This window comes from Alosa pseudoharengus, unplaced genomic scaffold (assembly GCF_046254945.1).
Source record: "Alosa pseudoharengus isolate Yale_2024_CS ecotype anadromous, Long Island Sound unplaced genomic scaffold, YU_APseudo_1.1 YU_APseudo_1.1_scf_13, whole genome shotgun sequence".
NCBI classification, from domain to species: Eukaryota; Metazoa; Chordata; class Actinopteri; order Clupeiformes; family Clupeidae; genus Alosa; species Alosa pseudoharengus.
This window is the reverse complement of record NW_027468598.1, coordinates 6,416,455-6,538,350: the sequence shown is the minus strand read 5'-3', so window position 1 is coordinate 6,538,350 and position 121,896 is coordinate 6,416,455. Positions and strand designations below refer to the sequence as shown.

General features: G+C 41.8%; 1 protein-coding gene across 1 annotated transcript; it reads right to left on the bottom strand.

Moving 5' to 3' along the window:
• Positions 1-3,786: 3,786 nt before the first annotated feature.
• LOC143121066 (nitric oxide synthase, inducible-like) lies at positions 3,787-67,616 on the bottom strand. Its single transcript, XM_076281462.1, has 26 exons — positions 67,578-67,616; positions 67,368-67,432; positions 67,092-67,199; positions 66,864-67,003; positions 66,458-66,620; positions 50,010-50,101; positions 39,103-39,244; positions 38,801-38,940; positions 23,073-23,247; positions 22,858-22,959; positions 22,516-22,710; positions 17,350-17,432; positions 16,892-17,036; positions 14,426-14,530; positions 14,273-14,322; positions 13,988-14,162; positions 11,941-12,061; positions 11,656-11,734; positions 11,241-11,431; positions 10,569-10,735; positions 10,175-10,385; positions 6,534-6,621; positions 5,814-5,932; positions 5,505-5,653; positions 5,012-5,206; positions 3,787-4,767 (listed from the first exon to the last, which is right to left on the bottom strand). Exons 2-26 carry the CDS (start codon positions 67,413-67,415, stop codon positions 4,693-4,695), a joined length of 3,258 nt encoding a protein of 1,085 aa, XP_076137577.1. The 5' UTR covers positions 67,416-67,432; positions 67,578-67,616; the 3' UTR covers positions 3,787-4,692.
• Between the last annotated feature and the right edge of the window lie 54,280 nt (positions 67,617-121,896).

Sequence of the window (121,896 nt, the reverse complement as noted above, 5' to 3'; positions counted from 1 at the left end):
AACTTATATAGTGCGGTTATAGCCGATAGAGGGCCGCGAAGCAAATGCAGAAGTGCCGTTCACCCTGTTACAAGTTGATGAACGACTGAAACGATTTTGGAAACATTATTTTAAGGTATAAAAAACTCTTTGGTGTTGCTTTAAATTTCACTACTTTTTAATTTTGTGTTTTTCCTTTTCAGATATGTTCAATATTGTTCCCATCACAAACACGACTTTAAACCAACAACCAATTGTCTATTTTTTGTTCCCCCCAACCTCACCATTATTAGAAACAAAATTATACTTAACATAACAATTGTTCATTCAATGCAATAAAGGAGTGATGTGCAATAAAGAGCATTTTTTGTGGCTATGTTATTTGGGGACAGGGTCATGGGAACTACTTTGAATAATTGAAAGGCCGTTATTTGATTAATTCTCATGATGCCAAGCATATCTGCTTTCGCTTTCGCCAAAACAGGCCACACCAATTCAGCACAGATATCCATACTGCAAAGTTGGCTCTAACTTGCCTATTATGTAGTTTGTCATGTTAGGCCTATTTGTTTGGGTAGCCTAAAAAACTATCCCATGTATTCACTTAGCTGTCATTTTAAATGTGTCTGCCACGCATTTTTTCATCTGTTTTATATTATTTTATCGTTCATTTTGCCTGACCAACCGTACTGTAGGATAGGTGCTTAATTAAATAGATGAGTTCAGGAGCTGATAAGACTCGGTAGTGTAGTAGATAAAGCTCCCGTCTGTGAAGTAGATACACTTCTGGGTGGCAGGTTTGAATCCCGCTTAGGAAGAAACTTTTTCTCAGTGATTTTTTTTTTAATTTGCCTACATGCACTGATATTGATGTGTAACCCGTTAAAACTGTGTGTTTGCACTCCCTTTTATGTAGTCTGGAAAAATATGTCTACCCCTATGTAGGCCAGCAAAGTTGATTAGACTAACTTACAAAAGAACCCCTTGAGCGTTTCAGTTAACACAACCAAAGTTTAAAGGTTGTTAGGCTACAAATTTGCAGTGTTTATCATATGAAGAAAACACTGTCTTTGATGGCACTTTGTGCACACAAAGACGGCATAAAGAGCGCATCAAATGGCGTATTACACTGTTCTTGAATAGCTTCAGTGCACGTGTCACAGATTTTACGGAGCATTTCACGGCGTCGCCTCTAATCGTGGCGTAAACGCTGCAAAAACGCCGCTTGTCTTAAAACGTGCAAGAACAAGACATAAAATAGTGGCATCGTTGGCTTGTCATACATTGGTGTCATGACCCGGATCGGGAGTGAGCTTTATGCCACCTTCATACTGGCAACATCCGATATTCACAATGCTCCCCCAGTGGACGTCGTACTACACTGTTGAAAATGTTGGAAGCATTTCGAGTCGGGGAGGTATGTACAATAGTAATTTTATTTTTAAGTAATTGTTAACTGCCCTAATAACGTTAGGAAACCATTTAAGACATGACAAAAACTTTGTTTGGAAATAATTATTTATTTTACACTAGCCGTTAAAGCTGCAGTTGGCAAGATTTTTTTTATCATATTCACTGAAACCGACACTATGCTCCGACAGAACAACATAAATCAACCGGTTTTAGAAAAAAACCAGCACTTCTACCTCCACCTAGAGCCTGTTATTTGTTTTGCAAAAATCCACAGCTCCCGGTTCTTCTGGTCCAATCAGAGCAGGGCTATGTGAGATCGGACTGTCAATCACAGTCTGGTGCGCACTGACGAGCATGAACTCGATGAGAGGGTGCTCGGTGGTAGTGGGGGAGGGGCATAAGAGTTGTAAACATTAAACATTTTGGCTGAGTCCCCTCAATCTGTCAGACTTGCCAACTGCAGCTTTAACTTTTAACTTTATTTTTCACAATATGGGCTTGTGCACCACTATGGATCATGCACAGCCCTTTTTGATGACTTCTGTTATAAACTTTATCATTTAAAAGCATGTAATCCGGATGACCAACGGACCCGCACGGCACCACACTCGTTCACATTGGTTCGGACCATGGGGGCAGGCGAATTCCCGGAAGTTGAAACACCAATGTAGGCTGGAGTACCCATCTCTTTGCTAACCTCCATAAAAGCCCATTCTTTTAGGATTTTTTTGAAATCCCATAACTTCATTTAACATTTATCCTGTGCCGACATTGTAGCTTCTGTATTATCTACATAAACAATACAAGGCAAAACAGGCTCAACTATCTCGCACGTAATATTGGGTTCCCGTAAGAAGAATATTTAATGTCCGGTTGTAGGGAAGCTAACTTTGACGTAGTTATGCCCGTAGGGAGATAACCGTATTGTTTGGATAAAAACGTAGCCAGCTGGTACTAGCTGCAGTATGTGGGTCATGCCAAATGGGTGATATAATATGCTTGTAACTTACACACAGACACACAAGAAACAAAAAACATATCTGTTTATTCACTTTGTCTATGTACTCCTACCTCTTAATGACCAACTTCCTACCGTTTCTATTGAGTACATTTTAAGGTAAGAGTTTTCCGTTTTCATCGGATCGCCACACATCGCTTCTGACTGCCTGGCATCCATCTTCAGCAAGAAGCCACGTTAGTAAGGCGGGAGTTATCTTGCGTTCCGTTTGTCCATTGTGACAACCCGTAACTTGTGAAATGACATCACTTCCTCATAAGAAGCATTCCGGTTTGCGTTTACTGTACGTTCATCTTAACACATGGGTCAGATGGTGCATTCATGGCACCTGGGAATGACAAGGACCGCCCCCGTGATTACTTTGTTTTTCCCACAGCAAGTTTTCATGTGCTTTGCTGTCGGAATGTGTGACAAACACAGATGCCACAACAAAGGTTAAAACATACGCTCACTAATCCTAAATAAACAACTGTAAAATATAGTGTAAGACGCTTGTGAAAGAAAGATATACAGCTTTCAAGTGGCAAAAACGGCAAATTCCCAAGTTCACATTAAAACTGTTGGCGACATGAAAGGCCGCATGGACTACAAACACACTACAACGTGACAACAAAAGTGATGACAAGCCCCTAACTGGGCAACTCTGTTAGCAAAATCTAGCCCCAGTTTCCGACCTCTGACTCACACATTACGTGACATGAATGATGCAGAATGATGACGTTTTCATTGGGAAAAAAGTTTTTTCCGATGCCCATGAACGCTGCACACCCACATTTTTCCTACTCGGGGATGCAACCCTTCGGTTACAAGCCCGAAGCCCTAACCAGTAGGCCATGGCTGCCCCGTGTTGTGGCATCCATGTTTGTTACACATTCCGACGGCAAAGCACTGAACACTTGCTGTGGGGAAAACAAAGGGGCGATCCTTGTCATTCCCAGGTGCCATTACTACTGGTAAGATGACAACGGGAACATAGGATCCATGCATAAACATCTCTATGGCAACAGTGATCTCTACAAATCAAAGGCTCTGCTTTTATCGACTTTTACACGTTATGATTTTAGGTAGTGTAGTACTTTTCTGTTAAATCGCAAGTATTTTTTTTCTTTAAACAAGGTTGATGCCCCGTTAACTTTTGCCGTATGAGCATATACAATCGCTTAGTCATGTCGTAGCTGGTTTTAAGTCTACCATGGACGGTTACTATTTTATGGCATATACTCCAATTGTCAATGGAGAAATTGTATTGAATTCTTACTTCCAGAATCGGCTGTGGGTGGGACTGTTGAGGTCTATTGCTGAGAAAGAGAGAGAGAATTAGAATTTTGAAAAACGCTTTATTGTAAGTCTTAACAACTCAAAAAGGTCATGCCAGTCACAGAACCAAACAAAGTAAAAAAACAAAAATCTAAAATCTCTCTGTGATTAATGAGGAAAAATAAGCCAGACTTTACCAAATCTTGAGAAGATCTAGATTGGTGGCCATTTTGTTTCTTCTGCTTATATAAATGGCCACTTTTGCTTGATCCAAAAGGAAATTAATCAGCTGACATTTTACTCCTGTGTGACTGAGTATACTAAAAACCAAAAATAAATATGGGTTAAGAAAAAGTTTCAGTGAAATATTGAAAAAGGGCTTGTAAGATATTAAACAAAAGTGACAGCCTCAAACATAGCATGAAGCAGTGAAACACTGCTGCATCCGAATACCCATACTAGTGTGCTATATAGTAGGCGAGACTCAGTATGTGACCATGTCTTGCTTTGAGAGCATTCACGCTTTTAGAAGATTGTGTTTGACTATTTGGGGAATAACTAGTGTCATTTTAGGCCTACTTTTACTTCTCTTCATTGTGTTAATGTCCCATAGACAAATAAGATATTCAAAGACAAACATTTACCATAGCATTACTAAAGTGTAGTATTCAAAGTATGAAAATATACATTGATATCACATAGGTTGCATATAGATTTTCATATGAAAAAGAAAAGTATCATGTGAGACATGGGGTGGTGGCAACAGCATAGTGAGTATGGAGTTGGTATAGGGATAAATTAATGTTAAATAAATTAATGATATTTATAACAGTAGTGATGTGTAGTTGTGCACAAAGTGTAGGAAGGTAGTGTACAGTAGTGCTAATGAGAGGTGGTTCCCAAAGCAGGAAAATGCTATGCATGTGACTGCATTAGCCCCATTAGTGTTTTTAAAGTCTAGGCACAGGAATAGGTCAGGGAATAACCACTGAGCATTATCAAGTTGGCTGATATTTCTGCGTGGATCAAGATGAGAGAGCAGGTTTATGTAATTTCCATGTTTTGTCCCCAAAGATGTCTTCATGGTACCGCTTTTCACTCTGCAGATAGACACAAGAGAACACTGTAAGTAGCCTTGTCTTTGATCAACTTTAAGTTGTCTTGAAACATCTACTTTTAAAAGTAAATTGTACCTCCCCTAAATATCCAAAACATTACAGTACTTTCATTCATTACATATTCCAATATATTTTATACAAGTTAAATCATTAGTATTAAGAATATAACTCTCTGTGATCCATTGACCATTCCTCATAAAATCTAAATGTGAGGAAAGCTGTTCACCTTGATTTGGGCCAGCTGTTGGGAAGCCTGAAGAGCACTGATGCCAAGCCTGTGTGCTAGGATGCCTTCTATGGTGTGAGCCACATCCCTCGACATGCTTATGCTTCCACAGACATAAATGTGTCCAGCCTGCTGGTGAAGAACCTGTACGACCTCCTCAGCCAAAGAATCCCTCAGGTTGTCCTGGACATACGTCTAGATGGAGCAGGCCATAGTTTTAAACATAATGCATCCTCTATGGTGGCTGAAGGTCCTCACTTTGACTGGCAGAACAAGGTGTTGGGTTTGCTACCCTCGTTCATATTTACAAATAAAACATATTGTATGCATGCATGCTTTTAATGTAGATGAAATGAATACCAAATGGATTCCACCAATATACTTCCCAAAGACTCAACAAGGCTAAAACAAATTCAGTTGGAGCAAATGATCGGGATATCATACATTAAATATTCAACAGGAGTAAGGCAACAATAGTCCAGGGAGAGCTCACCTTGTCCTGACTAGGCTCACGTGAGTATGCCGTCATGACAGTTCTGAACACTCCCTTGCGTTTCATCTCCAGCACTTCCTCTCTGTACAGGTGGTCTGTGTCTGCACTCCGACAGCCAAACACCAACGTCATGGGCACACCTGCCAAGCCTGGGCAGAACACAGGTCGCTTACAAGTGTCCCATCTGAGAATTCCACCTCAGAATTCCACCACAGCCTATCAGTCTCCACCATCTAATGGGGACTTTCCACTAAGTATTTCAATCTGATCGTTGGCTTTGATTTTTTCTTGACAATGTGCTCTGAGTACCTTTCTTTTCTTGATCGTATATCCGCTGTTGCCAGAAGCTTCGGAATGGGGCAATGCCACTCCCTACACCAACTAAGATGACAGGTACGCTGGGGTCTGTAAGGTGAAAGCCTTCGGAACTACAAACAACGGAAGGGGAGTTATCACAGTGCAAGAATATGAAGACATTAAATTACATTAACATTAAATTACAAGTTCTGCAGTCTTTTATTACAAACTTATGCATATCAGTTGGCAAGCAAAAATGACAGGAATTACAAGAATCACACCAATTCGTTATTAACAAGCACATAAGCTACAGATCTGATTTCTTTTAATAATAAAAAAACAGAGAAAATGCTGACGGAGACAGCTATGTTCACATTGATTAATTTCATTATTAGCATCCAGCTGCAACACTGCATACTGACTAGATTAGTGCAAAGCACAAGCTAATTTGCCTCATTACATGTGTGGCCTACTTGACTAACTGAATAATGTAACCTTGTGACAGAGTACCGTCACTACAGTTGAGTATGCGCTCTGACGGCCATACCAACGGGCCTGGCTCTTTGCCGTTGCAGTTAAGCTGCAGGTTTAGTGCCCTGGAGACCCGGGTTCAAGACCAGGTACAGTAGGGTCACTGCTCTCTCCCTTCGCTACAAACCTCCTCTACTCGTTTTTCTGAGATGTGCTGGTCTGTCACAAACAGAAAATGGCCTTGCATGCTTTATTACATACCTGTGAAGGAAGCAAGGCACCAAGTCTCCTTCTTTGATTGTGTTCAGCCAAGTGCTACACACACCATGATGGAGTGGACCATCTCCATCTTTGAAGAACAACAAATTGTTTAATTACTTTAATTGGCTTTCGGGTGAAATTTTAGGTTGAACCTAAACTCCACTATAACCTTAACAGGTGAACTTAATGTGACCTTCTCTAAACTATTTCCCTAACTTTTTGTGGGAAGTGTAACTCAAATAATGAAATGATACTGAGGCAAGTGTATCAATTTAGCATTTTCAACATGTAAGGGACTGTTCGTTATTTATAAACGGGGCCACCGGAGGTAAATAGGGGAGGGTCATGTCTTTTTATTCTTTGTTGAGGGGAGGGTCACCTAACTTTTTTTTGTCTGGGGGGGGGGGGGGGGGCGGGTCACCCATCTTTTGTATTAATGAAAACAGCAAAAAATCAAAGTGGCTTGTTTGATTGTTGATTTCTGTCGCCATATAACGTTCTCTTTCGCTCCATAGCTCTGTCAACATTGAACAATGAAAATAAGGGAGATTTCCCGGGTTTCTCACGCAAAATACGGAAAATGTCAACATTTGTCCCCATTAACGTTGGAAGGGTTGGAGCAACAAAGTAGCCTACTTCATTCATGCCTAACAGTCTATATCCATTTGGTCAACTTTATCCAGCCCTAAAAAAGCTAAATTTAACTTTGGTTTACTTGTAGTTTACCGTGTAGCCTAACTTTAAACAGTGTGCATGCTTAACATAAAGCATACTTGTGCTTCATTCAACGTTTTGACAAGCATTTCTACCAAGTAACCTTGTTCCTGCCCATCTCTAGCTTTGCTGTCTCCATCCTTTCTGTTTTTGGTGTTTGCAAAAAAATATATAGTAGGCCCTATTTATTGGTAACCAGCAACAAGTGCAATTTCACTGTCATTCTCTCTCCTGCCAACAAAAATGTGTTACGTTCCAAGTAGCAGTGCGTAATTCTGCTTCATAAAGTTGAACAAATACATTGATCATATAAATAGCCAGTTTATGGTCTACAGTTTAGAGTTGGTAAGTTATAGTAGGCCAACTTGGAGTGAATATACAGGGGGAATTCTTTGTCTACTCGTAGCTGAGTAGCCTGGCAGGTGCGCACGTAGACATAGCCTACGGCCGAACACTGCAAGCGCCAATGAATCGTGCGCTCACGACAACCACGTCGTTAACTTAAATGGGCCTAGGTTAACATCACTCTGAGTTCGGATTCAAGCAAGCAAATGAAGATTTGAATACATCTGTTTCACTGGAAGAGCAAGGGGTAACAACAGGACAACACAGAGACAGGCCAGAATGCAGGACTAATGTTATGAGAGTATTACAGTAATATGGGATATTCTACGGGAAAATATTAAAACGGCAAGACAGCGGGGAAAAGTTAAAATGATAAACCCGGAAAAAGTTGGCATGTTAGGTATTTTTCGGTCCCTGTGATTATTTGTGAAATTGTGCAAACGGCCTTTTCAAGTCATTTGAGAAGGAAGGAGTGTAGCAAGCTCCCAAATTGACGCTCGTCTGAGAAATTGAGTTTTGGATAATGTTCAGCTTCGGCAGCTTTACAATGACTGAGGAAGCCTAGAGATGAGTCCATAGCAACAAGTTCATGTGTTGAATTTGTTATTACCCAGTGTGCTTTGTTGAATGGTCTCAATGTTTTATTGTTTTATTTCATGTGAATACTTACTAGAGGAGTAACTTATTTCAAGTAGGCTAATGCAGTTGCAGGAAGTGTGCATTTAGTTTCCATGCTTATTGTGTTTCCACAACAATGTTAGTGAGTAAATCTACTGAAATGGCCACCATCTTGGTGAAGTGTGATGTGTAAGATCAGAAAGCAGAGGTTGATTTTAGAACGGTAGCCTAAATCGATGTGTTTTCATAGCACTTAAAAGCGTGGGCGGAAGGTATCGACAATTGGCCGGGGGGGTCATGTCTTTTTTGTAAATACTGCTGGAGGATCGTTGAAAATGTTCTTGCAGGCAGGGGAGGGTCATGCAACTTTTGATTGAAGCACTCAAAATCCCTCCGGTGGCCCCGTTTATAAATAATGAACAGTCCCTAAGAAGTTATAAAAAAATTTGTAAGGGTGTGTTGAAATTTTTGGCTCACAGAGAATGAGAAGACATGCTTTGGAGGACATAATGTAATGATTCACTAAGCAGGTCTCACTAGTCACAGTGATCAGCACATTGCACTTGCACGTTGGACTGTGATTTGCATATTTGTACACAAGAGACCTTCTCCAACAGTCCACCAGTGGATTTTCACCAGTTCTAGAGCCATGATGTCTAAAGAACATGAATAGGCAAGTGGTTAACACCTAGACTGGAAAGTGGTGTTAAATCACACTAAACCATTATAATCACAATTAGAATACTAATTAGAAGCAAACTACTGTATGAGGTGCAGCCCAACTGTGGATCTATTTTTAAAAGTGGATCTATTTTACTTTTCAATATGAGTGACTTTGAGTATGAAAAGCAGCTTAAGACCCCTTCACACTGGCTTCTAGCATGTCTCTTTTGATGGACTGGATGTCCAGTGGCCTCATGGTCACTTAGACCTGTGTGTATGACACTTCTGAAGTCCTGTGACTAAATTGTACTACTACACTTAATATTTAACATTTAATGTAGATGAAAACATGAAATTGTACTGATTGCATTTTTTTTAAGTTTGCTGACTTGCCAGGCATGGCTTTGTGCCTTTGACCGAAATAACTGAACGGTTTCCCTATGGATTAAGTCTTCCTAGAATAAAAGAGAATGTATGTGATGTTTTAAAAAGATGCTTTAAGTAATGGATAATGGACGACACTCCATTAGATTATCCGAAAATAAACGCACGTTCGAGGTTGTAATGTGGCCACGCAGCGGGGGAACACTAACCAGCGGGTCTACCACCTAGGCTACAGATAGCCTAAAACAGTCAAAACATTGATGGAATCAAAATAAGGCCTTTTTATTTTTGTAAATTGAACTACACGCTCCCATTGATGGTAAAGTTTGATCTGCCGGCTCTCCAGTCCAGCCTCGGACTGCAGCTGAACGGCGGTAGCGAAGAGTGGTTGGTGAAGCGCTTCTCAAGTCCAACTGATGCGCGGCAGCAGGTGTTTATTGAAAGTAATTTCTGGTAGGCCGTAATCAGACATATTCAGCGCAGTGGTGTTTCTTTGCTGTTTTTCCTTGATACAATGTTTCAAATTAACGGTAATTTTCACTGAACGTTCTAAAGAACTCGGGCGAATTGATACAAAATAGCCTATGTAGGCCTAAAGAAGGTCAAAAAAATGGAACTACTTCATAGCCGTGCAAATAACCGATTTTTAATTGCACGTTCTAAAGAACCTTCACAATGGGAAACTGAATCAAGCAGTAGAATAAAAAGTGAAAACAACTGCAGCATAGCAAGTTCTTACACTTGCAATTTAGCTTTATGTTCATTGAATATTGGGGGTTAGTTCTAGTTAGTAGTCAGGTAATTCCAGGCTTGAATATGCCCTTATGACAGGGTGCTATGGGTTAGTGTATTTCAAAGATAAACAGCAGTACCTTTTTCAGCTATTGTGAAAGAGCTTTATAAAATGTTGCTGTTACCTTGGGTGTGGTAGTTCACCACTGTCACTGTGAGGTGCAGCTCATCAGGGCATAGCTCTGGGGAGGAGCTAACAGAGTAGAGGCGTGGCTTTAGCAGAGGTAGCTGACTAAGGAGGAAGGTCGCTGTGAGCTCCACAGATGGGAATTGTTGCAAAACCTCTAGGAAAGTAGGCCTGAAGCAGTTTGTCCACTTCATATACTCCTGGTAGTCCTGTGAAGCGTAGCATGGTTTGAGATGTGCAGTTCACAACAACTTGAGAGTATGCTGTGATGTGTAACATTTGTTAGGCACTAACATTCAATTTAATTTACTACTACATTATATTACTATTATATTACAGAAAACATCATTCTATTAGCCAGGCCTTGAATTAGATGCAGCATTACACATTACCGTAGCTAGCATTAGCAGGTGCCGCTTTTGATCCTCTTGTGTGGCAATCTGTGAGAGTTTTTGGAGGAGGTTCTGGGAGGGAGGACTGGAGATGTCCAGCAGGTAGGTGAGGGCATGTGCCAGAGGGCATGCTGGGATGCGCCTGTCTGTCTCCCAGCACGTGGTCCCTTCAGGAGATACAGTGATACAGTTGTTCACAAGTTATTATCCATTTGCCTTTGCACAAAAAATATTGGAGGGAAACTCTGAGGTTGTTCAATTCCCCAGACAACAGAATCGTAAGCTGTCACAGTTTCAGCACTACAGGATATCAATAGCTGGGTTTCCTTTCAACTTTTAAATGCAGATTTTGACCATTGGAATAGGAAATCCTGAATGGAAATGAATGAGTCAGATGGAAACCCATGTATCACATGTCTGAGTGTAACCTGCGTTGTGTCGAACCTGCGCCATTCAGCCCTGCACACACCCGGACTCGAACCCGCGAACAGCAGCACCTCGGATCGGGAGGCAAGCGCGCTAACAATTGAGCCAATAGCCCAGGCTACTGGCTCGCATGCCAGCAGCACTCTTGAGGCGCCGGGGAGTGAGGTTTACCAACGTTCCACAAGCACAGCTAAGCTAGCTGGCATCAGTTACATGAGGCATGAATTCAATAGAGAAGGAACCCACCTGAGCCAGAGGTGTAGAGAGACTCGAGACGCACGCTTTGGTTGATAGGGGTGGCATCAGGGAGGTGCTTTAGAACACCAGCCACAAGTTCTGCTGGGTTCCCTGGGTAAACTCCCACATGATCACCTGGGGCATATCGCAAGGGCTCTCCTCCACTGTCTTTCTCAAGTTCCACCAAGATTGTAGAGCGACTGAAAAGCAAATGCAAAGAGATGAAATCCAACAGCCTTGTCAGGACATTTGGTATGATAGCCACCTTCAAAAGCTATGTACAATGAATGGGTGTGACTCAACAGACTTATATCAAATAATGTTATTGGGTCCTTAAGAGAATGAAGAATGATGACAGTTTTATGACTTTATTAGTATTTCATGAGTATGTATAAAATTAATTAATATATTAAAATGTGCCCACCTGGACTGAGTGCTTTGTAAGTGTACCTTACTCTTCAGTTTCATGGAGATTAGGGCTTTAGAGTGAGTCTCTGACAATGCTGTGTTAGAAAGAAAAAAAAGAAGTTCAGTGAATGGCACATACTATACAGATTGCCCATGACTGAAAAGAGAAAGAGAAAGACTGTTACCATTGCACTGCAGTGACTACATGCTGCGCAAGCGTGGACACATTTAGAGAACTCCATGACAAAATATGTGTGTAAATGGCACTTTGTGTGTCTGGGTGATGCTGTCTGTACTGTACCTCTCATGCGGTCTAGTGGGCAGTTCTCATTCTGCACCTTGTATCTGTGAGGTACCCAGATGTCAGATGTTGGCTTGAGGACAGAGAGCTGTCCATGGATTTTGAACTCCTTGCAGGCTTCCTTAAACCATTAGTACACGGACCATTAATAGCCATAATGTACAAGCTTCTCTCTCTCTCTCTCTTCAATACAGTTTATCTTTAGTGTTGCCAAATCACAAGGTATTATAAATTAATTCATGAGCTGACTTGCTGAGCCAGGGAAGTCTTTTATTGCTTGTCTCTTGATCCATCAGGGCAGGGCTCGAATTATCTTTGTCTTTAATGGGGTCTCTCTATCTCATAAAAAGTTACCACACCCCACGCATTGCCTAACAAGGCGATACAATGAAATAGCCTAGGCGCAAGTGGCGCTTTTGCGCAGTACAGTATATGCGCACGGTAGGCCTAGGCTTTACCTTGACACACGCACACGACATAGATTTTTCATAGAAATTGATTACTATGAATTTGAATTATTGATTGTAATAGTCCATCTCCCATTTCAATTTCACAATACAAAGAAATAGACTAAACGATTTAGTCTGTGCCATTCTTAATTTCACAACGTAACTCATTTAAACCAGACCACCGTCTCAGATAGGCTATCCTCAGTGTCAAACACAATAATCCATGTAGTGTAACTTATACACAGGGGAAAAAGCACTAACTGGCAGAAAAGAATAAAGCCAGCCAAACTATGTTCTAGTAGGCTAATGTGTTGAACCGTGGAAAATTAATAGACGAACAATTTTGGAGTTTGCACTGAGATATTGTCGGGTAGCCATTGAATATTCCGACATCAGAGATTGCTAACAGGTTTTTCAAAATAGCTGGGAACTTTCCAGAGCTCTGAATGGCAGAGGATAGCTAGATCATCAGATAAACACAATCATTGTAGGCTGCATTATGGGCCATAATTTATGGCTTTGTCAATCAACATAGAATAGGTGAAGCGCAAGTTCAACAGCAAACAGGACTTTTCAGCACGTATCAAACCACGTAGGGTAGCCCAATGAACGCCTATGCAAATAGACAAAACACTCACATCAAAGCAGGGTGACTTCTTCAAATTTGCGAGTGCTGTCAAATCGATACGGTTTGCTCATATAGTCTAGTGGTGTGGTGGTGAAGTGTCATGCTGCGTTCAAGAGCGTAGTGTAGGTCTACGTCCCGTAGTAGCCTATATTTTAATTTAACGTCTTTAAAGGGACACCAGGCAACGTTTTCACGTTAATTACTCATCTTCGTAAGTCGGTATATGGTTAAATGACTCATTACAGGGCGAATGAAGACTCTCTCGCCCGCCTGCCTGTAGGAAGAATATCCCGCTTGAAAGCAAGTTCAGTGTATCGTACCCGCTGACCGAAGCAGGATCAGTTTACATCCTGCATCCACAGCACAGAGGCAGGCTAACGAAACGCGATTGTTGCAAACGTGTGTATAATGGCAGAGCCGGCGAAGAAGCAGCGAAAACCCTTGACGGAAGATGCAAACAAAAAAGAAAAGAGCTTCAGACCAAGCGTGGGGGAGTTTCGTAGAGAAAAAGCATCAGGCTTGCCTGGTGTCCCTTTAATGGTAAGAGATCGCACAGGGATGGATAATGGGCGGTTGTTTAAGATTAAATTACAATGCCAGACACCTTCAGATTTGAGAGACCCCCTCAGGTTTTTGACTTTGTTGCTTTCATGGGAGCCAGTCCTCACTCTATGGGAGCTCGGCTCCCTCTGGCTCCCACGTAATTCGAGCCCTGCATCAGGGCTTTAGAACAATTAAAGCGGGGGGCACTTTTTGAAATTGACCAACAGCTCTGGATGCATTGATGTATTTCTATGTCTAGTGAATACTATCAAAGAACTATGAAGGCAGAGTTCTTTAGTTCTTTCTTTACTTGATCTCTTCCTTTCTTACTCTTTCTGTGTGTCCAACATACCTACATACACACCCAAAGGTCATTGTGCACATGCACATACATAATGAAGATTCATTTCTGCTTTGTTCAACTAACCTGAAAAGCAGCCTGTGCCCAAGCAGTGAACGATTCTTCTTGGGCATTCAGCTCGTCTCCCTCCCCAACTGGAAGCAAACTCCTGGCCCCCAGCTGTGCCAGTCTGGTGTCCAGGGTGTGGGCGAAGGCACAGAACTGTGGGTACATACGGGAGCCCAGGCCAAACACACAGTACCTGTGTGTGTGTGTGAGAGAGAGAGAGAGAAGTGATGTTTAGTTGTTATTAAACTGTTTAGATTGACTATATTTAATATAACATTCTACTAAATACTGTCAAAAGAATACCTGAATTTGTTTTTGAGGGATTCTAAAGTGAGGAGCCCCTTTTTGAAACTCTGTGGAATCATATACCATTCCAGTCATTGGATTATATTCAGAGTGATTATTGCAAGGTAATATCTTGAGTATCTCCAAAGCAACCAGAAAGTCTCTCTATACCTCTCCATTCCCTGGGGGGTCTCCGTTCCCAAAGGTGCTGGTCACCACAATAAGCAGACACTCAGTTTCAAGGTCACTGAGGACATACTCTTCCATGCAAAGGAACTGGAAAGAATCATAAAGGCAGTTTAAAATGGAGTTCAATGGAGGAGCCTTGTATGATATACAGTACCCTCCATAATTATTGGCACCTCTGGTAAAGTTGACTAAAAACAGGTATAAAAAATAATCTGTCGGTGATTTAATGTAATCTTGCAATGAAAACAATGAGGAAAAAATCGAACCTTGAAGGGAAGGACATGTATTCTGAGAAAAAGGAAAATCTAATAAAGAAATACATATTTTTTTAACAAAAACAGGCCGCCCACAATTATTGCCCCCCCTGCTTGTAATAGCTTCTTATACCTCCCTTTGCCAATAAAATAGCTTAGAATATTCTCCAACACCCCATATAGTTGGAGAATACAAAGCAAAGGATTTAAGACCATTCATCTTTACAAAATCTCCCCAGATGGTCCAGATTCCTAGGTCCACACTTGGGCATTCTGCTCTTTGACTCACCCCACTTTTTTCTATTATGTTATGTTTATGTTTAGATCAGGGGACTGAGATGGCAATGGCAGAAGCTTGATTTTGTGTTCAGTAAGCCATTTTTGTTTTGATCTTGATGTTTACTTTGGTTCATTGACCTGATGAATGATCCAATCATGACCCACTTATAGGGCTCCATCATGATAGTCTAAGGCAGGAATTCCCAAACTGTGGTACGCGTACCCCCGGTGGTACGCAAGCTGCTTCTAGGGGGTACGCGAGATGAAAAGGGCTATGGCCGACAGGTGTAAAATGAAAATTTTAAATCTTTTGTAATTAATTCATGAATAAATACATAATTTCGAATCAGGTCATAATGATATGGAAACATGAAATTAAAGGATATCATTTATAAACTCTGTATGTGTTCATCAACAAAAAGGGCAGCTTATTAAACTGCCCTTAGAATGCATTACTTTTGAATGCGTTGGATGGTCCGTGGTCCGTGGGGGGAGATGCGTTACGTTTTTATGTGTTTATGTGTCGGATGGTGGGGGTACACGAGCCGAGTCGGAATGTAGCCGGTGGTACGCGGGGGAAAAGTTTGGGAACCGCTGGTCTAAGGCACAGTGCAAAACGTATAATCAGCACGACGCAAAGAGTATTCCTATCGTACACTCGAGTTTTTGCCATGCCCGTCTCTTATTGAGCAGTGCGCCAAGGGGTGTGGCAATTAACGACCTAAGGAGGGGTCTAGCGCATTATCTAAAAATCACTAGCGTACACTACCTAAAACGCATTACGCCACTGACCAAGAGAAACCTGGTCAGAAATCCATGCGAGTTGTTTATGTTATTTTAAGAGCGCATTATCAACAGTGATATAGGTGGGTGCCCAACGCATCCTGCTTCTCTCATCCACAGGAACGTGCACCAGCGCACATCCATGCAAAACATTACAAATTACACCATTACAATGGGAAACATAATTATAATAAAGATATTACGAAATACATCTCACAATGAGTACAGTAGTTATTCACAATCATTTGCAAATTGGTAATGATGGATAAAAGTGATCAGGCGAGAGGCACATATGAAGCACAGCTAAAGATGCACAAGATGTAAGCAGCAACTCCTCTACAGGATAAATGTCCTTAGGTTTTTTATTCAGTCATTCGAATATTATTGGGGTAAGTGTTACATTTATAATTAAATGACAGAAAAAGCTTTTACCTGGTATGGCCTATAAATAAACTATTAGCAGTGAGGTCACTTTTGAAGATTTTTTGGGGGGACTTGGTGACCCCAAGATGATACTTTTTCTGTAACTTTCCAGAAGTTCTTATGGAATGTTTTGCCTTTCTTACAATCATCCACACTGTGTGTGGGGGCAAGATAAATATGGGCATTTTCAACAAAGTACCTAGTTTTTATAGCCATTCCCTGACTTACAAATGTCAGACACACGTTCCTTTTATTTAAATTTAGTGTATTCTCTTGTCTTTCCCACGCTGAAAGATGATTAGGGGGATTTAGCCTCTGTGTCACTTTATTTTCATACCATAGTGAAAAAGAAAGTCATGAACTACTTCTGAAAGTTCAGACACTTTGATCAACTTAAAGAAGTTGAATATACTGTCAATAGGAAAATGTTTCTGTTTTTTTATATATAATATTTTCTAGGGGTGCCAATAATTGTGGGTGACATATTTTTGCTAATAAATATTATTTCTTTATGCGATTGTCCTTTTTCTAAGAATAAACTGTCTTCCCTTCAAGGTTGGATTTTTTCTCATTGTTTTCATTGTGGGACTACAATAAATCAAACGATTATTTTTTATACCTGTTTTTAGTCACATTTACCAAGACTGCCAATAATTATAGAGGGCACCGTATGCTATGTGTTGTCTTGAAATGTAATGTTCCTTCTTACCCTGGAGTTGAATGCACAGTTGAGCATGGAGTTGAGCTTTCTGGCTAGAGTGAGGGATTTGCCTGTTTCTGTGGCGTACAGCACAGTGCAGCGCACACGCAAGGCCATCGCAGGACGCATCAGAGACACAGTGAAGAGCACAGCCCTGCAGAAGAGTGTCATGCCACATTGGTAATCACAATCATAATTCAATGTGATCTATATCTACTGACTGCTGTATACAAAATATGTTTTATGGTCAATGTCAACAACCAAATTATACGTGGGTTAGGCTATATTATGTGAAATTATATTCCCAATATTTATATATATATTTTGTGACTCAACAAATATCACCTAATGTACTGAATGCAAATGCCTTTTCAACTATTAATATGTCATATGCTACTGCCTTTTAGTCAACATTGTATCTCAAGATATAAGACAAAACAAACCAAGCAAACTATTAATGTCAGAACCTGGCAGCTGCCTTGAAATGTATTTTTCTTTTTTTCAGTTTTTTCTTATCATCTCTCCATACGTGAGTTTCCCAGGCCTCAGGCTTTAAACAACAGAAATAAAAACAGAAGTTCAATGTCTACTAACTTTTAAAAGACAGGACATCACAGTGAAGATATCTAGCCCCATCGGTACCTTTACATGCACAGTTTAGCCGAGCTACGGGGTTAGGGATGCCGAGCTATGGGCTACCATCCAGCCTGTAAACGCAGTAGTCCAGTCCAATCATCTAGCCGAGCTAAAACTGTATGGGGTGCCGTTTATAAAATTGGGCATATTATTTTATCCAGCACAGTTTTAGTATATTTAGCGTCACATGTAAACAAGAGCGCTACAATTTTAAACTTTTTCACAGACATTTACAGACAAATTGGTGTAAAAATGGCAATATCTTTTTCTAGGATAACATTTTGTAGGGGAACATATGAAGGGAAATGCTAAATATAAATGTTAAATAAAAATGCTAAAGTGGAGGGAATTATTACCGAAGTATGCATGTTTTACTCCACTACGCTAGATGGTGTAGATCATAGATGCTCCCCTCCGTGTTCATAAACACCGTAGCAGTCCTTATGCACTCTCAAATCGCGTACTTCTGCACTTACAATACCTAATTTGAGTGTGTGAGGGCGTTTACACTGAAAATTCCAACGACACAAAGTGCACTGCAAGTCTCCGGATGGAGGACTCATAACGCATGATGGTGTTTTAAGCCCCCAACGTCGTCTTCCAGGCATTGCTGCATGGAAGGCACTAGGGCAGGGGTCTCAAACTCAAATGAGCTGGGGGCCACTTCTGCCAACGTCATCTGATTGGAGGGCCACGTCAGTGTTAAAGAATAATACAAAAAAGAACGGCAAATACTACACAAAACTGCAAACAGAAAGTATTTTTTTCTAAAAAAAGAAAACAAAAAAAAGCATAAAAACATGTATGTGTGTGTTTCACACCAGATAAAAATATTTTCCTCTCATAACTTATTTAAACAAACTTTAGGTGGCAGGGTTAAGAAAACAACACCATTGGATTTTGACATCAAAATTTCAAAAGGCTTGAAAGTGGTCAGAGATAAAGTCCTACTGTAAACGTAAAAATCTGAGTATAAACAAAAGTTTATGAAGGGGGTAAATTTACCCATCTAATTTGCCACTGGATGGCAAGCACCTCAAATTATGCACCTTTCAGTATACTGGATGTTGCACATATTTGAGCAGGCTTACTTTCTTTTTTGTCATATTAGGTACCCACATAGGCCCAAGATGTAAACCAACAATAGTAAACTATCACTAGCCTATAACCACAAACCATTATTATAGGCCTACAATAAAGTAGCCTGGTCAAATCAGTTCCTATCGTGGGTGACTTTGTAGTTCTTCAGAGCCCTATTTTTACTACCCCTGCTGTACCACGTCCATTACGGACACTATCATCATGATTACCACTGCCACCTCCAGGTATATTGGGCAGAGGGTGGAAATAAGCATGGTATGCCTGGACACCGTCGTATACACGCAAAGACACCGTGACTATCACTCAATAGACAATCGATCATAATCTCCAAAATGCAGATATTCTCCTTCAGAATCAGAATAGGTGAATAACATAGCCTACCCAAGACTTTATCACACGTGAACGTTTTTTCAACATTTGGTGTAGGCCTATTTCTGCTTCAATTTATGCAAAACTATGGCCTTGCAATCATTACAAACAAATGCACGTCTTCGTGTTAAGTGTTTCCTGAAAACTTTGTTGAGCGAATTTGGGCTTGAATCGAAGCTCTGTGATGTGGGAATTCGCCTCAGAGGTTTTCGATGGATTGACAGTAGGTTGGGAAAGTGGAAAGAAGATTATAACTTTTTTACCATTGACTGTGTTTGAAGATGATCATGTCTGGTACATAAACACGACTTGATATCAATTGTGATGATGATGTTAATAATAATAATTGAAGGTGAAGGAAGTGTGAGAAGATTTTCTGTGTGAACCATCTATCAGACGAATTACAAGATTCAGTTCGATGGCTAACGTCACAAAGTTAAGTTCAAGTCTGCAGAGTACGATGAGAGGCCAACTGAAAAACGAATTTGTGTCAGTGCCCTCCCATTGTCAGTGCCCTGCCACTGAGACTGAATGACTCAAATGCAGAGCAGACGAAGTAAACTTAACTGTTTATTTCAGGCAAAACACACAAGATTAAAAATTTACAAAAGAGTTGAATCCAAAAACATCAAACAAACAAACAAACAAATCCAATATAAAATTCCAGAAGAGATACCTTAACCTGTTTACATGCAAGTAGAATGTCACATTTGGAGCATATTCCTGTTTACATACATTGAGGGGAGTGTTAATTTATTTTCATTGTGTCCCCTAGGTTATATCTGTGGCCTGAAATGCCTTGTATGTGAAAAAAAAACCTTCTTCCCGAAGCACTGTTGAATTTATTTCCTCAGCATATTAGGTCATATCATAGATTATTATAACAGTGAAAATAATAATAAAAGAGTTTTTTAACTTTAATGTCACTAATGCTGATTATTCAATGATTCATTTGAATTTAAATAGTTAAAATACTTTCGCAGCAAAAATTATATATGCGATTAATTTAGATTAATTAATCACAGAGTATGTAATTAATTAGATTAATTTTTTTAATCGATTGACAGCCCTAAAAAAATGCATTGACCATGGCGACAAGAAGTCCTCCCGGAGTTGTGCCTTTTATCATTACTTTCGGTTACAATAACTTCGTGCACAGAGGAAATAAGCGAACAGCTACATGCAAGATGTGTGGCCCCAGCATGGGCGTATATTTAGGGTGGGACGCTAAGGACTAGTCCTAATCAATATTTTAAGATGACAAAATTGTCCCCACCAATATTTTAGCGAACTTATTTGTGCTGCTGGTCATTCCGACAGCCAGCAAAACCAGTGCTCGAATTACGTGGGAGCCAGAGGGAGCCGAGCTCCCATAGAGTGATGACTGGCTCCCATGAAAGCAACAATATCTGAAGGTGTCTGGCATTGCAACTTAATCTTAAACAACCGCTCATTAGCACTCGCAAGTCTGAAGAAGTCACCCTGCTTTGATGCGTGTTTTGTCTATAGCCGTTCATTGGGCTAGCCTACGTACATGGTTTGATACGTGCTGAAGTCCAATTTGCTGTTGAACTTGCTCTTCACCTCTTCTATGTTGATTGACAAATCCATAAATTATGGCCCATAATGCAGCCTACTTCAATGATTGTGTGAACTGATATGTAGCTATCCCCTGCATTCAGAGCTCCGGAAAGTTCCACTTCCTAGATATTTTGAACATTGAGCGTGAGACACACGCATTTCAATGACTTCACAAGCTCACACATGGCATTTTTCACTCTGAGAAATTATTAACTTGCCCGCACAGAAATTTCTAAGGGCTATATTTTACAAACGTGTCACACAACGTTGCTGTCTGTGCGCTCATTCAGCTCAGAGAGCTGCTGTTCAGTTACTAACCTATCGGCCAATCAGAAAATTGGATTTCTCAACCAATCAGGAAATAGTTTTGTTTTGTTGCCGGGCGAACTCTGAGTTTCAGTTTTGTGAGCAGTCTCGGCCTTCTGTGAATGCATAGCGGAGGTGGTAAACGAGGTGGAGTTGGAAGAGAACAGGATAATCAGGTAATAACTTCATTCATTTCAATCTCTCATTAGTTACTATAGTTTTCGTTACTATAGTTACTCGTTTAAGAACAATATAATTTAAGAATGGCACTCAGACTAAATCGTTTAGTCTATTTCTTTGTATTGTGAATTTGAAAGGAAATATGGACTGTTACAATAAATAATATGTTGAAATTAATTAAAAGGAAGTAATTTCTATAAAAAAAACTCTGTTGTGTGCGTGGGGCAAGGTAAAGCCCTAGGCCTACCGTACGCATACTGCGCAAAAGCGCCACTTGCCCCTAGGCTATTTAATTGTATCGCCTTGTTAGGCTATGCGCAGGGTGTGCCAACTTTTTATGAGATAAGAGAGACCCCCTTAAAGACAAAAAGATAATTCGAGCCCTGATTTATAGTTTATATGAATTCCAAAATATGAAAAAGAAACCTATGACAACCATCGCTTTCTATGTGTGTGTGTGTGGAGGGTCAATCAAATTATATGATTGCCACTGATGTGAATGATCTCACAAACCAAATAAAAAATTTTAAAAATCGCAATAGTATCGAAATCGAGATTCTTCACTTGCTATTGGTATTGAAACAATAATGTTGGTATCGTGACAACAGGAGTTGTGGATGTGTCCCCACCAAAGCTGTTCCCAATATTCCCAATAAACTGATTTGAAACCGTTTATTGGCTGCATGGAACCAAGCTCAATGAAGAAACAGGTTAATTGGATAACAAGAGGATTGGGTAACAAGTGACTAGCTAGAAACAGAACTCTTAATTTTTGGCGACATTTAGTGGCCAAAACAGTTAATCCGTGACAGTTAGCTTGCCAACCGAGTTAAAAAGTCAAATCAAGTCACTTGACACTACCACAAGTGGTACGCATGTGAGTATCAATTTCAGGGATAGCCGCCCGCATAATATATAGACTACATGCTTCAGTAACTCAAGCTAATTTGGAATTAACAGAGCTGGTTCACTCCCTATTATCTCCATTGTACCTGCAATATGTTGCAGTTCCGCTAGGGGCGATCATGAGTAAGTGCAAAAACAATGGGGGTCTATGGAGCTAGATGGCTAAATTTGTCTCTTTCACTTTATTGTCGTTGAAAAATTAAAGGTTGAAAGTTGAATGAACGAGTACTTATGTCGTTTTGATTTCTTACAGGTTGCGTCGTTGTTGCCCATAACTCGCTAGCATTCTGCTAATGAATGACGTCATTGAAACGTTTGAAAGGCGTTTTAGAACAAATAAGTGTTTCCCGAGAGTGAAGGTTCTCCCCTTATTAAACATTCTCTGGAATTATCGAAGCATGTTAGTCGGACCAAAAGAGCTTTGATTTCCTCCGATTTCAGACGGACTTACATGTTTACATGCATTTCAAAACTTTGGTTTGGGACGAAAATTTGTTTTGTGTCATGTAAACGTACATTAGGTCTACTCAATCTGATCCACAATGTTTCCCTACCTGGTAGTAGTAGAAGGGGGAGAGGATGTAGCTGGCCATTTCCTGGTGGAACACAGCTGTGAGAGAACCTGACATGGGTGGAACCAACCAGATCCAGTCTGCTGGACAACCTCCACGGAGACGAACCTCATTCTCCATGTGCTTCATGAAGGATTCTGAGGCCGAGTGGTGATCTATGATGGTTACTTTATTTTTCTGTGACAGCAGAGAAGTAGACTCAGAACCATGAATGATCCCCAGAGAACATGCTACATGCACACTTTTTACACCTCATTAGAGTAATGCAAGGGAATAACACAACATTGCGGTGAAATGTGTTATATAATAATCATGTGACCCAACCTGGAAGCTGTAAATAACAGCTACATTAACAGCCAGAAGAGCCTCGTCTCTCCAAAGGGAGGACAATGTCTGTGTCTCTAATCCCATTTTACGACCAACTTGCTGCAATGCAAAATACAACGTATATATTCAAAGAATATTTTTGAAACTGAATAAAATGCTCACAAAGATGGACGTTATTCCTTGTTAATCTCTGCTGTAAATCCATCCCATACCTCCAGTACATTGTACCGCTGGGGGTCACAGAAATCCCTAACCCCGATCTCTGTGCCCATAAACCAGCCATTGAAGGGGCAAGCTGTGAACTGAAGTCCTCCGACCTCTAACATCATGTTGGACACTGCGGGTAGGGCATACCACCTGAGCTGCAGGTCCTTGAACCAGTCAAACCTGTGGAAGTCAATGCCACGTGAGGACAGTGTGAACGGTATCATTTCTGTGGTACTGTTATACATGCTGAATGAAATTTGATAAGCTGTGGACTGACATGGAGTAAGTCCTCTAAACTCTGGGAGCATCTGTTTCTGTGACAGGAATGTGAAACATGACTCATTGGACTGATTTACACCAAATTACAAATAAATGAATCCTTTTATTAAACTGCTGATTAATAAAAGGATTAATTTATTTGTAATTCAAAAGAGCAGTTAAAGGGACACCAGGCAACGTTTTCGTGTTAATTAATCATCTTCGTAAGTCGGTATATGGTTAAATGACTCATTACAGGGCGAATGAAGACTCTCTCGCATGAGTACATCTCACACGTCTCACATGTACAAACATAACCAAAACCCTTGATGGGAGCACCAACAATTACCAGCAAATTCTTTGGTCATTCCTCTTTGTTGCTGTGGTTGTTCATGATCTGATCAGCAACATAACCCTACAAACCGCAAGCCCTTGTTGCGGGCCCCCAAAAATACCAACAATTACCTACAAGTTTGTCAGTGATTACTTTCCGTTCCTCTGGCCATTTATGATCCAATCAGCAGCATATTAACATACTAAGCAATATCCTAAATACACAATTCCGATGTGCAGCGTTAATGTGTAAACAGGGAAAAAAAACACATGGATTCTGATATTTTCAGATCGGTTTCAGGCCTCATTCATATGTGGAAATAATGCTATGAATCGGATATGTGCCAATGCAGTCTAAACATACAGAGCGGATATTCCCTGTCATTTTCAACTTCCACATCATTGAAAATGCCACAGGGCGCTATCTTAACGATCTGAAACGCAAGTATTAAATGCAAAGCGCAAGTAGCTTTGTGGGCGGATCTTGGGCGCTGTTGCTATTTTATCGGGATAAATGACTGTTGCGCCCGACACAAATCTAAAATGGGGTGGTCTGAAGTAGCTACATTACTCATGGGTGTGGTTTGGGCATAACATGCAATAAACCAATCAGATCTCACATTCCCTTTAACAACAGGTGCACTTGTTCCATAGCGGATTGCTATTATTATGGCGGATTTGCCAGGCGCAGCCAGGAGTGGTTCACAGGACTTCAGTTGGGAACAGTTTGCTATTGATTTTTCTTCTTGACAAAATGTAATACAGAAATGTCACAAAGACAGAGTTACTGATGTTTTGGGATCACTCTCACTGAATCACAAGGTTATGAATGCATGGTAATATTTTTGCAGTGTAATCTAACATTACCTCACTATAGACGATGCAGCTCTTCTGTCAGATAAGCTCTCTTCTCCTGTGCTGCTGCTGGGGCATTTGGGTTAAATGGCATTGGCATGTAGCCTAGAAATCTAGACGCGCCCCTAGCGGCAGCAAATTACATTTGCTGCCAGGGCTAGTCTAGCAACTCTCCGTTGGCTTGTGAGCTCCAGAAATCGAAACTTAATCAGGACATTGAAATCGTGTAGAGTCATTTGGTGGGCTTAACATAATGATTGATGGCAGAGTTGCAACGGTTTGGCTTGAATTCCCTGCTACTTCAAAACAAATATCCTATTGCGTCCTATTGCGTGCAGAGGGAATTTGAAAGACAACTGATTATCCCGCCCCTCGGACTGAGCACTGCGAACGGTGAGTGCCCAGACCCTACATTTTAATGTGGGTCTGGCTCGCCAGGCTAATTGGCATGCAGTTCAACATCACGTCTCCTTAAGTCCTCTAATATTTCCTAATTTATGTCAACACATCCATGATTTGTAGAAATGTGTACGCTAGACTTATGCCTATTTTTTCACATCTTAATGGACACCACAATGATTTCCCTCGTGTGGTAATATTTTCCTTGTAATACAAGGATACAAGGAAGTTTATTGTCACATGCATATAGTTACTGGAAGTAAGAAATGCAGTGAAATTATGTCTGGTGTCAGCCTATTTGTGCATTTATGGGGGGGGGGGGGGGGGGGTAAAAAGTGCAGTAGAAGAGGGGTTTAGTAGATTAAGTGGCAAGGGCTGCATAAGAAAGGTGGGGGAGAATTGGGATTGGGGGGGCACCAACAAGGAGCACCCAAGAGCAACAGGGGCAAGGAAAAGCTCCCTTACCAAGGAAGAAACCTTGGGCAGATCCACGGCTCAAGGGGCTAACCCAACTGCCAGGGGTCTTGGTGTGTGTGTTGGGGGGATGACAGGGGAGATGGGATAGTGTGCTGTGTATGTGGGGAGAGGGCAGTGTGCAATATGTGTGTAGGAGAAGCTTCCTCATGAGACAATGTGCTGTGTATTGGGGGGGGGCAGTGTGCTGTAAGTATGTTGGGGATGTGTGTTGGAGAAGCTTCCTGATGAAATAATGTGCTGTGTATGTAGGGGAGAGGGGCAGTGTACTGCAAGTATGGTGAAGGGACTTACTATTGCAAGCAGAGTACTGTATGTATGATGTATGTGAGTGATGACAGTGAAGATGTGTGTGTGGGCGGGAGGGGAGTGAGGCAGTGACTGTGTGTGTGTGTGTGTAGTGTGTGTGTGGGTAGGTGGGGGCAGTGTGCTGTAAGTATGTAGAGGATGTGTGTTGGAGAAGATCCTGAAGACAATGTGCTGTGTATGTAGGGGGGGGGGCAGTGTGCAGCAAGTATGTAGAGGAGGCTTACTGTAGCAAGCAGTGTGCTGTATGTATGTGAGGTGATGACAGTGATGATGTAAGTGTGTGTGTTTTGTGTGTGTGTGTTGGGGATGGGGGGGGGGGCAGAAAGGCTAGGCAATCAAGGACATGGGTAGATAGATGGAGGAGAAATCAAAAATAACTAGAAAAGCATTTCCTGAAGGAAATACAGTGCATGAAAATGCAAAAAATATGATGTAAAATATCATACAGAGTAAAAACAAACTATACTGGTTGCTAAGTAGATGAGGTTTAATATAGTTGGAATGACTGAACAGTTAAATAGGTGGATAGTTTAAATGGTTAAATTATTTAGGTAGATAGTTGACGATAACTGATAGTTGGAATGGCTCTAATGTTTGCTAGCAATTATGCTAACTATGTTATCAAAGATAATAATGTTAACCAAGTTACTATGCTAACTAGCATGTTAACAATGTTAAAATGTTAATTATGCTAACCATGTGACTTAGCTAACCTAGCTAATAATTTTTAGTAGTTATGCTAACTATGCTAACTAGCATGTTAGCATGCTAACTATGCTAACCATGTTACTTAGCTAACTTAGCTAATCATTTTTAGTAGTTTTGCTAAAAATGCTAGCTAGCATGCTAACATGTTAGCATGCTAACTATGCTAACCATGTTACTTAGCTAACTTAGCTAATCATTTTTAACAGTTTTGGTAAAAATGTTAACTAGCATGGTAGCATGCTAACTATGCTAACCATGTTACTTAGCTAACTTAGCTAATCATTTTTAATAAGCTTTATAATAATATAATAATAATAATAATAATAATAATAATAATAATAATAATTTATAATTATTTATATTATAATAATAATAATAATAATAATAATAATAATAATAAACACCACAACTTAGCTAATCATTTTTAGTAGTTTTGCTAAAAATGCTAACTAGCATGCTAACATGTTAGCATGCTAACTATGTTAACCATGTTACTTAGCTAATAATTTTTAACAGTTTTGCTAAAAATGCTAACTAGCATGCTAACATGCTAGCATGCTAACTATGCTAACCATGTTACTTAGCTAACTTAGCTAATCATTTTTAACAGTTTTGCTAAAAATGCTAACTAGCATGCTAACATGCTAGCATGCTAACCATGCTAATTAGCTACAGTGGGTAGGAGTGATAGTTGATGACGAGTAACAGTTACAATGGCTGAACAGTTAAAAAGTTCAGTAGTTTAAAGGGTTAAATTGTTTAACAGTGAAATATTGTAGTGAGGACTTTTATTTTGAAACAGTTTTTGGCAGAGGAAGCAGTTAACCAGGATGTGTAGTCTTAATATGGCCAGTTTGTATGCTTAACCCTTAAAGGAGTACCGTCACCAGGATGTGTAGTCTTAATATGGCCAGTTTGTATGCTTAACCCTTAAAGGAGTACCGTCACACCAGTGTGACGGGAATGTTGAGAAATGAACGTTCTAAAGAATATCTGGGTTCATTGAATTCAACATAGAATTTTAGAACCTTCAATTGTTGCGGAACTTAGAACGTTCAAAAACCTACACCTTTAAGGGTAGTTGATCCAGGTGGCCCGAACACCTGCCATAGGATTCTAATTGCTTAACGGCTCTATTGTGATGTCATCAGCCCATGTTAAGTCTATGGGGAAATTTTGAACAGTTTTTAATTAATAGTTTAAAAAGTATAAAAGTTACAAACCTGAAAAATACATAGCACCCATGTCCTAAGTAAGACCTACGTAACATAGTTTGAATGAAGTTTCTACGTTAAACGGTTGAAGCTGCATTAAACGCGTTAGAAGAAGAAGAAGAAGAAGCCTAGGAAGAACAGTACAGTGCATTTTCATGCACTGTAATAAATAAAAAGTTCTATGGAGATGTGCAAAAGTTGGAGAAAGTCAGATATGTGTGTGTGTGTGTGTGTGTGTGTGTTTTGACGTGTGATGAAATAAGAAAATAAAGGTCTTTAGCATAGGGAGAGGGATGTAAAAGTGCTAAAAGTCATGTAGGTGTGTGGGGGGGGGGGTCATGAGTGCTGAGGAGTGAATGAGTGCAAAGTCAGTATAGTGTGAGTTCAGAGTTGGGAAATGTTTGAGAGTGCTGAGGAGTGAATGTGTGCAAAGTCAGTATAGTGCGAGTTCAGAGTTCGGATGGCCTGGGGATAAAAACTTCTGAGTCTCTCAGTTCTAGCTTTGTGACTACATAGGCGTCTTCTTGATTTCACCATGCAGTTGCAATATCTGTTAAATGTTAGTTCTGACAGGAGATAACATTCTACAATTTACACTGATTTTTTCTCCTCTGTTGATCTCGCGACGTTGGTGAATTTGTATGCTTATCAAAAACAAAATACGACTTAATTTCGGGTTAAAATGCATTTTTTGTAATGCCTTACATTAGCCTACCATGTTACAGCAAATTAGGCCCATTTAGGCCTACATTATGCCACTTTTATAACGTGTTACTCCCAACACTGTATAGGCACAACAAAACACTAAGAGGGGAATTAACCCAAGTGCGTGCGTAAAGTCAAAAAAACGCTTATTACGCATATTTCACCCTGCCAGAATTCTCCCCTGTGTCATTCACGCGCGATAGAGGGAGAGTTACGCGTTTTGGCACCCCCAAACTCTGGGTAAAGGTGTTTGAGTCGTGACTCACTCGGATCTTTCACCCGTGTCTTTAAATTAACCCATGAGTCGCGAGTCTCTAGTATCATTAACTCGGATCAGTTGAGTCCTACTATAATTCAATCTAAAACGATAAACAGCGCCACACACAAACCTCTTGCAACATTAGCTAGCCTACAGTCCTAGCCATCGTAGCCGCCAAAAATGTAACAATTTCGTAGGCAACCACAACTCCACAAATCAACTCAAGCGACTGAGTGAGCAGGCAGTCCGAGGTAAGAGACTGCAGAGCCGGAAACATTGCAGACTCGCAGACCATGGGACTCAGGAACTGCTACAAATACACCTGTGACAGTGAGCATCTGCAGCATGCTAAGATTCGCTACTAGAATCATGTGAAGCAGGCAGGACTCGGTGTCTTCAGAAAAGACGCGGTAGACCATCTTCTGAACCTGAGCAACACCTGCAACTGCATCAAGTCCATTTAGAGGGACACTTGTTCAGCAGCAGCTGCTGCCAGCAAAGATAAGTGCTTCTTCTGTCAGAAGCAGACAAAAAAGCGTCTTCATGAGGTGTCCTCTTTCAATGCAGGCAACCAACCAAGAACTATAAGTAATATTTTGAAGTCAATGACTTTTAACAGGCAGCCAGTGTAAAGATGCTAGGATGGGAGACAGGTATTATTTCAGCCAGCATAATAGCATTGCAATAGCATTGCAATAGTCTATCCTTGAGATGACAAAACATTAATTTCTCGGCATCTGGGAAGGATAAAGACTTCCTTATCTTTGAAATGTTCCTTAAATGGTAAAATTAAGTTTTTGTGATCTGTTTTATGTGATTACTTAGTGCTACAGTAGGTCCTGGTCAATTATAACTCCTAGGTTTTTAACACTTGTGGATGAGGTCAGTGGAAGATCACTATATGTAGCCTGTAATGTGGATAGGATATCCCTCATCTTTTTAGAACCTAAAACCATGAATTCTGTTTTATCTGAGTTCAAAAGCAGAAAATTATTCGTCATCCATGTCTTTATATCTCTTATATATGTGTCAAGTTTGGCTAACAGTGTTAATTCATCAGGTTTTATGGAGAGGTATAGTTATGCATCATCTGCTAAACAACAGGGGCCTCAGTACTGAGCCTTGAGGCACTCCACATTTTACCATAATCTGCGTAGATGGTTTATTATCGACCTGTACAAATTGTTGACGGTTAGGAAGGTATGATCTAAACCAGTGTTTTTCGACCTTTTTTGTGCCAAGGCACACTTTTGACACTTAAAATGTCCCACGGCACACTAACACACTAATCCTGTGTGAAGAAAAAAATAAACATACCATAGCCTAAAATTTCAAATAATTCACAGATATGGCCTTATTATGGCTTCTATGCAAGACCTGCTCAATATAACAAGCGCCCTCTGTTTCATTTGTAGGTGACTATATCTAATTTAATTGTTGTTTTGAACTGGATATGTGATGAATCTGTGAATACTGGATATGGGGCCCCCGTTGTACAATGCCTGCATACCACAAATAGTGCAATCATACAATCAATGAGAGCATGTGGTTATAAATTCTTTGATGCAACAGTTGCTTTTCTGGACCAGTGAGTGACATTTGGGTAATTTTCTGCGGCACACCTGATGATCTCACGGCACTAGTGTGCCCCGGCACAGTGGTTGAAAAACACTGATCTAAACCAAGCGAGTGCTGAGTCTTTGATGCCTATCAAATTTTCAAGCCTAAGTAGTATGTCATTGTCTATGGTGTCAAAGGCAGCGCTGAGGTCCAGGAAGACCAGTATCGATACAAGGCTAGGTTTTTTGAGGGAGGGCTTATTAACAGATGTCTTAAACGACTGCCCTGATAGCATTGAATTTAGAGCAAAACATTATCCAGGCGGGGAGAGCAGTCTTAAGAAGGTGAGTAGGAATAAGTTTTAGTAGACTAGTTGTAGATTTTGATGAGGAAATTGTGGAGATGAGATCTAATATGTTGTGTATATGTAAATGAATTAAATGTTGTTTGAGGTCTCATCTGTGATTCTGTGATTTTGCTATCTTTCAGCAATGGAGTATGTGTATTTGGTGAAACTGATTGGTTATTGATCTTATCTCTAATTGTTTGACATACAATCATAATACTGACATACAATCATACTGTTAAAAATAAGAAAATAACTGTTTTGTGAACTTTATTCAGCATAACCAGTGATTTAGGCGAAATGTATGGTGTTAATTATAGTGAAATATACAAATTCACAAAAATAGGGTTAAAACAGGTAAAAAAAATACATAAAAAAGACATAATTTTTCTCCATGTTCAATGACCTCTAAAGACAGTCCAACCACTCTCCACTAAATTAACATTTCAATCCCACAGAAACCACATAGGCCCCCTGACTAAGAATCCAATGAAAATGACAATGAAGCACTAAACATATGCTGAAAACAGCACTGGTATTTCGCACGGCAAAAGTGGGGGGGTCCAAACTAACAATTTTAAAAAGTCTCGTATAATGGCTCCGACGCCCATGCTTCACTAGACGCTTACGAGGGGGGTTGTGGGAGATTCAGGTAGGGTTGCGACTTTTTGGACTCGCCCACTCTGTCAAAGAGACGTGAATCATGTTTTGGCCTACAAACCTTTTAAAATATCGAAAACGGATCATTGATAAGGGAAAAAAAATATCATGGATCAGGAAAAAAATAATTTTCCTCGGCCCTCCCCCCAGGCCAAAAAAATTCTCCTGGGCCTTCCCCTGAGGCTTAAATTTTTTTATTAGGCCCTCCCCCCACTGACGACCGGCCCTCCCCCCCGGTAAATATCGTACAGTCCCTTACCATCAGAGAAACAATTTCCTCTGTGTGTAAGTTGACCTAACTTTCCAACTCTGCACAGTATCCCATTAACTGCATGACAGTGGGCTATTTGCGTTAGTCTATTATGACCACTTTTTTCGGTAACGAGTAATCTAACGCGCTACTATTTACAAACCAGTAATCAGATTAAAGTTACTTATCTAAGTTACTGTGCATTACTATTTTTGTAATTTCCCTTAGTAAAAAGATATATTCTTTGCTTTCTTCTTGTCTTGGGGATTAATGTCATGTAGGACAATTCACGTGTAAAACCACACAGCGACACAAACGTAAACAACAATGGAGGGAGAGAGAGATGTACATTTCATCAGTCATTACTTTGAGTTTGTGTCAGCTAAACCTGACAACATTAAGGTACATTGTACATACTGTGCTGGCGACAAAGTGCTGTCTAGCTAGCGTCATGGCAGCGTCAGTGCCCCTCAAAAAGGAAGATTTAAGACCCATTTCACATCAGACACAAAAGTATACCCAATTGTCTCATAAGATTAAAATATAATGATAGTCTTGCACACTGCACTGTTTGTAACAGCGACTTAAGCATTGCTCACGGCGGGTTAAATGATTGCAAAAGACTTGTTGAGGTGAGTTTAACAAGTGTAATTTCATTTGCATACTACTCAGGCCTATACATGATGGCTAGTTGCCAAGGCTACATGAAAAAAAAAAATCTACAAACAAATCTACATATTTTACTATAACAATTTCTATCAATAGGCCTTCCTTATTTGGTGTACTTAGACATTATTTAACAAACATCTGAATTTCAGTATCTAAGCATTACATTAATACACAGGATTAGATGTTAAAATCCCTTGTGCCAAAATCCAAGGTAAAAACACATTCAGAAGCCCCTGCTCAAGTTTAACTTTAAAAAGCACACTACCCACAAATCCGCCAACAAATGGTCACAAACACAATACAAATGGCCCATCCAACAGCAGTGTATATAGCATGCGGCATGTCATTGGGGTTATCAAGTGGGCGCCCTCATTCACCGATGTTTCGTTAAGTTAGGCCCACGACACCTCATGAAGGCTTAACAGTGAAACCAGCGTCCTGGAGACACTCCCCTCCATGCTGCCACCATATTACCACATTGAAATATCCAATACCCAAAATACTCTTTAACCAGCCCAGGCATGGTCAAAGTTGGCTAGGTTGGTCCGTCCCGTTGATGTGGACTGAACCATAGCCAAAAAAACCCTGGCCAACCAAACATCAACCTAGGCACAGCCCATCACAAACACAAAACAAATTAGCCAGTTAGCTTAGCCAGTTAGCTTAGGCCCCATCACAAACACAAAACAAATTAGCCAGTTAGCTTACGCCCCATGCTGCCACCATATTACAACAACAAACATCCAAATACCCTTAACCAACCTAGGCATGGTCTAAGTTGGCCCGTCCCGTTGATGCGGACAAACCATAAACCATAAAAAACAAAGCCAAGTACCATCAACCTAGGCACCGTCCATCACAAAATAAATGAGCCAGTTAGCTTACCTTAGCTTGCGCCCCAGGAAGGGTAACTTCTCACCCACAACCATTCGCTTGCCCGTTCTGCTGCTAAAAACATGTTACTAACCACCTGCCTTAGACTTCGACCACAAATGCCCAATTCAGACAGCAAGCCAATAGCAGATCTGGCCACAAACCCACGTGCACCGATTTCAATAGGCCTTAATCGTGCACTCCAACCTCGCTTAGCTGCCTCCTCTGCTATTTCAGTGTATTTAGCTCTCTTCAGCTCATTGGCCACTTCCACTCTGTCTTCCCAAGGAACAGTGAGTTCAATGAAGTAAACTACTCCACAAGGGTTTACTTACACCCACCCCTACACCCCCCCCCCCCCGTGCTGCACATGGCCCATTATATCCCTATGCTTCAATGCTGATTGAGCTTGCTTAACTAGTTTATTTACCGTGACGTTTCGGGCCAACTCAAGCCCTTCATCAGACGTGAGTCAACAATCCAAAGACACCCATATATGTACAATTAAGTGATCACATGATCACACAGTGGTGTTACACAGGCAAGTAATTACCCAATCACAGCAATAGCCAACACAGGTTCAGTAATGCAGTGCATACATACATCCATACACATATCTACATTTTCCAGAAACCCCTACATACACTATATACAAAATTTACAGGAATCCAACAACTACAAAAACATGACCTCATTCTCTGTCCACAGGATACACAACGGTCAGATGTCAAAACGGACTGTGCAAAATAGTGCAAAATGTGCAGATTGGCATCTCTCATCAGGACTTCTCATGTTCACTTACAGTACATATCCATAAAAATGTGCAAAATGGCGACTTATCACATTGTGCAAGTTAGCGTCTATTGTCAGGACTCATCTCATGTTCACTGATAGTACATATCCATAGAACAAGCATGTCTCCACATCTCATATGTCAAACAACAGCCAGCGGTAAGCATACATAAGCTAGATATCAAAAAACAGTCTGTGCAAAGTTGTGCAGCATGGCATATATTATCACATTGTGCAAATTCGCATCTCTTGTCAGGACTGTGCAACAGGGGGCCCAAGCTACAGGAAAGGCCTAAGATCGAAGTCCTCATTGAGGCCGCGTGGTGACAGTGTGTCTAATGTATATATCCAATATGCTTCCCTCTTAAGAAGTAATGCATTAACATCCCATCCCCGACTGGGTGGTTTGATCAGTTCAATTCCTGTATATCTTAAGGACGAGACATTGTGCGAGGCCTGTGTGAAATGAAGTGCTACTGGACTTCTAATGTCATGGAGGCGGATATTGGATCTATGTTCAGAAATCCTCGTTTTTCAGAGGTCTAGTGGTTTTTCCTATATAAGCCAATCCGCATGGGCATCGGAGCATATAGACGACATTGATGGATGTACACGTTATAGTGCCTTTTATGTGGTAGATCTTCCCGGTGTGAGGATGGTTGAAGGTTTTTTCTCTTGTGAGTGAAATTACATTGACTACAATTGCCACACCTGTAGTTACCAGTGGGTATTTTGCGTAAGAAATGTTCTTGTTGTGGTGGGAGATGTGCTCTGGCCAGCATGTTCCTCAAGTTGGGTGGTTTTTTAAAAACCACCCTAGGGGGTGAGGTAAAGGCAACCAGTGGGGGATCAGACTCAACAATGTGCCAGTGTTTTTGTATGACTGCTTGGAACGCACGTCCTAGTGGCGAGTACTGTATGACACAATTTATTCTAGGTTCTGGTTGGTTTCTATTCTTTGTCTGTAAAACTTCTGCTTGTGTAGTCCCCTTGAAACGCTGACCGGCTCGAATCACCCACTCACGCTTGTATTGTCTTTGATGAAACCTCTGCTCTAAATCTCTGGCCTGCAACTCATAATCAGTGTCTTTGCTACAGATGCGGCGAATCCGATTGAACTGTGATATGGGAAGACTCTGTTTTTTGATATCTAGCTTATGTATGCTTACCGCTGGCTGTTGTTTGACATATGTGATGTGGAGACATGCTTGTTCTATGGATATGTACTATCAGTGACATGAGTTCTGATAACAGACGCTAACTTGCACAATGTGATAAAGAGTCGCCATTTTGCACATTTTTATGGATATGTACTGTAAGTGAACATGAGATGAGTCCTGATGAGAGATGCTAATTTGCACAATGTGGTGATAGACGCCAATTTGCACAATTTTGCACAGACTGTTTGTGTGACATCTAGCTGGTGATTTGTGATATGTGGTTTGTGTATACTTGCTTATTCTATAGACAGCTACTATAAGTGAACATGAGTTTAATGCCAACATGCTAATTTGCACATTTTGACAATGGATGCCAATCTGCACATTTTGCACTATTTTGCACTATTTTGCACAGTCTGTTTTGACATCTGACCGTTGTGTATCCTGTGGACAGAGAATGAGGTCATGTTTTTGTAGTTGTTGGATTCCTGTAAATTTTGTATATAGTGTATGTAGGGGTTTCTGGAAAATGTAGATATGTGTATGGATGTATGTATGCACTGCATTACTGAACATGTGTTGGCTATTGCTGTGATTGGGTAATTACTTGCCTGTGTAACACCACTGTGTGATCATGTGATTACTTAATTGTACATATATGGGTGTCTTTGGATTGTTGACTCACGTCTGATGAAGGGCTTGAGTTGGCCCGAAACGTCACGGTAAATAAACTATAACTTGGGAGCATATACTGGTGTTGCGGACTTTTTTCCCCTCTCTCTCATCGTAAGTGTTTTGTCCAGCACCCAGGATTAGATTGGGGGCGTTTTTTCCTCTTTATACTGAGCTTGCTTAACTGCCTGCTCTGGGTTCCATTTCCTCCCTGCATTAACTGTGGGTGCAACTTTCCTCACCACTGGGTCCTTGGACTGAGTAAGAGTCATTTCCAATCTAGCCTTAGCACACTTAAATTCCTCTGTCAGACTAGATATTGGCAACTCTACAATACCCTTCCCATACAAGGCTACACTGCTTAAGCAGCGTGGGACTCCGAGCCATTTTCTGACAAAGGAGTTGATCATTTTTTCCAACCTCTCTACCTTTGACAGAGGAACTTCATAAACTGTCAATGACCACATTAGCCGAGGCAACAAACCAAACTGCAAACACCACAGCTTGAGCTTACCTGGCAGCCCTGACTTGTCCATTTTTCCAATACCTTGCCTAGTGACCTGTCTCAAGTCTTCAACCTGTGATTTATCACTAAGGCTTGAATCATACCACCTTCCCAGACTCTTCACTGGTTTCTCCAGAACTGTGGGAATCACCTCCTTATTTATAGCAAACTTCTTATCGATTACCTTCCCTTTAACAATTGAGAGACTCCTAGACTTACTTGGCTTCACCTTCATTCTGGCCCATTGCAGATTACTATTTAACTTATCCAGCAACCTGTTGGTGCATGGAACGGTTGACGTCAAGGTTGTCATGTCGTCCATGAAAGCCCTAATCGGGGGGAGGCGTGGCCCTCCCTGCAACTTCTCCCCACCCACTACCCATTTTGAGGACCTAATGATGACCGCCATTGCCATTGTAAAAGCAAGTGGGGAGATGGTACATCCGGCCATGATTCCCATCTCAAGTTGTTGCCACCCTGTGGTGTAATCAGCTGTAGTAAAACATAATTGAATATCCAGAAAGTATGCTTTTACTAGGCTTTTAATGCTACCTGGGATTCTGAAATAATCAAAGGCCTCCCACAACAGACTATGCGGCACAGACCCAAAAGCATTAGCCAAATCCAAGAACACAACGTGCAGGTCTCTCTTCTCACGCTTTGCTAATTGAATTTGGTGCCAAATCATGCTGGTATGCTCTAAGCACCCGGAGAAGCCAGGAATTCCAGCTTTTTGCACCGTGGTATCAATTAGTTTATTCCTTTCAAGGTAATTTGTCAGTCTCCGTGCCACCACACTGAAGAAAACCTTCCCTTCAACATTCAGTAGACTAATTGGCCTAAATTGATTAATCTCCACTGCGTCCTTTTCTTTGGGAATAAATATTCCCCCAGCCCTCCGCCAAGCCTTGGGAATACTCTGCTTTTTCCAAACTATCTTCATTAATTGCCATAGAAATCTTAAAACATCTGATGCACTCTTATACAACCGGTAGGGCACTCCATTAGGCCCCGGGGCTGAAGAGGCCCTTGCACGTTTTATTACTTCTTGCACCTCTTTCCACCTTGGTGGACTATCGTCGCATTGGCTACTTAATTCACCAATAGGTGGGATATCAGCAGGAAGTACCATCTCCCTGAACCTCTCCCTATCTTTGTGCACTCCCTCTAAATACTCCTCAAGCTTCTGCTTAGGTTCCAAAAGACTACCACTCTTACGAATAAAGACTTAACAAACTTAAATGGGTCTTTATAGAATGCTAGTCGAGCTCGTGATTTCTTCTTCCTATTTTTCCTAATATTTTCAGCTCTTCTTAACACTACCAACAGCTCCCTCACATCTGCCTGTAGACAGTCAATACCTTCCTTCTCATCATCTGTAGCTTTTCTCCACTGCTTCTTAAGCTGCCTCCTCTCCTTGATAAGTTTATCTATCTCTTGCTGGCGCCTAGATTTGACTACCTCATGTTGCCGTTTTGTCCTTATCTCAATAGTCCCAAATCTTTCCTTACCATAGCTATAAATAATGTCTCCCATTTTCTCTAATTTGCTTTCAGCTGTCCCCTTGAGCTGACCGAGGATACTGACCAAATCACTATTAACATCTTCCCACATTCTACATTCTGCTGCGCCTGGCCATCTAACCCCAGCCCTATGACCATTAATCTTCTCCCTCCTTGGCTGACTGGCCTCTCTTTCTGAACTTCAACCGACTGACTTGATGCACTTCTTAAGAAATAGCTATCAATGCGGGGACCCTGTGTTCCCTCTACCAAGCACTTCTTTTTCCCTTGATGAATTTTCAGGCCTGCTCTCGCTGACTCTAGGGGTATTTTTTCGTACTGTAGGTTATGGGATGTCTGCTATACATTGCTGACATTACTGTTAAAATGCACTTTCAGTATAGTGAGTATTGGCAAAACCGGTTATAATTTTTAGGTTGAGGCGGTGGGGGTGTTGTTGGCAGCTGCTGAAAGTAACTAATAAAGTAACTTGTAATCTAAATTAGTTACTTTTAAAATCAAGTAATCAGTAAAGTAACTAAGTTACTTTTTAAAGGAGTAATCAGTAATCCGTAATCAGATTGCTTTTTCAAGGTAACTGTGGCAACACTGTGTATAACTGGCAGAATGGTGTAATTAAAATGAAAATGATAGCCTATTTTGCGGATTTCTTTAGAAACAAAAGTAAACAACTAGCCACCGAAATATCCTAATGCAAGCTTATTTTGTGCATTTGCTGTGTTTGTTTGCTTTCATTTCGGTGGCCAAAATGTGCATGCGGATTGTCTCAAGTTGTGTTACAAATTAGTGAACCATGTAAACATAGCTATCTGATATGGAACACTCTGAAACATAGATGTAAACAGGCAGTCCAAAAAAATTGCATAAAGACAGAAAATCAGAACTGCATCAAGGTCTGCCAGTGTAAACCTTAGACAATGTGGCGCCCCAATCCATTTTCTAACTACATTGTTAACAATTCTCTCGAATTTCTCCTCTGAAACAGCAATTTCATACACAGACAAAGGCATCTGATGGGTGGCAAGAGCCCAAACTAAGCACCATGTCTTAAGCTTGCCAGGTTTTATCAATGGAATGGGTAGCCTCAATAATAAATTGTTTAAGCTCCACAACCTACTGTAGTAATACAATGTTGCAATATTAAACCATGTCATCAAAATCAACATAAAGACATGATAACCATAAGGAAATAAACACAGTGGAACCTACTGTGGATGCTCCATGGAAACCTCCAAAATTAACTCTGGAGGAATCTCAAAGACCTCTGGGTCTTCACCATTGGCCTGCAAGACCAGTGGCAGCACATCAAAGGTACCATATTTTGGAGTCCACCCAAGATGAATACAAATCTGTAAAACACTTGGTTACTTATTTGATTACTGAAGACTATTAGCCTACTATTTTTTGGCTGACAAAGTGAGGCAAAATATCCGTTCAGTGTCTGTACACTGACATTGGCACAACTAAATTCACACGTCTCTAAAATTGTGTATTTCTGTGCACATATTCACCTCTGTAAAGTCCAGACTGCCAGGGTCTCCTCTTATGGTTCCATCAGGCATCTGATACCCAGCATATTTTATAAGCTGCGTATTCCACACACGAAAGTCATGCTTCCCATCAGTTCTCTGCGGGAAAATTGTGATTGCAGACCTACAACGAGAGCATGGAACATATTGAGTGCATGTCAAGACAAAAATCTTTTATGAAGTTGCCTGCCCTAGCCTACTAACTCTTAACCATAAAAATCATAATCATAACCCTAAAAACATAACATCCTAAACATAAGATCTAAAACTCTTATCTAATAACTAAGTCAATGCAGGTCATGACTTCAGTGCACATCAATAGTTTCAGTAGGTAGCCTACATCTTACTTTTTCATGACAGTATGCAATTTATGGACACACGTCTTTACATGTTCAAAAACAATTAAAGGAACCGTATGTAAGAAATGTATTTCAATTAATCATAAAATGGCCCTGATATGTCACTAGACATTAAGAAATCATATTCATTTCAAATACTTATATCTCTGACAACAGTCCAGCCAGGATATTGTCATTTAAAAAGTGAAGTTGCAGCCCTCAACTGATGTTGATGTTGTCATGTTGTGTTTTGGCCTGATGCGCCACCCTCCACCTATCTACTAATCACAAAGTCAGTAGTGTTTCGGCATCTGGGTTGCCAGCTCTGCCAGTCAGAGGGGAGGGGGAGGGGATACACCGCTCTATAGTAGTTTGAAAGTGATTGTAGTACCAGTTTTGGCCACAATCTTACATACGGTTCCTTTAAATACATTATGGCCAGGCCCCAGTGAATATTAACCTGACCCTAGCCAGATGAATTTCGTTCCGCTTAGCTCCGCCTAGCTTCACTCACATCCATCTGGGACCTCTTCCATTGAGAGTGATTTCTGCAACAGACTTTATGGTTCAGCCAGTCAGGACGCAGGGCGGGAGTTTCATAGATGTGACATAGCGTAGAAGCGACTGTGACACTGTTATTAGAGTCACGGGTTGGCTTCGATGTGAGTGGTTGAAGTAGCACGTCAATAGATGACGGACAAGTGGCTTATTCAATCATATGCAAGCATTTTTTGATTAGGCCCAGCCTTCTGAAGCAACACTTCAATGGATCGGTTCCAGATGGATGAGTGGCTAGGCGGAGCGAAATTCATCTGGCTAGGGTCAGGTTAAGTGAATATCACTTTAGGCTACAAATGTCACATTTAACTGCGATAATCTATGATCACTCAAAAGGAAACGAAACCAGCTTTACTGTCTAAATAAAAAGTTGATACCTATCCATAAATTACAGTAACATCTGTCTGTTTATTTGTTTGTCTGTTTGTCTGTCTGTTATTCGCATATTTCTCGAACCGTTCCTCCAATTGATTTCAAACGTGGCAGCTGTCTTGCTACGGGCATGAGTAAGTACAGTGCCAAGTTTGACGTTGTTTGGATAAGTAATGCAAAAGATGTCATTCATTATACAACAATTGGGTTCTATGGAACTATTTATTTGTTTCTGATTGGCCGAGAGACGTTCCATGAGTTGGAATATCCCTGGACATTTCAACTCAGACTTTGCACAGCTAATAATAAATCACTCCGCGATACAATGCGAAGATTCGACACAATGTTCTCATATCCCAGCTCCCCACTATTTTAAGCAATGGGTTACTCCTTAGCAAACCATAACTAAGGATTAAGCCACACAGTCAACTCAATGTAAGTAAGATAAACGAGGATGCTAATTGTTCTCATCATTGCCAGCATTGTGTATAATATGATTGTCACTTGGAGGAGACTTGTAGATAACTAACGTTAGCCTAGTTAGCTAACCGCTAACGTACTAGCATCGTCACGTCAGAAAAGCATAGGGGCTGTGCACAGTAGTGTAACGCAGTGGTTCTTAACTGGTCTGGCTTTGGGACCCACAATTTCCCATGTTCATATCCCATATTTTTTTTTTTAGTGTTCAAGCCAACAGATAAGGTGAGCTACATGGTAAGACACGCAAAGTTTAGAACTACTACTTGTTTAGAACATGCTGATGTTTGGCATTACATTTGTGAAGTCTTCAGGATATTAAGATAGTACTGTAGATCTGACAAAGTAGCACTTAAAATTGGTGATTTATTTATTTTTTTACCCACAAGGTCCACGACCCACCCAGAATGGTTCCGCGACCCACTTTTGGGTCCCGACCCACCAGTTAAGAAACACTGGTGTAACGGTACCGATCCACTTGCACGACACGACATACGCATGGGGTCACGCTGCCTCCCCTCGTTCAGTCGTGTGTGGGCGTTTTGTTTAAAATGTCAATTACCAGCTCATATTCAGTTCGTTTTAACATATCTTAAGTGTTTTTCCACAAATGGACCACAATTTTAGGCATGTACTTAACAGTATACAACACATTAATAGCCTAAACAAACTATGCAAGCCATTTTGAAATCTTATTTTATTTAAACTACTCAATGCAATCTCAAATCCTCACCAGAAACACCAACAGTCAATATATTCATCCAAATCCTAGTTTCGTTTGTTTTATGGACTACTAGGTGGTCGTGGAAGAGATCGTTAAAACATTATTTTTCTTGTAAGCAGAACCAAAGTTTCACAGGCACCGTTGTGGTAGAACAAAGGACCTACAACCTTGTCCTTTCATTGGAGAGTCGCCTCGCTTTCAACGGATTCATTTGCATAAAGATGGGCTTCGCCCAGCTTTTTGACACGCAACATATTTTCAAATGCAGCGCTGCCTTCCTGGAATGCTTTGCGGGCGCGTTAAAGTCGCTTGACGTCACCCATATGACTAGAATGGAATGTGACACGACAAAATGAAGTGAAGTGCTAGTGGATCTGTACCGTAACATTTATTCACCATAAATTAATAAAGTTGAGTGGTTCTGTACGGAGCCCTAGAGGTGTCATCGCAAAATGCTTTGCATGTTGAGAGAATGTGCGCTCGTTTTACTACATTGTGCGCTCGTTTTACTAAATTGTGCTCTCGTTTTACTATATTGTTCACTCGTTTTACTAAATCGTACGCTTGTTTTACTAAATTGTGCGCTCGGTTTACTAAATCGTGTGCACAATTTACTATACTGTGCTCTCGTTTTACTATAGTGTGCGCTCATTTTACTAAATTGAGCTCTCATTTTAAGCATAGTAAAACGAGGGCACAATTTATTAAACGAGTGCACTATTTACTAAAATGAGCGCACGATTTACTAAAACGAAGGCACCATTTATTAAAACCAGAGCACAATTTAGTGAACATGGTTATAGAACATTGTGTACACAATCTACTTAAACGTGGCCACAATTTGTAAAACGTGCACTCAATATTGTCTTGACACTTTATACGTATATTCGAGATCTCGATCTACTAAAACGCACCCACGAATAATTAAAACGTGTGCTCGAAGAAATTAAATTGTGTGCACAAAAACGTAGGCTTTAGTCAACAATCCAGGAGGTAGTGGAAACCGGTCATTACAACAGAGCCCGAGTAGCCTATGTAGCCTAGTTACATTTCCCCATTATGGGTCTCCATAGCTGGCGGTTGACACCGCAGGTGACCCTGCTAAGAGTAGAAGCCCGCTAACCATCCTGACCACCTAATGGTGAAAACTAAAAAGACTTTAGTTAACTGCCTACGGTTATCATCACATTACCAATATGAACTGTAATGTTACAGACAGCCTGATAGTAGGCCTAGTCCATGCCAATAGCTTGATAGGTAACACAAAGTTGCCACCACAGCACAGCGAGCGGTGAGAAAATGTCGGATGTTTTTTGCAGTACCATGTCCCTTACATGACATGGCCCAGCGTCCTTGTAACATGCATGCAGCAAAGCTAGATATGAATGTGATTTCAGCCTGACTTTCAACATTTCTTTTCAACGAAGACACGAAAAACCACAAAGACCCGTAACGAGGGATCTGGAATGTTGGTTACCTAGTAACCAAGACGCTGTCTTTTGAAAAGGGAACTATTTTTTGATGCGTAAGAACAATGTCGAAATTAAAAAAATTAAACAATAATGGGGTGTTTTCAGATTATTTAGTTTGTGGTAGAATTGTTGTATAAAAGCAATATAGCACGAGTGAGAGTGGGACCACGGGTGTTGTTCGGCCGTAGCCACGAGGCCGGAGGCCGAGTGGCGCAGGCAACAGCCGTGGGAATATCCATGACCAATCCCACGATCACGTTGCTTAAATATATCTGGAAAATAAGCACATGTTGGGTTTCTCGCCTCTAGCCTTTCACATAGCACCGCGCAGGATCAGAAACTTTGGGCCCTATTTCGACGATCTAAAATGCATGGTCAGTGGCGAAAAGCTGAAATACATTTTGTATGTGTCCAGTTCAATATTCTGCATGGTTTTGTTATCAAACATTGGGCGCATTGTTCAAAAAGGTTGTTCTTCTGTTTCTTAATCAGTCATGGGTGTGTTTTGAGCGTAACATCATTTCAACCAATGAGAGTGACATCTGTCATTCCCATTAACCGCAAGCAGCACAACTTCAAACAGCGCATAGGTATCAGCCGCGCATTTAAAGGAATCTGCTTGCATGCGAGACCATGTATAGAACACAGGGATTCCACTAACAGGGTTCCCACTCTAAGTCAAATGTAAAATTCCATGACTTTCCCCTGACTTTCCCTGACAAAAAACCTGAATTTCCATGACTTACTATATAATGAATAGTACAATATACCGACCAATGAGTTCAGAGAACCTGCGAAGCGTTCAATAATCTTTTACTTTTTTAGAGGGGGAGATGAATTAATAGGTATTGAATAACAACAACAACACGTTACATTTATATAGCGCTTTTCTCAACACTCACATTATGCGCCAGAACGCTCACCACACACCAGCTTGAGGTGGAGAGTGAGGGAGTGAATGAGCCAATTACAGTGGGGGATGATTATGGGGCCAGATTGAATGAACCAGGATGGTAAATTTAGCCCGGACACCAGTGAATCCCCTACTCTTTGCAATAAGTGGGATCTTTAACTAGATGTACCGCAGAGCGGTACAAAATATGACCGCCGATCAGTCCAGCACATTGTTTCCACAAAAATAAGTCACACTGAAAGGCATATATGATTCTAACTGTCTGACTGAATTGCATTATGCACACTCAATTCTCACTGGTATCTGCTAGACAACAAGTACCAAAACATGATTAGTTCATAGATTTCACATGTAAAATACATTTTATACAACCCCACCCCCATCTTGCCTGTTCATAATTCTGAGAAATTCTTGAATTGTGTGCATGTGTGTGTGTACATGTTTATGTTTATGTGTGGGTGGGTGGGTGGGTGGTTGTGTGTGTGTGTGTGTGCGTGCATGTGCTTGTGTGTGTGCCTGTGTGTGTGCATGTGCATGCATGCATACATATGTCTACTGTGTGAGTATGTGTCATACGTATGATTACTGTGAATGTATGTGTGTGCGTGTGTACAGTATCTGTTTATGCACATGTGTGCATATGGAATGGGTTAACATGTCCACGAAACTTGGCATGCATTCGGAGGGTGTCATAATGATCCTACACTTTCAATTTCGTGCAGTTTTGACCATGTCAGCCAGAGATAAATAGAAGTATATATACTCTTTTGATCCCGTGAGGAAAATTTGGTCTCTGCATTTATCCCAATCTGTGAATTAGTGAAACACATTGCACACAGTGAACACACAGTGAGGTGAAGCACACACTAATCCCGGCGCAGTGAGCTGCCTGCAACAACAGCGGCGCTCGTGGAGCAGTGGGGGGTTAGGTGCCTTGCTCAAGGGCACTTCAGCCATGGCCTACTGGTCGGGGTTCTGGTCGGCAACTCTCCGGTTACAAGTCCGAAGTGCTAACCAGTAGGCCATAGTGTTGCACGGTGTATCGATACTAAAAAGGTATCGCGATGCCTTCACGCAAAAAACGATACGATTTCAGACGTTTTTAGAATCGATACTTTATTAAAATAATAACGTTCTGTGTCTGTGTCAACTGCTGCTCCCACTGCTCCTTGCACGCATCTAGGCAAGTGGGCGTGTCAAGCAGGCAGCTCTGAGTGAGTGAGTGCGCAGCCAACGTCAACATAGTTCTTTGCCGACAGTTCTAGGCCTTGTGGATAAAACAAAAGGTGTGCTATTTCTATTTCGGATACATCGCATGAAGGCAAGCCATCAGGTACACAAAGTCATTTAAAAGCAGTAGGCTACGCATGGAACTTGGCTAAACACCTCGCAGATATATCCCAACATTTTTAAAGAGTTCAAAGAACGACAGGTTAACGAATATGCTATAGAAAACACTACATGGTTAGTGCCAAGTTCTTCTCTTATGTTTTAGTCTAGCCTAAGTGAAACGAGTATGGTTCTCTGGGATAAAGCGAACCTTCCTTCATCAATTAATTTTGACGAGACAGAGCTGTAATCATTTTGACGAGACATAACGAGCTGTAATCAAGGGTGCTAACGCGATGAAAGCGCAATGTTCACGCCAGAATAACATTACCATAACTTGTAAACGATCTATTTCATGTTCGGTCAGTAGCAGCCTACTACTGGTAATATTTGTCATGGCATGTAGACTGCAATTTGTTCAATAATTATTGCCCAGATGTAGGATAGGCTACCCGAAATGCGCTAATTAAAGCCCACAGCATAACACCACCAAAGCGTGTTGAGTCCTAATAATAATAGCGGCTTATTGTTACAGTACGTGGTAGCAAATCATTTTATCAAAGAAATAGATGTAAAGTAGGAATGCACACAGATATATTGCAACAGGTAATGGTGTAGGCCTATCTGACGAAGACCTGAGTGGTTGGAACGTCGTACTTGTACACTGGGCACAAAGAAGACTATCCTCACATTTTCCCCTTTGCAACTGTCAAAGAAATCCCATGAACACGGGAAGGCCTAGGGTAGCCTATACTGTACATCAGATGGCCTGAAGATTAGGCCCCTCTGCATAGCATTCAGTGATTTGCATGCAGTAATTTTAACACTGACCTTGATCTAGCCTAGTTTGGCTATTTAAAGCTACTTTATTGCCACAACACAATGTAAATGAACTATAACAAACAATAAAGGACTTAATCACACAAAGTAGGCCTACTATTTTACTGACTATAAAAAAATAATAATTATGTAGGAAGTTTAGAACCCAGAATTGACCTACACACTACAAAAGTGCACCAAATTCAACACAAATGACTCAATACACTTGGAGGAGGTATGAGTCCTTTCTTCTCCAGATATCTTAGGATTTCGCCGTAGTATCGTTTTAGTATCGAGCATCGTGATATTTATGGCAGGTATCGTATCGAAGTCATAATTTTGGTATCGTGACAACACTAGTAGGCCATGGCTGCCCTCATATTGTGAATAAAACACCTAATTTTTTGCTTTTTAATTTTTAACTAGGTGGCGCTATACATGAAATAAGAGGTAATGGGATGGGTTGACATGGCCCCTTAAGACCAACATACAAAAAAAAGGTGGTCCTCCTAGGCCATACGGTTCTCGAGATATTTACAGAAAACTGTGTCCGGCCACCTACAGGCCAGTTGGTGTACAGGTTGGTGTACAGTAACATAAATTAATTTATTGTGTGGCCCCCCCATGAACGGAATTCCACAAAACTTGGCCTGCATTCAGAGGGTGTCATAATGATCCTACACTTCCAATTTCATGCAGTTTTGACCATGTTAGGTCACAGATACCTGTGATTACAACACCTCATTTTTACTTTTTTGTTTTTAACTCATTGAATGCCAAGCTGTTTTCAGGAGCTTTGTCCTAGAGTGCCAGCAATCTAGACCATTGTTGATGAACACATACAATAGCTTGATTAAAAGGTGAGACTTTAAGCTCTCAGTGGGTGCAAACCGTGTATTTCTACACGCCTCTGTTCCTGAGAAATCCCAAGCTAAACAGTCGCTAGTTTTCATCAAAATCGCTGTTTTTTTTCTAGAAATGGACATATAACGTCTTTCACGAAATATGAAATGTTGCCTGTTACTTACTTGTGTGAACTTTCCGGGAAGTGATCAGCGAGACCTGGCGAGACTGCCACCTAGTGATAGACCCACGAAAATGGCCTGGTTTTGACCTGACGTGCATGCGTCACTGATTCGACCCAAAGCGGCAACCGCGAGTTATGATAAAATGTCCAGATTGTGCGTTTTCATGAGTTTCACGATCGTCATATATTTCATTTCCATTCATCACAGAGTTCCCAAAATTACATATAAGGTGGGTTAGAGTGTCTAGTTTCGTAATTTAAAAAAAAAGCTAAAAACGTAATATTACGTTTTTGGCACTCAACGCATTTTGGCACTCAATGAGTTAACTGGGTGGCGCTATACATGAAATGAGTGGTTATGGAATGGGTTGACATGGCCCCTTAAGATCAACATACAAAAAAAAAGGTGGTCCTCCTAAACCCTACGATTCTCGAGATATTCACAGAAAACTGTGTCTGCCCTACCCTCCTTTCGGGGGGTCCAGTCCAGCGGGGGGGCTACAGATCAAAACCAAAAATGATGGTTCCATGGTATCCATGTGGGGCTACGGGGGATGGAAAATTGGCCATGCGAAAAAAAATCTGACTAAACCTATAGGACCGCCGCTTCGCTGCGCAGCGGTCATAATAACCAGTGAGTCAGGACCTCGGTTCAATGTCTCATCTGAAGGACGACATCTCCTACAGTACAGTGTCCCCGTCGCTGCACTGGGGCATTGGGATTGATCTTTTTGGTCAGAGGGAAGAGTGCCACCTACTGACCACACACCAACACCACCAGTGAATAAACACAGTTGGGCTACTCAAGCAAGCAGTAAAACTAATAACCAGATATACACACACACTTTCCATGTCTTTCTAAAATTCCATGATATTCCAGAAATTCCATGACCCGTGGGAACCCTGCACTAAACTAAGCAACCCTTACCCCAATAATGTTTGAATGACTGAATAAAAATCCTAAGGCTATTTATCCTGTGAGGATAAATTTCACTTTACCTTTGAGTTCAAATAATAGGCGAGTGCAGAATGTGTGTAGTCATAAACAGATGTCAGTACACACCCTTGACTGATTAAGAAACCGGAGAACAACCTTTTCGAACAATGTACCCAGTGTTTGATAACAAAACCACTCCGAATGTGAACTCTCCCCCGAAAAAAATTGAGATTCTGATTGCTAAAAACACCATTTTAATGCAGTTTGGGAGGGACAGAAGAAGCAGCGCCTATGCGTGGCTCATGTGACATGTAGGCCTACATGATCTACCTGCTATCACTTCACTATTTGACACTACCCTACATGGAGACATATCTCATGTTATAAATCAAGAAATAATTTCAGAAATAATTTTTTGTGCATATGGGTTAGCAGGCTACAATAAATTGCCTAACAGACAACAGCCTAATTTCGAGGTATCACTAATACCTATTAAATAAATGTAAAGGACACAGAATAGTGACAGAACTCTAAGCTCAAATTCAAAAACGTTTGAAGTCTACCCAATCATATGTAAAGGGGATATAAATAAATTGTGTTGCATATAGCCAGCTTAATTAATGTCAATTTAAAGATTATGATTAGCAGTTTCTATGTTTTTTCCATTGATAGTTACAGGAAGCCACATTGTTGTTTAAGCTATTGTTGCTTCTAGCCCACATAACCTCCAGTTTCACTTGCTGCAGGGACGCACACATTGCATGAGCGCTCATAAGCGTTCTATTTGAGTTCATGCTGGAAATATTACTTCTCAGATGTAGAACTCAAAATTTGTGTCTTGACGGCGCCGTATAAGATCAAAATAAGATGTTCTAAATGGAATGCGATCTCCAGTAGATGTAGCACTACACACATTGACAGTGAAATGCCGCCTACGTTTGTAAAGATCAGGTCAAATAAGACGTTCTAAATGGCGATGTAATTAAGCTGTTCAGATCTTTTCCAAGCGTCTTGGAGACGTATGTGTGCTGACTGGGCTATGTCTATATAGTTGATGACACCAAATTAATAAGTATTTCTGATTGGGGAAACTTAGCCTAGTTTATTTTTTTTTCAGTCTGCGCGGTTCCATACAATCTTGCTGTAAATGATCAGACTTTAAGCACCGGGCATAACTTAATTTCGCGGCTTCGTGGACCAGTAGGTTAATTGTTGTGAAGGCCCATAGTTTGAGAAAGGCTGCAGATCATAGACAGAGAAAGCATAATGCTCTGAGAACAGTAGCCAAGGTCTTTCTGCAGAAAAAACAAGTGCCTTGGTGCGCGCACCCCCGCTTTCACTTTGACTCCCTGCATTTCTACATTGTGACAAAAACTGTCAGTCAGTGAATTTTGGTTTACTAAACTAGCATAATGTGGTAACAATTATCATTTCAATTCTACCTGAAATCTGCTCACTGCAGACGTTATAATGCAGACCCAAGCAGCAGCACAGCCTTGAAAGACGCACACTTTGAATTTGATCAGAGCGGCTCTGGTTCTTCACTGGCTAACTTGATGTGATTGCCTGGATGACCGTTCAATCAAATCAACAGACCTATTTGTGTCTGTGTGTGCGTTATAGATACGGTTCCAACTCTTTACGGGAGCGTTTATTTCCATATTTTACTTTCATTTTAATCTGACAAAATGTGTGGGGGATAGAATCGTGTTCCAGCAATAGTGTGTACGTTATAACACCCACATCCCCCACGCTTGCTACGCGCCTGCCTGCAGGCATGTAATTGGGCTACGGGTTTTCTACAGGAATATGGCATGTTTTAACGGGCACTGCACTAGTAGGATAAACAAACAATTTAAACAAGCAGCAACAGCATTTTGATAAGGTGGAATTAAGGATATGATTACAGGGCTGGTGATGTACCTCAGATTGCCTCCATTTGAGGCATAGTGAAGATGCTCACAAAGGTGATGAAACATGTCCTTAGCGGTGCTACATCTTCGGGCATCAAACACCTGCAAAATGAACATTCAGGGTTCATACATATTTCCACCAGAGAATTTCCATGGCTTTTCGACAAATTTCCATGACCTCATATTCCCTAAAACATAACATCAAAACAGAAATTCATTCTTTCGAAACATAATACACAAAATGTAGGCCAACGCTTACACACCAGCAGGCACATTAGGCTATATTTCAGCGCTACATTAAGCAAAGTTGTGTATTTACCTTTATGTGATGGCCTACTGTAGACAAATACCCTCCACACATTTAAATCCTGATTAATCTATTAGCCTGATCAATTACTAATCAGCTCTTCTTCAACTCTGTCGCTTCATTATGACCACGTAATTGGGTGTTTAATTCCAGTGTTGTATAAAGTATTAGAAAGCAATACTTGAGTAAAAGTACAAGTATCGTACTAGAAAAAGACTTTGGTAGAAGTGAAAGTTACCTTTCTTAATTACTAAGTAAAAGTCTTAAAGTATCTGATATATACTGTACTTAAGTATCAAAAGTAATTTTCTGATATTTAATGTACTTAAGTATTTTAAGTAAAAGTAAAAAGTAAAAAGCAAGCGGTATTATTTTGAACTTTTGTGAACTTTATTTTGGCTTTCTTATAGTAAAGCATAAAGCATATTCAGGGTTCCCATATATTTCTAATTTCACTCATCAAATCAAAATCACATTCTTTTCTAGGACTTTTCAGGCACAATTCTCAAGTTCAAAGAACAAACAGCATATTTTTAGAGCTGACATCAAAGAAAAAAACAGAAACAGAAATGCCACTTTTGTATGAACTTCAGGTAAAAATGAAAAATAAATAACTTATTTCTTTCAAAACAAAATGTCCTGCTGGTAGGGAGAACATTTTGGTCATGTGGTATGAGCATTTCTAGGGCTTACTCCCCAGGTCACCATCTCACTCTCACACACCCACACACACACAGGCCACCTATGTCCAGCAGCTACTAATATGCCAGTCATAGTTGAAACTGAAAAGGTGTCTGTTCATCTTCAAAAGAAGCTGGTTTTCAAAGTTGACAGAATTCAGTGCCCGGGAGTTTCAGGCCCAAGACCGGCCAACGTTTTCCATAGTGGTGGAAATTGGATAAATGAAGCAACATTTCAGCTCTTACTATCCTGTAGTTTGTATTAGTAGGCCTACCATGGTTCAACAAATGTGTACAGTAAAGGTTATATAATAATTCACTTCAACTGAGAAGTAAACAAAAAATATTACACTATTCCACAAGTTAACAAAAACAGAAAGAAAGAAAGAAAGAAAGAAAGAAAGAAAGCCTTTGTAATGTAGCCTATCCCACGCTTCCACAAAGAGGCATATTAAATTAATATTTAGGCTACATGTTTTTAGGCTATATTGTTGTTTGGTGATTTAGCCTAGCCTACTCGGCCTAGCCTGAGAATATATGGACCCAACCAACTATTTTTTGGGAGGGGAGAACTCCCTCACGTAGGCTACAACCCATGCAGAGGCATTTCATTGGTGTCATGCACAGAATGCGGAGCGTGTCCTACTGAAAAGATAGACTAACGTGACAAATGTCAATATTTTTTTCCTCGACCGGCCCAAAAGTGAAGCGGCTACCGGGAATTCTCCCGATTACCCACCCCGGGCCTGATTCAGTCTTACTCTTCTTGGACTGAAGACATATCCTGCAATGCTAAATAGCCTTTCACAGGCCATAGGCCTTAGAGATGCGCGGTTCATGGTTACAGCCGCGGACTCCGCGGTTAAACCGCGGATCGGGCGGATGACGTGAAGAAATATAATATTTTAATTAAATTCGGGCGGGTGGCGGTTGAACCAATCAAACGCATCACCCATATACATTAAAACAACCAGCGGATGGCGGGCGGGTGCGGTTTTGAAAATTGGTCAAAAAACGTTGCGGATGGATGGCGGATGGATGATAAGTTTTGCTATGCCGGTTGAAATAATAGCCCATCCGCGCATCTCTAATAGGCCTACAGAAACATTTCTTGCAAATACGGCCACGGGTGTATGACGTTATCTTCACCACTACCCTGTTCACCGAGTTCACCACTATCGTCGGGGTGGTCGTCTATGATAACGGGAGGTCCTCCAGTAGGTGCTTGTGCTTCCATAGCGGTTTCAGTTGTGCCTCCTCCTCCTTTAGCAACAAACAAGCGCTGAAATAGAGCGTGCAGCGTGCGGAGCGTGCGTAATGCAATCTAGGAGCAGTGATTCGCCAAACCTCCCTTATTGGAGTCGCACGCATTTCTTCTAATTTTATGTTTTAGTAACGAGTAACGAAGATGCTTAGTGGAAATATAACGGAGTAAAAGTATACATTTTATCTAGGAAATGTAGTGGAGTAAAAGCAAAAGTTGACATAAATTTAAATAGCGAAGTAAAGTACAGATACGTGAAATTTCTACTTAAGTACAGTAACGAAGTATTTGTACTCCGTTACATTACAACACTGTTTAATTCACGCAGCTTTGTAGCGCCGCACACACTGGAGTGTTTCCCGTACAACTACGGAGGTTAGCTTTTTACTAACGTGGTAGCCTACGATGCATCGCTCAATTAACCAACATGTAAGTTACGACTGTTTCCCAAACCTGTCATACTTTCATAGTACTTTGTAAGTTTGGACCATGATAGTTTCCAAACTTCAGTAGTCTGGACTAAGGTGGTGACGTTTAGTAGCAAGTGAATGGGCACACCTGCACATAACAAAGACCTAATGATGGACTACCTTAGTTTAATCCGTGGAATCATCTGTTTTTCTTTATTCAGGGTCATCAAGTTAATTCATTGGTTCATATAAGCAATGTAAATTAACGACTGCTTTGAATTAACATTTAACAACTGTCATTTAAATGTGCTGGTGAAACAGTTGTGTACTCTATTGTTATTTACCCCCTTATCACGCAAACGCGCCGTCAACACTGTGGCGCAGTGCGTTAAGGCCGGTGTTCCAGTTTAGATGGTGAGCAGGTTAACTTGTGATATTTGCATAAAATCTGTGAATATTCAACAAGACCCTGCCTACTTGTTAACAACGCTTTGCTCTGCCTCCGCCCTTCCAGTGCTGGAGATTCACATTTTCACAAGCCTACATGCGTGACAGAATATGAAGCAAGATCTTGCCGAAAACATGCGGGAATCGCTATGTATAATGCATGTCTGCTTAAGCATCCACACAAAATGTTGTGCAAACAGGAAATGTGTCAAAGTAAATCAGCGAAGGTTTTGTTGGGTTTCGAACATGAGTCTCACTGAGGCAAAATGTTCCAAGCAGTAAGCACTATCACCACTACACCACAGAGAGCCACGCTTATCATTAGTCTATTAGACTAGTCTACTAGCTTACTAGCTATCCTGATGTCCATGTTAACTGGTGATAGCCTATAACATGAGCAAACACAGCGAATGCATGCCTTGAATAATGCAGATTAATTTTGCCTCAGTAATTTTGCATCACAAACAGTAACAAATGACCCCATCAGACGTTGCTCGTTTTTTGTGCAGAAACACACATCGTGATTATAATGCGCAAAAATTATGAAGATCACTTGGGCCTCGAACTGCTCACTAAAATAGCAAGCTAGCAGTAATAGTCCACCCTGCTAACCAATTGCACCACTGGTTATTTTGTATCTATGCAATAGCATGGTGTTCCTATTAAATGAATGTAGGTCTATGTTGTCTTGTGACAGCTTATTTGTCAATCGATCAAGATATTCATTATAGCAAACATCTAGGCTAAGTGAATGTTTTGCAACAGGCTGCTGAACGAGCAGTAGGGCCTAAGTAGGCTAAACTATTTTCTAATTTAGGCTACGTGGGAATCTGAAACAGCAACATCTGTCATCAAACTCTCTAGCTACATCAAAGTTTTGTAATATATGCCATGATAACCATTTTGTGTTGTCAAATTAGGACCAACAAATTAAATAATATTTAACTTGGAGAAAATAAGTTTCATGTGTTCACTTCAAATCATTAGACAGCTCACTGCATAACTTCACCGAGACATGACACTAAGTTATGATAATTTTTGCACATGACTGACGTATTTCATATTATTAACCCCCAAAACGGAATAAAGTGTTAGTGGGACATGCCAGTTTGTTGTACATCAGTTAAGTTTTGGTATGTGAGGCAAAGATGAACCTATTTTGTTGTTTTGAGGCTTGCATATGCCCATGTTAAATTGTGATGGCACCAGTTAACATGGGCGTATATTTCTCACTTATGTTAACCTGTGTTAACTTTGACTAACAGTTCAATATATACATAGAAATCTGGCATTGATTACAGCGGCTCGTACTGTAGTGGTATAGACGATGTAGAAGCTAATCCAATCAACTTTCTTGTCCATGTGTGGTTCGAATCCCAGCTAGATCGCTAGTTTTATTTTTTTCCATTCATTCAGTATGTGTCATATTTGTGGATAATGCTTAAACGGACATGTATTAGACATACACTGGTGATGTTTTCAGCGATATCCGTTATATTGTCTCACTTGCAAACACTTCGTGAAAATGTAGCCTAATATAAACCTGCACTATCGGAGGCAGAGCAGATTAAGAAGTAGGCAGGGTCTTGTTGAATATTCACTGATTTTATGGAAATATCACCAGTTAAACTGCTCACCATCTAAACTGGAACACCGGCTGACAGCCGCCGTTGCGCAGTAATTATCAGTCATCTATCCAAGAATTCGAATCTGGGTTGAGGTTTAGACAACAATATTAACATCGTTGTTTACCTAAGTTTATCTTCTGTGCAGATCATATTATCAGAATCAGAATCAGTGTTTTTGGCCTGGTTTGCGTAAACTAACAAGGAATCTCCCCACTCCATAAAAATCAAAGGCTACTTCTAAACTGGGGGTCGTTTCTAGAAAAGTTAGCAACGACGTTGCTCAACCACCATGGTACGACGCAACTTGCGACCAAACAACAACACTGTTACACCTGTTTCCAGAAAGCATCGTACCTGTGTCGCAATTCGCTACCTCCGTTGTTCGAACACCGTAGTTCCAACAACGTTGTTGATGATGCAGCGATACATATCATTGGTGGAAACAGTGGCAACGTGTAATACCCCACCCCCTAGAAATGTTCTGTCACGGCCTATGTCAACATTTGTCTAATCTAAACCGAGTGATTAATGCTGGCATTGTCATTATCATCTGCAAAAATCTAAACCTATTAAATGCAAGTATATAAAACATTTTACTGAAGCCGACCAATATGTGCCATTATTTGTGTTAAATATCTATGTTGGAAAAAATATATAGCCTGGACGAATGTCTGGGTATCCCAGATTATTAACTCAGACATCCCAACCTGCAAAAAGTCATTTCAGGGAGGTATCACGACCCCCCCCCCCCCCCCCCCCCCACACACACACACAAAAAAAAAAAACTTTAGCCTACTTAAGATTAATATACTGTATAATGTAAGATTTTGGTAGTTTGGTCTTTGGTCATCTAGTAGGCTATTGGCCTGAAATATAGGCCTATGCACATGAATTGACACTTGTTAAACTCACCTCAACATGTCTTTTGCAATCATTTAACCCGCCATGGGCAATGCTAAAGTCACTGTTACAAACAGTGCAGCGTGCAAGACTAGGCCTATCATTCTTTTTTACTCTTATGATAGAAGGGTAGCCTATACTTTGAAATGGGTCTTACATTTCACTTTTTTTGATGCACTGACTCTGCTATGACGCTCCTGTTCCTATACACTGAACTGATTCATTAAGTTCCGGAGAAAAGAAATAAAAGCCCGCCTACACTGAAAACTGATTGGTTGATTTAGCGAAACAGGCCAATCAGGAGGCTCTCTGTCTTGGATGCGCTCAGGCACACACGCACCACCCCTCTCTATCTCCCGTTGTGCGCACGCTACACTCAGATGCACATGCGGTCTCGCATGCGTGCTCTTGATCGCTAACTCTAGATTCCGGGAGATTTTATCTAATTTGCGGGCGTCAGGGAGCCGCTATCAATATGCGGGAGACTCCCGGAACTTCCGGGAGACTTGGGATGTCTGTTAAAGGAACACGCCACCCAATGTCAGTAGTAATATATGTTCTTACCTTAACTTTCACGAGTTGAGTCATACCTCTCCCGTGTCCGTACGTGCACTCAAACGCTCTGGTGCGTGGCTGGACTGTGTTAGCATGTTGCTATGCTAGCGGGCTTTGACGGCAACTAAGCGTAGAAGTAATCAAAAACATCCACGTTTTACCGACTTAAATACAGTTGCACGAGTAGTTGATAGAAATGCTACGGCCACGCAACATGAAACGTGGCGATTTTCCAAGCGAATAAACCGGAGAACTACAATGTGTGGCGCAATAGCACTTGGGAGTACTTCGACCTAGCGTAGTAGTATTGTTAACACCTAATTGTAGATCCTATCCACCACAGAGTTTAGAATCCATGCTGGATCGACCCTCAGCCTCTCCCTCCCCTCTGGGGGTCGTTTCTAGAAAGCATCGTTTGCTAACTTGCGTCGCAACCTTGGTAGTACGCTCCATCGTTCTTGGATTTGGTGTTTCTAGAAAAGGTAGTTCGAACTCTCAATCGCAAAAAAGGACGCAAAGTTTGGTCGTTTGAACTACTGCCCCTAGGCAGTCGCACTTGTGTCGTTCCTTGGTAGTTCCTGTTGGTGTCCGGAGCGCCTAACCAAAAATCACAACCGCCTAACCAAAATTTGCGAAGTGGATGTTTATCTCGTGACTCAATGATTGATCTATCCTGTAGCTTAATTTTGATTAAGACACTGACTCCCCTACTTGGCTCATTCTTGCTATTTATGTTAATTCGAGTATTGCGTTGCTTTTAGTATTATAATCTTCACAGACTCTTACAACAGCAGTGATAAATGGTGTAGTGGCTAGAGCAGAAGACTTGTTATCCCAACGTTGTAGGTTCAATTTTCTTATGATGTGAGATTGTCCTTGCTTCTCGCTACCTGCAGGTGAACTAGTGTGACACGTAGATTCAATTGTTTTTGACTGATGTATTGCCTACCTATGGTCTATGGTCGAGAGAGTAACTATATACATAAATATGTATGGTCAAAACCGTTTGTTGTGTCTCGTAGGCCTACTCTTACTCAGAGATGAAAAGAAGAGATAGGATGCGAACTCCGGCCGAGCGCGCAGTGCACCAACGCGCTGCCGTTAAGCCACGAGACAGTTGATAACCTATGGGATACCCAGATATTTGTCCAGGCTATATATTTTTTCCAACTCATAGATATTTAACACAAATAATGACTCATATTGGTCTGCTTAAGTTAACTGTTTTATATGCTTGCAATAGGTTTAGGTTTTGGCTGATGGCAATGACAATACCAGCATTAATCACTCGGTTTAGATTAGAAACATGTCGACATAGGCCGTGACAGAACATTTCTAGGGGGTGGGGTATTACAGGTTGCCACTGTTTCCACCAATGATATGTATCGCTGCATCATCAACAACGTTGTTGGAACTATGGTGTTCGAACGTCGGAGGTAGCGAATTGCGACACAGGTACGATGCTTTCTGGAAACAGGTGTAACAGTGTCGTTGTTTGGTCGCAAGTTGCGTCGTACCATGGTGGTTGAGCAACTTCGTTGCTAACTTTTCTAGAAACGACCCCCTGAGCGAGAGAGAGGCACACACACTAGAGATGCGCTGATGGGCTATTATTTCAACCATAACTGCATAGCAAAACTTATCATCCATCAGCCATCCATCAACACCAAAGTTTTTTGACCAATCTTCGAAACGGCACCCGCCCACCATCCGCTGGTTGTTTTAATGTAGGGGGTGATGCAGCGCTGCTGACGTGAGGCTAGAAAGCCCTTGCCTGTTCTAGGAAGACTGATCCAATGCAGCAAATATATTAAAAGGCTAAAGTCGTACATTGGCTATGTTGTAGCCTATCCCCAGAATATCAGCAGCAAACTCAGTCTCTGTCTCGCAAAACAGTCTCCAAATAAAACGCACATCAGCCTGTTGCCTATACTGCCAGCTTGTGACAATATATTGTCCAAAATGCTTGATTGCATTGCATTCTCCACATTTTTAGCTACATTTTCATGTACCACATCAGCATTTTTGTTCAGTGAATCTTTTGTAAATTGCTTTAAAATGAATTGCGCTGTCTGTCTGAAAAAGACGCGCTCGTGCAGTCAAAATGAATGTGAGTCTTCAGAACAGGCTTTCAGTCACCCTGACATAACAGTGTGTAAAGTAGCCTATAATGTGAATGACTTGTTATTTTATCAAGGATTTCTTTCTTTTTGCAAAAAATAAAGTACAATAGGCATTAATTAGTAGGCCAGGAGCATGTTGAAATTATGTGGCAAATTGCGTTTTTTATTACAATGATAAAATTGTAAAAAGACGTGACCGAAGCTGAGGCAAGCCAGGCAATAGGCCTATAGGCCCGACGGTAATTGTAAAGCAATTTACAAAAGATTCACTGAACAAAAATGCTGATGTGGTACATGAAAATGTAGCTAAAAATGTGGAGAATGCAATGCAATCAAGCATTTTGGACGATATATTTTCACAAGCTGGCAGAAAAGGCAACAGGCCGATGTGCGTTTTATTTGGAGACTGTTTTGCGAGACAGACTGAGTTTGCTGCTGATATTCTGGGGATAGGCTACAACATAGCCAATGTACGACTTTAGCCTTTTAATATATTTGCTGCATTGGATCAGTCTTCCTAGAACAGGCAAGGGCTTTCTAGCCTCACGTCAGCAGCGCTGCATCACCCATATAGCCTAGGGGAGAACCGGCACAATTGTAACACTTTTTTATTTTTCCAATTCAAACTCGATTTACACAAAGACGATAGACTTGAGAGTTGTGAAATTTGACTAGAACAGAGTCGTACATGTCTACTCCATGAAAGTTGAAACAGAATTTAAAAAAGATGTTATAGTTTGTCAATAATTTAACTTAACAGCCATAAAAAAGTGCGGTACAGTTGTAACAGTAGCGTCATGAATGTAACAGTGCTAAAATCGTGAATCCTATAACATATTTTAACACAAAACAGTGCTGGGTTAAACAAAGAGCATCTGTTTTCATATAAAATCAAGAAAAAAAGTCCAAATGTATGACTGTTAAAGCTAATTTATTGCATTATTGATTAGCCATTGCAGACCATATTACGGTGTTATGCTAGCTCACAATAACCTTTAAATATGCTTATTTTGGCCATATCCACTTGATAAAACCAGTAAATATAGTTGATAAACTGCTTATTTCTTACATGTCTGAAGCATTTGGTCCAACAGTGATATTTCAAGTTGCTGTGTTAACTTTAATTGGGTGATGGCGATAAAATCAGTTCATTTTGCCATAGAGACTGGTGTTACAACTGACCCGCACAGGTCATGTTTTTATTTTCATTTAATTGCATGTGCTGTGACTAGGCTACATAAATCAAATAGGACTCATGTTAACTTGAAACAGAGGGACTGAAGATATGAATGACATGTGATTGAAGTCCACACGCTCAAATTTCACAAAGCAAACTTAAACAAACAGTTGCGGTTAAAAATAAATAAAAAATCGCGATGCTTGAATTTTGCACCTTTTTGCTTAATATCTCTGGTCGTATTTATAGTAGACCATTCATATTTGGATGGCTGTAAGATTATACATAATTACATGATATGTGTCTGTTTACGTTTCCGTAGCTACACCATATCTTGAGAATAAAACACTGTTACATTTGTACCGCTGTTACAATTGTACCAGTTCTCCCCTACATTAAAACAACCAGCGGATGGTGGGCGGGTGCCGTTTCGAAAATTGGTCAAAAAACTTTGGTGTTGATGGATGGCTGATGGATGATAAGTTTTGCTATGCAGTTATGGTTGAAATAATAGCCCATCAGCGCATCTCTAGTGTGTGTGCCTCTCTCTCGCTCAGAGGGGAGGGAGAGGCTGAGGGTCGATCCAGCATGGATTCTAAACTCTGTGGTGGATAGGATCTACAATTAGGTGTTAACAATACTACTACGCTAGGTCGAAGTACTCCCAAGTGCTATTGCGCCACACATTGTAGTTCTCCGGTTTATTCGCTTGGAAAATTGCCACGTTTCACGTTGCGTGGCCGTAGCATTTCTATCAACTACTCGTGCAACTGTATTTAAGTCGGTAAAACGTGGATGTTTTTGATTACTTCTACGCTTAGTTGCCGTCAAAGCCCGCTAGCATAGCAACATGCTAACACAGTCCAGCCGCGCACCAGAGCATTTGAGTGCACGTACGGACACGGGAGAGGTATGACTCAACTCGTGAAAGTTAAGGTAAGAACATATATTACTACTGACATTGGGTGGCGTGTTCCTTTAAGGGGAGCTGTCCACGTTAATAGTTCTGAAATATCCTCTGATTTGACGGTGATGTCAGGTGACTGCACGTCACAGCTATAGGCCTACCATTTAAACTTCGGATCTACCTTCACATCAATACGAAAATAGAAACACTTTGACATCTGCATGTAAGCATCCCAAGTAGGTTATATACCACACAGAGACATAAATAATTGTAATTATTTTAAGATTAGATTGTTGCACCATGCAATAATTTTTCGCGGTGCCACTTAAGAACACGTTTGAAGATAAGAAAGAAGTCGAGTAAGAAAGAGAGGAAATGTGAAGGCTTAGATTTTGATGCAGTAGGCTACAGACTAAACCACATGTTGCTTTCTCTGCTTTTTACCTCATAGGCCTAATAAAATATTCACTTAGCAAAGATAATGTCAAACTATTCTGGCAACGTCTCGTTTCATAACTTGATTGCATTTTTGTCCGCTTTTCATCACATTATTATGACCATTAAATGTAGGCTATTTTGCACGCTAAAATCTGATTCATCACAGGTAAACACAATAAAGAATGGGAACGTAAATTGGATTATGTATTCTAAGTTGTAATTCCTCTGTATGTCCTGTTGGTGACCTCAGTGAGAAGTACTGTTAAGACGCTCTTAGCCGGTAACGAGTACTCTGGAGCACTCATAGATCTACGAGTGTTTTCACAATACTCTTAAGCTACGATGGTTTCGGGAAACAGTCGGCAAATCTTAAGACGTTCGTAAGAGGGACTTTACGACGCTCTTAGGCTTAAGATGCTTTCGGGGAAGTGGGCCCAGGGGTATTGGCCAGGGCCCACTTCCCCGAAAGCATCTTAAGCCTAAGAGCGTTGTAAAGTCCCTCTTACGAACGTCTTAAGATTTGCCGACTGTTTCCCGAAACCATCGTAGCTTAAGAGTATTGTGAAAACACTCGTAGATCTACGAGTGCTCCAGAGTAAGGCTAAGAGCGTCTTAACAGTACTTCTCAATAATTACAATTATTTATGTCTCTGTGTGGTATATAACCTACTTGGGATGCTTACATGCAGATGTCAAAGTGTTTCTATTTTCGTATTGATGTGAATTAATGTGTAGATCCGAAGTTTAAATGGTAGGCCTATAGCTGTGACGTGCAGTCACCTGACATCACCGTCAAATCAGAGGATATTTCAGAACTATTAACGTGGACAGCTCCCCTTAAGAGCATCTTAAAGGAACACGCCACCCAAAATCAGTAGTAATATATGTTTTTACCTTAACTTTCACGAGTTGAGTCATACCTCTCCAGCGCCGGTAGGTGCACTCAAACGCGGTGTCGCGCGGTGCGAATGTGTTAGCATGTTGCTATGCTAGCGGGCTCTGCCGTGGCCGTAGAGAGAGGAACATAGCAGTTATCAAACACCTCCATTTTTTCCCTACTTAAATACAGTTGCACGAGTAGTTGATCAAAATGTGTACGTCACACAACATGAAACGTGGCGATTTTCCAAGCGAATAAACAGGAGAACTACAATGTAACACCTAATTGTAGATCCTATCCACCACAGAGTTTAGAATCCATGCTGGATCGACCCTCAGCCTCTCCCTCCCCTCTGAGTGAGAGAGAGGCACACACACTAGAGATGCGCTGATGGGCTATTATTTCAACCATAACTGCATAGCAAAACTTATCATCCATCAGCCATCCATCAGCACCAAAGTTTGTTGACCAATTTTCAAAACTGCACCCGCCCACCATCCGTTGGTTGTTTTAATGTAGGCTATATGGGTGATGCAGCGCTGACGTGAGGCTAGAAAGCCCTTGCCTGTTCTAGAAAGACTGATCTAATGCAGCAAATATATTAAAAGGCTGAAGTCGTACATTGGCTAGGCCTATCCCCAGAATATCAGCAGCAAACTCAGTCTCTGTCGCGCAAAACAGTCTCCAAATAAAACGCACATCGGCCTGTTGCCTATTCTGCCATGCAGCTTGTGACAATATATCGTCCACAATGCTTGATTGCATTGCATTCTCCACATTTTTAGCTAAATTTTCATGTACCACATCAGCATTTTTGTTCAGTGAATCTTTTGTAAATTGCTTTACAATTACCGTCGGGCCTATAGGCCTATTGCCTGGCTTGCCTCAGCTTCGGTCACGTCCTTTTACAATTTTATCATTGTAGGCCTAATAAAAAACGCAATTTGCCACATAATTTCAGCATTCTCCTGGCCTACTAATTAATGCCTATTGTACTTTATTTTTTGCAAAAAGAAAGAAATCCTTGATAAAATAACAAGTCATTCACATTATAGGCTACTTTACACATATGTCAGGTTGACTGACAAGCCTGTTCTGAAGACTGCACGAGCGCGTCTTTTTCAGACAGACATCGCAATTCATTTTATAGCAGGCCATCGGACAAATATGACGCCTCGATATTAAAGAAACTCCGACTCCATTCATTCTGAAAGTCCACCGCACAACAGTGCAACGTGCATGTTCACATTTTTAGTAACAACCGCCAAACTTGCTTGCTTGCCTTACACATCTAAGTTTTCCGACTATTTTTCTTGCCTTCTTTTTCCGCTGTGGATGTTATGGAGTTTGTAGAAGTTTTAGCTCTTACGTTCTGAACATCTCGCACTGCCATCGCCCGATGTCATTTCTGAGTCATATCACTCTCTCTCTTTTAAATGCCTATTCCCTGAATGGTAGAATACAATTATGTGTTTTATATATAGGCTAATATCTAAACAAAATAACCCAGGCAGTCTCATCTAGGATATAACACAGGTTGACGTCAACGTCAAGTTGGTTCTATTTAGGGAGGTGAATCGGGTGAATGTCTGTAAACATCTGTAGATGACTCAGAAATGACATTGGAAGACAAGGAGTATAGTGGCAAGAGGCAAGCCGAAGTCTGCTGACAAGGGCCCGACGGTAATTGTAAAGTAATTTACAAAAGATTCACTGAACAAAAATGCTGATGTGGTACATGAAAATTTTGCTAAAAATGTGGAGAATGCAATGCAAGCAAGCATTTTGGACGATATATTGTCACAAGCTGGCAGAACAGGCAACAGGCCGATGTGCGTTTTATTTGGAGACTGTTTTGCGCGACAGAGACTGAGTTTGCTGCTGATATTCTGGGGATAGGCCTAGCCAATGTACGACTTCAGCCTTTTAATATATTTGCTGCATTAGATCAGTCTTTCTAGAACAGGCAAGGGCTTTCTAGCCTAACGTCAGCAGCGCTGCATCACCCATATAGCCTACATTAAAACAACCAACGGATGGTGGGCGGGTGCAGTTTTGAAAATTGGTCAAAAAACTTTGGTGTTGATGGATGGCTGATGGATGATAAGTTTTGCTATGCAGTTATGGTTGAAATAATAGCCCATCAGCGCATCTCTAGTGTGTGTGCCTCTCTCTCGCTCAGAGGGGAGGGAGAGGCTGAGGGTTGATCCAGCATGGATTCTAAACTCTGTGGTGGATAGGATCTACAATTAGGTGTTAATAATATTACCACGCTATGTCGAAGTACTCCCAAGTGCTATTGCGCCACACATTGTAGTTCTCCTGTTTATTCGCTTGGAAAATCGCCACGTTTCATGTTGTGTGACGTACACATTTTGATCAACTACTCGTGCAACTGTATTTAAGTAGGGAAAAAATGGAGGTGTTTGATTACTGCTATGTTCCTCTCTCTACGGCCACGGCAGAGCCCGCTAGCATAGCAACATGCTAACACATTTGCGCCGCGCGACAGAGCGTTTGAGTGCACCTACCGGCGCAGGAGAGGTATGACTCAACTCGTGAAAGTTAAGGTAAGAACATATATTACTACTGATTTTGGGTGGCGTGTTCCTTTAAGAGCAGTGCACGCGCGTTCACGCTACGAGCATGTTCGGGAAACAGTCGGAAAAACCAAACGAACGATCGTAAGATGAATTGTAGAAAACCCTCTTAAGAGCGTGTCTCCGTCGTTATCGGGGAAGTGGGCCCTGAAGTCGCTTCCATGTACCGTAAAACTCCAAATAATAGCCCGAGCTTTTATTTTCCCAAATCGCCAAACTGCACAGGCTAGTATTAGAGACAGGCGTCTATATGAGACAGGCCTTTAATTCCCTTTACACAAAACTTTTCCTCTGCAAAGATGGAAAATATTATCGAATTAATTATTTCATCTTATGTCTACCTATATGACTAGGCTATCTGATGACAATTACGGATCATCATTCATTTAGTGTTGAGATTTTGTTCATTGTGAGATACAGTAAGATCCAAATAGCGGGATAGCCAGAACAGATGAAACACGTTTTAATTAAATGTAATCTACAAAGAGATCGTATCACACTGAAAGCTCATATTTTGTCACTAGCAAATAGCCTATATCGTTCCTTTGTCAAATACAGTTGCATTATCAGCCCTGACCAAAACTGTTCAGGAATTATTTATGCAAAAGTGGAACGTGCTTAATGTTTCATTCTCCCTCCTTTTCAGCACGAATGAAACAGCATGAGAGAGCATGAACCATATTGTTTTGTCCCGTTTTGTATTTGCCAAATTTGACAACAGTCTACATTCAAATCATAGCCTAGCCTACTTCCAGGCTCGCAGGAACATATTTTTGACCAGGGGTGCTGAATAACAAAATAATCATGGATGTCCGACGATTTCTCCCCCAGATTCGAATTTAGACAGCTAAATACGCCATTTCACCGCCGTGTATGAGTAGGTCTAAGAGTGAGAAGTTTTATAATGCCCTGGACAGCCACATTCCACTGCAACTATGCGCAGCACTTGCCACTCCGACTCAATAAAAACTGCGCGCACACTTAACCTATTTCAGTAGGTTATATAGCCAGAGAATGTCCGTAGACGGGCTCTGATATAGCCTAGTCTAAGGTAAATTCCTTTTCTGACTTCTTTCTCTTTATCGCCATGGCATTTAGAATAAAGAATAATGTTCGCGAACCGTTCTGGTTTTGTTGCCAGCATAAAAACAAGCTTACCATCGGCCTATCCGCAAATTTTAAACACAAGGGATGAATTGAACGATGACGAAGTCGGACATATAGTTCATATTGGAAAAAAAGTTATACAATTTGGAACTCTAGCTTTTCCCCACTGCAGTCTTTTAATGCCATCTAATCATAACGTGCGCAGTCTGCGCCATACTTGAGCCCAAATCACACCTAAGATTCGCAACGAGATGAGCAGCAACTTCATGCAACATTCTAAAACCTTGCAACTGTGACCAGACATGTGAATACTTTGCGACGGCTTGTAACGACGTGCAACATATAATTCACACTGCTGTAACCTCCTTTCTGTAACAGTTTCGTGTCATTGCGAATCTTTAAACAGACGATCTGACGGGAAGAATATTTAGAAGATTAAATACAACCCGAAACTAAAAAACAGACCAGGCCTCTACTGGAGACCGGCCTTTAACCCAAACCTGTAGCCACGCCAGGCGTTTAAAAGAGACAGGCGTCTCTTAGGGACTCGGCGATTATTTGAAGTTTTACGGTATGTTGGCTTTTGATCGTTCCCACTACCCAAAGCAGATCCCGCTATCTGTTTTTTTACCCCGGCTTCCCTGTATGTTGGCTTTTGATCGTTCCCACTACCCAAAGCAGATCCCGCTATCTGTTTTTTTACCCCGGCTTCCCTGTATGTTGGCTTTTGTGTGCTGTCTGGGTGTAGGCTACTACTACTACTACTACTACTAATAATAATAATAATAATAATAATAATAATAATAATAATAAAACTAATACATTATATTTATAAAGCGCCTTTCAAGACACTAAGGTCATATCACAAATGTTTTTTTAAGAACTCCCAAAACATTCACAAAACACACAAATAATAAATAAATTAGAGACTTTAAATCAGATATAGGCCTAGTATACATATGCATAATAATTCATTAATAAAGTTGTACAGATAGGCTATGTCCATTGCGTGCTGGCCATAAGTGTGCATCCCACCTGTAAGTTGGACCACTGAATCCTGCCAATGCATCTCGGTGCATTTCTCCACGCCTGTTTGGCACCAAAAGCCAGTTCTTCTGAGGTCAGCTGGTAAGTCCCAGTAGCATCGATTTCTAAACTGACTTGCTCAAGTCGGGCCAGGTAATCTTCTATTCTAGAGCTGTGGACCATAATGGATTTTTTGTTGTTAAATGTTAACTCGTGTTGCTCTGTATCAGCTATAATCGGCAGTCTCTCTGGAAACAGATGTCACCTTTATCCATGATGTGCATATTAACAATTGGTACCTTGTTGCTATAAGAAATTATTCTAAAGCAATAGCCTACATGGAGTCATGATATGTATGAAATACAGAATGTTGTGTTTCTATGTGTGTTTGTTAAAATTGGCATAAAACATGCACATTTTAAATGGTTTATAAAACTGGTTGATGAAGTCAAGAGCCTGAACCAGACGGTCACTGGCATCTGGGGTAGGAGAGCACATCAGGGCTTTTGGAAACATGATGGATCCATTACACACTGATGACCTGCAAGACAGATTCTGAAACACAGCAAAGCTGTTGAATATTCATGCATCAACAACGTTGACAGAATGTTCTACAATTTTGGAGTTGGGCAACACCATCTACCTTAACAGCCTTATGATGCAGAGTGTCCTGAAAAGTATGGTCATCGCTTACATTACGCAGCCACATTGAAGTGAATGAACACTTGCCGACCACTTTTGGCTCCAGAGACTATAGGCACGGAAGAAAGGATTTTAATATTTATGACAAGTTAAATTTAGAGAGATGGAGATGGTGGTCCAACGGCGGACCACAAGTGGCACGCCACCGGCGGCATGCCAACAGCAGTCCGCTATCTGCCTATCTGACTTTACTATCTGGGCAAATGGCTCGTCTTACCTTCATCTCTATATTGGGACGATTCTTGTCGTCCTTTGACACACTCATCCCTCTAAAAAACAGTACTTAAACAAAACAAACAAAAACCAGTGACTGTAAATTCGAAGTTGCCAAGTGACAGAAAGTATGATGTTGACAGGGAAACATAAAATATTCCATCGTATGGAATGCAGGCTACTTCAGAACGCAGTTGGGTGAAATGTTTCTTACCGAAAGTTTTCTTTGTCGATCCAAATGAAAGGTAGGCTACTCTGCTCTTGACACACAAGTGATGAGTCTTAATGACTGGCGGGCATTTATAGGAGGCAATAGGCTCAGCCTCTGGGATGGCTAGACTTGTTTTCCCGGCCACATTAACTAACACATACATAATGCATTCATATGCTAGTAGTAATGTCAGAAATGAACCTGTTTATACGCCTCTTAGAAACATGTCGATCCCTCAAGGGACTCTCTCCAGCGCCTCCGGCCCTAGAATGGCTACAACCATCTTCTCCTCAGCAGTGAGGGGAGGCAGACTGGTCTAGAGTTCTCAACGGGTCGGGTCGGCCCGACAAACCCGACAGGACCCGCAGGTTCGGGCCGGGTTCGGGTCGAAAATATAAGCAAATGACTCGGGTCGGACCTCGGGCTTAACCTTTTCTGCTCAGTGAATTTTTTTTTTTATTAATCATCGCAGCTGTTCACCGTAAAGAAAGTCTGCTGCTGCGTGCAACGTGCATCATGGAGAGGGGCAGGGGCAGACGCTGCGTGCACGCCTTTAGCCTGGAGAAGAAGATGGAGTTGGTGAAAAGTAGGCTAAACTTGCCGCAGGTGAATTCACCGTCGCTACTACAGGAATGGGGAAATCAGAGGTCTGGAAAGTGTTTGGAGTGGTGCTGGATTCTGATGAATTCTACAGGTTATTTGCAATGCTCAAAATGCAAGGTGCTGATGAAATATGTGACCCTGCAAGACGAAACCAGTCGCTTTGGTAAAATGTACAAAATTAAGTTATTGTGCTCACATGAACGGCAATAAACTAAGCTTTCCAACAATATGTATATCGAGGGTAGGCCTATTGTAAAAAGTATCGCTAAGATAACCGCATCCAAAGTTGGCATGGTTCATCCGTCACGATACGCCAGAAGAGGAGAAAATCACCGTTTTAAGTAAATTGTCACGCTAATGTGTTGAATCTTCACCTAAATAAAGTCAGGGTTTAACAGTCAAAACGTAGCCTATGTTTTACGTCGGGCCGGGTTCGGGCAGATAATTCATGTTGATGTGTCGGGTTACATCGGGTCCGGGCTTAAAGCCACGGGCCGGGTCGGGTCGGGTTGTAATTTTCAGGCCCGTTGAGAACTCTAGACTGGTCCTTCCACCACCAGTCCGCTCCCTCTCTCTTCTGAGGGTTGCAGCCTTTCTTTTGGTGACGCTGGAGTAGTCCCTCAATTTCGCCCTGATGTCCTCCACTGTGCGCCGATAACCAAGTCCCCAACACAGACAGTTCTTGTGGCGTGAAGTTTGGCTTTCTTGCCATGATGCGTTTCAAAGGATCTCCGCTCACTGCACAAGGATTTAAATAGGCTACGTATGGTGTAGAGCATCTACAACCAGCAGGTGTTTGCTGAAATATATTTCACCTGTTTCACACAGCTAATTTGAGGGAATGGGAGAGCATAAGTGTGCGACTGTAAGTGTTGGCCTATAAGGAGGAATAATTGATAGCCTATTGATTTCAAATAGTGTGTTGTGGGCCTATGTGATGCCAGTTTTGATAGAACATAATATACAATTTTGGTTTAGCCTAAGCCATTGATAATGTCTCTGCGCATTTTCAGACAAATAACACAAAAAAGCAGTAGGGGTTCGAAACCATCGCAAATTCCAGTGAATATCAGACCATGTTCAGCCAAGAGCTGATCTCATTGAGCTACAGCGTCTATAGGTACAATCAAGCAAGAAGATATTCATTATCAGAGTTTATTTGCCTTATTATTGTTTATTTATCAGAGTTTATTTGCCTTATTCATTGAGACAGTAATGCATGACCTCTGTTCAATTTGCGTAGCCTAGAGAACTATTAATCTGGTATCGTATTGGAAGAGCGCACATGACAAAAAACCCTAACGAGGGGATATTTCTATTGACTGAATTTTTTAGGGAAAGTGGCAGATGAATTCCCGAAGTCTATCCTAGCATGGCTAACAGACGAGTTACTGTGTTTAAGTACGTTGCTTAACGTCACACGTTTCTCACTCGCCTGGACTGAGGATGCGCGAGAACCAAAGTCGACCAACAGGAAATGGGTTAAAATTGCTTCACTCATCTCGTTCGAAGTCTACGGGATGGCTGTGTCCATATCTTTTACAGGAACTAACAACTTACATATTTGACTTTAAATCTTTGTCTTCTTTGCACTCATAAAGGAAAAACTATATTATTTAAATATTGAAATAATTAAAAATATAAAAGGTATATAATTTGGCCCCTGTGATACCAAATAGCATTGGATGTAAGTTCATATAGTGTGATGAGAATGTGTGTAGTCAGAATTAAGAATCATTCAAGAATGTACATTTAGTCATTTAGCTGACTTTTATCCCAAGCTTTCAGTTAATCACATTATAATCAATAGGCCATAATAGTATGTGTTTTTTTACAATATCTGTGCCCAAGTTTCCTAATTCAAATCCAGTGCAGAACTGAACTAGAGAATCATAAGGTTATGTATCTTGAATATCCAGCAGTGTTGCAGTCGAATCATTAAACCTCGAGTCCAAGTCCAGTCTCGAGTCCCTAATGTTTAAGTCTGAAGGCTTGCTTGAGACTCACTGTTTTAGGTGGGAAAAGTTGTGCATAGTGCATAAGGTTGTGTGGATGCAATTAATTGTATTCTATGTCATTAATTAAAAAAAATGTTCAAAAACCCGAAGAAAATCTTTCTTGGATCATAGAAGAGATAAGTGTCTTACAATGTTCATTTCTATGATTTTGGTGGCACTAAACAAATCACAGTTGCAGACAACATAGGCTAACTGGATAGTCAGCTAGAAGGAGGTTCTCCAGATGTAAATGTTTGCCAAGAGGCTGCATGAAATGTCAACCCAATTGTAGGCCTTAATTTCACAGACTTGGTAGGTTAGCAATGCAGACTTGAGTGATGCAAGACAGCAGATAAACTTAATGTTAGCCTACTTTTATTTGTTGATACCAAACCTGGAAAGGAACAAACAGGTTTACCCGACTGCTGTTCCTGAAGTTCACTTTCGTGGAATGTTTCATTTGTCTTTCATTATAGGCTATTACTCATCATGTCAAGATTGTGCGGTGTTGCTCCTCATAATGGGTATCAAAGCCACAACAATGTTGTTTGGGCTGTTTTTAATTATTGGCTACTACATCAAACAACCTTTCACATGACACACTCAGTCCGGCGTCTTCGAGGAATTTGTAGGCTTCTTTAAAAACAAAGTAACTTCTATGAGGATGGCCATTGGTAACACAGGTAATACGTTTTATAGTGCACCCAAAAGCAGCCCCCCCAAAATTCAGATTTTATAACAATAAAAGGCAATCTGAAAATCCACAAATAAGTTTCACCAGGAGTGCTGTTGGGTGTAGACAAATTAGTACTCCTCTAGTGCTCATCAGCTTAGAGATCCAACACGATTTCAAATTTAGTAGTGAGTCTGAAGCACTCAAGAGGATATTTGTAAATAAAAAGCCTTTATTTTTTAAACTTAAAGCTTAAGCTTTTAAAACCGCTGTCGTGAAACAAGTCAAATTTTGACCATACTATCAAACCTACCAGGCCAATATCAAACCTAACTTTCCTGAGCAAAGTACTTGAAAAAGTTGTCTGTAATCAATTTAATACCTTCCTTAATGAAAACAGTATTCTCAAAAATTCCAATCAGGTTTTAGCAAAGTACTTTTAGGCAAGTCCCGCCACTCCACGGCCATATTGTAACGCTTTTTGGGCACTTATCGGGCATCTATTTCGGGCAGAACTGCGTGTGCGCAAGGCTTCAAGAATCACAACACACCAATCTCGCTCCAGCTGTGACATCACCAGACTCCTGTTTTCACCGCAGGAATCCTTGAGCTGTCTTGGCCTCTTGCCAGCTGTGCATGTATCAAGTGACTTTCTGCTGTCAGTTCCAGAACATTGGCCTCATAACAGACAACATTATCTGTTTGCAGATCTTAACACAAGGAGCGGCAATATCAAAGCTTTTGTCCGAGTTCCGAACACTGTTGTTTTGTTTTTACTGAAGTTTGACCTACGATTCCCCTCGGCATCCACTTGCATGTTCCAAGCCTTGCGGAGTTGGCCCATCAGCTGTGATCGTATTGGCTGATCAGACATTAGACAGAGTATATAATAAACAGACAGAGTTTATTATTTTCGTTTATTTACTGTATATTTGCCGTTGGGTTAATGCGCACACGGGAGATTCTAACTACCGTGTCATTGTCCATTTTATTCTGTCTAAAGTCATCTGTGTGTTGAGGGCTAACAGCCACTAGGAGTATACAGTAGGTTGTGAAATGAATGAATGTGTGTTTTTCCTATCATAAGTTGTCTCCCTAGTGTAAGTGTACTGTATACACTATGTATTGTGTGCATTAGAATTAGTGGCTCATTCATTGATCTCTCCATCTCTTGCTGGACAGGAGCTGCAGGCCGATTGGGTGGCGTCCCTTCACTTTTCCTACTGTGGTGAATCTGATAATTTGGTGTTGACATGTTCATATGTGGTGTGTCTTTAGACTCTCTCTTCTGATATACTCTCCATCCCTGGGTAAGCTCCAGCCCTGTTCCTGGCTCTTCCTATCCTCCATCAGCTGTTAGTTTACTGTAGCACACTCTGGTGTGTGTTTGTTTGTGTGTGCGACTGTGTATAAATGTGTCCAGGCCTTGTAGGCCATTTATGTCAGGTTCTGACTGTTTGGAGAGAATTCACTCCCTGTATGTTTTTAGTGATTGTTTATAAAGACAGTTTATTTTTGGAAACACACCTCTGGTTTTCTGTGACCATGAACACTTCACGTAACATATTAAATAGAATATTCTTGATTGATTGAATATTCTGAGGGGCAGGGCCTCAGATGGCATAGTCCAGCGGTCCCCAACCGGGCCGTAGCCTACGACATGAGTTTTAAAAAAAAAATGCATGCAAACTAAACTAAATTTAATTCGCAATAATGTCACGTTTTTACATGGCATAGGCCTATATGCAGTTGTTTGATTGCACGCATGTTTGCATTTTGCAAGGTCTATTTTCTTACGTCTGTCTGTCCCGCCTTCAACACTTTTACATATTGCCTTCAGCGCTGCGCAGCCTCAGGTCAGCTCACTTCACCTTCTTGGCGAACGGTAGTGTCACACGAAGTTAGCTAAACTGCTAGAATGAGCAACAAAAAACAAGCATCTTTAGCAGGTCACTGGCCAGAGTGTTTGAGTTGTGAGAGCCGCTGCAGAGATTTCTTACAGGAAAAAAGTCACCGTTAGCTGCACATTTTGGTGATGAGGACTGGGTGTCAACTCGCTTACCTGTGTGACATATTCGGGTTGTTTAATGACCTCAACCTGTCACTCCAGGGGAGAATGACGACTGTCTTTAAACTGGCAGATAAAGTCGCTGCATTTAAAGCCAAGCTTGATTTGTGGGGACGACGAGTGGACCGGGGTGTATTTGATATGTTCCAAACATGGGGGTTTTGGGAGAGACTGAGGCAGGGCCCTTTCTCTCGCAGCTGGTGCGCGATCACCTTGTTGCGCTTTCAAATGAGTTTGAGCGTTACTTCCCACCCTCCAAAGATCCACGGCAAACCAATGATAGATACTTTATTGATCCCCAGGGGAATGAGTGGGTCCGCAACCCATTTGTCAATATCCCGAATAGTCCTAACTTGTCAGTGCAGGAGGAAGAGCAGTCGAAATTGCAAATGACGGTGGTCTTAAGAGTGTGTATAAGGAAACCTCTCTGGCGGGTTTTTGGATCAAAACCAAAGCAGAATATCCCGAGATAGCCGTAAAAGCGCTGAAAACGTTGCTACCATTTCCCACCACGTATCTATGCGAGGCCGGGTTTTCGGCAATGACTGCAACTAAGACCAAATTGCAATCGACTGGACATTTCAAACACACTGAGGGTGTCACTCTTCCATCACCCCCAGATGGAACCTTCTTGTTGCAGGGAAACAAGCACAGGGCTCCCACTGATTATATTCGTAATGCACGTTTAGTTCACATGTTTTGTTCCCATATTTTGTTAAGCATGTTCACACTTATAGATGTAGCTTCAAGTTGTCCAATATTCATAGTTAATATTGTTCAATTTTCACTTCTTCAAATTCACGTTTTTCACATGTTTAAGAGATTGTTACCTTCACAGTTCATACATAACTGGAGCTAGTTCTTTTCAAGTAATGCATGCACAACACATATGGAACATGGAACCCCCGACCCACCCCCCCCGGTCCGTGAAAAAAAATAGGAATCAAACCGGTCCATGGTACATAAAAGGTTGGGGACCCCTGGCATAGTCGACATGTTGCAATCTAGAGCAAACCTACCACTTGCCACACATATACAAGGAATTTGTTCTCTGCATTTTACCATCCAGGTAAAAGTACAACCTGGACAAAAGACAAAAGTACAACACACATAGTGTACACCCATTCAAACATGCACACACACACACCCTCAGAGCAGTGAGAACACTAGGAGGACACACACACCCTGAGCAGTGGGTAGCCAGCCAGGGGAGCCTTGCTCAAGGGCACCTCATCCGTGGATGTGGAAGAGCGCTGTTCAATCACCCCCCACCCACATATTCCCTACCAGTCAGGAATCGAACCGGCCACCTTTTGGTCACTAGTCGGATACCCTAACCAGTAGGCCATGGATGTCCCTACGTGTGTGTGTGTGTGTGTATGTGTGTGACGGCCATCAGGCCTGGTCTGTCATCCTTTTTTTTTCTGCTCCCCTAAATTTAGGATCAGGTGTGCCGGTGGGCTACCCTGGAAATCCAGAGTTCTCGCGAGAGCACAATGGAATTGTCTCTGCGAGACACTCTGGCAAAGAGCAATGATGTACGTTACTTTTACCCCAACATTCCGGGAAACCAGCTAAACTGATGAAGACAGCATTGCAACATTGGAGGACAGTACACATTGGTCGTAGTGTTATCCGATTGCGTCAAAGTCCGAAATAATTCAGAGTAAACATGGTCTAGTGTTATCTGTCACAAGGTCGGTTCGTTCGCCGCTCACGGGCCTCAAACCCGCCACTTTGACACACACAGCGGCATGGGAGACGAACACTCTAACCACTGAGCTAAAAGCCCAGGCTTCCAACTCAGCGGTTAGACGCGTTCTTAAGGTTAGGGCTGTGAGGATTTACACGGGCAACTAGCACGCTAGCTCAGTCTGCCTCCGTTACATATCCAATTGCGTGCAGTGAGATTTTTAAATGCATGCTTGTTGCCGCCCCTCGAGTTGGGCCATTACATTGTTCTTTGCCAGACCCTTAATAGTGGGGGGCCTTAAGCACATAAATAGGTTGTTTCGCGCAATTTCTTCTAAAAGCGCCACATTTGGCACAGATGTAGGTCAAGTTATACTGAAATGATTTAGCTAGGGCCAGAGACCCTCGGGGCCAAGATGGCAGCCAATCCAATATGGCCGCTGCCCGAAAAGGGTTCCGACTAGATTTTTAACCACATGAGCTACAAAAACAAACTTGATGTCTTTTTCAACTTAATTGATCATGGGAAACACATAGGAATGTTTATATTTATGACCCAGTATATCTGGACAGCTTAATCCTCCAATTCCAATATGGCCCCTGTCCAAAAAATCAGTTTTGACTGTAGTTATACCCCATTGTTTGCGCCAATTTATCTACAAGCACCAAATTTGGCACAGATGTAGCTCAGGTCATACTGAAATGATTTAGCTAGGGCGCCACAGCCAGCGACCCTTGGGGCCAAGATGGCAGCCAAATCCAATATGGCCGCTGCCCGAAAAGTGTTCCGACTATAACTTTTGAACCACATGAGCTGCAAATACAAACTTGATGTCTTTTTCAACTTAATTGATCATGGGAAACACATATAAATGTTCATCTTTATGACCCAGTATATCTGGACCCCTTAATCCTCCAATTCCAATATGGCCTTACACCCCATTGTTTTCGCCAATTTATCTACAAGCACAAAATTTGGCATGGATGCAGCTGAGGGCATACTGAAATGATTTAGTGAGGATGCCGGAGCCAGTGGCCCCTGGGACCAAGATGGCTGCCAAATCCAATATGGCCGCCACCTGAAAAGGGATTACTGTAGGCTGCATATTTTGAACCAGATGAGATACAAATGTAAAATTAAAAAATATTTCACCTTTTCTGGCTATGGGAAACACAAAATATTTATGATTGGGTATATGTGGACCCTCAAAGTCCCCAAATGCAATCTGGTGACTGTCCGAAAAAGGGTTTTGACTACAACTTTTGAACCGAATAAGCTACAGATGAAAACTATTTTTTTTACCATGACCACACATTAAATGACCTAAGCTTTCTCAAAAAATAGAGTCTGCTCTGACCCTTCTTTGGAGCAGCCGTGGCCTACTGGTTAGCGTTTCGGACTTGTAACCGGAGGGTTGCCGGTATGAACACCGACCAGTAGGAACAACTGAAGTGCCCTTGAGCAAGGCACCTAACCCCTCACTGCTCCTCGAGCGCCGCTGTAGCAGGCAGCTCACTGCGTCGGGATTAGTGTGTGCTTCACCTCATTGTGTGTTCACTTTGTGCTGAGTGTGTTTCACTAATTCACGGATTGGGTTAAATGCAGAGTCAAATTTCCCTCACGGGATCAAAAGAGTATATATACTTATGTATACAGCCTCAGTGTTGTACCTCCAATCCAGTTTATTGTCTATAAGAACCCGCACATATTTGTAGTTCTCAACAACTTCCTCACCCAGTAATGAAATGGTATTTAGCTCAGGCCTGGCCCTACGAAAGTCCACCACCATTTCCCTTGTATTAGCCACATTCAAGACAAGGTGGTTGTTTCTGTCACAAAGTGGTCCACCAGTTGCCTGTACTCCGTCTCCTTACCATCACTGACACACCCCACAACTGCAGTCTGTGAACTGTCTGAGAACTTCCGCAGGTGACATGACTCAGAGTTGTACTGGAAGTCTGAGGTGTACAGTGTGAAAAGAAAAGGAGACAACACAGTCCCTTTTGGTGCTCCTATGTGACTGACTACCTGTTCAGACACACACCCTTTCATTCTCACAACCTGTGGTCTGTCAGTCAGGTAATAAGTAATCCATGAAGTTGTGGAGGTGTCTACTTGCATCCTTCAAAGCTTGTCACGTAGCAGCATAGTCTGTATGGTGTTAAAAGCACTTGAGAAATCAAAGAACATGATCCTCACAATACTGCCAGCCCCTGTCCAGGTGAGAGTGTGTTCTATGAAGCAGGTAGATTAAGGCATCCTCCACACCCACCTCTGGACGGTATGCAAATTGTAATGGGTCCATGTACTGTAGTAGTCACCTGTGGTCTCAGAAGATGACCAACAACAGTGTTTAGCCAACTTCTTCCTTTCCTACCAACTTCCTTCCTAACCAGGTGTACTTTTTTCCATAAGTGTTTTGTTCTTATGACTACAATTGTGAGAGAGATCATGAGAATGAGAATTCATGAGAGAGCAAACAGTTATTGTATGCACATCCCACCTTCTGGCAGGTGCAGGACAAATTAAAACTTACTCAATTGAAAAAATATAATGTCCGCAACACTGCTTTTGACTCCCATATATTTAATGCACAACAGGCAACGTTTCGACCCTGCTGGGTCTTCTTCAGGCAAAAATTCATGAGAGAGACCATGAGAATTCTGTTGTTGTTTTTATGTTATTGCTGTTTTTTTTTATATGCTAAGCAAACCTTTGAAGAGTTTTGGACAAATTGACTATCTATTATTCTCTTAGATAGTCTATTCTATTTTCTTATTCTTTTAACAATTTGACATACTATAAATATTGCCTTGCAATAATAATTGTGTCTTATTCTTTCTTATATGATTACATTTCGAAATGTATTCACCTGTGGTACACTGAAAGCATTTCACTTTTATAAGGAAATTAATCCACATTGAGAATAACCTTCAAAGCTGTGGTAAAAAAAGATTTTCAACCAAAGTCTTGAAAAGAATACAGGTTCCAGACTGACACAAGCATACATATAAGTATGCCAATGGACTGCCTGTGGTCTGTGGGCAGGGCTACCACTCAACAGCTGATCGGGTACTCAGGCGCGCAGGTGTAGCCGGGCATATTGGGAGTTTCTCACTTGTCCCGAGGCCTCTTTCCATCATTTCACACTGGAACATGCAACAGGCACACAGCACATTCCACGCATCCCAACACCCCTGACACTCGTTACTTTGATCCGAACAACATCGATTGTTAAATGAATCCGACTTTACATTGCACATTGCGCGCCTCGGTCCCCCTTTATTGTTTCGGCTTCCTTAGGCCATAGCTGTGTGTAGTCATAAGTTTCTTGGGCATTTAGCTTCACCATCACGTCAAGTTGTAACGTATGCGCAATGCTCATCTAGGCTATGGATTTAAGTGGCTTAAAGGCAGCAAAAGTGGGATATAGTGCAACTGCTTCCCCAAAAAAGTTCCTCCATAACTGTGTATTTAATCGTTTGATATGTGGATAACTTTCAGTGGACTAAACAAAAGGTAAAGATTTTGTTATCACAAGGCTAGCTGGTTCGATAGAAGCATATAGCCAACTTTGTTTGCAGCAGTGAAGCTGAGTTTGTTTTAACATTGTTGGTAACTGTCAGGGAATTTAACCCCAACATATAGATACAAGAACCACAACACGTAGTATGGCTTTGCCCACAAACTCTGGTACCAAGAGGAGAGCCTGCTAATGTAAGGAAGAATTCCTCACACCATGAGTCTCTGACTCTGCAGCCCAAAAGCTGTGTCTTTTATTGTACAGATGCACACAGAAAATAGGAAGCAAGACATAGCGACTTCATTGTGACATAGTCTTATCTCACCCACACACACACACAGACAGGGTGCAATTCCTGTCTGTCTGGGTGCACACTTCTTAGAACTCAGCACAACAACATTTAACTTGAACTCTCTGTTCTTAGAACTCAGCACAACAATATTTCTGCTTACACAAATGGTTATACAATGATAATAATAATAATTTCCTTACAGTAATGTAAACATTTCTTCAGTTAGGAGCAGTAGCCTACTGTTTTTTTTATGTTGCATTCATTTTCATTGGCAAAAGCTAGCCTAATATGCATGAGAACCTATAGATTTGAGGGAGCTGCAGCTGTTAGCATCAGCACGGTCATTTTAACACCGCAGACACTAGCCCAGTGAAGGATCATGTAAACCCCATCCCCAGAAACCAGTTTCAAACCAAGCTTGCGCTGATATGATTTCTGACAGGATGAGCACAACCATGCAGGTTCTCTGAATCTCAAGCTCTTTAGCCTAGCATCTTAATGCTGTATTCACAGCACGGTGAATGACAAACGGTGACAAAATGCTGTTGTTTATGAGTTCATAGGGAGAAAAAAAGGTCACCTTCCGATATTTAGCAGGCTACAGTCTGGAATTTAATTTAATATTGTTGTAATGGTAGGATAACTACACAGTTTACACAATAATTACACTGTGTTATAAATATTGTATATCAATGCATTTATTGTCTGTCAATTACCCAAAATTGTGGCTCTGTCTCTCATTGAACAGTAGCTTATTTAATGCATTCTAATCCATTGTCAATCACTTCCGGGAACTTTTTGAAGTTTACATGAACCACGTGACCTTAACGAATTTTGAACACCCATTGTCGCAACCACTGATCTATAAAGAACACTGGATAGTGCAACTACGTCACAAACCTGAAGCCTCCGTGAAATCGGCACGGCGGCCATATTGGGACCACTTGCTGGTCCGAACCCCATGGTTTAGCCTACGCTGCTCCATTCTGCAAATAGCATTTCAAAAATGATCTAGCCTAGGCTGTGTGATGCACACACGGAGAAAATCACTCTAGGCTTTTAATGTTGTCAATGTAGCCTGTGGCATAATAATAATAATAATAATAATAATAATAATAACTAGACTGCATTTCCGGCGGGAACTGCGAAAGTGTGCTTGCCCTGGTCCGGTCACCAACGTGAGCAGACAGTGGCATACGCTATGCTGAATCTGGCTTGATCCAGACATTGTAACAGTGCCTTTCAGTGTTGGAGCAGTGCTGTAGGCTCAAAAGCTCTAGGAGAGGGCTATTCAACTATTGGCTTGCGGGTTGAATGCGGTTTGTTGGATTTTACCTTTGGCCTGCCTTCGAATTTAGCTTCTATATCTGAGATCAAATCAATAAAATAAAATGACAGCAGTGATTAGCTGCAAAAATAAATAATGTCACGCGTCTTGCGCCTTTCAAACTGGGGTATCAGGTAACCTACAGAGGAATTGAAATTATGAAATATGACCAAGGCATTAAAAAGCTGCTTGTTTGTCAGGATACTTATTCACTGATTTATTTAAAAAAAAAAAAGAGCTATGAGTGTGAATGTTATATATTCCATCCGACAAATTATGTTTTACTGGTTTATTTGACAAATAATCTATATGGATTTGCTCTATAAAGACCTTATGTCTGTTTGGGATTGTTTTGTGAGCCTATTGATGTAGCCTATCTCAGATGTAACTCAGAATAAAGGAATACTTTATATTACTCTAAACCACTGTCTGTAAATCAACTGTATACTACTGTCTACATTGCACTATATTTCTTGACCTGTCTCTGTATATTTCATCACCTTTCTATACTTTGCCTCACATTGCAACACAGCTCAGATCTTTGGTTGCTATGAAGGCCAATTGTTCTAAATGGATGGTTGCTATGGCCAAAGGCCAGTTCTATCTCTGCCGTTGTCAAGCTAACCTGACTCTCGCCAGATGAATTTCGTTCCGCTTAGCTCCGCCTAGCTTCACTCACATCCATCTGGGACCTCTTCCATTGAGAGTGATTTCTGCACCAGATTTTATGGTACAGCCAATCAGGACGCAGGGCGGGAGTTTCATAGATGTGACATAGCGTAGAAGGGTGATTCTCCAACTATGGTACTTTTTCTGTCCTTGACATATATTTAAAAAAATAAAAAACATTTCCACTTTTTTATTTTTTTCACACTTACTACATATTTAGGGGAACCTATATATAAAAAATCATTGTTCAATTATGTTGTTTTTTATAAAATATAAGACATTTTATATGCGTTTTTTACTATTTTGCCTCTGTCCCTAGGCCAGACTTTGGGTCTTCGACCTTATCTCACTTAAAATCTAATACTGATATAATTTTAAATTCAAACAGAAAGTATGCATTATAACCCAATTCATTCAAATCTACTATTTGTTTTTATATTTCTTTTCGATTTGGCATATTTTAAACATGTTAAACACTTGTCCCTTGGGTTCACCGTCATTTCCACACCTCTGCATAAAATGCAATCCCAGGCTCAGTATTCTAGATTTGTATACTCAGTAACCATAGCAACTGACACTCCAGAGGGATCCACATGGCTGAATGAAAGAATGATCCCAGCAGAGGTTAATACATAGGAGATATATCAAGGTAAATATGAGAAATACCGCGAGTATGTTTATTGTACGTCATTTCTGAACCGCTCATAATTCATTCCGATGGGAAAAATTCTGGATTTTTACAATTTCATTAGGTGTAATTTGAGATTATTTAATGCTAACTCTAAAACTAACACTAACAGGCTAGTCAAACATGAGATATTAGAGGGAAAGTGGGAAAATGTCATTTCCACGACCGTCTTTTCCACATCTGTCTCCATGGTAGTGATAGGTAGACAGGTTGGCTTGTTTTTGTTCGGTTGTGGAAATGACCATTGCTTTTGCCATTGCCTGGAAAAATGTCAAAAAATACATATTATTCCATAAAAATCAGCACAGCCAACTTCAGGGCAGGTATCTAGGCATACTGGGGAAACAAATTATGCCAGTAATATTTTAATTAAAAATGTTTCATTTTCTGAAAATGTTCAGGTCCAAAAAGTACCATAGTTGGAGAATCACCCAGAAGCGACTGTGAGACTGTTATCAGCGTCACGGGTTGGATTCGATGTGAGTGGTTGAAGTAGCATGTCAATAGATGACGGACAAGTGGCTTATTCAATCATATGCAAGCATTTTTTTATTAGGCCCAGCCTTCTGAAGCAACACTCCAATGGATTGGTCCCAGATGGATGAGTGGAGCTAGGCGGAACGAAATTCATCTGGCGAGAGTCAGATTATTGTCAAGCGGGCATATCGTAGAATTCTGATTAACCGTATCTTATTTGAAACATCTCTATTTTACTTAGCCCACTTCCATACAGTGCGTCCCATTAAGAAGTGGCCACTTCATTCGTGCTTACCGTGATTCACACAGCAGCATTATTAAATTAATCTGTCACCATATGCCTATGCCTACGTTTGCAAAGAAAACATTTGAATTTGATTCACATGAAACGTTACATTTAATGTACATGTTGACAATGAGTAGGCTAGTTTTGGTTGTTGGTGATGTTATTGCATCCCTTAGTTATGCCTACAATGCAAGTTCCCTCGCGATTGGAAGCTCCTGTAGCCTACACAATTAATAGACGCATTTCAAAACATCGCGTTAGGAGTTAGGAGTCCTCGCCACTTCTTTTAAGCTGTCACAGACTTAGGTGCTACTTTTAGGGCTAAAGTGCTAAATAGCAGTCCTAAAGTTACAAGTGACGAAGTTACGAGTGCAAGCATCTCGTATCAAATGACCATGGCATTACGCTAAACAACATAAATCCCAATTAGCAACATACATCTCCTCCCTATAGCTAGCCACACAAGAAATTAATGATACTAAACCTCTGCTTAGCATGCTTCTCCGCTTAGCATTCTAATAACAGAAGGGGCACATTTATGTTGACCACTACAACATGACTCATTATGTCTGTAACTCTATAAAACACTTACTTCATAGCTGTCAACCCTCCCGTTTTTTCCGGGTTTCTCACGTATTTTAACTTTTTTCCCGTTGTCTTCCCGTTTTAATATTTTCCCAAATATCCCGTATTTTAGCAATCTCATAACATTAGCTCTACCATCGGACTTGTCAGTCTCTGCCTAGTCAAGAATGATCGGAAAGGAGAAGAAGAAGCGAATAATAAATGGTAAAGTAAAATGTTATTAAAGACACTATTATTTTTCATTCGTTTGAAAATAGTTAGGCCTTCAGAGAAGGCCTTGAAGGCCCTGACGGTCTGCCACTGTTGGAATCATTCCCGCGTTACCAGGGGCGTAGATTTGCGTGGAGACCGAAGGACGTGTCCCCACCAATGTCAAATTACGACTGAAATGTCCCCACCAATATTCAGGTTGAAATGGGGAAAAAAGCGCTCACATGCGCTACACAAAGAGTTAAATCATTTCTCACTTCAGTGCTGCGGATCATCTCGTACAGATCTTGTAATGTGCAGTAGCCTATAAGGGTAAATCGCGCTGATTTGAAGTTACCTATAATCTACCAGTGAGCCGCAGTCTCCTGCGCAGCATGCATCATCTTTACTACAAGCATGAAGTGCGTCCAAATTCACCCATTCCTCTCTGTTGAACTCCTCGAGAAGTAGGCTACTCATCACACATGTGTCACATGAAAGAGCCTTTTCTCAGCTTTTAAACGGTGCTAGCTAGCCACTGTTTGCTGTAATAAACAGTTCGCGAGAACAATAACTTCAAGAGATTTAATAATTATTCTCTGCGCCCATCTCTACATCCATTTGTCTTGGTGGAATATCGTAGGCCTACACACTCTTCACGCAACACATGACAAACCATATATCAGAATAAACAGCAGACCTTACCAAACACAAGGTTTAATGCATTCCCGTGTATAGTTAGCTGTTCCAGAGTAATCCGGTTTTGAAATAAATTATAGCAAAATTCAACATGGTCTTTCGGCTGCATTTATTAAAACTGAGCTGTGCTTACATCGCCTAGATATCTGTAAATATTAGAATCAGAGAATATACAGGCAGCTCATGTTTGTCAATGTAGCCTTAATGATTTCTTTTCACAAAATGCTAAGCTTGCATGTATTTAAGTTTCTTAAAACTGAGCTGTGCTTAAATGGGCATGATTTCATAACAGACCAAATGGAAAATAAATGTTAAATATAGCCTACATATCTGTAGCCTACATATTAAAATCAGATTATGTATGCTACACAGTGTAGTTAGATCAAGTTGGACAGTAGCACATTTTAATCATGGATAGTAGTTGGACAGTAGCACATTTTAATAATTTTATATATTCGGGGGGGGGGGGGGTAGTGGGTAGTGTCCCCACCAAAGCTCAGACCAAACCTACGCCCTTGCGCGTTACAATCATCAGCTAATCAAGGTGGTCACTTCAGTCAAACTCGAGTAATGACGTCATCCATAGCAACGAAGACTCATTCTTAGTTTAGGAGTTGTCATTTTTCCTTACTAAGAGTAGGTCTGAAAGGCTTTGTGAATAACTTTTAAGAGAAAACTCCTAGCTAAAATCTTTTAGTGCGATATAGGAGTACTCCTAGTGGTAACATAAAGGCTTTGTGAATATGGCCCCTGGTGTCTAACCCAATGCATAGCCCATTTACACAAAATAATGGTCGAATATTACTGATGATATTTCATTGTTATTTAAAGGAAAATTCATTTTTTTAGCACTTTAAGGCCTTTTTCTGGTTTGTTTTGGATGAACTAGAGTGGTGGACACCAACATTTTGACGATTGGTCCTGTCTCGACTTTTCTGACTCGTTTTGAATCGCCTTTGACTTCTCAGGGTGGCTGGCAATGGGCATACTTTAGTAGGCTACTCAAACATGTCCTAAAACAACCCTTAACGTTTGTTCTCAAAACTGTGCAACTCACCGAGTGGTTAGTGGTGTTCGTTGATGTTCCAAAACAAGTAGCGTAGCGAAATACAGTTTCTGTCGTCTTTTATTTGGCATTTTGTAAAATCCCATTGATTTCTGTTGGAAGACTCATTGCACGTTGATATTACTGCGCAAAAAATTGTTCCACAATAGTAAATAAGACGGCTGGAAATCATACATTGCACCGATATATTTGATTTTAATAATCAACGAACGAGTCAGAAAAGTCGAGACAGGACCAATCGTCAAAATTTCGGTGTCCACCACTCTAGTTCATCCAAAACAAACCAGAAAAGGGCCTTAAAGTGCTAAAAACCGGAATTTTCCTTTAAGAACATGCATCAAAAAGATCTTACTCGTAAAAAGTCATCATACTGCATATTGTGGCGGGTCTGTTATTTAGCCTAGGCTACTTACTGTAGGCTGCGCAAACCACAGGCCTTTATTTTGGGCAAGCATGCATTCCAGGCAGGCCTTTAATAAGGCTTCTGTTGAATAATTTTATATAAAGCCTGCGCTAACAGTTGTCCTCCTGCCCCGCTACCACAGCTGTGTGAGCGCGTGGCATGTTCACGCGTTATGTCTCCTTGACTATATTTCGCTTGACTATTGCGAAACCATTAATGAAAGCAAAGCAACTATTTACGTCTTCATAAAATAACAACTTGCCAGATATGCCTTCATGGACACGTGGACAGAAAATTAAGATATTTTTTCGTTTTGTGGAGCTGCACCGGTATCAAAAGCAGATTTCATAGGCTGGGATTCCTCTCGGCAACAATTATGTTTAAAGGTAGCCTCCTGCTTTTTCAGAAGGGGCGGCAGGCAGGCTACTGACAGAGCAATGTACAGTGGCAGAGCGACGCACAGTGGCTGAAAGTGGTACTAAAGTTTCAAGCAGCTTCACATCACGTAATGCGCGAATGAAGTGGCCATTTCAAAGTAATGCCCACTGTATGTAGTACAGCAGCCTCTGACTACATCTAAAAGGTAGGTTAGCTGTTCACTCCCAATGGACGTTCCAGCATGGGTTGTCAATATTCATAGAATGTGGTATGGAATTAATATATTTTCTAGCATTAGCAGTCTTGAATTTCAATAAAGGTGATCAATAAAGTATCTATCTATCTATCTGTCACTTTTTATCTGGGATGAACAGCATAACAAAACAAACTGGAAATCATAGAAATGTGTGCAAACCTGTCGTATGCTTACTGCTAATCCCATACTGAAAAAAATAAAAGTTGACAACCCTGAAACGTCCAGTAATCACTTGTCTTGATCGGAACAAGGTAAGGTCATGAATAATATTGATGAATAATTTGGGTATAGTAATAGTTAGGTATTTATAATTATGTGTAGCAGAATGAATAGGTGGAGTCCCTTTGTAATTGGTTAGCCAATTGGTTTACCTGGTCACGCTATAAAATGGTAGGTTGAGTTTGCTTAGGCAAACGCCTGGACACCTGCCTTTGCCACTTCCCTTTACGCCTCTTCCTGCCTGGTTGCTGGTAAGAGATATTTTTGCTCTCTGTCTCGCTCTGTCACTGTCTTGTTTGGTTTATCCAGTGTTAATTTCTCATATTGGCTATCAAAGACCCCACAGCACTGTCAGTCTTTGCCTCACTCTTGCAAAGTACATGGTTCTCTCCGCCAACCACACTAGGAAAAACTAACTAAGATCGTTGTCTGGCTCCGAGTGGCGAGCTGCTGCCTATTTGGTAAGTAGCCCGCTGGGTTATTAAGTTCAGTTCCTCTTGAGTTTGCATAGTTTTAATCTTGTCTGTGTTCATGTGCCATAGGAATCACAGGCCTGTGTTGGCAACTACCGCCGCCTGGGCTAGCTCACTGCTGCTTTGCTGTATGATCGTGTGTTCCCCCGCAAACTGTTCGCTGTTTCCTGCTTCTCGTTAGCGTTGCTTTGGCGCATAAGCTAGCGGCAGTGGCGAGTGCAGACACCTTAACATTTTACTGTTGGTTAAAGGCACACTATGCAGGTTTTTTAGCTTAATATGCAAGTTTTTTAGCTTAATTTACCTTAATTTAACTGCTTCAGAGTCATTGGAATGGTTATATGACTCTTTTCTGGTTGAATGGTGGCCGTCTCGCTTCCCCCTAGCGCCTGTGAACGGTAAAAACACCCTTGCAACTGTGGGCCGGCGGTGTGACAACGTTGTGTGCTTTGTTGTCGTGGCCGTAGCCACTAGTCTCCTTCTGCTCTGATGTGTCTGAATGTGTTTAAAAGCAAAGTATAGTGTATGTGGTGAATTGTGTTTTTGTCTTATATTTCTTTATTTTGATTTATACACTGGTGGGAGGCCACTTAGTTTAGCTGCAGATCACCAGTGATCACAGTAGCTGGCCTCGGAATTGTATTGTTTGATTTATGGTTTTTGTGTCTTGTCCTTTTCTGTCTGTAGTCATTCTGGTGAGTCTGTGTGTGTGCTTGTCCTGGTCTATTGCTAATTCCCGTCTTTTCTCTTCTTAGGAGCTGGGGGCCTAAAAGTGGGGAGGGTAGCTGCTATCCTGAGGTGGTGGTGTCTCCTTGTGTGCTCGTGGATGGGCATCCTTACCGTGTGTGTGAGTGGTTTCCCAGGATCCCTCCTGGCTTATGGCGACCTCCCTCCCGTAAGCCTCAGCCCCGATGTCCTTCCCCTGTACCTGTCAGTTGTTTGTGTGTGGTTCTTGTGGCAGGATAACCGATGGCGGAGTCAGGGAAGATGCAAGTTTCCAAAAAAAAGTCTTTTGTTTATTTTTTTTCTTTTTCCAAAAATATTTTTTCTAATACGTGCAAATATTTACAGTGTCAAGATAAGAAAAAATGCAAAACAAAAACTGTTCAAAAGAAAATAAATAGGCATCAAGTTGCCAGGCTATATCTCAAAAGACCCTGCACACTTAACCAGTCCACAATTCTCAATTACAGTTCTCTCTCTCTGCACAGACTCCTTGCAACTGAGGCCATGGGGCCTAATACAGCCTTAGGCTAGCTGTAGCCCCTCCCACTAGATTGCCCCATTGCTAACAAAAATCAATTAACCAAATAATCACACAATAATAACCAAATAATAAACCAAACAAGCAAACAGCAAATATAGAAATACATACCAAATGTTTCCCCCACCAAAATCACATTTGTAAAGAGAAAAACCCATATTAGTGATAAACACCAAAACACCCCTGTAATAATGGTTCCCACCACCAATCACCCGCGAAACCCCTCTATTTCAACCTAGTGGAACATTCCCTCGGCTTCCCCGTTAAACCAGGAAGTTGAACCGGAGTTCGGGACGGTGGTGAGTTAACTGTTTACGGAGTTGTAATTACAAAGGTTTAACTAAATAAATGAGAAGTTTGACAGCCAGTGTGGGTATTTTCATTACTTGCTACCAGAAGACATTAATACAGATGGGAGATGTAAATGACAATGTATATAGTTTGAGTAATGTGAATGGAGTCATGCACAAACATTTGCTACTTAAGAATGCCGGTAGGCCTTTCCCTGCACCTTAAACAACAACGCATGCTAGCTGGCATTTATGGTGAACGGTGGTAAATGACATTGTGAATAGAAAACCAGGAATACAACAGAGCAAACGGTAATGACAGTGATATTACACGGAGAACAGCGGCAGGACAGTTTGAATGTTAGCGCCGGCGTTTGGCTGGCTGCACGCTGCGTGAGCACGTCACGGCTCAGTCCGTGACATTTCCCCCTCCTTCTGGAGATGCCCCCTGTGGCATCCTAGACAGGAAGTCCGCTGTACAGTTCAACTTTCCAGCCCTGTACAAAACATCAAAGTCAAATGGCTGAACTGCCAAGAACCACCGTGTGATCCTTGCATTGGAATCCCTCATTTGTCCCAGCCAAGACAATGCTCGGTGATCAGTCTCTAGGACAAATTTGGGCCCCAGCAAATAGTATCTGAAGGAGTCCAATGCCCACTTAATTGCCAGACACTCCTTCTCTACCGTGGAGTAGTTGCATTCCCTCGGTAGCAGCTTACGGCTAATGTAAGCCACAGGCTGGAGTTGTCCATTGTCCCCCTGCAACAGAACAGCACCCAACCCTCTCTCTGAGGCATCGGTCTGCACCGTAAAAAGTTTCTCAAAGTCTGGGCTGAGGAGCACAGGCTCCTTGCACAAGGAGTCCTTCAAGTCTTTAAAAGCTGCCTCACACTCCTCAGTCCATTCAACCTTATTTGGCTGACATTTGCGGGTCAGCTCTGTCAGCACAACAGCTTTCTCAGAAAAGTTTGGAATAAAACGTCTGTACCAACCCACCAGACCTAAAAAGGACCGCACCTGTTTCTTGGTGGTTGGTCGCTCTGCAGCCATGATGGCCACCACCTTCCCTACTTGAGGGCGGATGACACCTCGGCCCAGCACAAAGCCAAGGTAGGAAGTCTCTTCCTTGGCCAAGGCGCATTTGTTCGGGTGGATGGTCAGGCCCGCCTCCTTCACCAAGGAGAGGACATGCTGCAGATGACGCAAATGCTCCACCCAGCTGGCACTGTAGATGACGATATCATCAAGGTAGGCGGCGGCAAAGCCTTCCGTCCCCCTGAGGACTCTGTCCATCAGGCGCTGGAATGTGGCTGGCGCTCCATGCAACCCATATGGAAGCACGGTGAACTGAAAATGACCAAACGGCGTCCTAAAAGCAGTCAGCTCCTTGCTCTCCTTTGACAAAGGCACCTGCCAGTAACCTTTGCAAAGGTCAAGGGTGGTCAGGAACTTTGCCTTGCCCAGGCGCTCCACCAGATCATCAATCCTTGGCATGGGGTAAGGATCAAACTTGGCCTGGGTGTTGACCTTCCTGAAGTCCAGGCAGAACCGTAGGCCACCGTCCTTCTTAGGAACCAGGATGATTGGGCTGCTCCACTCACTGAAGGAAGGCTCGATTGCCCCAAGCTGTAGCATCATGTCCAGCTCCTCCTTCAGGACAGGCAGCAAGCGTTCTGGTACCCGGTAGGAAGGTTGTCTCACAGGCTGCTCGTCCTTCAGCACAATCCGGTGCTCCACCAACGCTGTCCGTCCTGGTCGCTCCACGAAGAGATCTTCAGGTAAGATGTGACTGAGCTCACGCTGTCGACCCTCTGGCAGATGACTCAGATCCAACTTGCTCTTCTCCTCCCGACCAGGTAAGTACTGCTCGCTGTACTCCTCCTCCTCCTCGACCGCTCGGATTAGCATTGCAGAAACTGCCGGCTCTGGTCTCTCGCTCCACTTTTTTAACATATTAACGTGGAAGACCTGGTGTTTCCTGCGCCGGTCTGGCATGTGGACTTCGTAGGTCACCTGTCCCATCTTCCTGGTCACAGAGTAGGGCCCCTGCCATTTCGCCAGCAGCTTGTTGTCTGAGCTTGGCAACAACAGCAGGACCTTCTCCCCAGGCTGGAAACAGCAGGTACGGGCTGACCGATCATACCACGCCTTCTGCCGACCTTGCGCCCTCTGGAGGTTCTCTTGAGCCATAGCAGTTGCAGCTGCAAGCTTCTCCCTCATCTTTAGGACGTAGGAGATGATGTCCGTCTTGCCCGAGGTTTCTCCTTCCCAGGTCTCCTTCAAAACATCCAGTGGACCTTGAACCTGATGTGCATACAGGAGCTCAAAGGGTGAAAATCCCGTCGATGCCTGAGGGACCTCCCTGTATGCGAACAGCAGGTAAGGTAGCCACTGGTCCCAGTCCTTTCCAGTGTCATCCACAAACTTCCTGAGCATGTTCACAAGGGTCTGGTTGAACCGCTCAACTAGTCCATCTGTCTGTGGGTGGTAAGGAGTGGTTCTGACTCTTTTAATCCCTAACAGATCATACACTTGTTGGAGGGTTCTGCTCATAAAGTTGGGGCCCTGATCTGTTAGGACCTCACGGGGAATCCCTACCCTGGAGAACAGGTGTAACATGGCCATAGCAACCTTTTTGGCAGTGACCTCTCTCATCGGGAAGGCTTCTGGGTATCTGGTTGCATAGTCACAGATAACCAAAATGAATCTGTTCCCAGACTTGCTCCTCTCTAGGGGTCCAACTATGTCTATCCCTATCCGCTCAAAGGGAGTGTCAACTACTGGTAAGGGAATCAAAGGGGCATGGGCGAGGCCTTTGCCTCCAGATAGCTGGCACTGGGGACAGGACTTACAAAAGCTCTTCACTTCTCCATATAGCCCTGGCCAATAAAAACGCTTGCTTATTCTCTGCAGTGTTTTCATATAAGCTAGGTGTCCAGCCCATGGTATAGTGTGACCTAGCTCCAGCACCTCCTTCCTGAATTTGTGGGGCACCACTAGCTGAAATCCCTCCTCACTCTGCCTGTAAAGGAGGTTGTTCTGCAAAATGTAGCCCTCCTTCCCAAGTGCAGGAACAAAACAAGAACCATCCTCTGCTTTTTTAAATAAGGACCTCAGGGTGGGGTCTGCACGCTGTTCCTCCGCAAGATCCCCTTTAAGGGTGAAATCAGCCTCTGTCAAACTGGGGGAATCCACATCTGACTCTGACTGTAGGTGAGAATGCTCTAAAATCTCCCCAACTGTTTGTCTGCGCCTCTCATACCTCTCTTCCCTAGTGTATGAGGGCTGTACTGGAATATCATCCTCATGATAGGGCAATTCAGACAGGTCTTCTGGCTGTTGCTCCCTGGCCATAGCTCTAGTGACTACACCACACCAAGCAATCTTGCTCACTAGTTCAGGCAGTACAGGAAGATCCTGCCCCAACAACACTGGATAGGGGAGCTTTGGGACTAGCCCTACCCTAAGTAGGTATGTCTGATCACACACTCTAATATAAACATCTGCTGTGCTGTGCTCGCTCTGATCACCATGGACACAAAAGACAGTAAGCTTGTCATTGAAGTTCTTGAACTCATGGGGGACTAGATCAGCCTGCACCAATGTCTGTGAACAGCCTGTGTCTATGAGAGCTGTGACCAGCTTGCCATTAAGCTCGATGGTAATAACAGGGTCCCTGTTCTGCTGGGTCTTAAAGGGTGGGGTGGGGTTGGGAACATAGCACAGGTGGGTGTACTTAGACTTCCTGAGGGGGCAAGAGGGGCTCTTATGACCTTCCCTACCACAATTAAAACATGATATGCCTTGGGGCTTGCCACTATCTGGGGGAAGGGGCAATGTGTTTCTATTGTGGCTAGGGGTAGCATCAAAACCAACTCCCCTACCAACACCAACAGGCTTACCCCGGGCTTGTCTGTCCAGCATCCCAGCATAGCGGTAGCTCCTGGGGCCTCTATGTGCTGCGACAAAGTTCTCCACCAGTCTGGCTGCCTCGGCTGCAGTTGCTGGGTTGTGCTCTTTGACCCAGGTCTTCACCTCTGGATAGAGGACTCTGAGATACTGTTCCAGCACCATAGTCTCCATGAGGTCCTCCTTGCTGCTCCGGTCATACTTGACCCACTTGCAGAAGAGATCCTTCAGCCGGACGTAAAGCTCTTGTGGCGTCTCCTCCGGGCTGGTCTCCAAGGCTCTGAACTGCAGGCGGTAAGTCTCTGAGTTGATCTCATACTTTCTGAGCACTGCTTCTTTTAAAAGATCATAGTCCAAAGTGCTCTGCGGATCCATAGCAACAAATGCACTCCGGGCCCTGCCAGTCAGGAGCGGAATGAGATGAATGGCCCAGTCATCCTTTGGCCAGTCAAAGACTGTGGCGAGACGCTCAAAGGTGGTTAGGTAGTGCTCGATGTTATCAGAGTCTTCCAGCTTAGCCATCTTTGGTTCGTAACCTCTAGGTCCTCTGCTGGGGGTTGATGGTGGCTCATAGGTAGGCTCCTGTGGGTCCGGTGGAAGCGGTGTAGTGCCCCGTTCCCGAGTTACCTCCACATCCAGCTGTAGCTGAGTCACCTGATGGGTGAGGACTTGGAACTGATGGGCTTGCCTGGATGACTCCTTCTCCAGCCGCTCATCTCTGGCCCGTTGCACCTCCATAAAAGATTCGAACATCTTTGCCATCCGGTCGATAGCAGGAACAGTTGCGGCGGGTTCTGGAGTGGGCTCAGTAGGCTCAGTGTCGCCCCCTATCGCTCCATTTTCATCCGCCTTCTTCTTCTCCCTTCTGTTGGACATCTTGGCTGGTTGTAATACTTCACCTCCGCCTGACTCCTTATCCCACTTCTGACACCAAATGTGGCAGGATAACCGATGGCGGAGTCAGGGAAGATGCAAGTTTCCAAAAAAAAGTCTTTTGTTTATTTTTTTTCTTTTTCCAAAAATATTTTTTCTAATACGTGCAAATATTTACAGTGTCAAGATAAGAAAAAATGCAAAACAAAAACTGTTCAAAAGAAAATAAATAGGCATCAAGTTGCCAGGCTATATCTCAAAAGACCCTGCACACTTAACCAGTCCACAATTCTCAATTACAGTTCTCTCTCTCTGCACAGACTCCTTGCAACTGAGGCCATGGGGCCTAATACAGCCTTAGGCTAGCTGTAGCCCCTCCCACTAGATTGCCCCATAGCTAACAAAAATCAATTAACCAAATAATCACACAATAATAACCAAATAATAAACCAAACAAGCAAACAGCAAATATAGAAATACATACCAAATGTTTCCCCCACCAAAATCACATTTGTAAAGAGAAAAACCCATATTAGTGATAAACACCAAAACACCCCTGTAATAATGGTTCCCACCACCAATCACCCGCGAAACCCCTCTATTTCAACCTAGTGGAACATTCCCTCGGCTTCCCCGTTAAACCAGGAAGTTGAACCGGAGTTCGGGACGGTGGTGAGTTAACTGTTTACGGAGTTGTAATTACAAAGGTTTAACTAAATAAATGAGAAGTTTGACAGCCAGTGTGGGTATTTTCATTACTTGCTACCAGAAGACATTAATACAGATGGGAGATGTAAATGACAATGTATATAGTTTGAGTAATGTGAATGGAGTCATGCACAAACATTTGCTACTTAAGAATGCCGGTAGGCCTTTCCCTGCACCTTAAACAACAACGCATGCTAGCTGGCATTTATGGTGAACGGTGGTAAATGACATTGTGAATAGAAAACCAGGAATACAACAGAGCAAACGGTAATGACAGTGATATTACACGGAGAACAGCGGCAGGACAGTTTGAATGTTAGCGCCGGCGTTTGGCTGGCTGCACGCTGCGTGAGCACGTCACGGCTCAGTCCGTGACAGTTCTTATTTGTCTTGTATCCATTTTATTATTTTGCGCCACCACTCTGTTAAAATAAACATACTTTTATGGATGGAACCACGTCTCTTGCCTGCTGAGTAAACAAACTTGTGTGCCATACTGTTACAATTAAATCAATACTTCTCTGGGTGAAATTCCCAGTGGCGTAGTCGGGCTACCTAAAAATACCGCTCTTGCCACATATGCATTGTAATTACAAATTCATGGTTTTAGGTGGAAAATTTAGGTGTCCAATGGCCTGACTGGAGTTGCCAACACTGATGAGCAACGGCGATCGACAGACACGGCTCTTGTTTGCGTGCCTGCCCTACCCACACCTCCCAGCTCTGCATCCCGGTGACACCCAACGACCTAAGCCACCATCACCTCACGCTCTGCCCCCGCCTGACGCCTCCTTGCCTGTGCCTGTTGAGGTGTCCACGACTCTGGCAGCCTTGACAGCGACATCAAGGAGGTGGTCATCCCCTAGCCCCCACACCCCCTCAATACCAGTGCAACACTCACCTCCATCACAGGCTATCGTACCCCCACCATCACTGGATATTGCACTCCTCCCCCATATGGCGATCATGAATGATGAGGTGACAACAACCTCAGTCAACAGCCATCAGACAAACAGATCCCAGATGCACCCCTCCCCCTCCCCTCACACCCCCCATCATCACAACAGATTAAGGCGAGACACTACAGGTGAATAGGGTAACATTTTTAACAAGCAGATATCACTATGAAACTTCCCCAGTTGATTACTTACATTAATATGAGAAAAAAATGTATTACAAGTTTGTAATTTAATGTTTACATATGCAAATTAGGCATTATCTAATTAAATATGCGCTAATTTGCATACATTTTAAGGCACGAAAACTGAGCATTGGATACAGCCAGGTTCAAAATTATGTTTTCATTGTGTTCAGATATTAGATGGGAAAACATTTACAGAGGGATTTATGAATATCTACTTTTGTTATCCTGTAAATCAGAAAATTATGTCACTAGCCCTAAAAAAATCGCTTTTTTCCATGTTTTTAGGCATAAAATGTCATGTAAGTCAGGCTAGGAATAATATATCAACAAACCCCTCTGTAGAAATCTTCGACATATAGTTAGGCATAAGTCTAGAAAGTTTGGTGTATGTACGTGCTTCTGAAGTGGAGTTTTTGAGCTCAGAGTGTGAGCAGAAACTCATTTTGAGAAAACAGCCTTGAAAGACAGCCAATGAGATTCCGTTCTCAGCCTAGCCTCGCCTTTGAACTTTCGCGATTGGTTGCTGATACAAAGGAAGTGTCCATATATGGATCACATAGCGTGATACAGGAAAAACAGAGCTTTCCAACGGTAGTACACATGTTATGTTTTGGACCACGGTCGCGGGAGTGCATGCAAGGTTAGAATGCTAACTTTTGCTGAATTTAGGAGAAATATACAGGCGCGAGTAGACACAATATAATGAAATAAACACCTAAATGTGTAAATCGGACTTTTTTGTTGTAGTAGTGTGATAGAATACATGCTAAGGTAACAGACTAGCTCAAAATCTCGAAATTGACCAGTGCATGAAAAAACGATGTTTTCACCTGCCGTGTCTCGCCTTAAGTGAGAGCTCAACTAAAGAAACTGCACATCAATAAAGCAGCGGGGCCTGACCGACTGTGTCCAAGGCTACTCAAGGCCTGTGCTGCTGAACTGGGGGAGCCACTGAAGCACATCTTCAATTTGAGTCTACGCCTTGGACAAGTTCCAACACTGTGGAAGACATCATGTCTCACCCCTGTCCCTAAGAAGCCACACCCTAGTGAGCTTAATAGGCTTGTTTGACTTCGGCTGAGTCTGACTTGGTCTGGCTTACTACGTAAACGTGATCTTCAGAGCCTAGCCGGGAGAAGCTACAACAGAGGGCAGCTCATCCCGGACAGAAAGGCTACAGTCTGCCTGACGTGACTCGCGGGAGATATCGCGGAATGTTGTTTGCAATAAACACAGCAGAACTTTCATTCTTATTCATTAAAATGAGCATGATGACTGACGAAATGAATTCTTATGATGTAGTTTAAATAAACCACTGTTGTCATACAGTTAACAGGCCTGCATTGTAGCACATAAATTCAATATCAAGTGTTTTCCCTATATGTGTGTCTATCTATTTAGCCAACAGCAGAAAATAACAGAATATCCAAACGTTTTCAGTAGGCTAGCCTACCATTGTTGCAGAAATCACGTATAAGAAGGTATCCCTTCGATTTCTGTTTATTTTCGCATATTCCAACATAAGGAAGCAGCATGAGCCTCTAGTCATAATCGTCATGAGGACATTCCTCCCAAATGGCCCTATCACGTCTTTGAACTGACGTCATGAGGGTGTGTTTCAGCTCGTGCAGCTCGTGGAAGGCAACTGCAAGATCTGTCTGCAGGCTAAGACTCAGATATTTTAAGGCCATGTGACATGGTGTCACGATGGTAAGTCCCTCCCCGGCTGACAGAAGTCGGACAGAATTTCTAACCAGTATGCATTGCGTCCATCCCAGTATGCATTGTGTTCAACCCAGCATGCATCACATCAAGTCAGATCTGCACAGATCTGCCGCAAGTCGAACTCCCCTAATGACTACAGACCTGTCGCTCTTACATCACATGTGATGAAAACAATGGAGCGACTGGTCTTAGGTATGCTCATGGTGCATTCAGAGCACCTCGGAATGACAAGGACCGCCCCCATGGCTACTTTGTTTTTCCGACAGCAAGTGTTCAAGTGCTTAGCCATCGAATGTGTGACAAACACGGATGCCACAACAAAGGTTAAAACATACACTCACTAATCCTAAACAAACAACTGTATTTGCTTAAAATATAGTGTAAGATGCTCGTGAAAGAAAGATATGCAGCTTTTCAAGTGATAAAAAGGGCAAATTCCCAAGTTCACATTAAAACTGTTGGACATGAAAGGCCACATGGACTACAAACGAACTACAACGTGACGACAAAAGTGATGACGAGCCCCTAACTGGGCAACTCTGTTAGCAAAATCTAGCCCCAGTTTCCGACCTCTGACTCACACATTAAGTGACGTGAATGACGCGGAATGATGATGTTTTCACTCGGAGAAAGGTTTTTACGAAGCCCATGAACGCTAGGTCAGACCCCAGGTACGCCATGCACTAGACCCGTTACAGTTTGCATACCAGGAGAAAGTGGGCGTGGACGATGCCATCACTTATCTTCTACACAGGACACATTCTCACCTAGACAAGGGGAAAAGTGCTGTGAGAATCATGTTCTTTGATTTCTCAAGTACTTTTAACACCATCCAACCCCTCAGACTGGGAGACAAGCTCTTGCAGATGGGTGTGGATGCTCACCTGGTAACCTGGATTACAGATTACCTGACCGAGCGACCACAGTTCGTCAGACTGAAGAACTGTCTCTCTGACACTGTGATCAGCAGCACCGGAGCGCCACAGGGAACTGTGCTCTCTCCAGTCCTGTTTACCCTGTACACATCTTGACTTCTGCTACAACACCAAGTCATGCCACATGCAGAAGTTTTCTGACGATACTGCATATGTGGGGTGTAACAGGAACGGGCAGGAGGAGGAGTACAGGAGCCTGGTGGAGGACTTTGTGCAATGGTGCAAACTCAATCATCTTCAACTCAACACTTCAAAGACCAAGGAGATGGTGGTAGATTTCCGCAGGTCTAAGCCCACTCTGCTACCAGTCCCCATTGATGGGGTCAATGTGGAGGTGGTAAGCACCTACAAGTATCTGGGTCTCCACCTGGACAATAAACTGGACTGGTCAGCCAACACTGATGCACTCTACAAGAAAGGAAGTACAGCCTGCTCTGCCCCTTCAATGTGTGCAGCAAGCTCCTCAGAATGTTCTACCAGTCTGTTGTGGCCAGCGCCCTCTTCTATGCAGTGGTATGCTGGGGAGGAAGCACAAAGAAGAAGGATGCTGGGCGACTTGACAGGCTGGTAAGGAAGGCTGGCTCTGTAGTGGGAGCTGAACTGGAGTGCATCACTTCAATATCTGACAAAAGGATCCTAAACAAACTGATCAACATCTTGGACAATGAATGTCATCCGCTCTACAGTACTATCAAAAACCAAAAGAGCTTGATCAGCTGGAACCTTCGCTCACTGCCATGCACAACTGAAAGGCTGAGGAAGTCATTTGCTCCTAGGGCCATTGAACTGTTCAATGCCTCACTAAAGGGAAGAGGAGAGATAGACTAAGCAGAGAAGTCTGTCTGCCTCTCCACCCTCACCATGTCCATGTTTTTTGAGTACTGACTGCCCACTACTGCTAACTACTGTTTTACTACTGTTTTACTATTGTGTACACAGCCTAATTTTTTCACTACTGTATTACTGCTACACTGTTACCTCAACCTGTTCTTGCACTGAAATAGTTTTTTATTTTACCTTGTCTACATTATACTTTACTCTCCTATTTGTCTATATTATTTATGCTGGTCTCTAGACCTTAATGTTGCACTGTTGGACTAATGTTAGACTACTTTTTGCACCTTCACCATGACACCCACTCTCTTGAGCACCTTGCCAGGCACACACAACTAAGGACTATGGTTGGACTACTGTTTGCACCTTCACCATGACACTCACTCCCTTTAGCACCTCACCAGTCATGGCCCTGTCATTACAAGCGTCTTATGCTTGATCACCCTCAAGCACATTGGACTTTCTTAATTATTTAAAAATAATTCTGTGGAAATGCATGGATTACAGTTTCTTCCAGTAGCAGCAACTGGAATCCATGCATTTCCACGGAATTATTTTTGGAATCTGATCCCTTATCATACCTGTTCATTCTTACTCGTCGCTCGACTTATCGTGACTAAATTCAAGATGGCTGCAAACGCTAAACTTCGAGAAGATACTGTCTGTATAAATCGTCTTGTAAGTAAACTACCAGTGCTTTTTCAAAGTTCTCAATGTCTCGTTTTAAATGTCAGGGCCCTTGGAAGTCTACCAATGAAGTGTGGAGATACATTGAGCCTCGTAAATGGTGTAAAACAGTGATTTATTTGCATGGCTATGCCGATGCCGAGGCACCACCATTGACCGCCTTGTTGGTAGCATCGGCTAACTAGCGCCAGATTTCGGAGTGCAGGGGACAAGCCGAGATGGGCTATGAGACATACGTTCACACTCGGTATCATGTTTCAAAACACTTTAGGTCAAAATCACACCGGAATTCTCCTTTAAGACAATAAATAAACAGTCTGGCTCAATCTGCTTTCTTTCCCGTGAGTGGGTGGAGGTTTTGATGCTATTATATTACGCTATATTATATTATATTATATTATATTATATTATATTATATTAGGCTACCTAACAGTATAGCTATGATTAATAATAATATTAGTTGCCTAGTATTAGCAGCCTATAATACTTATTAGAATAGATTCCTAGTAGCCTACTATTAGTATATAGTAGTGGTAATAAACATTGTAGTAGAATAGCATTAGACCTAGGCAAACTTTTCTATTGTTAACAAAACAACAACAAATAATTAATTATAACATAGGCTACCCTCTCTGTCAATAAGATCAAAGTTTCTGAACATGAGCACCAAAAAGATGAACAATGTGTGGATGCACTTTGACCAGGAGAGCAAAACTCTAAAGGCTAAATGTAAGTACTGCAAAAACCTGGTTTCAAATCATGGAGGATCCACATCCAACATGAGAAGGCACTTAACGAAATGAAGCACCCCACTGCACTGCTTGAACGTAGGACTGAATTTCTTTGCGATTTAGCAATACTGACTCAAGTGACTCGTTCAACCCGGATCAGTTTAGTGAGTGACTCAGAATAACCTGGATCCTTAAAAGGAATCGAGTTTGACAGGCCTAATTGCCGAGTGTGGAGTAACACGCTCTGGAAATTGACAATTTCGTCGTTCAACCACACGTCGTTTAAAAAAAAAAAAAAAACATAGTCCAGTATTTCTTTTGAAATTGAAATGAAGTTGAATGGACTGGACTATGTTTTTTTTTTTTAAAAACGGCAACAAAATTGTGAATTTCCATCATAGATTAGTGCACTTAAAAGCAGCCTTTTTGCACCTGCAACACATAGTACACCTTTTTTGCAGCCACAATGGATCAGTTCATAACAGCCGTGGGAGGCCTTTGGAAGAGTGGTCCAGAGTGGCTGCTGTCCTGTCTCATCCTTCACCCTGCCCCAATCAGAAGGGTTTGGTTGCTCAGGATCAAGAACTAAAGCTTACCAGACACTGGCTTGATAAGTGGCCCGCTTAATATATTGCTCAAGTGCAACCTTTGTGGGTGGTATGTTCTCTAAAGCTCTAGATTTCTGTACAGGTATTCTCTGGCCTCATTCACCTCCATGATGTCACTTGTCCGATCATACATTAGCACTACAAAGCGCTCCGGCAGTGATATGGATAGTTCACTCTAAAAATTCTTCAATTGCATGAGCCGGCTCCTCAACATGTGTTTTAGATCCAATCCCTACTAGATTCCTCAAAAAAGTATATGATAGCTTAGTGTAACGGGCCCCTGCGTTGTGTTCTGTGCGAGTCTGCTTTTCAAGTAAAGAATGGCCATGCACTGGTGTTCTGGTCGCTTTATTCCATCGAAGTGGAGCTGTACACATTGACATAAAACAAGAAACTTGTGACATTCAGTCTTCATACACACGGGATATCAGTAGCCTTTCCTCAGATCAGCAACCGCAGACTGAGGAAAAACCGGGGATGCCAACAAAACGAAACTTAGTCTCTTAAAGGGGCAGTACAGGTTAACATGCTCTAAAACTAATACAGGGAAACAAAAATAAATCAGGATTTGGTGAAGGTTCATGAAGCTATTGCAAATAAAATATGAAATAAAGTTTTATTTTTTTAACTCCGTTACATACACCCCTCCTGAAATTCACCAACATCCTGGTGTTAGGAGTGCTTCTGAAAAACTGGGTAATGTCTCACACTGGTACACTGGCTCAAGACAAAAGTAGACATAGTCCACTAACTATCAACTCAAAAAGGTTACCTCACATGCAAGGTTAAGAGAACATAAGAGGTTGATCAAGTCCCTTACTCCCTTAGATAAATGTGATGCCTGTTACACCACACACACTTGGCCCTAAATACCCACCAATAACCACTCATATGGAAGAAATCAAAGTCAAAATACTCAAAACAAAAAAAACTGGTTAAACTCTATATGATTAACCCTTCAAGAATGGTCTTTGGACCATAGATTCTATTAGCCTGTTCACTGATTTCACTAATCTACCCGCACGAGTCGTAACATGGCCACCGGCCTCAGTACTTCTGTCTGGTAGATCAGGAGCATGTATATCAGTCTGTGTTGAATGTAGTGTATCTGCCTGTGAAGCAGCTGGTGTGGGTGAGCGTTCAGCACTAGCTCTAACTGAACTGACTAATGAACTAGACTCTGCTGAGCCAGTTAGCTGAGGTGCGACTGAATCATCAAATGGTGAAACAATAGATTCCTCTAATCGATCACTTGTGTCATCTTCCTGAGCTGCTGATACTTCAGCTGCATCCTCTTCATTGTCACAGTCCTCATCAGACTCATTACTTATCATTGACTGATCATGATCATGTGAGTTCTCATCCACAGTAGTCTCAAGGAGCGGCAAGAAATTCACCTCTAGTAACAGATTCCGGTGAACAGTCCTTATACGTCCTGTGGCATCCATCTTATACACGTGAAGACGAGAGTTTGATCCAATGACTGTGTAGACCCCATCCTCCCACTTGTCAGCCAACTTTCTCTTCCCTCTTTCTCCCTTATTCGCTACTAGAACACGATCTCCCACAGACAGGTAAGTGCCTTTGACTCGTTTGTTGTATTGCTGAGTCTGATGTTGCTGCTCGGCAGAGGAGTGTTTCTGTGCAATTTCCATAGCACTTTTTAGGCCAGAGAGCAGAGACTTTGCGTAAGTATCATAGTTGACGACTCCGGGGTCATTCAGAACTGGCTTAAACATGATGTCTACTGGCAATCTAGGGATGCGTCCAAACATCAGAAAAAAAGGGGCGTAACCCGTAGTTTCATGGACAGTAGCATTGTATGCAAATGTGAGTGTTTGAATTTGCTGGGGCCATTGATGTTTTGCCTTGAGAGGCAGAGTACGAAGCATACTACCCAAAGTACGATTAAATCGTTCTGTAGCACCGTTTCCCATTGGGTGATAGGCTGTCGTACGTGATTTTGCAACACCTGCTAGACGTAGGAGCTCTGCTATCAGATTGCTCTCAAAATTTGTGCCCTGATCAGAATGTATTCTCTCCGGGAAACCGTAAACACAAAATACATTGTCCCACAGTTTCTTGGCGACTTGTTTGGCTGTCTGATTAACACAGGGGAAAGCGTGAGCAAGCTTTGTGAAGTGGTCGGTTACCACAAGAACGTCCACTGAGCGCTGCTTACTATCCTCTGCGGACCAGAAGTCCATACATACAAGTTCCATTGGAAATGAGCTCTTGATACTTTCTAAAGGCGCACGAGCAGCAGGGTCTGGGGACTTTGCGACCACACATCTCTGGCAACATCGAACATATCCTCTAATGTCGCTCTCCATATTAGACCAATAGAAGCGCTGTCTTGCAAGCGATAGAGTTCGGTCCTGTCCCTGATGACCTGCAAGATCATGAAGGCCTGTTAGTGCTCTGTCCTTAAGACTATCAGATAAAACATATTGGTATCTTTTCTGTTTGGACACAGGATCCTTTGACACTCTGTACAAAATGTCATTCCGAACTTCCAGTTTGTCTAACTGCTTGAACAGCCTAAGGGCCTTTGAATGAACACCATGCCTTTCACGTCTACTTGGCCGCCTTCTGGCAGTGACAAAGGGCAGCACTTTTGAAATGTACGGGTCTTGCTCCTGGGTGAATTGGAGCTCCTGAGCAGAGAACATGGCCAGTGTATCTTGACTGCTTACGAGCTGTTGCAGTTGTTGAGTTGTGCACATTGCTCGGGACTCTGCCGCGTCAGTCCAGTCACAGTGGGCCTGACAAAGAGCTCTCATTTCGGCTGCGTCACACACAAATCTTGACAGGTGATTGCTAACTGACTTGACTGTTTGAGACTGGGAACTGACCCTGAAAACATCCTGTACTGACTCCTCACCCACATCATCAGCCTCCTGATTGAGACTCACATATGGTTCCTTTAACAACCTTTCGCTAATGGGCCTGGCAAAAACATCCCTGCTTAAAGCATCTGCCACCACATTTCTTTTCCCAGGAAGGTGCTTGAGGTCAAAGGAAAAAGAGGCAAGTTTGGACACCCATCGGAGCTCACAGGCATCCAGTTTGGGCTTTGTCAGAAGGTAAGTAAGGGGATTATTGTCCGTCCAGACAGTGAAGCTATGACCCCTCAACCAGTGGCTAAACTTCTCGCACACACTCCATTTCAAGGCCATAAACTCCAGTCTGTGAGCGGGATATTTCCTTTGTGACACGCTGAGCGTCTTGCTCGCGAAAGCAATAGGCCTGGCTTTTGATTCTCCCAGAGGCACTTGAGAAAGGACTGCTCCAAGGCCATCCAATGAAGCGTCAATCGACAGGATGAAAGGCTGCTCAAAATCTGGATGAGCAAGAATGACACTTTCGAGCAACATGACTTTCAGCTTATCAAAAGCATTGTTACATTCCTCTGTCCAATCTGCCGGAGTAAGTTTACGATAAACACCTTGGAACTTCCTGTCTTTAGCTACACAACCTCTCCTTTTTTGCCCTGCAGTAAGTGCAAATAAAGGCTTCGCTATAGCGGAACAGCTGGGTATGAAGTGTTGGTAGTAGAATACCATACCGAGGAAGGACTTTATTTTCCGGACAGAGGGTGTACACTCATCATGCTCCATAAGATGTTGCACCTTCATGTTTGTGATGACCTCCACTTTTGCCGGATCCACAGACACACCTTCTCCATTGATTACATGACCTAAAAACCTCACTTCCTTTTGCAGCAAATGGCATTTCTTTGGGGCCAGTTTCAAGTTGTTCTCTCTCAGCCTCTCAAACACCGTACGCAGTCTTGACAGGGCCTCACTCTCGGATGGAGCATACACTAAAAGATCATCAAGATAGCACAACAGCTTAGTGAAATTCATGTCCCCAAAAATTCCCATCATCATCCTCATAAAGGATGCAGGGCTATTGCACAGCCCTTGAGGCATGCGATTGTATTCATGCAAACCCAGGGGTGTCGTGAATGCTGTGTATTTCTTGTCATCTTCGTGCATTGGGATATTATAAAACCCTGAAGTGAGGTCCATTGTACTAAAAAAACAATTGCCACCAAGAGCGGCCAGACAATCAGATTGGTGCGGTAAAGGGTGGGCATCTTTCAATGTTCGCGCATTCAGCCATCTGAAATCGACACAAATTCGTAGGCCACCATCCTTTTTCCACACCATTACCAGAGGTGATGCATATTCACTTGTGGACTTTCGAATAATTCCCTTTTCCTCCATATCAGTGAGCACCTGCCTCAGCTTCTGATAATGGGCGGGAGGCACCCTCCTATATGGTAAGCGAAATGGACGGTCGTCGGTCAGACGAATGCGGTGAGTGTATTCCTTCACTTCACCACAGTCAAGTGAATGTTTGGAAAAAATGTCCTGGAACTCAGCAAGCAGCTGGGTAAGCTCATTCCTACAAGGTTCACTAATGTGGGACGAATCAATCTTGATGTCAGTCAAGCCAAGCTCCGCCAAACTAGCAGTAGGCTGGATACTAGGACATGGACTGTGAAAAACGCTTGATTGTTGTTTCTCTGAGGCAACATGCAAGCCTTGAAAGACATTAAAATCCTCTAATGCCAAGCAGGGATACACATCAGCCATCTTACAATTTCTCTTCAGTGTGACAGGTTTTTCTGATGGGTTCACAACGGTCATGGGCACCCACCTATCACCCCACAGAGGTGTGATGAGCCGGCCAACAAGAACACCTTGTGGCTGAACTTTGGACCCAGTTGGCTCCACCAAGACCGTGCTGCCAGGGGGAAGTCTGCCCCAAACAAGGTGTTCATGCCTGGGTAAGAGAGTGACTGCTTGAGTAAGCTTAACCGTTCCAACCTTGTCAGGAACCTCACTCCCCTTCCATCGCTCAACACTGGTGAACATTGACAAGAAGTGGTCAACTTCAGAATTAGACAGATGTTTGTATCTAGATACAATATCCCAGTAGTTGCTATCAGTCTTTAAATCATGCATTAGGTGTTTGATGACATTTGACCCTAATATAAGGTCATCTGGCTGCTCAGGGACAACTAAAGTGGGTACTATGCAACATGTGCCATAGAGCTGGATCTTTAACTCATAAAACCCCTCTGGTTGAGTACGCCGACCACCACAGCCTATTAACACAATGTTTTCTTCAGGATGCTGCTTTTCAGGTAAGACACCAGCACATCTAAGCTTCTCCACTGCAGGTTCACTGATGGTGCATGCCATGGAGCCTGAATCTAACATGCCTTTAAGCTGAACTTGGTGGTTGATGATGACAGGAACATAGAAAAGCTCACTGAAAGCATGGATCTTCTGGCTGGCTTGAATAACGATGTTTGACCCCTTAGTAGCATTAGCACAGCTTTCTTCAAACAACTTAATTAAATCAAAATCTTCAGAGAGGGATTCCGCCATTTAACCCACACCACCTCCCTCCAGGTGTGGGCTCTCTAGTTTAAATTTTGATTCTGTCCCTCTGTGCTGCCAGTAGGCCGAGAGTGTTGCTGGCTAAAACGCTGGGTGCAATCCTTCTTCGAATGACCAGGGGATAGGCACTTCAGACATCTATTTTCTCGTCTGCAGTGTGACACTGTAGAGTGATCAAACTGACTACAGACTCTGCATTTCTTACGGGGAGTTGGAGGCGCTATAGTTTGGCTGCTCAGGCTGGCTGGCACCTGACTCTGCTGCGTCACTAACCTGTCTAGCAATCCCACCAAACTCCTCATGTAATCATTGTCAGCATTAACTGCAGAAGATGCCGGAGCCTGCAGTGCAGTGGTACTCGGGTCAGGCCTGCTGTCAACAAAAGGCACATGGCACTGTGAATGGGCTTTGCACGCCACGGTGTCTGACTGATGTGACTTAACAGAAGCACGGCTTTTCTTGTCTTGCATGTGCTCATCAAGTCGCTCCTGAATTTCACTGGCTAGCCATTTCTCTGCAGACTTAAACTTGAAGACACTTGCAAGTGACTGATCTGGACAGTGCTTAATAAACATCATGCTGACTTCATGGCTAGGGTCTTCAATGCTACGGCCTTGTCTTTTCAGACATTTACTTGCAACATCCATATTCTTATTAAGTCTAATCCAATACTCCATAACATCTTCGCCTGGCTTGGGAAATGTATTGTAGAAATCAGCTAGGGGCATGTTAGAGTATGTGTGCACACTAAAATGCTGTTTCAAAATGTCAAATATTACCTGGGGATTCTGAGTGTGGTCTACAGATGTGTTGCGCAACTTTATCTTCACCACATCCCCTGCCTTTCCCATAAGTTTAGCTAAAATTTCCTGAGAATGCTCATTAACTGGGATAGCCCGTTTCCTTAAGTATACGGTCATGAGAGTTTCCCACTCATCGACTGTGAACTTGTCTGATCCATCGCCTCTGAATATAGGAGGCTCCTTTGCATCGGAATGCATAACTAATTTTACATTAGACAGTGTCACTTCTGAGGGCTGTTCAGGATTTTGTATGCTGTGTGAGCTCTTATCATTTTGCAGCTGAGCTACAATGGTCTGGCCTAGCTTTTCAGCTAGCTGTGTAATGATTGCGCCTATGTCTGTGTTCTGATCAGTTTGTCTCGGCATGGAACGTTCTACATAACCTGTGGAGGTAAGTACTGGGTCAGCTAATAGTTTCACTTTAGGCCCTGGTGTACCGGTTTCAAAAGGATACTTATAGAATCCCCTTCCTACACCAATCCCGCCCTCAAAGTCATAACTATCATCCCCCTCTTCACCCCCAACAGAAAATGTCACACCCTCTGCCATAGTTCCAACAATCAACAAACACAGAAAAAGACTGCTAAATGCAAATTTCACTTAAGGTATTGAGTGCACAAAACAAGAAATTAAATTGAAAAAAAACAGAAACTACAAATTCACATACACAAGTTAAATCAGTTGTGCACTAAATTGTCTTAGAAATATTTTCCACCGAGTCCAAAAATATTCAAATGTTTGAAATGTGCATGCACCAAAGTCAGTCCATAAGGCAATGAACAGAGCTCAGAGAAGTATGCTGGATACCCAGGATGTAACGTCATTCAGTCCGAGAAAATACCTGAATACCATGCAAACAGAATAAACTGTGCAGCTTCCCACGGTGAACGAGCTGACGTCGATCCAAAGCCAATCCTCGTGAAGTCACGGCACCATTGTAACGGGCCCCTGCGTTGTGTTCTGTGCGAGTCTGCTTTTCAAGTAAAGAATGGCCATGCACTGGTGTTCTGGTCGCTTTATTCCATCGAAGTGGAGCTGTACACATTGACATAAAACAAGAAACTTGTGACATTCAGTCTTCATACACACGGGATATCAGTAGCCTTTCCTCAGATCAGCAACCGCAGACTGAGGAAAAACCGGGGATGCCAACAAAACGAAACTTAGTCTCTTAAAGGGGCAGTACAGGTTAACATGCTCTAAAACTAATACAGGGAAACAAAAATAAATCAGGATTTGGTGAAGGTTCATGAAGCTATTGCAAATAAAATATGAAATAAAGTTTTATTTTTTTAACTCCGTTACATAAGCTCCCTTTATTCTCAAGGTAATAAATACCTCATTAGAAACAGGTATATTTCCAACTGCTTTTAAAACCGCTGTTGTGAAACCTTTACTTAAAAAGTCAAATCTCGACCATACCAATCTGAGCAACTACAGGCCTATATCAAATCTACCGTTCCTGAGCAAAGTACTTGAAAAAGTTGTTTGTAATCAGTTAAATACCTTCCTCAACGAAAACAGTATCCTTGAAAAATTCCAATCAGGTTTTAGATCAAATCACAGCACAGAAACGGCTCTAGTAAAAATAGTCAATGATCTCAGACTGGCTACTGACTCAAACAAAGTCTCAATCCTTATTCTTCTGGATTTGAGTGCGGCATTTGACACCATTGATCATAGCATCCTAATTCACCGCCTTGCGAAGTGGGTGGGTCTCTCTGATAATGCTCTAAACTGGTTTCAAACCTACATTACTGGCAGAGATTTTTATATCAGTCTAGGAGATCATGTATCTGAAAAACATGACTTGCCTTTTGGTGTGGCCCAGGGGAGCTGCCTTGGTCCCCTGCTATTTTCCCTATATATGGTTCCATTGGGAAATGTCATAAGTCAGCATAATGTAAACTTCCATAGCTACGCAGATGATACCCAATTGTATATTTCTGTGGAGCCAACTAACCCAGATGGCCTTTGCTCCCTCACTGCATGCCTAACCTCCATTAATCAGTGGATGAGCAAAAATTTTCTGAAACTAAATGATGACAAAACAGAGGTACTTTTGGTGGGACCAAAACTAAAGCGAGATATTGTTCTTAGTAATCTGGGGAACTTGGCACACCAGGTCAAACCAAAAGTAACAAGCCTCGGTGTCATCTTAGATGCAGAGTTACGTTTTAAGCCCCATATCAGTAAAGTTACTCAAACAGCCTATTTCCACTTGAGAAACATTGCCAAAGTGCGGCCCTTTTTAACTCAACAAGATGCAGAAAAACTAATTCACGCCTTTATCACTAGCAGGTTAGACTACTGCAATGCACTTTTCACTGGTCTTCCCAAAAAACATCTAAAGAAATTGGCACTCATACAGAACTCTGCGGCTAGACTTTTAACTAAGACTAAGAAGAGAGAACACATCACCCCTGTGTTGGCTGAACTGCACTGGCTCCCTATTTCCTATAGAATTGATTTTAAGGTTATGTTAATTACTTACAAAGCTCTGAATGGCACAGCACCTTCATATATCTCTGAGCTTTTAATATCTTATCAACCACAAAGGAAACTTAGATCATCCAATTCTAATCTTTTAATCGTACCCAAAGTGCTCCACAAACAAAGTGGAGAAGCTGCTTTTATCCATTATGCCCCCAAACTATGGAACACCCTGCCTCTGTACATCAAGCAGGCGAGTTCAGTAAATATTTTTAAAAAAGATCTGAAAACATACCTGTACAGGAAAGCTTTTAGTTAACTCGTCTTATCCTGTAGACTACTTTTTCAGATTATTCTACATCTGCTGCTATTGGAGGGCGCAGCCAGCCAGAAGCAGATGGGCTCCCCCTATTAAGTCAGGTTCTGCTCAAGGTTTCTTCCTGGAATATGGGAGTTTTTCCTTGCCACAGTTGCCATATGGCATGCTTGTGGGGGGTAAGAGGGTTAAGGCTGCCAGTCTTATGACATGTCATTTTCTATATTTTTGATATGTTGCTGAGTGGATCATAAACGGCCCCAGCAATGAAGAAATGTGATTGATAATGACTGACTGACTATTATTTTGTTACATGCTTCAAATGTAAAGCACTTTGAGCTGCATTCTGTGTATGAAAGGTGCTATACAAATAAAGTTTATTATTATTATTATTATGAGCTTATTGAAAGCTTCAGTAACTTCTGGGAAAGATTTCCATGTCTTCCATGCCATTTTCTTTCCTCTTCCCGCAAAAGCAGAAACTGTATCACATCTCGTTAAGGCATGAAATACTGAGAGAGTAATACAAATTGTTGGATTCAGCTTGTTGGCTACTTCATGAATAGCAATGTATCTAAAGTTGGACCTGTACCAAAAAGCTTGTTTGATCTTCCTAAACATGGCTACAGCCAGGACAACAACATCTGTGTTAACGGTGTGAATAATCACTTTCCTGCAACCCTTCTTAACGGAATCTGAAACATGCAGAAGCAATCGTGTGTCTGCTTCGAGTACATGGAGCAGAACTTCCTAAGTCACAGTGGGCAGGAGAGCAGAGTTACCATGCGTTATGTAGACTTCCTTTTTATGATCTAATGGGACGTAACTCACTTTGTGAGAGAGATACTCAAACAATTCTGTTTTGTTGTCATCAACACGTAGGACGTTTTTCCAGTGCTTTGGCAGTGTTGTGGTGGAAGTCACACATCTTTTAAGTCCCTTCCCTCTCTTCTCTCTTGTTGTGCCTTTTAGATTGTCAGGCAAGTAGACATCCAGATAATAGCAAGTCGATTTGCGTTCTTAAGCTGTGATAGCCTTGGAAGGTGTTTGCTGTACAAGGGTTCAGCATCTTGACCACAGCTGTGCCATCAAGGATCACTGCATGAACCACAGCAGCAGGTGATTCATTATCATCAGTAGTTATGCACTGCAAAAGGTCCGCTTATACCAAATCTCATCTTCCCTCCCTGAGACAAAGTTGGTGGTGCTGCCTGATTTGCATGACAAGAATTGGTCCAGGTTGCCATCACATACTTGGCATGACACGTACAGATGTGAGAAGAGATTGCAATCACGCTTCAATGCTTCAAGCTGGACCTTCTGCTTTAGCTGCGATTTTACTGGAGGATGTTTAAAGAGAAGCAGTTTGTTTTTAGGCAGGATATATCTGTGACTGGCTTTGTTTGCTGCTTCAGCCATTCTTCCACAATAGAGGGAGAGCAGCTTCACAGAAGAGAACTTCTGACGGCAAATTTGAGGAAAAGTTGGTAAACCATGCTTCTTACCTAATTTGAGGGTGCTGATATTTTGTTTACCAAGCTCAATTCTGAGTTCTAAGCCGCATAATCAGCATTTTAACATAAAATTGCAATTATTTTTGCTTATTTTTCCCTAAATTGGGTTGATTTCAAAAGTAATCACTAAAACCAAATAAAAGTGGTCTCTAAATACATGTTTGAGCATTAAAGAAGCCATACTATAGTTTATTAACGTATTTAATGGGAACATGATTACAGTTAACATGTAATAAACTCGGAAATTCTAATCAAAACACAACCATATTTTTATTGCTAACATAGTGAGTCACTCATGGTGTTTAATGCATTTCATCACAATAACAAATTGCACAGATAACCTTCAACTCAGAATATATCCTACAGTACATATGACCTTAGATAGCGGGAATAAGCCTAATGCAGAACTGCATCTACCGTCAGCAACAACCGACAAGTAAAAAACATTTTACTTCTAGTAACACTGGATTTGGTATGTGTGCTTGCCTCCATACTAGAGTTTGATAATGTGCTCTTCTAATATGCCATTGAGCAGCATCACTTGTTGGTGGTAGAGCCTCCGATCCTCAACATCTAGAAAACAGAGTGGCTCTGGCATAGTGTTATCACGATACCAAAATTATGACTTCGATACAATACCTGCCATAAATATCTTGATACTCGATACTAAAGCGATATCCAAATCCTAAAATATCTGGAAAAGAAAGGACGCAGGCCTCCTCCAAGTGTATTGAGTCATTTGTGTTGAATTTGGTGCACTTTTGGTCAATTCTGGGTTTCAAACTTCTAAACTTCCTACATAATTATTATGACCGCCGCTAGCGAAGCGGTCATATAGGGATTGTCAAAGGTTTTTTTTTTTTTTTTCCCCCGTCATCTACTTCCTGAAATTTTGGTCAACGATACCCGGGACACCGAAACACCGGGGCGCATGAAATTTGGTGGGTATGTAGCCCCACTAGACTTTTACGGAAAAATTTCGTTTGGTCCCCGGGGGCACGTGTGTGTGAAGTATCCAAACAATGACACCTTCATTTCATTATGGCTGCTTTAGCAACACACCTTAAGCTACTGTGTAGTGGGTCCCATTTAGAAGTGGCTACTTCATCCGCGCTTTCCTTGACTCATGGAGCTGCGTGAATTTTATTACAACTTTTCGCCACGATATGGCAGTTTAAGTCCACTTGATACTGTTAGGCGTAAGCCATTGGTTTCCAAAGGAGATTTTATTTGTGTCGCCAGCATAGCCTATTGACAATTTATGTTGTAAATAGGCCTACCTTATAAGCCTACCTGTAGCTTAGGGAAGCTAACAGCTTTCTATTAGGATCTAGTTTGTTAGTTACAGTTTTGTCATAACTCCCTGATGCGTTTTTGCATTTAGAATAGCCATAGCGTGGATATCTCAATCGGAAAATTAAACAATATCGGGTGCCTATGGACAAGGCTGGGTGAACCCAGCCTGATCTGCCCGCTATTTATTTTTTGATTTCTTAAAAGATTGAGCTTGGTCTGGTGAAAGCCAGACTAGCCATGGACCTCAGTTACACAATGCAAGGGAACATGAATCAGCCTATATTTGCACGAACAATAACGGACAACAGCTCTTTAACTTTGGCCCGTTAAAATGTGTATGAACAGTCTAGCGACGCATTTCATCAAGGCCCATTTGGACATGTCAGTTATTTGCACCACTGGTTAGATGTAAACAGCATTTCGTTTCAGACTACTGTTACTTAATTTGTGCATTAACAATAACGTTTCAGACTACTGTTACTTAATTTGTGCATTGACAATAAAGTATTACATGAACTAAAGATGACTAAAATCTTATGTAGAAGAAGAAACATTCACAAAAAATCCATCCATCCAAAAATGACCTTTGTTTTTGATAGCTGTTGAAAACGGCATGGAACTGACAGAGATGTTTTTGTTCATAAACAAACAAACAAACAAACAAACAAATACATACATAACATTATGCTGATACCTTTTGCTTTTCCCAAATACAATGTAGCCTACAGGTGTAAATGACCTTGTTGCAGTTGCAATGGATGAACTGTGATGAACTGCCCTACTTGTGATTGTTTAGAGATTTTAAAGGTTTTATAACAATGCTACATCTTCTTTGGCTATTCTACAATCTATTCACCTTTTCAGCACCAGTAGGCTACTTTCTGTGCAGCCGCACACACACACTCAGGCATGCCAAACAAGCATACACAAAAGTTTCAAGAGTGGGGGATGGAGTAAAATATGGAGACAAATTGAAGTGTGATTTCTTTTCGCGGAACGGATGTACAGGACTGAGCGGCGGTCATATTTTGTACCGCTATGCGGTACATCTAGTTTAATAAGTACGTTTCAACCACTCTTTGGGTCTTAATCAGACAGGCCTACACCATTATTACATTACATTACATTTGGCTGACACATTTTTAACCAAAGCGACTAACAACATGGTAACAGTTAAGTTTTAAAGCAATTCTCTCAACAATTTTAGGACAATTTAAAAACGGTAGAGTACAGTAAGAATAAGTGCATCAGTGAGTGCTGTTTTTAAACAGTTGAGTGTCAGTTCAAGACAGGTGGTAAGTGTTAGGATCAGCAAGACTCGTAAGTGGTGCTATGAGAGGATATGTTCTCTAAAGTCAACATCATTTGCTACCACATAACAAATACCAAATAACAATACAAAAGTTTCTTACAAACTTTCCTGCATACTTCTTAAATGTGCTGCAGTCAGGTGCCCTAAAGACATAACTAGATCTTGAGCTTCTATTACCAGTGTTGAATGAGCAGTTTTTGCAGTGATCACTACTGGACATTCCACATTGCTAGACAGCACTTGAGTGAGGATGACTTATTTCCACTTTACAAATAACCCTTTCAGCATCATATGCAGTAATGATGCACTGGAGAATGCTTATTTTTGTTGCACTATAAAGGAAATCGTGTCTAATTTTTTTGCAAATAATGCAATCTCCATAGCACTCTTCAGCAACCCTCAAACATGCACACTCTTCCATTTTTTTGCATGGCTGGGATTTGAATGATCGGAAAGAGCACCAGTGAGCTGTTTTAACTAGGCAAGCACAGTCGCCTTTACAGTAAAAAAATACAGTGTAAATCCTCTGTAAAGACTGACAACTGTTCATAATAGTTAGTGACAAAGTACTTTCTACAGAAGAATGAGCAGTCACCTACTATTCTATCAATTTATTATCAAGGAACAGTGTTTCCCACAGAATTGGAGTCAATTTGTGCCGGTAGCTGACTTGGACAACAAGGGGGGTATTAAGATTGTCTTGGTAGTGTATAGGTCTAATTGAGTGCCTGTCACTTTAAGATGTTCGTGAGGGAACCCTTGCAATTGTAACACAGTTAAAAGGCTGCTGATGTGTGGATGCAATTCAAAGTTTTCTACATAGTTAAAATAAATGTTCGTACTTCTCCTTGGGACAAGCACTTTTGAATTTTGGAAAACACTTTTCCATTTATATCGGGATTTTGCAAACATTCAGTGTCAGAGTCAATAAAATGAGCCCTTCAATGAAATTGACAAGCAGCTGTAAGTAGGCTAAGCATGCTAAATTCGACATCCAAACAGTATTCTAACGTTAGCTTTGAGATACTGCTTGATTGCATAACTTAACTTAGTTTAGTCTTAGTTTAGTGTGATAAGACTTTAGCAGGGTTAACTGCAATGCAGCAGTTTTGAACAAATTTGCGCAGCATGGTCACTTAGCGGATTTAAAAGCAATTTAGCCAGACGTCTTCTATGCAATGGTTCTATGTGGCAACAACAATCCTTCAACAATTGTGAATATTTTGTTAAATGCACATGCAGAGGAGGGGAAGCTGGCTACGAGAGAGAGCGGGGCGGGGCAAGGAAAAGCTGCGTGCGTAAAAAGCGCAGCTCAATGGCAATGCAAGGACTTGATTTTAAATTAATTTGAAATTAAATAAAATTAAACATAGAATATTAATCTGTGGCGGCCGATTTTGATTTTTGTGGCGCCCCGCCAAAGATTAGTCAATGTATGGGAAACACTGAGGAATCCATTTTGCTTCTAAACGTCATACTGAATTTTAGCTTTTATTTGAATTTATATTTTCATTTGAGCTTATTTTCATTTGCTACTTGAGGGTCATTGGGGTAATTCCAAGAAGTATGTGAATTATGCTAATTAGGAAGCTTAAAACTCAAAACTGAGCTTGGTAAACAAAATATTTGAATTCAGCACCCTCAAATTGTGTGAAATAGCCCCTTTACCGACTTTTCCTCAAATTTGCCAACAGGACTTTTTCTGAACTCCACCTTCCTAACTGTGTCTGCAACTGTGGAATCCATGATGTCTTTGATATCAAGCACCAGCAGGCTCTCTTCAAGGAATGGGCTCCCCATCTCCTCAATCACTGTTATGAGGGACTTAACATGCTTCAAAAAAGTTTTCTGTGCTGCTCGATGCTGCTCATGGTGATGGTTTTCAGGTTGTGATGACTTTCCATTTTCAAATTCAGTAATTATTCTGGTAATTTCAGGGCCAACCACCATCCAGCATCACAGTGCCCCGGGATTCTCTGTTAGTCCAACTGCTCCACTAGATCCTTTGATGAGTGCATTGTTCTGTTCATGACACTGGTCTATTGCCATGGCTGAGAACTTGTTGCATGTCCTATGCACAATGAACCTCCCAGCATGGAATTCTTTCAGGATTGCTGGGTGTTTCTCTGAAAGGACTCATATTCCTCATATTTTGTTTTTGTTGCCTCAAAGAAGTCAGGAGGTCTCAAGGGGCTCTTTACTGGAGGAGCTTTGCACTGTTTTGTCATTAAAGCCACTGGTGGCACTCTGGTGTATGCTTGTAGCAAACGGATAATAGACATACTAGATGGTGGTGACTGGTTCAAGGCTGTTTCAAAGAGATGACTATGAAATGAGTCTTTCGCTGTTGTAGAACTTGGATTGTGGTTAATATTGTCAACAGCCGCTGTAGTGAAAAGATCTTGCTGCATTTTTGGTGGACACACAACATCTTCCATGTTGAATTGTTGACAAACTCCATTGATAAGACAGCTGACACGAGTAGGAGACGGTCATATCACACATCCACAGGCTGAAGAGTGTGTCAATTAGGCCCTGCTTTCGGGTAACAGCATGGATCTTAAAGTCTACTGTAACTCCAGCGAAAATTGACCCCAGGGTCTTTTTCTGCATTAAAACACATCAAATAAGCCATGGAGACAGTATTTTTGTTGATCACGGTCACGTCTGTGACGCGTTGTGCCTGATGTCTTTGTTGTCCGTGAATGTTTGACACTGTTGAAAACTAACAGATGTGAGATTGTCAGAGCAGTGGTTGTAGTCATGGTGGTCTGTTGAGCTTGGTGTTTGATGTTTGCTCCATCCAAGATCATAGTCATCTATGTGAAAAGTGATGGTGGGACAGAATCTTTCTGACAACACATTTCATTTAGTTATGAATTCACAGGACATTCAGTCCTTTTACCAACTCAATGGTTATGAAGAAATATGTATATGTTACTGACTCATCCCAAAACAACATACATTACCAACATAATTCGCTTCCAATTCCCCAGTTTAGAGGACAAACATAGCTCGTAGCTATAACACTTAAAGTTACCATAACCTCCTATGTAATCACCGTTACTTTACTAACTAGCTAACGTTATCTGTGGAACTTCGATATAACCAAAGATCCTTGATTACTAGCAAGATAGAGCAACGTAATTCGTTACTATAAGCAAGACGGGACAGTTCCAGTCTGCATAAGTGGGAGTGTCGTCACTAAATAAACTTTCTCTCTTAACAAGCATTAAGAGAAGATAAACATAATTGTGTTTACAGTACTATTGTCCATAATCATGTACGATACCAATGAATCATTCTTTAAGATATGGAATGAATAATTGAATTAGTCTGTGAACCTAGCTAGCTAGCTAACACTATCTTAAAAAATTATAGAGGAGAGCCTGGACAGTTGAAACACTTTTTAATTAAATGTCATTTACAAAGCCATCGTACCACAAAAAAGCTAATATTTGGTCACTAGCATCCTACATCTGTCCTCTGTCAAATACAAATGCATTTTCAGCTTTGAACAAAACCGTTCAGGAATTATTCCCAGATAGCAAAATCAGATTGGCAGATAGCGGACCGCTGGTGGCGTGCCACTTGTGGTCCGCCGTTGGACCATCATCTCTTTAAATTTAACTTGTCATGAATATTAAGATAAGTTAATAAATATATGGTATATGGAGTATAACTGAACAAATGAAAAAGATTTTAGACCAATTGTGGCAAAATAATGGGCAATTTGTCTACAACCCGCCAGCGAACCGATGAGCAAAATGCAAGCGGACCGCCAGCTATGCCCCCAATGGACCGACAGTGGTCCGCCAGCCTCTTGCTATCTGGGATTACAGCAAAAGTGGGATGTGTGTAATGTTTCATTTGTCCCTCCTGGTCGGGACAGTTGAAACACCATAAGGGGACGAATGAAACATACAGTTTAAGCCATATAAATTTCCCACAACTTTTTTACAATTTTTACACAAAATTTTACAACATATCATGAATGGTACTCCCAAAAGGTGATATTTTAGATAGATTGTTGCAGGGCTATACATCTTCGTGCATGTCTTAACAACTCATTGTCATCATTGTGAAGCATGTATGAAGCGGTTTTTGAAATATCATGCCCTGTGGATAATTCTGCCATTTTTATAGCTAGAACAGTAAACATTGCCATTTATATCATGTTTCTATTGTTGGAAATGTCATTTCACTGGGTTTTTACGTGGGGTGGATTAGGCCACTGCACATTCAAGTACCCTTAAAGACCCACAGGCCGTCAGTCTGCATAGGATAACATGTGAAAACTCGACCCCCTACCTGGTGGGCCCAAATATATTTTCATCTTCCTAAAACTGTTTTTCCATGTCTCACCTCCATAAATGACAAACACAGATATTTACTTAAAATACATGGAGTTACAGCCTGGTAGGCAATCGTCCCGACAAAGATATGTCACTATAGCTTGTTTTGCTTTCCATGTAAACAAGCATGCGATATGAAAGTCTGGGATTGTGGAGAACACTAAATGGTCTACTGAATAAGCATTAAGTCGAACCTTTAAATGAAAAAGACTCATTAATAATCAAAAAAATGTAACCACTAATGAAGTTTACTTTTGACCATCAAGTTTATCGCCTGTAACTCCGTGGTAGGACATAGCAGGAAGATATTTGGCTGATAGAAGGAGATTAACATGCTCTATGTTTTGACCAAAGGAGGTCTGTCTATCATCATTACACTCGGAAAAACTGGAATGTTTCATTCGTCCTGTGTTTCAATCGTCCCGGCTCTCCCGTACAAGTGGATGGCAGCTCTATGGCAATACAGCTATGCGCTAAGTGACTAGCAGTTGAGGAACTTTGCTCAACTGGTCGAAGTACTCCCAAGTGCTATTGCGCCACACATTGTAGTTCTCCTGTTTATTCGCTTGGAAAATTGCCACGTTTCATGTTGTGTGACCTTACACATTTTTATCAACTACTCGTGCAACTGTATTTAAGTAGGGAAAACGTGGATGTTTTTGATTACTTCTATCTATGGCTACGTCTGAGCCCGCTAGCATAGCAACATGCTAACACATTCGCGCCGCGCACCAGACCGTTTGAGTGCACGTACCGACACGGGAGAGGTATGACTCAACTCATGAAAGTTAAGGTAAGAACATATATTACTACTGACATTGGGTGGCATGTTCCTTTATATCAGTGGTCCCCAAACTACGGCCCGCGGGCCGGATACGGCCCACCACCTCATTTTAGGTGGCCCCCCAAAACATGTCCGTGGTATATAGGATCCGGCCCGCACGGGAGTACGACATCGTCAAACTAACCTCCGTAATTTCCCCCATTCATTCTCTATGGCGGGTCTTAACAGTACACATGTAATACTCTTTTTGTCCACTGGTGGTTGTTTTTGCGCTGTTTCGCATTTGCCATCGAAAACGGAATGAAATGTATAGTAGGCCTACCTGCAAACAAGAGGCCTCTGCTGACTGCATCAGTGCTCAAAGTATTCTAAAAATGTATCAATTAATTGTTAATAACTAACTAACTTCTATTCAAGTCATAATTCTGGAACTTTCTGGTATAATTATTTATATTTTTTATTCACTCGTTCAAATGTTCATACAGAGTTCACAAAGTTCTCATCAGGTGAGTGAAAGTTAGAATGGTGGTCATTTCAGATGTTTCTGCCACCACTTCATAAAACTCATAGTTTGAGAACTTTAAATTATTTGTAGGATATTGCTTGTTCACAACTTGAGCTGTGTATGCAAAGTTCAGAGTTCAAAATATACTTTTGGGACTCCCTGCTTATAGTTTTGAGAATGCTATTATTAGTATTATTTCATTTGAGCTACATTTTACACTGATATGGCATGATGGCAATATAAACACAGATAACAATGGTATTAAATTGCAATAGCCTATAGATTAAATGTAATGGAATATTCAACTAAGGTAGACTGCCTTTGTTCACAGCGCTAAGCTACTTATGGTTACTGATATACTCCGAGTCTGTGGCCCTCTCTTAGAGCCAGGCATAGAGAGCTGGCCCTCGGAAGAAAAAGTTTGGGGACCACTGCTTTATATGTTACTTTAGCTAAGAGGCTAGCTAGCATGCTAGCAACCTGTCAGCAGCATTGTCTGTCATTTTTTTTACAAATCCGAACGCTAAAGAATTACACTATTTGGCTTGAAATGATCATAAACTCTTACAGATTGACATTTTCCAAAAACCCCACAACAAATCCAGAAAGTCACAATGATCAATTAATACAGGGAAGGTTTACTCTGGTCTGCATAAAGGGGGATTTCCCCCCTCCCCCTTGCAATAATCGAACACGGAAGTTGTCGAACATTTGTGCCTCTTGTCGCGCAGGTTCAACACAACGCAGGTTACATTGGTAAACAAGCACAGCTAAGCTAGCTGGCATCCGTTACACTCTCCCCCGTAAACCTCACTCCCGATCCGGGTCACGGCACCAATGTAACCTGCGTTGTGTTGAACCTGCGCGATTCAGCCCTGCACACGACCGGACTCGAACCCGCGAACAGCAGCACCTCAGATCGGGAGGCGAGCGCGCTAACAATTGAGCAAATAGCCCAAGCTACTGGCTCGCATGCCAGCAGCACTCTTGAGGCGTCGGGGAGTGAGGTTTACCAACGTTCCACAAGCACAGCTAAACTAGCTGGCATCCGTTACACTCACCCCCAGGGTAGGAATTTCACGACGGCCATGGCCGTCGTAGCCCCTTGCGTTGGCCGTGAGGCCCCTTTGAAAATCCGAGGTTTACAGGCCACGGTGGCCTTGGTGCCCCCTTCTTTCAATATTCTGCTTTGCGTCCTACTAATAGCGATTTTTATTTAGCCTGTGCTAAATAAAATTAATTTAGCCTTTTACGCAGTGGAGAAAGTGACAGCGCAAGAAAGTGCGTCCAAATTCACCCATTCTCAGTTGAACTACTCGCGAAGTAGCCTATTCATCACACAGACATCACAAGTATCACATGAAAGAGCTTTTTCTCAGCTTTTAAACGATGTTAGCCGATAATTGCTGTGTTGAACGGTTCGCAAGAAAAGTAAATAATATAATTCAATTTAATCATACATTCTACTGAAGGTTTTGCGTCCCATGATCTCCCTACCCATTCATCTCGGTGGAATACTTTACGAACCCTTCTTTTAACACATGACAAACCATATATCAGATTAAACAGGAGACCTTAGCGAACACGAAGGTGTAAAGCAGTCCCCTGTACAGTTAGCCATTCGAGAGTAATCCAGTTTTGAATTTGCAGTAAAGTTCGACATAAATGGATGTCTCCAAATTTGGGCTTTAAGTTTTACAATGTGTTTAAATTGTTCCACATGATTTCATAACGGGCCAAATACAAAATAAATGTTACAAATATCGCCTAGATATTGGTAAATCAGAGGACGGCTAAGAGTTTGTGAAAGTAGCCTTAATGATCACAAAATGCATGCATCTAGGCTATTTGAGTTTCTTAAAGCTGATCTGTGCTTAAATTGTTCAATACATGATTTCATAACAGGCCCAATATAAAATAAATGTTATATATATAGCCTAGATATCTGTAAATATTAGATGATCAGAGGATTTACAGTTCTATGTAATATGTCATGTTTCATGTTTTTGTAATGTTTCATACAGTGATGCAGGTCTACTGCAGTGAATAGGCTAAATACAACTTTGATCATTTTTATAGCCTACTACTGTATAGTTAACTTTGGCCTTGGTGCCCTGTCTTGTGGCCTTTGTGCCCCCCACCAAATATGCCCAACTGAAGGCCAAGTGGCCTTGCCCCCAGAATGGTGAAATTCCAAGCCTGCTCACCCCCCTAAACCTCACTCCCGATCCGGGTCACGGCACCAATGTAACCTGCGTTGTGTTGAACCTGCGCGACTCAGCCCTGCACACGCCCGGACTCGAACCCGCGAACAGCAGCACCTCGGATCGGGAGGCGAGCACGCTAACAATTGAGCCAATAGCCCAGGCTACTGGCTCGCATGCCAGCAGCACTCTTGAGGCGGGGAGTGAGGTTTACCAACGTTCCACAAGCACAGCTAAGCTAGCTGGCATCCATTACACTTAAATATAAATGGGATGTGGCTCAGTAAAGACAAATATGCTTTTCGTTACCTGTCTCCTGCTCTGTTTCTCTTGCTTCTCCTCTTCGATCGCTTTAATTAGGCCTTTTGGACAGTGTCCCTGTTTTTAGCCAGTTTTCCATGTTTGCGTAGCCTTCTACCTAGCCTATACTTCCGCGAAACTAACGCGGCAGATATTCTGGCTGCCCGCAGGAAATCACGTGCATCAGGGTTCTCAAGTTTTGAGCTCAGCTTGGAGTGAGATTAGGGGGGGGGGGGGGCACTCATTCACTAAAATGTTTTGCTTGTGTGTAGAATTGAAAAAAGTAAGTGCACTATTTACTTAGATGAGTGCACCATTTACTAAAATAAGTGTGTAAAAGGTGCACACACATGGGCGGATTATCAGCCAGTGGGCCCATAGGCACAGATGTGAAATGGGCCCCCCACTTCAACTTCTGGTGAGTTTTTTGGAAAGACGCATTAACCCTTTGAGACCTTGAATTTGTCATTGTATACATCCTACTGTATATCTTGTTTTTGTTTATTTTTCAGGACAGTCTGGGATTTGTACCCATCTTGCATAGCCTATGTCTCTTATGTCAGCCTTTATATCAAGGGGAAACCATTTGTGTTTTTATGTCACCAGGAAGCATGTCAGTAGAAATAACTTTATATTTAGGTGGGATAGATTGGAATCTTGAAATATAATCTTGACGGTGAGATATTCCTAAATCCACGTATATTCCTGGAATTACTTCAATATAGTATATTGGTTAGCTGGCAGATCTTATAAAGTGTCTGTCCCACTGTGTGCAAATATCCATGTAATAGCCTATCTGCTGTCAGTTTT

Coding starts and splice junctions, on each gene's coding strand:
- LOC143121066 (XM_076281462.1), bottom strand. CDS start 67,415: ATGAGTGTGTCAAAGGACGACAAGAATCGTCCCAATATAGAGATGAAG. Junction 66,621..66,863: donor TTTTATAAACCATTTAAAAT/GTGCATGTTTTA, acceptor TATGGTCCACAG/CTCTAGAATAGAAGATTACC. Junction 11,432..11,655: donor TTACAAAGCACTCAGTCCAG/GTGGGCACATTT, acceptor TTTGCTTTTCAG/TCGCTCTACAATCTTGGTGG.